Below are 142619 nucleotides of genomic sequence, written 5' to 3' on the forward strand. Positions count from 1 at the left end.
ATCCTTTAGAGAATGACTGTATATGTGGGTAGCCATTTTTCTGGAAGAAGAATTAGACAGACAAAAAAAAAAAAATCCATGAATTTATCAATGATCACTGTTACAGTTTCCTCCTCCATGACCTTCCACCATGATGTTCTGCCTCACCCTGAGCCCAGAGCAATGGGTTTCTATGGACTGAAACCTCTAAAACTATGAGCATCAAATAAACTTTTCTTCCTTTATGTTGTTCTTGACAGGTTTTTGGTTATAACAATGAAAAAGCTGACTAAAACAATCATGAATGGTTTAAGCTTATTGTAAAGGAGATTTAAAATAAGAGCAGGATTTGAGGATCAATGACAAGGAAGTCTGGTGAAAAATTTTATGGACTGAAGCTCTTTGGATGGATCTAGAACATGACACACTTATCTTCCTTGTGAACCCTCACTGCCAAAGAGCTCTTAATAATCAGGTAAAATGTTAATTTACTGGACAACATTCATATAGCTCTTATATGGTATGGTTTGTATATGAGGTGTCCTCTCAAAGCTCTGTGAGAAAATTTGGGAATGTTCAGAGGTCAAATGCTTAGATTGTGAGAGCTGTAATATAACCACTGATTAATTCACTCGATAGCTTAATAATTTGAAAAGATTATGTACTGAGTGGCAACTCTAGGCAAGTGGAGCACTGCTGGAAGAGGTGGGTCACTAGGGGCATGGTTTGGGAATTATATATTTTTTATTGCTCCTTGCACTATCTTTTTGCTTTCTGTCTATCTTAAGGTGAGCAGTTTTCCTCCACCATGCCCTGCTGCCATGATGCTCCACCTCACCTCAGACCCAGAGCAATGGAGTCAGTGAACCAAGGCCTGAATCTCCGAAGCTCTGAGCTCTCAATAAACTTCTCCTTCTCTCAGTTGTTCTGATCAGGTGTTTTGGTCAGAGTGATGGAAAGCTGACTAACACATTATATAAGGGAAATGGAAATCCGACTTGGAAAGTTTGGCTCCAGAGTCAACATTAGGCATTGCTAGTGCCCAAGCACCCTTATAACTTACCTGTAAGAAATTTAGTAGAGAAATCTCTTATTTACAACTGTATATTCCTTAGCAAAGGGCATGGTAGAGAAGAGTTGCCTCAAAAAAAAAAAAGAAAAGAAAAGGAAAAAGGAAAAAAAAAAGAGCAGGAAACATACCCTATAGCTTTGTATGAGTTGAAGACTTGGGAGTAGGAAATAAAATGTAATTAAAAGAGTGTGATTTGGTATATGAACTGGATAACATTTGGCCAAACTACAATATGCATGCTTCTGCACCAAATACAGACATTGGACTCAAGATAATGTAATACATCTGAGTCAGAAATGAGGGTCTACCTGGGAAAGTGGAACTCATATCTGTAGATGTTAGAGCGGGGCAGAAAGGAACTTGAGTTCAGGGTTAGCTTCCTGTACCACTCCTAGTGCTGGATTCAACTATTTTGTGCCTGATGTTTGGTGAATAATTTGTTGCTTTTTTAACATTTGAGAGAATCCACCTCTAGCATAGATTAAGGATTTATATATAAAACATGACACATCCACCACTCACAGACCCAGAGGAATATATCAGAAAATATTTAATGAATCTCAAAATTGACAAGGAATTTAATAATTTAATTTAATTTAATAAACACAAGAAGTAATAAGACATATTTGACTTCATATGTATTTTATATTTCTGAACATAAAATCAAATTCCAAAAGAAAATAAAAAATTTGATAAAGTATTAATCACAAACATGACAGGCAAAATTATGTTAAGTGTAATAATCTCATGTAATCAATAAGAAGAACCATGATTTTTCATAGGTGGGATGTGCTAAGCCAACAATTAAATGCTTTACTATAGAAGATACTTTCATGACCAAGAGATATATAAAATAATTTCATTCATAAGAATTATTATGACATTGAGAATATATTAATCAAAGATATCTCAATTCTGGCTAGGTTATGGTAAAACAGGCATACTTATTTGTGGTTGTCAGAAATATAAATTGATTCAATGGAGTCAGTGAACCAAGAACTGAATCTCCAAATTTATTTCATTTCTAGGACTCTTTCTGTGTTCTCCAGAGAGACAAAATTGATAGGATAAATAAAGACAGATATGAGAAGAGATTTATTAGAGAAACTGGCTCTATAACTTACTCAGTTATAGAGGCTGGAAAGTTCCACAGTTGGCCATCTGAAATCTGGAGACCAGAGAAGTCAGTAGGGTAGCTCTGTCCATCTCCCAGGATTTCAGAACCAGGAAAGCAAATGGTGCAACTCTCAGAGGCAGAAGACTTTAGAACGTGGTGACCACAGGTGCAAATTTCAGAATCCAAAACTCAGAGAATGCAGAGTCCTGGTGTCCAAAGCCTGGAGAAGAATACAGAGGAAGAATTCTTATTCCCTCTGCTTTTTTGTTCCTTCTGGGCTTCCAGATGATTGCATGGTACTCATTTACATTGAGGGCAGATCATCCCGCTGAATGTCCTCCAGAAACACCCTCACAGACACACCCGGGACAAGCCCAACTATTCTAACCAAATGAAAACCACCCGAGTTTCCCTTTCAGTAGAAGAGGGGTGAATACCTAGGTATCCCTTAATTCAACCAAGTTGACCCTCAAAATCAACCATCATATTATTCCAGGAAAGTAATGATAAATATGGACAAATATTTTTGTACAATGTGGTATATTGAAGATTTTTTACTGAAAAAGGTATAAGCAAATAATAAACCATAGAATAATTGTTAAATAAATTATGATCTGGCCAAGTAATAAAAAATATGAAAGAATATTTTTATTTAGCATTAGTTAAAAGATACACAGTGGGGTTCTATCCTAAAATAATTTAAGGCAGCTTACAAAGTAGGATATCTGCATTACGTTATATAAAGTAAATGGGAAATGAAGGGAAACAGAAAAATGAAGAAGTAAATAAGTTTTTGATAGGGATTGCCATAATTTATGTTTGAACATTATATTTGATTCACATGTGTATGTCTAATACAAAAGAAAAACACTGAAAGTGTCATAGGTCTATAGAGTACTTGGAGAAGGGGCTACGAGTAGGTGGAACTCATCTTCTTAAAGGTGATCATAATTAACACACACCTCCCAGATACTCTCTTGTAATGTCTTCCTTCTAGAAATGGGTTTTAAGACTCTCTATAGGTCTTTCTGCATGTCCTCCAACCAAAGATGATGATTATCTTTATCTGTACAAAATTGTGTGCAAAGCAAACAGCCTATGAAGACAGAGTGTCTTCTTCTGCAGCAGAGGGTAGGTTTGCCTTCTATCTAGTATGCTAAAAATAATTTCTCTCCCTGAAGCCAAGGCCATACAGATTTGCTTACTGCTTGCTATAAAAGATCAGGTTTTTCAAACTTGTAGTCATTCAGTTTTGACTCAAATTCATTGAATGCACAGCATCTGTGTGAGTGTATGTCACTTCTATATAACTTGAGAAGCAAGAAGAACCAAAGCTAATATCATGCTCCTGCTGCTTGCTGTGTCATGAGCAACAAAGTACTTGAAAACCAACCATGCCTTCTGCTTACATCATGAAACCATGTCTGGCTAACTTATTAGCTTGAAAATGGGATGACATTACAGATTTTATATACTTTTTGACAATGGTTTGGAAAGAAGGCTTTCCTTGAAGCCCCAAGACTGTTTGGGAAAAGCTGTACCTTTGAATGAAGATATCAACAGACTGAAGTTAAAATAAGAGAAAGAAGAAAATCATTGCTAGCTACTGATAACCAAAAATGCATATATTTGAAGGAAACTATTTATAGTACATAGTATATGAATTTATCAAACAGATTAGCAAAACAGGTAATAATAAACCCCAGCATTCCAAAGAGAATTTACTCGTTAGATTTTTGTTAATTGCTGATGCAGTAGCTCAAAAATATGATTATTTTAAAATACCTTCTTATTCATGCTGAAGAAATCAGGCTAAAAAGATGTCTTCTTTTTGTATAACATTTGTACATAATGGCATCAATGCAATGCATGCTTAAATCTTCACACTTCAAAGAAATGACCTTTAAGCCACACTTAGGGAAAGTAAGCTAAAATCTGTGGGGCATTCCAGTTGCCAAGGACACTTGTAATCATTTCCTTAATTGTCCTTGACAATTTTATCATTAAAGGTGTGGAACATTAATTAATGATGGAACATCTATTCCTGGAAAAATAGGCCTTGCAGGCACAATAGACAGCTTATTCTTTGTACATTCTTTGTGAACACTGTTTTGACAGTGTGGGTCATCCATGTTGCAAGCGTTGCCTGGATGGCAGGTAAACATTTGGAGCACTCGATTGTATGAGAATTGGATTGAATAAACTCAATGCTGATAATGCTGAAAATATGTTCAAAACCAATGTTTCCCAAAGAAGCTTTTATTCCTAGATTAGTATCAGTGTTTAATTGACAGCCTCTTCACTTGGTTAATTACTTGGTCTATTGTGGCAGGGAGAGGGGGGAAAGGACAAAAGCATTTGTGTTATGAATAGTTGCCAATAAGGGAATCAAATAAGAGAAAGCTGAACACCCTGCTACAGAATACCACCTTACATAAAGTCTGCCTTGCATACCGTATGATTTTGTTTTGAATGACTGTCCTTAGAAAACAAATGGAAATTGTTGAAATAGAGCCTGTCTTTCAAAACATAAGTTAGAACCATTGTATTTTATTGTCACCTTTTAGAACAAACTTTGAGGTAAACTCTTTGCCTCCATGTAGCTTTTTCTGTAAATAAAAAGGCACAGAAAATAAAGCATAAAATTTTTTAAAAACACATTTGAAGAATTCATTCTTTGTATGTTTAACTTCAGTATAAATTAAATCTTTTTCACAAACGTGAGTAAATTGAGATACTGTGAAAACACATGTACATATTTGTTCTTTATGCTTCGAATTTATAACACTGAAATTTATAACAGCTCTTCCTTTAGTAGGTTTTTTTCCTCAAAAAAAAAAAAAAAGAAAGAAAGAAAGAAAGAGAAAAAGAATTGCTAGTGCTAGAAGATATTGAACATATACATGGATTCAGAACAGAAGCCAGTCTTAATTTCCTTTTGTGGCAGCTCCTCATCAGCCTGACTTCTTAATGGTCTTGTTCCTAACTTCAGTCCAAGGCTCAGTCCTTGATCCTCTGCCTTTTTCTTTCTGCATATATTTCTTTGGTGAGTTCATTTGGCCTTATGGTTGTAAATATTACCTGTAACATGACTCTCATGTTCGTATTTCCAACATGAACCTGTTTCATGAATTCCACTCAGAATTCTATCCATCTGGTTGGCATCTTAAACTTGTTCAAAGCTAAAGCCATCTTGGTTGCCTTAAGCTCTGCTTCTTCCACAGCCCTTCCTCATTTTCCCCCTTTGGGGTTTCACTTCTTTTTCTAAACAGATCCCAGAAACTGTGTGTGTGTTTAAGCTGTCACCACTGCTATTGTTACACGTGCATCATTTCTTACCTCCATATCATGGAGATCTCCTAACTGGGTCCGTCTCCCATTCTCTTCTCTTTCATACTATTTCCAGTTGCCTTTGTTTAAACATGAACATTTCACAGAGGCTACCTCATTTTAATCCCCATTAAAAATGTTCTGGCATGGATATGATCTTATGCATTTCATACATGAAGAACCTGAGGATCAGACAGGTTGAAGCATTAGTAAGGAGCAGAATCAAAGATTAGGCCTAGGCTTTCTGATTCCTAAGCCTATATATATATTTTTTCAATTAAACCAAAATATATTATATTCAGAATATTGACCACCTGTTAATTAAATTAACTGATTAAATATTAGTCTGACCAGTTGTTCTCTGTCCCCCAAGAGAATGATGGATTGAATGCCTCATTTCCAACACTGATTTTGTTATAGACAAAACCTGAATTCACACTTTTAGTTACAGACAAACCTTAATCCAGACTCTTGATCCATGTGGGTTGGAAGCCAAACAAGTTGCTGTCCTTTGAGGGAAAAGCAGCAAGAACATTGTAGAGCAAGCCAAGGAAAAGCAGAAAAGAGAGTGCATGACTCGGCTCTATCAGTCAAAACTCAGTCTGTTTCTCTTTCTGAGAAAAAACTTTTTAGTTTAAGTAAGTCCCATTTGTTGATTCTTGTTATTAACTCTTGTGCTATGGGTGTCCTATTAAGGAATTTGGAGCCCGACCCCACAATATGTAGATCGGAGCCAACTTTTTCTTCTATCAGACGCAGGGTCTCTGATTTGATATCAAGCTCCTTGATCCATTTTGAGTTAACTTTTGTGCATGGCGAGAGGAGGGGATTCAGTTTCATTTTGTTGCATATGGATTTCCAGTTTTCCCAACACCATTTGTGAAGATGCTATCCTTCCTCCATTGCATGCTTTTAGCCCCTTTATCAAATATAAGATAGTTGTAACTTTGTGGATTAGTCTCTGTGTCCTCTATTCTGTACCATTGGTCCACCCGCCTGTTTTGGTCTTCTTTGATATAATGAGAGCAACTAAGAACAGAGCAGGGAGGAAGAGCAGGAGGAAAAGATTAACATTAAACAGAGACATGAGGTGGGAGGGAAAGGAAGAGAAAAGGGAAATTGCATGGAAATGGAAGGAGACCCTCATTGCTACACAAAATTACATATAAGAGGTTGTGAGAGGAATGGGAAAAAAAACAAGGAGAGAAATGAATTACAGTAGATGGGGTAGAGAGAGAAGATGGGAGGGGAGGGGAGGGGGGATAGTAGAGGATAGGAAAGGTAGCAGAATACAACAGTTACTAATATGGCATTATGTAAAAATGTGGATGTGTAACCGATGTGATTCTGCAATCTGTATTTGGGGTAAAAATGGGAGTTCATAACCCACTTGAATCTAATGTATGAAATATGATATGTCAAGAGCTTTGTAATGTTTTGAACAACCAATAAAAAATAAAATAAAAATAAATTTTAAAAGAAAAAAAAACTCAGTCTGTGCCGCAGATAGTCATTCCAATGAATTTATCAGTTAGCTTTTTTAGTTTTAGTTTTTGTTTTTTGTTTTTTTTTAATTTTTTATTGTTGGCTGTTCAAAACATTACATAGTTCTTGATATATCATATTTCACAATTTGATTCAAGTGGGTTATGAGCTCCCATTTTTACCCCATATACAGATTGCAGAATCACATCAGTTACACATCCATTGATTTACATATTGCCATACTAGTGTCTGTTGTATTCTGCTGCCTTTCCTATCCTCTACTATCCCCCCTCCCCTCCCCTCCCCTCCCCTCCCCTCCCCTCCCCTCTTCTCTCTCTGCCCCCTCTACTGACATTCGTTTGTCCCCCTTGTATTATTTTTCCCCTTCCCCTCACTTCCTCTTGTATGTACTTTTGTATAACTCTGAGGGTCTCCTTCCATTTCCATGCATTTTCCCTTCTCTCTCCCTTTCCCTCCCACCTCTCATCCCTGTTTAATGTTAATCTTCTTCTCATGCTCTTCGACCCTACTCTGTTCTTAGTTACTCTCCTTATATCAAAGAAGACATTTGGCATTTGTTTTTTAGGGATTGGCTAGCTTCACTTAGCATAATCTGCTCTAATGCCATCCATTTCCCTGTAAATTCTATGATTTTGTCATTTTTTAATGCAGAGTAATACTCCATTGTGTATAAATGCCACATTTTTTTTATCCATTCATCCATTGAAGGGCATCTAGGTTGGTTCCACAGTCTTGCTATTGTGAATTGTGCTGCTATGAACATCGATGTAGCAGTGTCCCTGTAGCATGCTCTTTTTAGGTCTTTAGGGAATAGACCGAGAAGGGGAATAGCTGGGTCAAATGGTGGCTCCATTCCCAGCTTTCCAAGAAATCTCCAAACTGCTTTCCAAATTGGCTGCACCAATTTGCAGTCCCACCAGCAATGTACAAGTGTACCCTTTTCCCCACATCCTCGCCAGCACTTGTTGTTGTTTGACTTCATAATGGCTGCCAATCTAACTGGAGTGAGATGGTATCTTAGGGTGGTTTTGATTTTCATTTCTCTGACTGCTAGAGATGGTGAGCATTTTTTCATGTACTTGTTGATTGATTGTATGTCCTCCTCTGAGAAGTGTCTGTTCAGGTCCTTGGCCCATTTGTTGATTGGGTTGTTTGTTCTCTTATTGTCTAATTTTTTGAGTTCTTTGTATACTCTGGATATTAGGGCTCTATCTGAAGTGTGAGGAGTAAAGATTTGTTCCCAGGATGTAGGCTAGTTTTTGTTTTTTTTAAGATCACTATTAGTGCCAAAAATCAAAGCCAAGGAATCATGCTATTTTGACTGGTGTGAGGTATACTTGAGAGCTAAAGTGGTCAGGCAAGTCCTTCAGTATCATCCCAACTCATATCACACTTGTGTTTTTATTATTTATTTGGATGAAACAGATTTTTTAAATTTTATTTGAGAAGAGGAACATTTTTTATTTCAATTGGGGAGAGGACTAACTCACAAATCATCTAATTTTTCTCTTTAACACAAGCCTAAATTGGTGTATGTCTGAATGAACTATTTTATTCTACAGGCTTAAAGATCTCTAGGCCTCCCACTTCCCCATTATCATATTCCACCAGAGTGGTGGGGATCATCACATTGATCACATGTTGGCTTTTGTACGTGAATAAGATGCTATGGCCCACTAATGTTGAAATTACAAAACATTTACTGAGTTTTTACATGCCCAATTAGAATTATTGTTTGCAGATGAGAAAACTGAGACTAACTGGATTAAATAACTAGCAAAAGTCATGGCCTACTTAGTTGCAAACATTGTCTCTGGGTTCTTTATCTGCATCTACTGTTTTTTTTCCCTCTGTAATTATTAAAATTTGTTAAACATCATAACCAAAACTTACTAAAACAAAAAGCCAACATCTTAAGTTCTGATCGTAGTATTGAATTTTATAGAATTGTAATAATTCTTACCTTTTGTGAACATAAAAATTAACACACAGTTGATATCATATCAAAATGCTATCTCTGTGGAATTATGACTGGAACTTAATTCATAAAGAAAATATTTAGATTAAATAATAATCAAAGATAATATGCTTCATTAAATAAATGAAGGTTAATAAATCTTCTGCATATTCCTTCTGAGGGTGATGCCTGGGACCTCACTACCTTCCATTAGATCCCACCTCTTAAAAGTTCCACCACCACAAGCAAGCATCCAGCAAATGACTTCCAGTGGACAAACCTTATCAAAACCATAGAAACCCCTTGTCAAATATATGACTCATGAGTATTTTTGACCATTCTGTGAGTTGGCTTTTTACTCTGTTATTTGTTCCCTTTGATAAATGGGCATTTAAATATTTTTGTAAAAACTTTTTATGTGGTACTTAGGATTGAAATCACTGCCTCCATGTGCTAGGCAGGCACTCTAAACTAAGCCACAGCCCCAACCCCTTCAATTTTTTATGTAGGCTAGTTTATCTAGATTTTGTTTTTCTTGTCTGATTTAGTGTAAGTCTCATTCATTTTAAGGAAAGGTATCAAATTAATTATTTTCCTGTGGATATCCAACTGTCCCAGATTTGTTTATTGAAAAGACTATTATTTCCCCCATTAAATTGTCTTGGCAGTATTTTTTTTCTATCTTTAAAAATTTGTTCTAATTAGTTACACATGACAGTAGAATGCATTTTGACACATCATACATAAATGAAGTGTACCTTATCATTCTTCTGCTTGTATATAATGTAAAGTTACACCAGTCATATAATGCACATAGGGTAATAATGTCCAATACATCTAATGTCATTCCTATAACCCCCATAACCCGGATCCCCTCCCTTGATTCCCCTTTGTTTAATCCAAAGTACCTTTATTCTTTCCTAGTGCTTCCCCCCGCTTTATTGTGAATTAGCATCCACATCAGAGAAAACATTTGGCTTTGGTTCTTTGAGGTTGGCTTATTTCACTTAGCATCATATTGTCCAGTTCCATCCATTTAGCAGCAAATGCCATAATTTCATTCTTCTTTAAGGCTGAGTAACATTCCATTGCATATATATACTACTATTTCTTTATCCATTCATCTGTTGAAGGGCGCCTAGATTGGTTCCATAGTTTAGCTATTGTGAATTGAGCTGCTAGAAACATTGATGTGTCACTGGATTATGCTGATTTTAAGTCCTTTGGGTATAAATCAAGAGGTAGAATAACTGAGTCAAGTGGTGTTTCCATTCCAAGTTTTCTGAGGAATCTCCATAATGCTTTCCAGAGTGGTTGCACCAATTTGCAGTCCCACCAGCAATGAATAATGTACCTTTTTCCCCACATCCTCGGTCTTGGCAGAATGATAAAACATAAATTGGCTTGGGCTAGGGATGAAGCCCCTTGGTAGGGCTCATACTTAGCATGCACAAAACCTTGGTTTGATCTCTAGCACCACAGTAAATATCAATTGACCATAAATACAAAGATTTTTTTTCTGGATTCTCATATTATTCCAGGATTTACAAAGCTTATCCTGATGACTAACTGTACCACACTGTCTTGATTACTAAAACTTTGTAATAAGTTTTGAATTTGGAAAGTCCAAGTTCTTCAACTTTATTTTTCTTCAATATTATTTTGATCATTTCAAATTTTTTGCATTTCCATATGAATTTTCAGAAAATCATGTCAATCTCTGCAAAAAAAAAGGCAACTGATATTTTGAGAAGAATTACATTGAAATTGTACATCAATACAAGGAGTATTGCCATCTAAATAATTTTAATTCTTCTAAGATATGAGCATGGTATGTTTCCATTTATTTGGGTCTACTTTAATTCCTTTCAATTATGTTTTGTCATTTTTAATGAACCAGTTTTCAATTCTTTGTTAAATTTATTCTTAAGGATTTTATTTTTATGCCACCGTCAACAAAACATTTTCTTAATTTCAAGTTTTCTCATTGATGCTGTGGAGAAATACAAATAATTTTTATATCAAACTTGTGTCTTGAAATTTGATGAACAGTTTGATTATCACTTCTAAAAAATGTGTATCTTAATATTTTCTGTATATAAGATTATGTCATTTGCAAATAGAGATAATAGTACTTATTTCTTTTTAATCTGGATTACTTCTATCTACTTTAAATGTGTGAGTAAAAATAAGTGTGTGAATAAAAACCCTTGTTTTTTTCCTGATATTATGGGAAAGCATCTAGTCATTCACCATTAAACAAGATATTAATTTTGAAGTTTTCTTAGACAGACTTTGTCAAGCTAAGTTTCATTCTATTCCTAGCTCACCGGGTGATCTAATTATAAAAGGATGCTGTATTCTATCATATGCTTTTTCTGTACTTACTTAAATAATTATGTGGTTATGGTCCTATATTCTATTTAAATTGTGAGTTACAGTGAATATTTTAGTATATTAGCCAACAGTTGTGGTTTAGATATGAGGTGTCCCCAAAAAACTCTTACGTAAAACAATGCAAGAAAGTTTAGAGAGGAAATGATTGGGTTATAAAAGATTGACTTAATCAGTTCATTAATCCCCTGATACGAGTAACTGGGTTTACTAGGTGGTAACTATAGGCAGGTAGGGTGGAGCTGCAGGAGGTGGGGCAATGGAGGTATGCCCTTGGGGTATTTATTTTGTCCACAGTATGTGTGGGGGGGTGCTCCCACCTCTTTCCAAGAACCATGTCCCCAGCTGCTTTTCTCCATCATGCCCTTCTGCCTCACCCCTGAGCCTTGAGTAATAAAGTTAGCCACCTATGAACTGAAACCTCTGAAACCATGAGCCCCAAATAAACTTTGGTCCTTAAAATTGTTCTTTTCAGGTCTTTTGGTCACAGCAATGAAAAAGCTGACGGAAACACCAACCTTAGATTCCTACAATCAAACCACTTGGTCATGATGTATATCATTTAATCTGTTTCTGTATTTGGCTTGCTTGAATTTTGTTGAGGTTTTTTTTTCTTCTACATAATACAACCATTTTCATTAGAAAATACTGGTCTTTCTTTTCTTATGATGTCTTCGGCTTGGGTATCGGTATAATAGTGACCTCAAAAAATGAATTTGTAAGTTTTCCCTCCTCTTCTTTATTTCAAAAGAAGTTTGTGAAGAATTAGTATTAATTCTTCTTTGAATGTGTGATAGAACCTACTGGTGAAACCATCTGATCCTACACTTTATTTTATGGGGAGTTTTTCAGATTAACAACCATCTCTTTATTTGTTATAGCTCTATTCAGATTTTCTATGTTTTTTTTTTCTTTAGCCAATCAGTTGCTTATATCTTTTAAGGATTTGTCCATTTTATCTAAGTTACATAATTTTTGACATGAAAATGTTAAAAGAATTACCTTATAATAAGTTTTATTTCTGTAAGATCAGTTGTAGGGTCTTCGGTTTCATTTTTGATTTTAGAAACTTGAGAATCAATTTTTCCCTCTTTCATCAAGTCTACTTAACATTTAGCCAACTTTATTAATCTTCAAAGGACCAACTTTTGGTTTCATTGATTTTCTCTATTGTTATTCTATAATATGCTTTATTTATTTACATTCCAGTTCTTGTTATTTCTTTTTTCCTGCTTGATTTGGGTTTGTTTTGTTTTTCTAGTTCTTCTGATGGAAAGTTATTGATTTGAGATTTTTCTTCTTTTTAAATATAAACATTTATAGATACACATTTCCCTCTACATACTGCTTTAGCTGCATTTCATAAATTTGGTATGCTATGCTGTCATTTCATTTATCTAAAAGTGTTTCCTAAGCTAGCCAATCCCTAAAAAACAAATGCCAAATGTCTTCTTTGATATAAGGAGAGTAACTAAGAACAGAGTAGGGTCGAAGAGCATGAGAAGAAGATTAACATTAAACAGGGATGAGAGGTGGGAGGGAAAGGGAGAGAGAAGGGAAATTGCATGGAAATGGAAGGAGACCCTCAGAGTTATACAAAAGTACATACAAGAGGAAGTGAGGGGAAAGGGAAAAATAATACAAGGGGGACAAATGAATGTCAGTAGAGGGGGCAGAGAAAGAAGAGGGGAGGGGAGGGGAGGGGAGGGGGGATAGTAGAGGATAGGAAAGGCAGCAGAACACAACAGACACTAGTATGGCAATATGTAAATCAATGGATGTGTAACTGATGTGATTCTGCAATCTGTGTATGGGGTAAAAATGGGAGCTCATAACCCACTTGAATCAAAGTGTGAAATATGATATATCAAGAACTATGTAATATTTTGAACAACCAACAATAAAAAATAAAAAATAAATAAAATAAAAAGAATTAAAAAAAAATAAAAAAAATAAAAGTGTTTCCTAGAGTGATGAGAATGTAGCTCAGAATCACTACAGCTCTCTTTGTTGACTCTTTTTACACCATACATTCATTCCCCTATCCTTTTATTTTCAACCTATTTGTGTGAATTGAAACTGTCTTTTATAGAAATATGTAGTTGTTTCATGTGCTTTACCTTTCATTTACTACATTTGGTTTTCTAGAATTTTGATTGGAGTATTTCATCCACATATATTATTGTATATCCTTACTTATGATGTAGGATTTTGCCACTGGTGTCCTATGTATTACGTCTTTTTTTTTGTTCATTAATTCCTCCATTACTAACTTCATTTGAATTAAATAGATACTTGGTAACATACCCTTTATTCATTTTCTGTTTATTTTACTACACATGTATTTAAGATATTTTCTTCATGTTTTCCCTGGTTATTATACTTAACATTATAAATTAAAACAATCTAGTTCTGATTAATACTGCTTGATTTTCAACATTTTTTTAAAACCTTTGCTCCTATATAGGAAATTCCCTTCCCTTACTTTGGGCCATTATTTTTGTATGAATTACATCTTTACATAGGTTATATGACTATCAATATATATACCTGTAATTTCTCCATGTACTTATGTTTTAAATCAGAAGAAAGAAGAAAGGAATCAGAAAAGAAACATACATGTATCTTGTCTTTTATATTTCCATATGTATTCACCTTTACTGGTGCTTGTTAGTTTATTCTCTGATATGAATTACTATTTATTGTTCTTTTATTTCAGTCTGAAAACTTCCTTTAGTACTTCTTATTAGGCAGGTCTGTTAGCAATGAATTCCAGTTTTGTTTATTTGGAAATGTTTTAATTTCTTTCTCATATTTAAAGGACAGTTTTCCAGGAGACAAAATTATTGACTGTCAGTCTTTCCTGTCAGCACTTTGAATATCCCATTCTATGGCTTTCTGGTTTCCAATAAGAATTTACTATTAATCTTATTGATCACCTCTTGTAGAGCATAAGTCATCTTTCTTGCTACGTTCAAGATTCTTTGTCATTGGCTATCAAAAAATTTTTAAAATGTACTTAGATGTGGATCTATTTGGCTTTATCTTATTTGCATATCTTTTATCTTCCAAGATATTAATATTTTTCATCAAATTTGGGAAATTTTCAATTACTATTTCTTCAAGTACTTTTTTTCTACCTTCTTTTCTCTTTTCTCTCATTCTGGGACTCCCATAATGCATATATTGTACACTTGATGGAGACTTACAGATCTATGAGGCTGTACTCTTTTTCTTCTTTCTAAGTCTTTGCTCCTCAGACTATGTTATTTCAATTAATTATTCTCAGATTTACTGATTCTTTCTTCTACCTGTCGAATTCATTGAGTGGCACTAGTAAATTTTTATTTCAATTATTTTTCAACTCTAAAATTTCTACTTGGTTCTTTCTTTTTAAATACTTAATTTCTACATCCTTACTTACATTATCCATTTGGTGAGATAGCATTCTCATACTTTCCTAAAGTTCTATAGACATAATCTCCTTCACCTTTGAACATATTTTAAATTCCTTATTTAAAAACTTTTCTACTAAGTTCAACATATAAGTTTCCTTAGAGAAAGTTTCATTAATGGCTTTTTTTTCCTATGAGGGTGTTAGCCACATTTTTGGTTTATTTACATGTTTCATAATTTTATTAAAAATCGGATATTTCAAATAATATACTGTGGCATATTTGGAGAAATTATTCTATCCTCCTTCTACAGGATTTGTTGTTAGAATTTGTTGTTGCTGTTAGTTTAGTGAAATTTGTGAGCTAATTGTATAAACTTTTGCTCCTTGTAATGTGTAATTCATGAAGTCTCTGCCAAATTATTGATCCACTAATGATTGGACAAAGATTTCTTTAAATTTCTAGATTCAATAAATCTTTCATCTTTTCTTCTTCTTCTTCTTCTTCTTCTTTTTTTTTTTTTTTTTTGGTCTTTTTTGGGATTGGGAATCGAACCTAAGGCTTCAATAATGTGAGGTAAGCACATTTGCCACTGAGCTACATCCCAGCCTAAGTCTTTTATCCTTTTTAAGCAAGTTCTGAGTGTTTGTTGGAGCATTCCATCAATGCTTAGACAAGCAGTTTACTCCTCTACTTAGCTGACACTTCTTCTTTGCACAGTGAAAGATGACAGTGTAGGCCCCTTTCATTTCTTTCTTGGGCTTGTATAAATTCCTTAGCATACACACAGCCCTATGTATTTACATGGTCTTGTATATTTCCAACAATATAGTGGAACTTTTAAAAGCTTCCAATTTTTCCAAGACTTTTTATTTGCTTATTTTTAACAACAATTGTCACCATCTCAAGTGCAGTATTAAACAATTGCAAGCTAGCTGTTTTAGATAAATAATGAAGTTTCAATGTTTTCACACTGAGATATTTCAGACTTGTGTAAAATAGTCATGCTCTGTGGGAGAGAGTATGCAAGGAACTCCTAGATAGGTAAGATAGTGACTATTCTCTGGTGTTAAGGAAGCATTTAGGAGCTACAAACTCATTATGTCTACTCTAGTGGCTTCTAAGTTATTAGATTTCATGGTTGTCATAATCATAGAGATGTTGATTTTTAAGCCTTCCACAGGGATGATTAGAGAATAAGGATGTAACATATTACACTTTCATGAATTTCACTGTGTTCATATAAATTTAATCTTTTTAATTGAATTCATGTTCCTTGGAGTAAGGCAAGTCTTTGGGAGCAAACAGTGTTACCAAAAATAAAGGAAATTATTTCATAAAGATACATTGAGAACACAGCAGCTCTGAATACTTATGCACCTACTAGAAGAGTTTCAAAACATGTGAAACAAATACTGACATCACTGCAAGGAGAAATAGATAAGCCCTCAATTATAGTTGGAGATTTCACAATCCTCTTTTAATAATTGATATCTCTATAAAAGATATAAAACTGGATCCAAACTTTCAATCCATTTGACTAATAGACATTTATGGAATAATGCACACAAAGAGAGCAAATTGCATTTTTAAAAAATAAAACTTACCAAGACAGGTCATATTCTGTTCCACAAAACCAGTCTCAGTAAGTTTAAAATAATTCAAATCACAGAAAGTATATTTTGTCATCACAATGAAAATAAATTTAAAATCAATAATGGAATGATATCTGGAAAATCCCCAAATAAAAACTATTTCAGTAGGCAATTTAAAGCTATGTACAAAAGGATCAATATGGAGACTATTTCAGATGAACTAAAGACTGGAAATAAGATCTAAAAGAAACTATTCCAAGTAAGACACCAAAAATTGGTAACATTAGCTGGTTTTCTAGTTCTTAATATATTACTGATTGTCTTGGAATTTTCTTATACTACAAATATTGTGATATGAAAAACTGAGGTGAATAAAAACTGAAAATTACCTCTCTGCAGACTCCGTTAACTGTTTTAGAATATAGAAAAAATGCATGGTGGGAAGCTTTTGAAAGTTGTCTTGAGTTTGAGGTTTTCTATGGCCTTGCATAGTTTGTATATCAGGTTTTGCCCTTGATATAATTAAGACATTGTCCAGGAGTAGAAAGAATCAGTAAATTAAATCTAGGTTTTGTGAAATTTCCTTGAACTTTATCATATGTCACTAAGCAGTATCTTATTAATGGAAATAAACCCTTGTTCTTTCAAATAGCTAACACCATTAAATCAACCCTTTTATTAACCTTTCACTCCTTCTAATCTCTTAAAACTTCTCTCAAGGATAAACATCTTCATAGAGTGATAAAATATTAAATACAAGTTCAAATATTTACTTTGCATGGTGATTTATGACCAATGAGATTGTAAATGTCCATTAAGTCTGCTCTATCAGGGAGCTGTTTTCTTTCTGTCTTGCAGACTTCAGCTGATTTCATTTTTACTTACTCTACTAATATATTATATGATCCAAATATATAATATTTGTACTTGATCTATGCCAGACACCATGCTGAACACTTTGAAGGCATCTTAATCTTCATAAAAATCTTCCAAAAAGATACTATTGTTACTATTATTATACTACAGAGATTGTCAATACTAATTGTTAGTTGATAATTTTGTTAGAGCTTGTATGAACTGTGAGAGATCCATCTTATATAATTGTCAATTATCCTCACAGTATTCAAACCTAAGCAAATAGATAGCACTTTCACATTCACATTTTTTGAAAATTTGCTCACATACCTACTTCACAAATTGGTTTCAAGAATTTAATGAGGCATTTTACCATTCGTAGGCACCAAGCTAAGTGCTTTTCACATATAAGAAAGAATTAAAATGCTTATTAGCAAAATATCTGCCAAATAAGTGTTTGGTAAAGGTTACCTGATATTTATTTTTTAGTTTATCCCTCATCATTTCCATAAACAAATGTTAAAGTAAAAAACTGCTTTCACTTTCAGTTTTTTTATTGGTAGATAATATATATCACACTCTTTTTTTTATAATTTATATAGCTTTTTTATAATAATTATAATCTATACAGCTTTTCATTGTAAATTGTTTTTGATTCGAATTTCCAGGAATTTACTTTTAACTTCTATTTTGATTATCTCACCTTTAGCATTATATTCTCCTACTGTCTACTGAAAATAGAAATCTTTCAGGTGCAGACCTATTATTATTCATTTTTTACTAATATCTTTGTACTTAAAAGAGAATTTACTTTTTAAAACGTCTCAATGTCATAGTTTCCCTGTGTGCAAAGGAGAGAAAATTTCCATATCTACTCCCAAATATGCTCATCAAGTATCTTGAACTTTTTCTTATTGTTCAGAAACATTTTATGTTTCCAACATACTTTATCAGATTTACCACCTATTTTAATCGGATTTGTGGTTTCTGACATTTATATAATTTGGGAAGGAGGGATTCTTAAGAGAGAGAATATAAAATGAGACAAATATTCAGAATAAGGAAAGCAATCTCAACAAAGTATAAATTCTAAAGGATTCCTGCCTCCTCCTTTTGGGTTCCAGTGCCACTCACCTTGAACTGCAGCTATCTACTTGTTGTTCTGGTTCTTCTTTGTGAAGGAGGAGAAGATGTGAACCCTTCGTGCCTGTGAATGGCCTTCTTTCCATCAATCAAATTCTAAATTCTAAAAACTGACAAACATTAAACAAACTATCAAAATCAAGAAAAACAATGCATCTTTTGTCACTTGCCCAATGTACCTGTAAAACACTTTATCCTACTTTTTTTTATGTTTACTTTCTAATTGCCTAAGTATATTACAGTAATTTATTCTCTCTTCAAATATGAATAATAAAAGCTTGTTTTTCATTATCAGTAGGTGGAATGCATAAAATATGTAATTTGACCCATAGACATACTCACTTTTTGTAGTTTGACAAAAATTTATGCCCTGCTAATAATTCTGATAAATAGTAGTTCATGAGATTCTTGTCAAAAAGAAAAAAAATATGCAGTGAATATGTAGTAAATATACAATGCTCTGTACTGCATCATTGAGCACATTCTCTGAGGAATTATTTCTGTTTTAGTTAGGTGTTAATAAAACTTGAAAGTTTGACTTATAATTCTACATATGAAATAAGAAAGTTTTCATAGACTAGCTTCTAGTTCTGAATAGCTCAAACCTTGTTTCATCTCTGTCACACACACACACTTTGGATACAGTTCTGTAGGACACACACAATTTTCCCGAGCAGCAGGTGGATTTGTTTGAGATTTCCTCTGTTCTTACCTTTGTGACTTTGCCATAGCATGCAGAAGGAGACTCCCTAATAGGAACTCAGCTGCACCAAAAAATTGACTGCAAACCACATACATCTTACTAAACCTCAACTAAAGATCTCCTCAATTTAACTGCCTTTTAGTCAGATTCCTAAAAAAGGCTCAACTACTCTGATACAAGAGGCAAGTGTGACCAAAAGCATACTAGAAAGAGACAGTAGTCTCATCCATTATTGTTAAAATATTTTTTCATTTGCTGATTACACAGATGACACATGTATGTAGTACACAGTCACTCTCAGGATCCAGAAGCCTATGCCAGGGAGGGGCCTTAAATGTAAGCTTATATATCTTGTGGTAAATCCAACTGGTCTTAACCCAAGCAGCTTTAGAATAATATCTGACATTTGTGCACAAATGCCATTCCATGGCCAAATCTCAGTGTTCTTTTCTTTAAACCATCACACAAAATTCTTTTCTCTTATTTCCTCATTTGTTAACAATATTTATTAAGCACTTACTGTATACTAGTTTTCATGTTCAGCACTGGAAATGCAAGGATGCATAAAACACACATGGTACTTCCCCTCATAGAGCCTCGTTAAAGGCGATACCTCCCACTCTGTAAGCCAGATGTTCTTAGGTCTGTAGTCAGCTGTCAGCCTTCCTAGGCCCTGCCTGACTGTGGTTAATTCTTGAGGAAGCTTCCAGTCTAAGACTTGGCCTGTGTCTTAATCTGTTCAGGCTGCAATAAGGAAGTACCACAAATAGGTGGCTTTTAAATGACAAAAATTTATTCCTCACAGTTCTGGAAGTTGAGAAGTCCAAGATCAAGGGAAGAGAAGATTCCATGTTAGGTAAGGACCTACTTTCTGTCTCAGAGATGGCCATCTTTTCACTGTAGTTTCACATGGCAGAAGGCACATGGGACTGCTCCGGGGTCTCTTATAAGATATCTTATCCATGACGGATCTACACATGTGATCTAATCATCTTCTAATGGCCCCAAGTTCTAATAATATTATATGGGAGAGTAAGTTTCAACCAGGGAATTTTGGAGTATGCAAACCTTTAAGTCAAAGTAGCCTGAACTGCCACACACTGCCAACAAGTCACAGAACCAGCTGTGGCTTCCCATGGCACTGGCACTAAGGTCAGATTTCTTATTCTCACAGAGAGCGCCCATATTATATTCTCCTGGTCTATTTAGTGAGCTCGTTTCCCAGCTCCCTATCCTATGAATCCAGTTCACTTCATGATAATATTCCTCTGATGCTGGTCCTCTCTCCCCAATTATCCCCCTTCTAGATCTTCACAGCCTCACACTCAATCCATCTGCAATGTAACTGCTTCAAGCAAAACCCTTAAATTAAGTGAGAGACCTTATCCTCATTCTTTACCACATCCCTTTGGGAAAATTATTAATTATATTTTCTATACAAATCAAATTACTAATATTAATTTAAACCTTTAACATAAGCATGACACTATAAGTTTGCTAGTTCTTTTTTAAAAATACATGACCTGAGGTAATTCTTTAATTGCTATTCTCAGTGAGAGAGCAGTACTTTTTTAACTGGAATTTTGGAGGAAAGAGACTTAGGAATGAAATCTGGTGGTATTCGTTCCCACAATCACTATTTATCATATGATTCAGCCCCGGAGCTCATTCAGGTGGTATCTGGCTTGCTTTGTTAGGCTTGCGTCCCAAATTAACTTAACTTTCTGATCCAGATGCAAAAATGTGAAATGGTCATTAGCCAAGTACACAAAGATACATGAGCTGGCTGTAAAACACGAAGACCCATCCAGTGGAAAGACGAAACCTGACAGAGACCTGGAAACAAGCTCAAATTCCACCCTGGAATGCTTACAGATCTGGGAAGAAGCACATTTAAATCTTGAAGAAGGAAATGGAAAACTTGAAAGGGGAAAATGCCTCAGCCAACCTTCTTAGAAAAGACATCTCAGTCTTTGAGAATTTCATAGAGCAAATCTATGGTCACATATAACCTCAGTACTACTACAGCCTTGCTCACATGGGCTGAGCCATAATCAATTATACGCAAATCAAATATTCCAAGTGTATAAACAGTCTCTGTGAATTGATGAGACATGTGTGGCCCTGAGGATAAGAGGATAACAGGTGTGTAGTCCCTGTTTTCTCAGAGCTAGTCACATGAAAGGAGAAAGAAGTGATGCATGCAGCTGTATTTATATCCTGCATTCAATCATGGAAAAAACAGCATTTGATATCATTGTCTGCTGCATTGAAAGGCAATCTGGAATCATTCTTTTGTGAATCTCACAGGTTATCTATCTGATCACAGAATACAGACCCCTTTTTGTTCACCTCTGCAAAGAAATAAATGCATATATGGAGTAGGAAGGATATAGGGAGTCTTCAACCCTTTCTCTCCATTTTATTGTGAATCTGAAACTGCTCTAATGAGTCTTCAATGATAATTTTTTTAAACTGATGAAAATAATGTATTTTTTAAAAATTCAATTCTAGCCAGTAAATGTGATTTGGAATGGGTGAAGTTCAGAAAGTTAAGACACATACATTTTGTGAGCGTCCCTTAGAAATAGTGGCACCATCTCATCGGGGCAGGCACAGTGCCTCTGTTAACAGATGGCTGGGAGAGAAGGCAGCCAAAAGACCATGTATGAACAACAAATGTGCCTGCCGAGAGCAGGAGTCCAAGTGGCGAATGTTGAAATTGTTTTCCATCCTGCATTTGCTGGCCTGTGGCAGAGGCACTGGGGAGTCAGTTGATTTGTGCAGTAAAGCAAAATGGCCAAGCAGCTCCCATGACTATAGGAAAGGAGACTGGGCAACAGAGTGTTCCTAGCATGGCATTAGGAATGCTCATTGCTCTTGTACCCTTATGTGGAAATTCCTTCTGCTATTTAACTGCTATTTTATCTTGTTTTCATTAATACAAGCTGAAGCATGAGAGTCAATTGTACACAGATATTTTGGCATCCTTGGAGAAAGGATATATTTTCAATAGAGGGGTCAAGTACTAAGTTATTTTGCTCAAGAGACTATTTTTAAGAGACGAGTTGTGTTTTAAAATTTTTTTATTTGTCCTTTTTAGTTATACATGATAGTAGAGTATATTTTGATATATCATTACATACGTGGAGTGTAACTTTCCATTTTTGTGGTTGTACATGACGTGGAGTTACCCTGGTTTTGTATTCATAGATGAACACAGCAAAGTTATGTCCTATTAATTCTACTATTTTTCCTAATCCCATCCTCCCTCCCTTCCCTTTGTTTAATCCAGTGAACTTCTATTCTTCCCTTTCCCCTGCTCATTGTGAGTTAACATCTGAATATCAGAGAGAACATTTGCCCTTTGGTTTTTTGGTATTGGCTTATTTCACTTGGCATGATAGTCGAGGAATTGTCTTTTATCTTTGCTACCTGTATTACTATGCTTGAAACAACTTTTGGCTAATATATATGGGCATAACCAGTTAATATTTTTCTGTCTATTTCAAGGTCTGTAGTGATATGGTGAAATATCTTAAGTCTTCCTTGTGTATATCATAACCTCTGGAGGAAAACACTCCAATGTAGGCAAATTTTGAGACAATATTATTGAGTGGTAATTTTGACATTAATGAGAATTTTCAGTGTAGTGTGTTGATGAAACTGAAAATTTAATAGACCTAAGGGTGTAGCACAGTGGTAGAGCACTTGCCTAACATTCATGAAACCCTGGGTTTGATTTCCAGCACACACACACACACACACACACTGAAATTTTAATAGAAATATCATTGCATCAAAGTCCAATGTCAATAGGTAAACAGTGTATAGGTATGTATATTAGGATGGTTTCTATATGCAAATGACTATATATATATAAGAAAGTATCCATTTTGCTGGAGTTAGCCACATTAATTCTTCAGACAACGAGATTACTCAGTACTCAGAGCAAAGTGACAGATAATAGGTTTCATTGACTTTTAGTCTTCTGTTTTGGGAATTTTCCGTTCTTGGAAGCAGTCCTACTTTTTAAATTATTATATATTCCCAGAAAATGAAGGTAAGAGGCAAGAAAGAAGCATTTGGTGACATAAAATCCAAATAAGCCTAATACTATTTCTCAAACAGTATTCCACCAAACCAACACCCAAATTCTCTCCTCCCTGGAAAGATTCACTTTCAATCTAATTTTTATCACATCAACTATTCTCTCTACCATATTATTTGATAATTCAACTCATATTAAAGTAGGGTAAAGGTGGACATTAAGCTTTTTAAAAAATATGAATTTTCCATATGCTTTAAATAAATGAGAAGCTTTGTATAAAATCAGACTGAATTATTTGACTCAAGACTTATTCCATCTGCTGCATCTTATAATAAAGTAATCTTTTATTGATAATTTACAGATATAAATGCAGGATTATAGAATACATTCCTAGCAATTCTTTCTCCATCTTTCTGCTTAATTTTGTGCTTTGAGGCACTAGAATTAGAAATCAATCATGCCCACAACTCAAGTTATTTAGGAAATTTTTAAAAGGTATAACTTGCCAAATCTGGAAGTATTTCTTCCAACTTTCATAAAAATATAAATTTTATTTATTATGATAACATTTGAGTTGTTCATCTGTAGTTTCACATAATGTTGCTTTAAAATAATATAGTTTGAAATGAACTTTTGGTACCCAAATTGCTAAATTATAACCAGAAGCCATATAAAAATTCATATTTCTAATTAATATAAAATATAGTTAAAATGTATATAACTCTGGAATCAGCACCATGGTTTTATAAAAGTAGATATTTAATTCAAAATGTAGAAAAAATTATTAGGCTAATGCAACACTGAGTAGTTTGAATTTTTGGAGCAGTGCTGCCCTCTAATGATAGCATTGGGGAACTTACTTTATTTGATCATTTTCATTGCTTATTACAAAGACTGTTTAATTTAGCTCATGATCACAATTCTAGTTGCACATTAGAATCACTTGGGAAGCTTCTAAAACAATCTCCTTTCTCAAAACCCAGAGATCCTGGTAATTTTTATAAACTCCCCTGGAGATTCAAATATGCATCACATTAAAAAATGTTAGTTTATCCATTCATTTATTGAAGGGCATCTAGGTTGGTTCCATAGTTTAACTATTGTGAATTGTGCTGCTATAAACATTGATGTGGCTGTGTCCCTGTAGTATGCTGTTTTTAAGTTCTTTGAGAATAGATCGAGGAGAGGGGTAGCTGGGTCAAATGGTGGTTCCATTCCCAGTTTTCCAAGAAATCTCTATACTGCTTTCCAGATTGGCTGCACCAATTTGCAGCCCCACCAGCAACTATATGAGTATACCTTTTCCCCCACATCCTCGCCAACACTTCTTGTTGTTTGTATTCTTAATAGCTGCCATTCTTACTGGAGTGAGATGAAATCTTAGAGTAGTTTTGATTTGTATTTCTCTAATTGCTAGCGATGATGAACATATTGGCATTTACATACAATATAGAATATAACTCAGGAATAACAGAGAATAAGATCATGGCATTTGCAGGTAAATGGATAGAGTTAGAGAAGATAATGCTAAGTGAAGTTAGCCAATCCCCAAAAACCAAATGCCGAATGTTTTGTCTGATATAAGGAGGTTGATTCATAGTGGGGTAGGAAGGGGGAGCATGGGGGGAATAGGAGAATTCTAGATAGGGCAGAGGGGTGGGAGGGGAATGGAGAGGGTATGAGGTTAAAAATGATGGTGGATATGATGGACATTATTATCCAAAGTACATGTATGAACACACGAATTGGTGTGGATATACTTTGTATACAACCAGAGGTATGAAAAATTGTGCTCTATTTGTATAAGAATTGTAAATGCATTCTGTTGTCATACATAAATAAAAAATAACAAAAAATAAATGCTAGTGTAGACAGAGAAATAAAGTATTAATGTTGTTTAATGGATGGACAAATAAAGGAATATTATGAATGAATGAATGGCTTCATGTTTGAGACTGGGTGAGACGGAGTCCAATATAAGTAAATATTCAAAGTTGTGCATGAAAGAACAGGTAACCCTATGTGTGACGAAAGACAAGAATTATCCAAATGAAGGTTGAAATTGTGTATTGCTGTAAAAAATTGAGAATGGTGAAAAAACAAATTCATAATTAATTTGTAGAAACCTGATAACTGTTTTCAAAATCCAATCTTTATAAGACTGACTTAAGGTTATTTAAAACATATGACTAGAAATAAGACTAATAGGTCATCCTTGGAAGATTCTGGGGATATCAATATAGTGTTTTAATAAGCAGTAAATAAAGGGCAAGAATTAATCATTTAGCTTACATTTCCTGTGCAAAAGACATCATTGGATAAACAGTGAAAGAAGTATTACATCTAATAAATGAATAAATTGTAGTATTAGATTTTCATTACTTTCCAACCTTCAATCAATTAATTGTTCAGGCATTGCATAGCAACAGTTTCTAACAGGAGAAAGGGGTGATAATTAGACATTTGGTGGATGTTCAAACGACCACCTATGATATGCACTTGCTGTAATAATAATAATAATAATAATGGAACTAAATCTGTCAAGTCTCAAGGCCCAAATGCTAACATTTACTATTAATTTACAAATACTAATGTACAAAAGACTCAAACCACAACCTTATTAAAATATATCACAGAGATGCAATCAGCAAAATCCAGAATGAAGGAAATCCCACAGGACAGCCAACCTGGTTTTATAAAAAATAATTTGCAAGAAAAAGGACAGTTGGAGGAGCAATCTGTAAATCAAACTGTCTTATTCATAATAAAAATTTCAAAAATCATCATAATAAAATTATTCATAAGACAGAAAGGAGAAACTGGGGAGGATGTTTATCACAAATTGTTTTAGAAATAGAGGACAAAGAAAAGGGAAATGTGTTTAATAGATCCTACTGGTCCATGGTGAGGCGCTCATTCTTACACCCTCTCCCCTCTCTTCGCTCCCCTCTGCCTAATCCTACTCTCCCACATTGTGAATTAGCATCCACATATCAGAAAACATTCGGCTTTTGGTTTTTTGAGATTGGCTTATTAATATTATCCTAATATTATTAGAATATTACTTAGCATCATATTCTCCAGTTCCATCTATTTACCTGCAAAGGCCATAATTTCATTCTTCTTTAAGGCTGAGTAATATATTCCATTATGTATATATGCCACATTTTCTTTATCCATTCATCTGTTGAAGGGCACCTAGGTTGGGTCCATAGTTTAGCTATTGTGAGTTGAGCTTCTAGAAACATTGATGTGGCTGTGTCCCTGTAGTATGCTGATTTTAATTCCTTTGGGCATAAATGGAGGACTGGGGTAGCTGGTCAAATGATAGTTCATTCCATGTTTTTCTCAGAAAGGCAGTGTTTGCTGTAGAAACCAGCACATCAAGAGCATTGCCTCTTTGCCATGAGGAAGGAGACATTTTCATCCTTGATGTGGATATGTAAGAAGAAAAGGTGAGGAGACTGCGCACGTGTCACCACTCTGGCACATGAAGACTGCTTCCCTGTTATTTCTGGAAGTATTTTATATCAGTGCTATTTAGAAAATGTCTCCACTGGGGGCCTTGTGCTTTTTTTTTTTTTCTTTCCTAGGGAAAATAAGGGCTTCTGGTTCTTTATTTTGTCATCAAATAATAGAAACTGTCAGAAATGGGTGAGTTGACTTTGTTCTTCCCTTCCCATCAAAATGACATTTTGTTCCTCAGAACACAAAACAAGCTGCATTCATACAGAATAAATAAATGACTGATCTGGAGTTTACTGGGATCTACTCCTGCTGATCCAGCAGAGGGAGCACAAAGCACAGAATTGCCTACCCCCAAGAGGAAGAGGCTACTTCAATCAGCTAGTCTATAGACCCTGTTTCTTCACCTCTGTTTTTTAAACTTTGCCACTTCTGATTGGTGAGTATCCATAACTGCTTATCCTATCTCATTCTCCAAAGTAATAGGAAGATTCTTGAGGGGACTCAGGGGACAAGAATCCAAGATTCTCTTTTCATGATTTTATTTCATAATTTTAATTCCTCTTCAGATTCAGAAACTTCCTTTTGAATTTTTCCCTTTTAATTTTTGCATACCCATTTCTTGTTCTCTATTCCCACTTTCTCAAAGCCTGGCCAACACTGAAGTAAGAACCATTCTACATTTTGCCTCTGCCATTTCTAACTCCGGTGTCCATTCACCTGTCCCCATTACAAAGAGGGGCATGATGGTGGTTATAAACCTTTCCTAGAGAGGCCCAGGGCAGGGGGTCCATTTGCTCCTTCAAGTACATTTAGGCTGCAAAGAATAAGCAAGATTCTTTTTTTTTTTTTTTTTTAGATCTGAAGAGCAGTTAGCAGGGTGGACAGACTAAGGCACTGGCAGCCCTTTCTACTTGCTGTCTTTGCAAATCAACCAACCCACAAAAACAAAGGCTTAAAGAACCTCAGTAACAGCTGATCCACTTTGGCCTAGTTGGTAACACTCTAAGAACACACCAGCCCAGCTGTATCAAATGTTCATTCTATAAAAAGCAAGGAGACGGACATCAGCTTAGCTCCCTCAGTGACCAACCCCCGTGGGCATCAACTTCTACCTCCACTTCTTCCTACAGAGCACAGGGAGAAGACAACCTGAGACAACAATGGCCCTTTAAAATCACTTTGTTGTCATCATTTAGAGAAATATAAATTCATCTTCACAGTCTCCCTTGTAGAAAAAAATTCTCCCTCTGGAATCAGAAAATCTGTATTCTAAACTAGTGCTTCTCACACTTTAGTATGCATAGGAAACACTCATAGATCTTGTTGAACTGTAATTGTGGAGGAGGTCTAGAAACTGTAAAATCATCCAACCTAGTTTCTCAACATCAGTGATAACATTGTTAAAAATGCAAAAGGAAGTATAGCTCCAATTTTTGCCTCTATATGTCCAAAGATCTCTGATGCTGGGATAACAATGATGATAATAATAATATTTTAAAAATACTATTCATTGAGGGCATATTCCATTCCAACAACTATATACATATTAATTCTAATGAAAATATAATTTCCCTCATTTTATACATAAAAAACCCCAAAGCTCAAGAGGATGAATAATTTGTGCAAGATCACACAGCTTGGAAGTGTCTCATCCTTATCATTCCAATAGCAAAACCTGGACCTTCTTTGGTACTCCATGCTACATTAACAGATCCTTCACCCTATCTCTAATTTCGTCTGCCCCCTGACGCAATATTCCCTGACTGCTTCTCCAGGCTCACTCATTGCTTGATCTTCCCACTGAACGTTTTTTCCACTACATTTCTTCTTCTGCAGCATCTGTGCATGATCCTGTATAGCACAACTGGTTAAGAGTGGTCATTCACTTTCAGGGACGTTTCTCTATACTTGGTTCAGTTGAGAGAGATCATTGTGTTCTTTCGAGTTTACCAGATTTGTCTGATTTTTATGTTAGAGGAAACAAATTTCTTTCTCTCGTGTTTTACTAAAGCATTTAGTAATTTAGAAAATTTCATTTTCTTCATACTACATTTCTCTTTATCTGTGTTCTCCTTCATAAATGGGAATTCTCTTCTTGCAGTACCTAATTGAGGACAGTTTTCCTAGAATCCATTTATTGAGGATAGCTTTGATTTTCTTGTAAAAAGAAACAAATGAATTGACATGTTAAAGACTTACAGATTCTTATGGGTTGGCTCTAACCTTTTCCCTTAGCCTTCCCCAAAATGCCTCTATATTTATCCAATAAGTATGTTTTGAGCACATGTTATGTACCAGATATTATGCTAGCTTGAAAATACAGTTTTGGTAAAGTAATCATGGTCCTACCTCCATGGAGATTTCTTCAATAATGACATTATGGTCAACTGGTTTCTAGTCCTGAAGGCCTTTTGATATGATAGCAGAATTATAATCTCAAGTGTAAAGCCTGAAAAATACAGTAGATGTAAGGTTTTGCATGGAGCATGGTCTAGTAAAAACAGTAGATTGGGGATTTGGAAAGCTGATCCATCTCTCTCTCTCTTTTTTCTCCCTTCCTTTCCTCTCTTTGACTTCTCCCTCCTCACTTCCTTCCTTCTATTCACTTCATTTCTCTGTTCTTCCCTGCCCCACTTTCTTTCTAATTAGGTAGGAGCTTAATATTGGGCTGTAACAGAAATTTTGCATAGGAAGTCCCCTCTTCATAGAGCTCCAAGTCCAGTGGGGAAGACAGACATTGGTCATCCCAGTTGCTCTGATTGACATGAGAGAGAAGCGTTAGGTGCTGTAAGCACAGGTTATAAAAAGGTCTCACTTAAAAATGATAGGTCCTGATTAAGTCATCCAGTTTCTCCAGGGCTTAGGGTATTTTTTTGTTGCTGTTTAGTCTATAAAAATAAATGTGTGCATGTATATGTATTTATATATATTTGACATATATATATATATAAATACATATACATGCACACGTATATGTGACAGAGTTGGATTTACCGGTCATTTTTAAGTTTTAAAGCTCTAATATTCTACGTAAGAACTTCAGCACAAAAATAAAGATAGGATACATATTATGAATAAAAGTTATTATGTTTTAACTTATATATTAAAATGTGGCATATAGCAGAGAAATATACTATATATTAATACATCATTAATTATAATATTATTATTTAATTAACAATTATTAATATTAATCAATATATTATTATATATAAACTCATATATATATATATATATATATATGTATATACTTGAAGTATAGAATTCTTCAGAATAGAGGAGCCCCTATGAAATTATATAATCTCTTTCCTTTGAATTCAGAAGTGTATGCTACTATGGTTCTCTAAATAATCCAATTTCCCCCCTATTTACATCACTGTAATATAATTATCTGTGCTGTGAAGGGTAGCAATGAAATAATTAAAACAATAGAGTTGCATTTCTAAAACTTGAATTAGAAAAGAAAAAAATCCCTCAAAGACCCCATCCCTAATGTTAACCTGAATTGATTTTATAATAATGTTACTTATGTGTAGAGCCACAGAATTAGATACAAAACTTAATAAGCAAAATGAAGTTTCATATTATATATGAACAAGCTACAAAACCAACACCTTTCATATTAACATTTAATTTAATGTGACAGTTTTGTTTTGCTAAAACCACATGCCTATTTAAATATGAAGCATAGGTGTGGGTTCTTGAGGGGTGTGTTCCCAGGCTCAGTGCAATCTGATGACTCAGTTTCCCATCACTTTTTGGATTTTTATCTACTCTGATATCATCATTCAAATAGCATGCATGGCATCATTTGATGTCCAGTTAATGAGTGAATCATTTAGGTATGCTTTTGGATTTGTTCTCATTAAGACATAAACCACAGAATTATAGATATAAACTCAGCTGTAGGTACCAATATCCAATGGCAATTGGATTAGACAATCTTGATTAGAAACTGAGCATACAGGTGATTACAGCAACTTTCCATTATATTTTAAATGTTTTATGGATATTTGTAAAAATTAAACAAGATAATTATATATGTGTATATGTATATATACATATACTATATATCTCTGTGTGTGTGTTTGTGTGTGTGTATGTATATATCTTTTGATAAAAAGCAGAAATAGAAAGCTCTGGAAGAAGTTAGAGATTTCAAAAAATTAAGATTGACACTGGTGAAGTTTTACTTGTCTTTGAAGAGAGTAGAAAAATGGGGAATGTGAAGATATATTTCAGTTGAACTGACTGGCTATTCTTTCTTGGCAGGGAAGATCTTTATTTTGGAATTATTTGCCCCAACCTTTTTGTTTTTTTTTAATGGCACGCTCTTTTCAGTTGTAAAATATGAGTGTGGTGTAATTATTTTAAAGAAGTGTTTTCATGGCTTTAGAAGTTTTAAGATCACTCTTAATTTTTACAGATCATCATTACAACGTGATCTTAGCTTGTTGAGGTCAGGAAACCTGGAAAACACATAGGATTTGGTGCCAGATCTTATTTTGAATCTGGCACTGCCACTGCCCAGACTAAATTATTCTCCCTCCCTGGGTCTCAGTTTCCTTACCTGTAAAGTGGAGGCATTATGTCCTACATTATCAGATTGCTGTAGGATTCCAAGATAACACATATTAGCACAGACTTTATCCACCCAAACAGTGTGGAGAGCCCTCTCTACCATTGGTCAGCTGAAGGAGAAATGTCACTGAGATAAGTTTCAATCCAGAATTCTTCTGCTCCAAACTTGACAAGGTCAACCAGTGGAACCAGCATAAAGGCAAGGGTATTTTGGCTTTATCTCAGTTTCCCTATAGAATCTCCAAAGTATTTACAGTCTCTTTTCTCAAGATGGGAAAGGTTTCATAAGAATACAGTTAATATAATTGTTCTAGAATTGACGGTGCAGTGAGAAAACAATGTGAGTACAGATGTTTCTAGCCCTCATCCAAAAACATTACCCAGGTGGAGAAATATTATGATCAGGATTTCCATTATACCTCATCTCTGGTCTTGGATTTAGTGAATAAGAAGACAGCAGTAATAACATGAACTCCATCATTTTGAGGTGAATGTGGACAACCCTGCTCTGGCATCTCACCAATATTTTGATACCTTGAGTCCCTATTCCTAATTGGGCTGAGTTTGTGGCTTCCAGTTAAGTACTCTGGCTGGGACCAGGTATTCTAAGACATTATAGGTTACAGGTCAGCTTTCCACTGCTGTGGCAAAATGTCTGAGCAAAACAACTTAAAGGAAGAAAGATTTATTTGGGTTTGTGTTTGCAGACGTTTCAGATAATGGTTGCTTGGCTTCATTGGTTCTGGGCCTGTAGGGAGGCAGAACATTACGGTGAGAAAGAGTGTGGTGAAGAAAAGCTGCTCACCTCATGGAAGCAGAGGGAGAGATAAACCCTTCAAGGACATGCCCCCAGTGTCCTACTTCCTCCAACTAGGCCCCATCTCCTAAAGTTTCCACCACCTTCTCAAAGTGCCACCAACTGGTGACCAAGCCTTCAATACATAATGAGCCTTTAGGGGATATTTCAAATTGAAACTATCGAACCAGAAGATAGAGAAATTATCCTGGATTATCTAGGTAAACCTAATCACATGTATTCTTGAAAGCAGAGAACTTCCTCTGACTACAGGCAGAAGAGGGATTCAACAGAAGGAGAAGTTTCAGAGACTAGAAGCATCACAGACTTGACTCACCATTGCTGGAAGGTGTCTACCTAGAAAGACTGAGAAGAAATCTGAGTAGTCTGTAGGAACCAAGACAAGCCCTTGGCTAAGAGCAGCAAGGAATGGGAACCTCAGTCCTACAAGTGCAAGAAACTGAATTCAGCCAGCAATCTGAATGAGCTTAAAAGTGATTCATCCCAGAGCCTCCAGAAAGGAACACTGTCCGACTGACATCTCAATTTTGACCTGGGAGACTCTAAGCTGAGCTCAAAGGGACTTCGAACCTACAGCCCTGTGACATTGTAAATGGGTGTCCACACAAAAAATTTGTGTTGAATGGAAAGCTGGTGCTTTTGATATGATTACAACTGGTAAGCCTATTAATTACATCAAACATAGGCCCATGATGTGTCTTTGTCATAATATTGAGCAAATGTCCAAATACAAAGTTCTACAGTATCAAGTGGATAATACAGAGGACTTACATAAGAAATAAACAGATCAGTGAGATTTCTTTTTTCAATTTCTAGGAATGCTATAGATCTATAGTGTGTGGAACTAGAGAAACAGATGCAAAGAACAATTCAGCATGGATGAGGATAACTCACAATGGTCTCTTTTTTAAATATTTTTTTTAGTTGTAGATGGACACAATATCTTTATTTTTATTTGTTTATTTTTATGTAGTGGGGGGTACTGAACCCAGGGCCTTAAGCATGTGAGGCAAGCGCCGTACCACTGAGCTACAACCCCAGCCCAGACAAAGGTCCCTTTTAACACAATTTCATCATTCATTCCATAAACATTAACAGACTGAAGTCTCAGATCTCAAGTGACCAACCTGGAAACAGGAACACTGCATAGGGTTACTAAAAAATCAAATTCTGATTCTGTAGGTCTTTTGGAGCACCTCTACAAATATGGTGACTCTCTTTAGTAGAGTTCCTCTGTACAGGAAGAAAATAGTAATGGAGGAGCCCGGAAGACAGCAGACAAGGAAGCCTGATTTTTGTCCTGGAGGCAGGAACAATGCTTCTGTCACATGTGGACCATGTTTTACCAAAGACGAGGGATGAATAGGCCATAAATCAAATAGTTAATTGTTCTTTCAGAAGAGAACATTGTATGGCTTTCTTTGGACTCTGTAAATCTGATGAGACTTTCACATAAGCCCTTGTTCACATGCCTTTTCCAAAAAAGAAGCATAAGTTGGGGTTAAAAATTTAATGAACATCAGACTTCTTTTCCTTCATGAGTGTATTTTATTTAGCTCTCTGTCCATGATCAATCTAATGTTGTACTTGAAAATAACCTATAGAAGTGATTGAGGAAGGAGCTGAAATTCTTTCACCTGAATAACATGATTTTACAAACTCTAGAGGCCTTCACCTCCATTTGCTATTAAAGAACTTCCTCTCACATAGACAGCAACACAGCCCGCTGGAGAGGCTAAGTGCTGTTTAACCCTTGCCATTTCTTACTGGCATTTGATTTTCGCCACAAGCAGTCCTTTCTTTTTTGTCTCAGTGAGAATTGATTGGTACTTATGCTACACTTAATGCAGTAGTAAAAGATTTCAAAGAAGTGGAACGTGATTGCTACAGTATATTTTCAGGTACTAAAGTTAGAGCAAGATGGAATAAAGGCCAGGTGGTAGTATCTACAAACTGTGCTAATGGCTCCATCAACAGATGTTTAATGTACTTAGAGTTATTCTCCACATCCTACTGTTGCTAATACATTTCCTCCCATACCTCCTCTCAACACAAAAATTTTGAGAGGAAAGGAAACATTAATAACCCCAAAGTGTTTAATTTTAAAGGATATTTAAATCTTAATACTGGTCATAGGTGACCTATTTGACCACTGGATAGCTTATTGCAGGCTTCAATAATTTTGTTGCCATAATTAGTAAAAGTGGTTAGCCAAGAGAAGGCTTAAAAATGTGTGGGTGTTCTCCTATATTTACCCTTGGAATTGTATTCTTGCTTTAAAAATATTTTTTTCAATGGATCAAAAATATGGGGATGCTATGCAGTGATATTTTAGCCTTGGTTACAAGCAAGGCCAGTTGCCTGCCTGTGTGTGGAAAAAGGTGCCAGTCTGCCAGTAAGAAGCCTTGCTTTCTGTCTAGGTTTCTGATTCTACAGTCCCTCCAAGTCAGACAACCAAGGCAGATGAGAACACCTTGTAAACATGAGGTCACCAGTGAACACTGGGACATGTTTTTTACTACAGAGAAGAAAAAAAAAAGATAAATAATTGACTCCCACTAAGAGCAGCACCTTCTCCAATGAACATGTCAGGAGACTTATTTGTATGATGATTCCCTCCAGGTTGCTTGATAACAGAGCATAGGGGCCTGAGGAGGCAAGTTGCAGAACAGAAAAACTTCCATGAAAGAGAAAGGTGAGCAGGCAGGATACTCTTGGAGTATGGTGGCTGTGGCCTTCTTCGGGATCCCCAAAGCAATTCCAAGGGGATGTGGTAGACCATGAAAGGAACCTCCTACCTAGCTAGCTACCCAGGCAGACTATTTTGTGATGTCCCCACAGCATCTTTCCCAATTTCATTTCTTTATATCTTTTCCCCATCCTGTTTGGATTTTAAAACTTTTCAAACTTTCGGTTGTTTTCAGTGAAGGAAGGGACCCCAAAAGAGAAAGTGCCCAAACACACAAAAGTCACGATGTAGCCCTCCTTATGCGTTCCCATTTGACAAATTCTAATCTGTTCTGCAATTTAAAGTATTCTCATTGTGGATTATGTGTGATAATGCAGTTAGTTGAGAAATAAATGCAAGAAGAGGAAAGGAATCTTAATAACAAATTACAGGAAATGGCTGGGTGCTGTGGCTTATGCCTATAATCCCAGTGACTCAGGAGGATGAGGTGGGAGAATGGCAAGTTTGAGGCCAGCCTTAGCAACTTTACAAGACCCTAAGCAACTTAATGAGACCCTCTCTCAAACAAACAAACAAACAACAACAGCAAATTTTAAAATTTGGGGATGTGGATCAGTGGTAAAGTCAAAATATTTTTCCTGGAGAGGTTTTATTCAGTTGTGAAGAGTTGGAAAAATTACTTATGTGTTCATACTTGAAATTGGATGATTTCTGCTCTACTTTCTAAGTTGTAGGGGAAAACTCTTCAGTTCTAAAGACTTGGGTTTAGTTTCTGCTTGAGAAAATGTCTACTCTTATTTCCGTTTGTAACCAAAGAAAGAGGACAGATTAAAGAAGAAGAAAAATTAAATAACAAGAATCCTTGCTCAACAAGGATTAAAATCATAGAAGAGCTCAGTCTTATGTAAAATCTTATTTCTATTTATTAATAACAATTACAATTTAAAACATACTTAATGTGGGTTAAATATAATACTTCGTTTAATTCAAGAAATGAACTTGAGAAGAGGAAAGGTATTTTGACACTAAATTACCGGATGGTGGGTTTTCCAGTGACACTCAACAATATGCAAAACATCAGCTGTCACTTTTGAGAGGACAGAGTGGCTCCTTTGAAGAGAGATGTGCTGACTTCTAGTACTTCTAGTACTCCTAGTACTAGTATTAGACCTCTCTAATGGAGAACAGAGCAAATTAGAAGATGAAAACTAAATTGAGACAAAAGATAAAGACATAAAAAAAAAAAAACCAGGTATACATACTTCAATTTTTAAAGCATAAAAAAAAAAAAAAAAAGACATAAAATAAGGTATTTGAGGAGATGAAAATAATGACTTAGCACAAGGTGTAAATAAAGATTATGAAAATAATGATGTGAAATATAATGGGAAAACAAATGAACCAGGTATTAAAAAGTTAAAATGCTTTATAGCATGTATGAATTCCCAGAAATACATTGTTCTGTTCTGTACTAGATGACTAATTTTATTTAAATTAATTTTTTCCTGGTTATAATATCATTGGAAAATACAGAAGAAATATAAAGAAGAATGCACCATAAATCCTAAACTTGAGTAAACACTGAATATATCTAATATACTTCCTTTCAGAGATGTAATTTAAAAATAAAACTTGGATGTTACTCTGTAAATGTTTTTATATCCTTTTCCAATAAATCTATTTTCACAAAATATTTTTCTCATGGGATCAAATGGTCTCTAGAACTTTGGTTTTAAATCAGCCTATAAAAATTCCTCATTCATGAAATCATTCCTCTATTAAAACTATTATTTCATGAATGTCACTATGTATCATATGGTGATGTTCAGTCAGTGGTAACAGACTTTCTGTTCACATAGCATCCTATGCAGATCTTAAATGTATAACCATAAGAGGGAAAAGGTAGAAAACAGAATGAGATGTATGACATAAAACCACTAATATGAACAAAATTTGTTGACTACAAAACCAAAGTCCACATTGTACAAGAAAATAGAAGCCAAGGGCTTGGCACACTCATTCACCTGGTGATACAGCCTTAGCCGTATCTACTAAGGGTGAATATGTTGTATATGTTACAACTTAACTGTTCCATTCCTAGGCATCTGCCTGACAGAAATAGAGACATATTCACAAAAGATGAAACAGAAGATTCTTGGCAGTCCTATTAGTAAGGACAAAACTGAGACCTACTCAAATCCTCCTATCAGTAAAATGGAAAGAAATAGTGGTATGTGCACAAAATGAGACAGATAGCAAGGGGAATAAATAATCTTTAACTGAACACAAAGCATAGATGTATCTCAAAAACACAATCTTGAGCTAAAGAAGCAAGGCACATAATACTGAAAAGGATATGGATCTACTTGTATAATGTACAAAATAAACAAATTTAATTTTTCTGCTAAATGTCAGTGGATTTTCTGAACTGATAGTGACTAGAAGAGGGTAAAAAAACAATTAGAGGGATACTGGCATTGTCTACTCTTGATCTTGGGGCTAGTTGCACAGGTGCGTTTAATTTGTAAACATTCACCAAGCTTTATGCTTAGGGTAAGTGGAATTGCCTATATCGCTGGTATATTTCAGTGCAAAGCTTTTTTAAAAAGTTGTAATACATTACTAGAATGATGCCCTATTGGGGCGGGAGGGCACAGAGTGAGAAATGAAGAAAGTGAATGAATAAATTTCCAAGGAATGATTGGAATTTATCACTGAGGAAAGCAAAACATTTTCCTAATTATATTTGAGTTTGGGAAAATCAGATAGATGATTTCCTCTTTGTTTTAGGACTATTTTAGAAACTTGTAGCAAAAAGAAGAAGAAAAAAAAAAGAACATGAAATTAGATAAATAATTACATGAAATTCTTGTCACTAAGAACAAGGACAGTTAAATTTTAATACTCTCCAAAAGTAGTATTGATGTGTGGTGATTATGATTCAAAATTTTACTTACTTTACCTTAATGTTTTTTAAATAAATTACACCTTTTAAGCCATTTTTACTTTTTGAATATAGTATATATTTCTCTTTACTTTTCTCCACTTTTTAACCTCAACACCCAATTGTCCGAATTTTGTTGAACATAATTCCAGACACTTCCTGTTGAATGAGGCATTTTCCTTCCAGAGCAACTAAACAAATTAGAAATTGCAAAATGCTCCTGATTTTAATTCCCTGCAGAGAGTTGGTGGAAGAGTTGTTTTTGGTTATCCTGGTGACATTTATTAAGATCAGAAAGCCCAGAGATAAGACCATCAGAGATGTTTGTTTTACTTAACTATTTAGAGCCACCCACACCTGCTTGGCCCAGTGACCCTACCAATCTCTTAATTGCCTGTATTAAATGTTCAGTGGATAGGAGGCAAGAATATTCCACCTTAAGGAAAATGCATGTAATTTTCTTTTATATCAGTTTTCATAGGTGGTTATCTTCTATTGAATGGATAAAATGAAAACAATTTCATTACCCAAGTCATTTGATGTCTGAGTATATTGTTAAGCATGCAGGAACATTTTCACCAGACACTCTGATTTTATTTTTTAATATCGTACATTTAACTAGAATTAGGGTTTAATCAATGAATAATGTTTTATATTTGCTGACTCTGTTTTGGGAAAAGATCATAATAATAAAGAAAGCAAATTTAGACTTTTGCCCTCTTGTGTGGTTTTTAAAAAGGGGGGAAAAATAAACTTCACAAACACCCAGCAATTAATCATTTCCTATTATGTTAATCATACATTGGTTTTTAAGTAAGACTTGACAATTTAATTTTTAGAAACAAAGATTTATGAATGTGTAATTGCAGAATGATGTTCTTTTTAAATGAGCCATTGATTCATTCATGTGACAAACTCCATTTTTATGTGTGCCTTTTGCTCTTTTTTTTTTTTTTTTTGCTGAAATTAAACCTGTCTCATACTATTGGGTTCTATTAGGCCTCATTAGATTTGTTTTGCATATGTGCATATATTGCAGACTGAAATATATATCCACAGATATAATATGAAATGTATATCCACAGATATAATGACCTGTCTGAGGTCATTCAACAAATAGGAACCAGAATCATGTGCCCTGTAGTTTACTAAAGCCCCATGGAAAACCCTACTGCAGTAGCTATGCAAAGTTCTGGTTAAACATTGTCCTAGCGTTTGCCCTGCTCCGTCTGTTGTTTTTACGCTAAAGACTCAGCCTTGGTTGGAGGCGGTATTGACTTTGTAATTAAACCATTTTACCTTCAGAATTTTGTAATCACTGCATTTCAAACCATCTGTTGTGGTGAAAATGTAAACTCTTTCCCCCATCAAAGTACAGTGGCCTTTTTGAAAACTTCAGAGTCCTGATTTAGTGCCTTTATTTTGCTAAAAAAGAAATTTTTTTTAAAGAGAAATTTTCTCTAAGAGATGGAAAAGAAAAGCTATCACAGAATTTTTAAAAATGTAGCTGAAAGTACCTAACCTTCTTTACTGTAAATTTACTTTGTTTCCTCTTGCGTGTATAGAATTATTATAAATTTATTAGAGAAGGAATGTGGTGATGCTAAAGATAGATTTCTGTGTTCTGGAGTATTGGCAGCTTTTCTTGCTAACTAGCTGTGGGCTCATCAGGAATCTAACAGTACACATTAGCCACAGGCACTGTGTTGCTTATGATAGTGAGGAGCACAAGCAGAGTGTTTAGGAAAGGGGAAAATATTTCAAAATTAGTGGCTTCTGAATGTATTGGAATAGCTTTGATGAAGAATGGCCACACTTGCCCCTCAGCCTTGAATAGAGCATAGAATCAACCCACTAATGATGTGAGAATATCTGAAGTACTCTAACTAATTGCAACTTTGGGGAGATGTAGCAATGAGAGTTTGAAAATGTGAACTTTGGAGTCCGACCAAGGCTCAACTCATGAAGCTGCCACTTTCAGTTCGTGGACTTGGGCAAGTCACTTAACCTGCCAAAGCTGAGGCTCTTTCATCTATAAAAGAGTGAAAATAAAAGTACTTCCATCATAGGGTTGTTGTGGAGTCTTTGTGAGATAATAGATTAAAACACCTGCTACAGTTATAAAGCATAAATAACAACCTGAAAACAGACACTTAAGGCATCTCAACTTTAAGTGTCAATGTGCTTCATCAATAAAAAGTAACTAGGTGTGTACTTTAACAGTGGATTTTGTAGTTCCCGTGTATTATATACATTTTCTCTTTCTCTTTCAACAAATAATTTGAAGACTTTAAGCAAAAGGTCAAATTCAGAGATTCCTCCTAAGAAGTCATAACAAGCCAAAAAATAGCCTATTATATAGCATGGGACACAAACTCATTGTAGGTAGAACTGTCATAACTCAGAATCCAAGCTTTAATCTCAAGGTGCAGAGTTTTAATTACTAGTTGTTGCTGCTGCTGCTTACTAGATATGGAACTCTAGAGAACCCACCAGCTTTAGCACAGAGTTTCCTCTTCTGTAAAATGGAGGTAACAATATAGTACACTCAGCACAGCATCTGGCCCATAGTAGGTACTCTATAGACTTATTATTTTTTACAAGAACTCCATAATTTACATAAGATGACTGCTTATTGGACTTAAACAGTTGCCACTGATGTCATGAAGATTTGGAAATAGTTAAGTGCATCCAGTTTCTCTTACAAGTTTATTTACCCTCTGCCAAACTTTAGTGCTATTTATCTTTGATTTATGGAGTTATTGTTTCCAGATTAATAGGAGTTATTATTAAAACAATGTTATGTTAGAAAACCAATAGGCAAACAATTCTATTTATAGTATAATGGAAAATGAAGAGTAAATTACCTTTGACAGCACACTGTGCTGGACACATAAAAATTACTTAAGGAGTGGGCATTCAGTGAAGTTCTATCAATGCTATTTATTACCTTGAAACCTCAATGTGAAAAAATGTTTATACAGTGGTTCTGATTAAAAATGATATAAAAATACTTGACATACATGATTTGAAAATTGAATTTAAAAACCAATGTTATTGGGCTGGGGATGTGGCTCAAGTGGTATCAAGCTTGCCTGGCATGCATGCGGCCCGGGTTTGATCCTCAGCACCACATACAAACAAAGATGTTGTGTCCGCCGAAAACTAAAAAAATAAAATATTAAAATTCCCTCAAAAAAAATGATATAAAAATACAAGCAAAAACTTCATAAAATTTTCTTTTATTAATATATAGGAAAACAAAATATATATACTTTTAACTTTGAAATATAAATTCATAATTATTCATGATATCAGTTGCAGCATTTTTCTATGAAATGTATTATATAAACTCAGAATCCAGAGACACATTAAATTATGCAACTGTTCTAACTTGGAGGACAGTTATGGAGAACTTATGAAAAATGTAAAATGTGGGAATGGAAAAGAAACTGAAGTTAAGGAGTTAAAGAATTTCAAAGAAATGGAAATTCTCTTGGCATCACAGGGATTCTAATTCACTGCTTACACATTCTACAGAATTAAAAAAAAATTCTTTGTCACATTTCATAGTCTGCTCAGAAAACAATACTTGCCAGAACTCTGAGCATCATAGGGAAGATTTTTATATTCCTTAAAAACGTCATCTGGTTTACAATCCTCATGGGGTAACAACTTTCTTTGGGTGGATAAACACGTACTTTTATGAACCAGCCTCTAGCCTCCTACTACAGCTTTGTTCCACAGTCACAGATCCCTGGTGCATCCTTAAATATGGACAAACTCCTCTTCATGTGTGGGAGGTGGGAGAAGTAGACTAGAAAACCTGTGGGGAGAAAACCTGTGTGACCCACATAATTCACAGCTTAAAGAACGACCTGACGCTGCTTAGAGATTTCTAATTATTGCTTTAGATTTTATGTGAAAAATATTAATAATATCCTATCATCGGTCTTTGTCCAGTTCAGACACTTTTCTCATTCTTATCAGCATAGATAAAATGAGGGAGATCAGATGTGAGAGAAAGCACGGGAACCCATCAGCTGTGCATCAGCCGCCCAGTTGTTCCCCTCGGGCAGAGTTCATCTTGCCAGTCAACCAGCTCACAAAGACTTCAGCTTTCATCTAATCCGACTCTGTTTGACAAAGCCAGTTGCAGATGCTCATCATGGAGACAGCAGATTACAGATAATCCATGCTAAAGAAATGCTATCTTCCTGTCATATATACACTGAAAGCTATCTATTCCTGGATATGCTTGTTCAAGGAGCCCTAGAAATTAGGTAACTGTGGAATGGAAGGCATTTGAGTTATATCACCCTAAGAAAGACCAAATTTAGCAGCAAGAAATAAGTAATAATTGTATATGATATAAAATCATGCAGAGCCATTTCCAAGGAGTAGCCAGAGAGACTATGGATGCACTTAGGCAGGTAAATATATTTCACCTCTGGCCAGACACTTTCAGCTGTTGAAAAGTGAACAATAAATTATCACAAGTTTGAGAGTAAACTTGCAGGTATATGATACAAATCCTGAGAACTCACTGTGACCTTTGCTAGTTCTCTGACTGAAGAGGGAGATTCTGATTTCACTTTGGCCAACACTTACAGCAGCAAGAATGCCATTTCCACAATTTAGCTTGAAGTAATCTTTTATAGATGTATGTGGTTTCAAGTTGACACAAAATGCAAAGTTTCTTTGAAATTTGAAATCTTACTTTAAGAATTGAGCAAATGACTTTGTTGATGTAAGAAAAATAGACTGAGTTTGATCCTTATGTTTAGGTTGGTGGATTAGATTGTAGTTAAGTCCCTCTCTACGAGCCTTAGAAATATCAAATAAAATGCCACTGATTTACAATCACATATTTTTCCTTCTAAGACTTGAAAGTCTTAGTTCTTTAGTCATTTGAAGTTAATGAATGAAACTGAAGGTCTTACTTAACATCACTTTCTTTTAAAAATTGAAAGAAGATTTACTTATCTTTAAAGCTTGAGCAATCTTGTGCTCAGAGTGACGTCACCCTAGGGCTGCCCATGCCCTCTTATGGTTCCAGACACTCCTCTTGTCATTTAGACGTGAGAGCTTACCTCATTCTAAGTTTATTCATTTACTCCCACTAAACATATCCCTCCAAAACTTTTTCTTGTCCAAATTAAACTGATACTGTTTAAATTCTAGTGTGGGAAATAACAAGTGATCTATTATATTTTGATACACATCTTACCTTGGGAAACTGCAACAATATCTCTAAAATTTACTGTATCCATATCTTCTTTCAGCAACTGATAGACATTGCCTATCATTTTCCCTTGATTTGGAACCAATAAAATTGGATAATACCAAGAGGTTCTTTAAAAACAAGCCAACTATTTATTCAGGGGTAAAGTGCTCCACAAATCTGACTCATCAGATTCAGATAAGACCTGCTCAGTGTCAGAATTATCAAGAAAACATGGATTAGGCTCTGATCTCCAGCAAAATAGTCAACACTGTTTGGGACATGCACATAAAACCATATTTTATCAATTTATAACATAATTTACAGCAGAAGATGTCTTTGATTTTTTTTTTCTAATTGTAATAGTAGTCAATCTAATTGAGTGGTTACAGGAGATTATTAAACAGAAAGTCCCCTATCATTTCCTGGAATATTACTACCAACAATTTGAGGCCTCTATCTCACAAAGACTCCACAACAACCCTATGATGGAAGTACATTTTTTTAAACTTTATTCATTTTTTATCACTCCTCCTCTTTGTTATTTTAAGGGTGCCTAACATTTCAAAATAACTGAATTGTTATTTTACCATATTTTTATTGGCACATTATAATTATACATAATGGTAGGGTTCATTGTTACATAGTCATACATGCTCATGATATAACAATATAATTTGTCCAAAATCAAGTCCCAGTATTTCCCCTTTACTCCACTCTACTGATCTCACTTAGATTTTCATGAAATTTCCACCCTTCCCGCTTTTCTTTTCCCATTTCCTCTCTAGCTTTCATATAAGAGAAAATATACAATTCTTGACTTTGTGAATTTGGTTTATTTTGCTTAACATAATATTCTCAAATTCTATCCATTCCCTGGCAAATAATGTAATTTCATTCTTTCTTTATGGCTTATAAAACTCCATTGTGTGTGTGTGTGTGTGTGTGTGTGTGTGTGTGTGTGTATATATATATATATATATATATATATATATATATATATATATATATATCACATTTTCTTTATCCAGTTATACATTGACAGATAACTAAGCTGGTTCCACAGTTTGGATATTGTGAATTTTGCTGCTATAAATATAGATATGTATGCATTGCTATAATATGAAGACATTAATTCTTTAGGATAGATACCAAGGAGTGGTATACCTGGGTCATATAGTGGTTCCATTCCTACTCTTTTGAGGAATTTCCATACGTATTTCCATAGTGGCTGTACTAATTTACAATCCCACCAGCCATATAATGTTTCTTTTTCTCCATATCCTCTCCAGCATTTATTATTGTTTGTATCTTGATGGTCAGCATTCTAACTAGAGTGAATGAAATCTCAGAGTAGTTTTGATTTGTATTTCCCTGATAACTAAAGAGGTTGAAAATTTTTTCATGTATTTGTTGGCCATTTGAATTCCTTCTTTTGAGAAGTGTCTATTTAGTTCATTTGTCCATTTATTAAGTGGGTTGTTTGTTTATTTGTTTTGTTTTGTTTTGTTGGTGTTCAGCTTTTAATTTCTCTATATATTCTGGAAATCATCTGTCAGAAGAGAAGTGAGCAAAAATTTTCTCCAGTTCTATAGGTTCTATCTTCACATTTTAAATCGTTTCCTTTGCTGTGCAGAAGCTTTTTAATTTGATGCTTTCCCATTTATTAACTCTTGGCATTATTTCCTGACCATAGGGGTTCTATTGAGAAAGTCATTGTCTATGCCTATATGCTGAAGTGTTGACACCATGTTTTATTCTAGGTGTTGCATAGTTTCTGGTCTAATTCCTAGGTCTTTGATCCATTTTGAGTTGATTTGTGCCAGGTGTAAGAGAAGGATTTTTTTTTATATACTTACCAAAAAGTTTACATATTTTTAAGAAAAACATGATATCCATGCATATTAATTTGTAAACTGTTTTCCCGTACTTCACCACATTTAGATATCTTTTAATGTGGCTCAGAAGACACCAAGTTTTAATACTTATTTTAGGAAAACAAACCAAAATATCAACTCATTTTGTAAAGTATTGGCTTGCAGAAATAACTAAAGTAAATCCAAATATCTACCAAATGTGATAAGCTGAATCAGAAAACAAAAAGATATTGTTCAGTCACTGTCTAATCCTTGTTAAGTGATTGCATTTCCAAAGGCTCAAAGAACACAGAAAAAAGCCAACAATTCCTTCATCATTACTATAACTGGGTAGTCTACAGAGACAGTTGTATGGATTTCTGCAAATCTGTGTCCGACAAAAATTCAGTATAAAGTCATGAGGAGTAATTGCTCACTGGCTTTTTCCATATTTCTTCTTTTCTGCCCTCACCTTTTTCTGCCTCATGCCTTATGAAGATCTTTGTCTATGTACACATTACATAATATTTCTAATTTTAAATACTTAAATTTATTTTGAGATAATCATTTCTACTATAGAAAGAGTAATGACTTATTTTGAGTCATTTTCATCATCCCATTTAAATGTTCTTTTTCTTAATGAAGAACTTGGAAACATGAAAATTGCTTGAATTCAAGATGCTATGCAAATTTATGTAATATCTATTTTGTCTTAAGATTTCTCTCTCTCTCTCTCTCTCTCTCTCTCTCTCTCTCTCTCCTCCTACCCACTGCAGTAACCAGGGCATAAGGGCAGCTGGAACATGTGGGCTTTTGTTTGATCAAAGGTAATGATCAACTAAGCCCAGAGGAAGATAGGTCAGCTTTCCTAGTTCACCTGCTTAATAGAATCTTTTTACGTTCTCCCCAATTGTGAGTCCATCTGTGCCACTATCAGGAAAGAAAAAAAATACAGAAATACAGTGTCTTGCCATCAGGAACTGAACATTTAAAGTTGCTTTTCATGTGCTTATGTAGGAATTGCTATTCTGTGAAGAGACATGTGTCCTATGCTTACTTCTGTAAACCTAAAGAATCATAGATTGGCTTCTTTTGTTATTTGTTAGCTTATTTTGCCTTTTATTTTCTTCTCCTGCATCATTATTTGTCTGTATGTTTCTCTTTTATCTTTTTAAATTTTAAACAGGAGGCACAATTCTCGGGTTTGTGGCAAGAAACACCAAAAATCTGTCCATGTCTCCTACAATATTAGCAGCAATGATATTTTAATCAATATTCCCAGAACATATGTTTCTTACCTGTGAAGAAGACTGACAAAAAGTGGAAATTCACTCCAGGGCTCAGTGGGTATTTGCTACTAGCATTTAAGGAAAATTTGTATAGTATCTTGGAAATCCTATAAATCTGGCTTTTTTTTTTTTTCAGAGTCAAGTCATTCAGATGATGGTAATATTTCAGATCTCTCAAGCATTAATGTACAAAACTATTAAGTGCCTCTGAGCTTTTAGGCTATTCTGATGCTACAAATACCTTTCTTGCCTCTGTCTGATTGTCTGTACTGTTTCTGGGGCTCAGGGCTGAAATTTTAATTATTTATATTTCTCTCTGAATAACAAGTACCAAGGGAAAAAATGAGACATAGCTGCCAATGGCTGTTGGTGCTAGAAACCCAATATTTCCATTCCCTTTATAGTAGTTCCTGGTGCTTAACCATAGTTGTTGGTTGATATATTGACTAGTCAATCTGGAAAAAGCTTCTAGAACTGATAATCAGAAGATAGAGACAGTTTGCAATGCAGTGGGGACAGTAGATAAAGAATTGTTATATCAGTTATAAACTTCAAAGGGGAAAAATGAAAATGAAAAAAATTAAATAAACAGGAGATGGTCCTTGACAAAGGTGTGATTATTTGAGGAATAAGGAGAAGCTAGAACACAGGAATATGAGGAAATCATATATTTCTCTGATGAGGATGTTTTGATATTGATGTGTTCACATTGTGACCATTTTACATAGACATGAAGCCAAAAAGACAAAGCATTAGGCTTTCAGTTCACAAAGCAGACCACCTCTACGTATTGCTAAGCCTCACTCTGTCAATTCAGGCAGGTCACACATGCTGGGGGTGGAACTCGGCAATGGAGCACCTTGTTTACTGTGCATTTTACTAGGTGATGAAAGGCTGAAAGTTTAATGCCTGCCTTTTGATTAGCTTAAATGTGTCTGTGGCTTGTTATATCCAAACTTCCTGTTCCTTCAGGAAAATGACATATCTTTATAGGGTTTATATGTGTGTGTATGGTACAGTAGTTTAAAACCTACTCTAATTCAATTCAGGCAAATTGAATTGAATTCAGTCAGTGAATATCATGAGTTATGCCCATCAACTTATATTTTGTAGAAAACTCCACCTTATTGTGAAGACATTGTGGGTGTGTTGGCTTTATAATGGAGCTTTTCTTTTGCATGAGGAATACCGAATCATGAGTGTGGGATACACAACCTGATTGGGTTTTTTACTCCTGATGTAGCAATTTAGAAAAATATACTCACAGCCAAAAAAAAAATATGGAAATATATCTGGAGTGAATTCTGCTTTTTCCCACTAATCACCAGGATTTGAAGAAGAGCTTGAAAGAACAAGATTCATCAACCGACAAGTCATGCTGTAGATCCCACCGCAGTATGTGAACAGATGATGGTCAAGAACATATGAATAGAGAGTGTCATGGGAGGGGTGTCTCCTGGTGATCTTCTTGTGACTCACTGTTCTGCTCAATGTATGTACTCTCCTTGGGCAATACTTTTTTTTCTTTTATGATTTAGTAACAACTTATCTTCATGACTATCAACTACACATTTCTAGATATTATGGTTCCCCTGAATTTCAAACAAGAAACAAACAAGTCCAGGTATGGCCCAAAGGCACCTCAAAATTAATTTTCTTAAAGTAATTTTGTCTCAGAATATCCCCCTACCCCAGAGAAGAACTCAACTTTTATCGTCCTTATTCAGTCGCTAGCATCGCCAAATACCCAGGCTCCTAGATCAAGTTGTTTTTCCCACCTCTCTTATGACCACCACTTAATCAAGTTTTCTCTTTTATAACCTTTTAAATACATCACAAGACTCAAGGCCTCAACCGTCTTCATTTGCAATATTGCAGCATATTTGTCACTGGTTATAAAAGCTGTAGTAACCCAAGGAATTCTAAGCACTAAAAACAGCTTTTAAACCACACATTTATTTGTACAGCAACAGAAACGTGAATACATAGACCTGACTCAGAGAAAAGTCCAGGCAAAAGTTGATCTCCTTAAAATAATTTAGAAAAAAAGTCTGTGATCATTAGACTTTGTTTGCACTGACCTTTGATGGAAATTTGGATTTGATTCCTTGGGAAGGGACATGTGGACGATGTGTCTGAATCATTCCTTTTATCTGAGGGAATGTGTGATGCATCTAGCCTTTTAAGCAGAGGCAGATGAGTTGCTAGGCTATTGAGAGGTGTGTTTGCATGGAGAAATAATTTCAAGGGAGGAAACCATGTGTTTATAACCTCATCAATATTAACTGAACTTGAAAGAATGAATTGACATTACCATTGATAGTGGATCAAATGATGCTCTCCATAGAGTCTGAATTTCACTAAGCATGGTTATGTAATGGCATTTGCATTTCCCTTACACTTTACTCACTCACATTCTCTACTGTGTATTGTGTTCACCGTATTCCACCTTGAGTATTGCTGTATCCTCAGAGACCTCCTTTTATCCAAAGGTAATGCCCATAGTTATTTTGAATGCAAATGGATTTTCATGTTTCAAAGGTCTTTTTTTCATTAAGGTCAACAAAATTATTTTGCAACAGTCTATCGTAAAGATATCATAAAGCAGTTTTTTTCTAACATTTAGCAGGAATATAAATGTGGTATGTCACATAGAGTTGCTATGAGGATTATAAAATATGTCCATTAATCATATTATTAATATTTTAGAAAGAACTCCCATTTGAGAATATTTAAACAATTTTATTTTAAACATGTTTAGTGTCATGTCCCTTTCCACAACTTCCAAAAGAGGCAGGTTAAAAATCATCATGCAACATAGGTGCACCTTAGGGATGCCACGCCCCCAGAGATGCTAATAGCTGGCCAGGATATTACAATGGTTCTATTTTCTGGGCATCATACATGCTGAAAATAATTGGGAAATTTATTCCATCATCTGGACAATTCCTCATGTTAAAGAAATTAACTGTGTGTTTATGTTAAATTTCTATGAAAACTGCAGGGATTGAAGGGTATGTTGGACCATATCATTTCCAATAAACCAGGAAATCATTACCTTTCTTTTTAAAGTCTGTAAATCACTTAAAAATGCAGTAGTTTGGAATTGGTTAAGTTTTAACTTAACCGTATGAAGAAACTCTGCGTGACTGTTAACAATATTCTGTCAAAGGGAACTAAATAACACACACCAAAAAAGTGTTCACATTTATAATAAGATTACAATGATTGTTATCCAGCCCGAGTTCTAGCCTCAGGATGTTATTTGGTGCACAGCATCTTGAGCAATGGACTCATAGATGATTATGCATTCTGAGTTAAAAGGTGTTCCTTACATGTAATTTTAACTAAGCATGGATTTATTGTGGGACTACATCAATAAACCTGACAATTGCCTCGGCCATCCCAGAGAATATAATTTATTTAAGGATACAGGAAAAACATAAGTGTCATGTTGGGGAAATATAGGGCCTAAAAGGACCACATGGGAGGTATGCCAATCTGGACTTTGAAATTTAAAGGGACTTCTTAGTGAATCTGACATATGTACTAGAAGGTTGTGTATGTATCAGTCATGCACAAGGAATAAAGAAGGAAGACGAGGAGACTTCATCAAGTTCCTAAGTTTTAACTATCTCATCTCAGCCATAGCTTTGGTTAGGCCTTTGTGTGCCTACACGACTTAGAATTCTATCCAGGCCTTTCCTAAGGCTTTCAATATCACTTTGTCACACATTAAAAAGACTGAAAATTGAGCCAAAAATTTCCATTAAATAGGGTTTCTTCAATGTTGTTTGTGTCAAATGCTAATGTCCTGAAATATTTTAGAACCATTAAAACTATTGATTTTTATTAGCATTTTCATCTCTGTTGACCATTTATCATTCATTTTACCATACTTTCTACTCTGACCATTACATTTAAAGAAAATCCCAGTACCTACTGAGTGATTACTTTCACCATCTAAAAATTCTATAAACCTTGCAGTTGCAGACAAAGTCCCAAAGGGCTCATATATTATATTTAATTAATACTAGCCCCAGGCAGGAAAAGTGAGGAGAAAGCCTTAGCCCCACACAGACAAGTGTGGGCCTTGTTCTGAGGTCAAGGAGGAGCTGGGAAAGGATCTTGAGAACTATAGTTTTGTGTTTAAGAAAGATCCCTCCAGACGTGATGGAGGAGCTAATGGAGTTGTGGCTAATACCATAACCCTGGCAAAAGATAAGAATTTTCACTGGGTTATACATGAGGATAAAGAGGGTAAGACTGTTCAAAAGGATCATTAGGAGCAATAGGGTGATCAGAAGAGGAGACTGTGAGGGAGAGTTCAGGATGATTCCCAGGTTTCTGGCTTCCTTTGCACCATAGGATGAGAGGAATGCAAGCCGCGGATGTCATTTGAGAACGAAGCAAACTATTCCAGGCTGTACATACTTGAGCCTTAGGTTCCTGCAGAGCATTGACAGGGAGATTTACAATAACTGACTGTTGATGTTCTGCTTAGTAGCTTGGGAGAGCACTCTTGGTTAGAGCAAAGATTTTTCTTGTATTAGCAATAAAGAGAACAGAAGTACCTTGTCTGAAACCTTGTAGTTATGATGCATCAGAAATGTTTAACACGTTAATAATTTCTATTTATCAATTCTATTTTTTAAAATACAGGTTTAATTGGCTTTTATGGAGGAAGAAAATTAATCAAAAATACTTTCTTTTTAATGGAAAATTTCACAGAAAATCTTATATTTTTATGACTTTATTATAGATCTGTGAAAATAGAGGCAATCAGACTAAAATTAACATTGGCAATTCCCCTCTCAGAATTTCTGATTAATAGAGGAAGAATTTGTATCATTCTATGCAACTGATAAAATGTGTATAAATGCAAATTATTCTTAAATGCAGTCTCTTTTTCATATCTAACAATCACATCATACTGTATCCTTTGAGTGTTGCCTCTATGAAATCATTTTTGATTAATAATTTTTTAAATTTTTCTTTTATTTCTTTACTTTTACATGATAAGTCCTTACATAATTCGCCCAGGCCTAGGTTATTTTACTAGGAAACTTTAGCATTAGAGCAGTCTATATTACAGATAAAAACACAAAAGAATGCATTACTTTAAACAATGCTACTGATTCCATGGGACTAATAATAACAAATAGTAAGTTACTACTTATCAAGTCTGTACATACCAGGAACCTCTAAGCTAATAGGTCAAGTAAGATCACAATCACTGTCTGTGGAAAATACTACTAATAAGCTCATTTTTTCAGATGAGAAGGATGAACCTCTGAGAAATAACCTAACTTGTCACAAAATTAATGTCATCCCAAACACAGATCTAACTCTGTGGTGCTTTCAGTTGTTTTATATTTTGTGTTTACTTTGAAACCATATTCTGTGTTAATTCTGGCTTTACATCTTCATAGAAACTATAGTAGCCACTTCAGTGTGGTTATATAGAGACGAGTCTGGGATCCTTGGGCGATGCCTTTCTTAGAAGATCTGGAGACTTGCTCACAATGTACAGATGCATCTTGCTCCCTGCTGCACCCTTCCTGACTCTGAAGTGCAGGAAGCCCAGGAAAAGCCATACAGGAGTTTCATTAGGTCAAGCCACTAAAGTGTGTGCCAAAAACTAGTGCACTCTCTCAAGTGTGTGCTCTCCCTACCGCCCCACCTCTGGTTTCAAGGATTCACCAGTCAGTTCTTGGCTTATGCTCCTGAGTAGCATCTGCCTGTGAAAGAATCACTAATATGTCAATAAGTTGTCCTTCATCCAAGGTTCAATGTGCCCTCAGAGGGCTTTCTCTGCTGGCTTTGGTATTCAAGTATCTAATTCCCCAGACAAATGAACATTCAGCTTCTTGTGAAAAAACACCAGATACCACTTTTAAGCACATTTTCTGGGAGAAGTTTTTTCCTTTGAGAAGCAGAGTCAGAATGATGTCATAACTCATGCAGGAGTCCAGGCAATCAATGAATAATAAATAAATGAAAAACTGTGTATGGGGGGGTGGTAAGAGCAGTGGCAAATAGCACAAATATATTATCCTCAAAATCCAAAGGCAAGAAATCTTGCCCCTTTGTAATATAAAATGGGGACAGTTTTATTCTTTATGGAGGTCATGTGTAAAGCATTAATAAGCTAAAGTACACAAAGCCAAATGACAAATCTTGATTAACAAACTGCCCGTGAAGCTCATATTTGCCCCGGTGTGTTTAAAGATGCTTGAAGGCTGTAAACCTCTGACCCTCATTCTGACTATTGATTGGTAAGAATACCGCCCTCATTTTAACTAATAAAAACAATGGTTTCTCTTTGCTTTAGAGCAGGTATCATATTAGGTAGTTAATTTTTCACTTTTGTAAATGTGCTTCTCACCAGATTCTTAGTTGGAGGCTCTATTTCAAGGAAAGAAGTAAAGTCACACATCACACTGAGAAATCCTTTTTGACCTCCTGACCTTCTGTCCCCTTTAACTTTAGGATTAAGATCAGTTACAACAACAATACAAGAAATGTCATTTAACAGCATTGCTGTATTTTCCCTTTTCCTGTTTTCCAATTGCATTTTTGAGAAAGGAAATCTGAGATTAAACTTGTGGGGGAAAAAATAGAGAATTCTACTATGACTTGTTCATATTGGCTGAAATCATCAACCCCCTACAAGAGATTTGAATAAAAACCTTTATAAAGAATCCCATGAAATTAATTTCCCTGATTATGAGCTGCCAAAGGAGATATGAAAGGGGCTTAAAGGTTATTAAACAAGTTTTGACTGTGGAAGCTAGGCATGCAAAGCTATTGTCCTCATGAAAATGGTTCAGCATTTTCAGAGTTCATAAAAATCTTGGTTTGACATTGTAATTCTTTAGATATCTTCACAGTTCTATGGGTCTCTTATGCTGTCAACAGATGGCTCAAATGATCACTAAAGTTCAAAAGCTTCAGTAGTCTGCATACCCCTTTAGCTGTTCTTCCAGACTCTCATGTTCTACCATATCTTCCCACCTTTTTCAATCAGTTGTGGGTTTCTCATGTGCAGGATTCCTGTCCTGAAACCTGTTCTGCTGCTCACCACTGCCATTCATTCCCCACCCTAATCCTTCCCTATCATCATCTACTTCCTTGAGGTCTCAGCCAGTACATCACTTGTCCCAGGCAGCTGCCCTGCCTAGCTCTCTCTACAACCCACTTCCCTGCATAGACCTCCATGAGCTTAACCCTATGTCATAGCTTTCTGAGCAGGCTTCACTTTTCTCACTTGAAATCATTTCTTACTGTTACCAAAAATGTGAATATTTAGCCTTTTAAGATCTTCTCTCCCTTAATTAGTTTAATGTTTGCTCTCCTTCATACATTAAACTCTATGAGAGAAGGTACCTTGTCTGGTTTTGTTATCACCACCAGTGTGAGCATAAGATGTGGTGAGATTTGTTAAGATGTGGCATAAAAGAAAATATCTCTTGGAAACTTTAGCACATTAACTCTATGACAAAACCCAACCACACTTAAGAACACTATCAAGATATGTCATTAAGAGTATTCAAGAAATACACTGGGTATGGTGGTACACACCTGTAATTCCAGCAACTCAGGAGCCTGAGGGAGGAAGATCACAAGTTGGAAGCCAACCTCAACAATTTGGTGAGGCCCTAAGCAATTTAGTGAGACTCTTTCTCAAAATGAAAAATAAAAAGGGTTGAGGATGTAGCTTAGTGGTAAAATACTCCTGGGTTAAGTCCCAATACCAAAAAAAAAAAAAAAAAAAAAAAAGTCAAGAAATAAGAAAAAATTAATTCTTGAGAATAAATGAAGTATTTGTAAACAATGAGACTAAGTTTTTAAAATGAAAAGGAATCTAGCGGTATTCTACATTTTTATGTCAAAGCTTCGCATGCCATTCAATGAACAGAAAGGTTTCCACTAGAACCATGTGAAATGTAAAAGGGATAAAATCATGAAGGGTAAATTTTATCCTTACAATTTTTACATAAATATGATGGAAAATCTAAATATTTAAATATAATGTTTGCAAAAAAAAAAGTAGAGACCTCTCCAATCAAACTATACAAAAAAAAAACCTAAATAAAATTTAATTTTCTCATTCTGGAAAATACGTAGTTTTTATAACAGGAAGCATTTTTATCACAGTATAATGTAGCCACAATCAGCAAAAATTAAGCACTGTTCGCAAGAATTTTATATTAGAAAACTACTTGAAAATCTTTTATCAATTATAACAGAGGTAAGACTTTATTTTATAAGCAAATATCTCAAAATTGGTAACTAAATCATTTACCAAAGTCCACTTACAACAACCAGTCTTTTCCAGCTATTGCTAATGCCTGTAATCAAGGAGTAACTGAAATTTATTTTCTTTTCATTTAATCAGTGTGCTTTGGGAACAGATAGGTTGTGTTTTCTGCCATTTACAAACTCAAGGATTTAATTTAGAATTCAATAATTGAATGAGATGGTACAATAACCTTTCATATAAATTCATCGTTTCTTATCTTTCCCAAAGAACAAAATGTTCTCTGTGCCATAATGACTATTGTTGACTTTTCTGGAAGGTTTTTGTTTAAATTTCTATAACTCACCCTGGATTGTAAATCTGCCCTCAAAATACTGGGTGAACAGTTTACTAGTCCAGGCCTTTTCAGAACTGTAGCTGCTATTGTGATATCTGTATGGAAATTCATTTCACTCCCTATTATAAAGAAACCTGATGGGTAGCCCTTTCCAGGGGATTCAAGCATATCAATCTCATTTACCTCCTGCTTTTTTGAAAAGTTGGAACTTTGGTTTGGGTTTCAGAATTCATTTATCCCAAATATTTTTCCTTTCTCCTTCATCTCTCTCTCTTACTCTCCTCCCTCCCTTCCTTTTTTCCCCTACTCTCTTTCACTTTCCTTTCTTTTTCTTTTAATTTTTTGGGGAACTGCAGAAGGAAAGTATACTACCTAAGCTGACTTTCAAGAACTGTATATTTTAAAAGCAAGGAGAAAAGAGTTTTCACCATAAATAAATAAATGATAAACATTCAAGAAGATACATGTGTTTAGACTGATTTAGATATTACATAACATAGGCGTGTATGGAAATATCACATGGAACTCAATAAATAGGTCCAACTTTTGTTTTTATATTATCAGTTAAAATAAATTTAAACTTAAAGAGAATGATAATATTTTTTGTCCTTTTATAGGGACTGCATTTGTATAAGAATAGATTGATTCCTTCAAAAATAAAATCAATGTGCCTCTAACTTATTGTTTAATCAAGGTTATCTGCAGAAGTAGAACCATACCATAGGGGACCTAGAAGTGTGGGTTAAAGCAGCTGTACCTTGAATGGCTAAATGGAGACCGCATCTATCAAAGGCTCCAAGGGCTAATTTGAGTGGACAGAAGAGAACTAGGCAGTGCTTCTCACTGGTCAGAACAGCATAGCTGCTGCTCTGGTGCTCTGTGGCTGGTCTGAGAACCTGTCATACCATCGTTCCACTGGAGGAACACATTCATTGCTGCCCACTGAGACTCCTCTCTCAATTCAGTCCCTCTCTGCCTCTGCTTCTCTCTCTCTCATTCTAGCCCAACTCCTGTGCCTGTTTATTTTTTTCAGCTGTGTGTGTAAGGTTTGCAGTCATGATTCCTGACATAATGATTTAGTTGGTTGGACACTGTTGAATGCATAACAGCACTACTGGGGAAAGTTGGGACAATAACCTCACTGCCTGCTGGTCTATCTTCATGCCTCCATGACAGTAACTGCTGCCTTTTGAAGTCGGACGGTACTTTAATGTGTGAGACCTTGAGGGTCTCATGGATTCTACTTTCTTGTAGCAGGAACAAAGAAAAATTTTAATATCACAACTATAATTAGAATTTAGTTTAAATTAAAAAAAAAAGCCTTTCTATCCTGAAAATATACATGGGAATCTATAGTTAAGGAGAACCCTAATTTTTTCTTAGTAAAACCTACCTGGAGAGAGAAAGTAAATCAGGACCCTTTTTTTTCCTGTGTTTCTATGATAATGACAGAGTTGGGTTTTAAGTTGTCACAAAACATATTCTTTAAATTCTATCAAGAATTCACTGACCTAATTGGAGTATTTATTTGTCATTATGTCTTTAATCTATATAATTTTTTATTTTACATAAGCATTACCTTGATCAGGTCATTTCTTTTCAATTACTACTACAACTTCAAAAACTACTTGAGAGTGCGGTGCCTCTCGGGTAGTGATGGCACCTTCTGTAGCCAGCACAGGTGGGCCATGTGAGTGGCTGCAGGAGTGATTGTGCTGGACTCCAGGGCGAGAGGCTGTAGGGTAGTTTGTGCCAAAGAGTTCTTACTGGACAGAAGCTAGAAGGAAACTGATCCAAATCAGGAATAAACCTGTCTGAGAAAGGAGGTGGAGTCTTTTACCTAATTCCTGCATCTAAAGCACCCTGAGAGAACATAGCAAAGGTGAATTTCATGAAATCAATGCATTTGTGAGACCCATTGGAAAAGTTTTTCACTGAAAAGAGAATGTATAGTTTTCTGTCATTGCCAATTCACATTGTAAGTGTGATTGCATTGGTAATTATATGAGAAATAGTGTATATACAGAGGAAACCCTCTTCATTGTTGTTAATGAAGTAGAATTACTTTCTACTCATAACATTTTGCTTTAGGGATCATACTAATTGCTACTTATTGAAATATATGTAGTTCACTGTTTCTCCATGTTTCTGTGGTGAAGAACAATTTTTAAACAATTCCAAACTGTTGTAGAACAACACTCAGATGAAATACAGTGAAAATGCATATGTAGAAAAATGAGATGAAAACAGCCTACATGTGAAGAAACATCCCTCTAGAATGTGGGGATCCTCCCTCAGGGTGGTAGGCCATGCCTTAGCAGTGCAGTTGCCCCTCTCAAGGGGCCTGCCTGAGAGCTAATTGATGGTAGATTAATAGCCCTTCTCTGACAGTGAAAATCCCAAAGAGCTTTTATTTATGTTTAGGTTATCTACCAATATTTGCCCTGTTGGGAGTTAAAACTGAGAATCTAAAAAACACTACATTCACTTAAAATATTGTAAACATATTACATGTTAACACACATAGTATTACTAGTAAAATATATTTTGATCACCAAACAAACAAAAAAAAATCAACAGAAAGAGTGCCATTTTGTAAAGTTTTGCAAATCTTGCTGTTTGGCTAATTAGAATATAGCCAGAATCCCCTCTTTTTACATTTTATGTTCAACTTGTGTCATGTAATCTGTGGAAAAATCAATGCTATACTCTTGAGAGAATTAGAATTAAAAAGGCAAATAGCATTTTTCTATTACAATAAAATAACTTTGAACGTGTGGTCCCCTAGAAGCAACTCTGTTGTCCCAGGACCTGCCTTGACATTGCCACTATAGATCATTGCTTTTTACCATGTGTTAGTGCTCACAGTGGCTTGTTTGTATATAAATATCTTTTATTTAGAAATATTTGTTTTGTTCTTGTGATTACCTTCCTACTCAAGCCTTTAGTTCCTTGGTCCCTTGTTTTATTTAAACTTATACTACATGACGTGGCTGGGTTTTTTCCTTATACTTTGTTGAGGTACAATTGATTTATAATAAATTGCACAGGTTTAGGTTGTGCCCTGAAGAACCTTCAGCACATCCATCATAGTAAATGTATCAATTCTGCCCAGAATTTTTCTGCTCCCCCTTTATTACTCTCTTGTTTGCCAGAAACTACTTTAATTTTTTAAAAAAATATTTTTGTGGTCAATGGGCCTTTATTTTATTATTAATTTACTTATATGCAGAGCTGAGACGGGAACCCAGTGCCTCACTCATGCTAGACAAGCACTCTACCAATGAGCTGTGACCCTAGCGCTCTCACTATAAATTTTTAATGTTATATAATCATACGTTCCATGTATTTTTGTCCATCTTCTAGCATATTTTTGAGTTTCACATATTGTGTGTATCCATGCCTTCCATTTTAGCACTAATTTTTGAGTGAGTGTATGTTAAAATTTGTTTATCCATTCAAAAAAAAAAAAAGAAAGAAAAGAAAAATTACTTGATCCAGGCTCAATGGCACATGCCTGTAATCCCAGAAGCTCAGGAGGCTGAGGCAGGAGGATTGCGAGTTCAAAGCCAGCCTCAGCAACAGCAAGGTGCTAAGCAACTCAGTGAGACCCTGTCTCTAAATAAAATAAAAAAAATAGGGCTAGGAATGTGGCTCAGTAGTCGAGTGCTGAGTTCAATCCCTGGGACCCCCCGCCCCAAATTAAAACTAAAAATTACTCGAAGAGAGTTTACTTTTGAAAACTGAAACACCATAAAGTGAGACAAAGTTCTTTAACTATATTTAAATTATCAAAAAGAGTATCAGAAAATACCTTGAGCATCTGGGCTTTAGATCAATTAAGGAACAATTCTTACATAAGCATAACTGAAGGGCAGAGAGGTAATATGTCATCACATGCTCCTTCTAAGTAATTTTTTGTTTGTTTGCTTGTTTGCAGTACTAGGGATTAGTACTAGTATTAATGCCAGTAGACAGGACTAGCACTGATTGTCTAGTGACATTTAAAAATATGTGAGGTGTTTTTGATTGTCATAAGTGATGAGGAGAGGGCTTCTTTCAGCATTTAGTGTTTGAGGGCCTGTGATACTGAATCTTGTGCAATATGCAGAATAGTCTTACAAAACAAAGAACTGTTCTGCATGAAAGCCAGTTGTGTTTTCCCTGAGAAACATACAATTATACATCTAACAGATGCAAACTCAAGTTCCTTTGCTTAGCAAGTTGGTGGTTTGTCTCTTCTAAAGTCAGTGCCAAACACTTTGCTGTTATGAAACCCAGAGACACAGCTCACCTGTCTTCTAAGTTTCTCCCCATCCCAGGGTCAACTATTTCCACTGTAGTACTTTCAAATAGGGTGGGGAAAATCTTTGCAAATAAGGTTAGGAAAAATTCTTTAATATATTCTTTGAAATGATGCTAATGTTTCTTCAAAATGATTCTCATGCTTCTTCCTCTCTCCCACATCTCCTACCTTCTGCTCCTAAATGCTTATCAGCTACACATCTAGATGAGACACTTACCTCCCACATGGCCCTTCTCTGGCTAATTCCTCCACTATTCAATCTACTTCCTCCCTCCAATTGTTGCTAAATGTTACCTAAACATCACTTCCCCACATTGCTTTTCTACTCAAAAATCTTCAGTGAGCTCTATTTCCTATCACATTATACCCTTGTAATTACATCAAAACATTTTAAAGGTATAACAGTGATTTTTTTTCATCTTTGCATTTTCCGTGTTGTCTAGTAATGTCTGACACATATTAGATGCTAAATATATATTGAATCATTATACATTTAATTTTGGTTCCTTACTCAAAACTTGTAGCCAAAATTCTTAAAGCTGTTTTGTTCACTATTTCATTCCAAGATTTTAATTTTTCCTTCCTTTGTACTCTCACAATATTACTAGTGCAAGAAAGAGAATATTTAGTTTTCTATTTCTCATAATTTGTTACCTTTCCAATCTTTTTCTGCTTAAATAACTATATATTACTGAGCATGCTACTAAGCAAACAGCAGCAACAATTTGACAAGTCCTCAGGTATTTATTGCTTGCTGAAAACAATTCCACAGTTTGTTTTACCAAATTACATCATGACATATAATGGATATTTAGAGCTTACTGATCATTTTATGATGTACCTGAGGCCAACAGTATAACCCAATACTTAATACAAGTAAATGAGGCCTATCATAAGATTATAGAAGTCTTGTCAAGTTCATAGAAGTATCCTATTATAGGCTATAAATCTTACAACAGATCTTTCAGCCAAGGCATATGGAAAAGAAAAAAAAGTCAGGCAGAGGGTCATATCAAATTGTATTAATTTATATATAATGAATCCTTCACTTGTGAATTAGCCTTTGCATCCAGATGATCCCTGAATACTCATTCACTCTTAATTTGTAATCAAGTAATTAAAGTACTTGATAAAAGACTACTTCCACATCTGAGGAATTTTAGTCTACAGGTCACAATTTCTTTACTGTTATGCACTTTAATTTGATATGCAAATATTCTTGAATTATAGCGTCTCAATCAACCAACTTCACTCTTTCATTTGATATCCAAAGCAGCTCTTCCTGCAAATCTCCAGCATCCTTCAAAAATGGCACCAGTCCTGACAGCAATCAAGCCTTTAAAAATGTTTCCATCCATTATTTCTTTTATTTCTTGTCTTTTTGAAAAGAAGAGTAAGCATTTATCATCTCTATTCAGTTACATATAATTGGAATACTGCTATGTAACAGAAATCATCACTAATGCAGAGGAATTAAAGGTCAAGCGACTTTGGTCTAGGCTGAATTGAATTAAGTCTTGATGTCGTAAACATTTCCATAGGAGGTAGAACATATATATTTGACTGTTTGTCAAATAAGGGAATAGTAAACAATGATTCTGAGATCCTAATAAATTAAAGGTATTGTAAAGGCATTAAATATACTTTTCTCTTTTTTAGAAACCAAAAATGTAGGAGCATAAAGATTCTCAATAAATTAGAAAGTGAAATATTAAATCTTCATAGTTGAAATGTTTGCATGTTCAATTCTCCACTGGTTTCATTTAATAATGTTGTAAACTATGATTAATAATGAGATCACATTTAAAACTATTTGTGTGCAAGGCAAACTATGCAAGAATGTCCAATCACTTTGGAGTTATCCAAATACCAGTGACTTGAAAAACAGTGTCCAGTCACTGCCTGCTCCATTTTGTTTATTCTTATTGTAGACTGAGTGAATAATGATATCTGCACAGTAGAGATTTTTAGTTTCAACCCCACCCAACATTATCAATTTAAGTGCCTCCAGCTGCTGTTCCCATAAACACAGTGTTGATGGGTGGCAAAGATGACACCATTTCTCTACTGCTTGCTCCATGGGAGTCCAAGGTTTCTTGTGCTGGATACTGATTGGAAGTTCCATACATACACTGGGATGAAGAAGAAGGAATTGGGGTTTGCAAGTTGGAAGCTGTAAAGGAGGAAAATATAATCACCAATTGAAAACCAATTGACATTTTCTTTTCTCTGCCAGTGACACTCTCTTTAAGCTGAGCCTCTGTATTTATTTTTGCATTTAGTGTACACCTACCTGTTCAAAATTTGAATGTATATAATTTGCCAGGGCAATCATCTTTTATTCTACCTTTTTTTTTCAATTGGCTACTTTCCCAGAAATTGTTGTTTTTTTGTAAATATTTCACAAAGGAAACTCAATATCATCTTAAGTCCTACCACAAAATATATCCCCTACTCTAGTTCCTGGATTATTAGAAAAGTACACTGAGTGAGGAGAGATGGAATTTATCTCATTTTCCCTTATCCCCTACTCTAGTTCCTCAGTTGTAGTTCAAACCACTACCTTCTCTTCCCTGGACTGATACAGTTTGCCTCCTAACTGTTCTCATGACTTTTGCCTTTGCCTCATTCGCTCATTCTCCAGAGAACAACTGCAACGATCTTGCCAAAATGTAAAGCAAAACCATACTCTTTCTTTTCAAATGGTATAATGGTTGCTCATACTCTTGGAAGAAAATCCCAGCTGTTGTCCCTGGTTCATAAAACTCTTCATAGGCAAATCCTTGCTTTTTGATTTGTTTTGTTCCTTTTTCCCTTCTTTACTACGCTCAAGCCACACAGGCTTTCTCTCTGCCCATTGAAATTGTCAGTTGTGCTCCAATTTCAGAGGCCCTGCAATTGCTGTTCCTCCTTCCTCAAACTCAACCATCAGATCTTCATGTCTTGCTTCCTTATCACTCTTCTTTCAACTTAAATGTTTCTGCCTCAGGATTCCTATCCCAACCATCCTACCAGAGCAGCTCCTCTGTTACCACCTGCCATGTTGCCCTATTTAATGGAACTCAGAGAACCTGAAATTATCATTTTAAGGCCTGTGTCCACATATCCATTGCCTTACTTTCCCCTTCCTAGAATGTTTTAAACTTCCTCGAGACAGGAACTATAGCCTAATCACCCCCATATCCTCAAGCCTAGAATGGACTCTGACAAATGGACCATTCTAAAAACAGCTCACTAACTTCCTCTCCAGCTCGGCATTTCCCTCAGGTGTGGCCGCTGCCTTCTCACTGTGAGATGACACATTCATGACAACTAAGAACCAAGCTATACAATTAAGGAAGCCTATTGTGGGTCCGGATTACCCCTGTAGCATTTACTTACTTACACTGCTCCCTCTTTTCAAACCCACTTTGCAATCTACTCGAAAGCCGGCTCTGACAACTTCAGCTTGGAATCTACCCTGCTCCCAACCTGTGTTCCATCAAAGTGCCCATTATCTCTACAGGTAAACACAACTAATAGTAGCAATGGCAACGTGGCACGTTTCAGTCTCATGGTGAGGAAACTTCCTGAAGTGGAATTTTCTGCTTCATTAGAGTAACCTAGAAGCAATGACTATTTACAGATAGCAGGAGATGAGTTCTCAGACTCTGCTCAGGGAGCATTTGTGACAGTCACAGGAAGGGAAGAAGTGCTTCCTACTGAATTATTAGAAAAGTACACTGAGTGAGGAGAGATGGAATTTATCTCATTTTCCCTTTTGCTCTGCTTGGGTGCCAATGCCCTTTACTTATGCTAGTCTAAAATCAATTCCACCGGATGATTTCAACCATCTGATATAAATATTAACACTCTGATTGATACTTGCTGAATATATACTTACCCTGTGATACCTCATTAGTAATTTCAGAAACTAATTTATATATTTAGTTTCAAAATCTATGTTTTCAGTGATAACATGCTAATTAATTAGACAAAATATATGTATAAATTTCAATTTTTATTTTATGTTTGCTTTTGGGGTTAAGGATTGAACCCAGGGCCTTGCACATGCAAACATGTGCTATTGAGCTACACCTCTAGTCCCTAGATTTAGTTTTTCCTCCTTTTTCATTCACTGATTTATTGAATTCCTACTATGTGGCAGAGAGTTTAAGAAGTGCTGGTGATACATCTAGTACAAGCTGATGAATTTCTTCATAAGTGGGGCTCAGGAATAGCAAACTGGTTGGAAGAAGCAGCTAGGGTTCTACAAGGCAAGTCCATTAATTTCCACATTTTTATTTAAATAGTAAATTAAATTAAATAGAAACATTTTTATAGAGATGTTTAATTTCATTTGATACAAAATTGAGAAAATTCTAGTAATTCCTTAATAGGACACCATTTTTAAAATTTGGGGGTGGGGCTGGGGTTGTAACTCAGTGGTAGAGCACTTGCCTAGAATGTGTGAGGCACTGGGTTTGATCCTCAGCAACACATAATAAATAAATAAAGATATTATGACCCTCTACAACTTAAAAAAAAGGTTTCAGAGTGGTTTCAGGTAGTGATGGCTATTATGGGACCTAAAAGAGAAAAGAGTCCAACAGTAATCAAGAGACAATGAGAAAAAAAGACATCATCAGAGTCCTCCTAAATTTTACTGTCTTTTAAACTGCACTTGACAGGTTATATTAATTTTTTGCATTCATAAAAGATGCCAACTATTCTTTTTGGAAAGAAAAATAGACCCAGCAGTAGATCTCACAGCAGTGATATGTGAAATGAGACCTAGAAAATTGTTACTAACAGTATATTCAGATACAAAGATGCAACTTCAGATCCAAAATAACAAACTGGCAGCGAAAGGTACATGCCCAGTTCACCTCAACAGTTTCTACTAAGTGATGCTGCATATTTGAGGTAAGCCCCATTTAAAAGCCACTTTTTAAAAAACATTTTCAAGAACTACTAAAGTAACTTACCTACTACTGGAGTCCGACAGGCAGCTGGAGATGATGCATCTGCATAGAACGAACTGGTCTGCTTTCTACTGCTGTCATCTAAAATGTTAAGTGGGTCATGGATGTCACTGTATGGAGGGAGTGAGCGGATGCTGCTGATGACAGAAACGTGTTGATTCACCATTGACCCAAGCCTATGAGACTCTGGGTAGTTTATATTGCTTCCGTAGTAGCCTAGAAGAGAAAGTGTTGAGAATGTGCCATTAGCTTATTACAAAGAACAGTCCAGGAAGGAAAAAGCCACAAGGCAATTGGGCAGAACCTTAAAGATATCAAACTATAAATATTACATCTGTTTACTATAAACTTGGATTTGTGCTTATATGGATATGGTTTACTATGCTAGGTTTGTGCTTTTTTTCAAAGAGGAATTGTCACATTATAACTTTGAGACATAGACTGCACCTTTGTTATAATTTACTTATCCAAATTAATAAGGTCTGACTACACAAAGCCAATTTTGGTGGCTGAAGGCATCCACAGGTCTTTATAGCGCCCTTCAAGATTTTATCGGCCTAACAATGGACACAGTTTTGGTCTCAGTCTTAAATCTGCTTTTAGTTCTTTTGAAGAACATTCTCCATTAAAAATACATTCAAAGGAAAGAATATTCTTTTCCCTTCCTGTTAAGGCTGGTTTCATGTATGTAGTTTGACATAAGGTCTTTTTTCATAATGTGTGGCATTTTTAAATAATGTGTACAACTTCAATAAAGCCACAAAAAATAGGGAATAATCTTCTTTGTGAACATATCAGCCCTAGATGTCTAAGACTCCATGGTCTTTAGAAGTCTTACATGAGATGACATACTACTCAGCAGAAACCCAATGGCTGATGTTGACTTACTGTCTACTCAAAAGCCAGGAAAATTCTTTAAAAAATTCATACCATTAGGTGAATTAGAAGGCAATGTTGCTCCTTGGCAGCTGGCAGCCCCTGTGTTGTTCAGGAAATTGAAGCTTCCTGTATTAAAAAACTGCATACTATGTGAATCTTGGGCATGTGAGGATGGTCCATAGCTGGAAGGTGGCCGAGAATTATATGGAGACCCAGCACAGCTGCCACTGAAAAAGTCTCTAGAAAGCTGCTGTTCAGTCCAGGCCATGCATCGACCATGCTCAGCACGATGAGGATAGAGTCCTGGTGTGGGGTGGGGCTGTGCCCTAAACACAGTCTGATAGTTAGAGTTGGCCCCATAAAAGTCATGGTTGTTTTGAGAGAGAGTAGGATAAATGGTCTCTGGGTATGTTGAGCAATGTGATGCAACTGAGAGTACCGGGCCCACACTTGGGGGTCTCCCTGCCATTGGCCCTTGGTTAATGACACTTCCTCGACTGGCCATGGCTGGAGAAATAGGTGGTGTCATCAAATGTCCAGTACCCTGTGAAAGCTCCATTTGACCTGGAAAGGAATTAGCAGAGCATTCATTTAGTGGCATATTAAAGTATATGGGCTTGGATCTCTAAGAAATATTTGTAAATGTACTAGTATGCCTTTTTCCCCCAACTTGGTTTATTCCTACTCCCCAAAATTAACTAGAATGGAGAGCATGAAAATGCAAATTAAAAATATACGCACATCTTCACAATGCAGATATACGTTACAGCCAGAGTGAGTCTCCCAGAGAGAGTCTGGGATAGCTTTGTACTCCTATAGATATGAAGATATTTAGTACTCACACTTGCAAAGGGCAAGGGAGTCAGATGCTCAAATCTCTCCATAATTAAAAGCAAGCTGAATGTGAAATGGTTTGATCTTTGGGGTGAAAGAAAAATGCACTAATGTCAAAATGGCATGGCTTCAAAGCCATCAATTCAAAACATCTTGTGAATACAACTGATGAGCAATGTGTTTTATGAATGGCAACAACTCCCTGTGTCTTTGATTTTCCATGGGCAGGAATTAGACCACTGAAGGATAAGGCCCTTCCAGGTTCAAAATTCTGTATATCTAATGAATTAATGTATATAAAAGGGTTTCAAAAAAGACACAAGGCAATAAACAAATTTAAAATATTCCAAGTAGTTAGTTCAAGCCATTGAACATTCTTTGACACAAAGTGGACCCTAGACCAAAGGACAAAATTATTGTAGTAATTATCCTAGAATGACCAAATCTACTTCTTAATGAAAGAGAAATCTCATCAAAACCCCCAAACAAATAAGTGTTCCCTTTTTGATCTTTAAAGCATCTTAAGGATTTTATGGTTACCTAATCTAGTTTTTCCTCCCACTAAATGAAGAGGACTATTCATATTTCTAATATAACTTACCAACCACCCAAATATGATACTCATGTTAATAATAGCATTAGTTAAAATGTGAATGGTAATTGCTTTAAATACAAAAACACTAAAAAATTACACAAAATTTTAACTAAAATATTTTAAATCCTATAAAATATTGCAAACCAATTAAGGAAACCCTTTTTATTCTTGGAATCCCTAGAGGTTAGGCGTTTTAAGGAAAGTAAAGGAATAAGCTCCTCTGAGACGTGTGGAAGTCTAGGTGATTCTCGTTGTTGTTCCACAGGTACCTGTGAGTGGCATATTATCTGTGTTTCCAGCAGGGAAGGGGTGAAGAGCAGGGGGTAGGGCTCCAGGGTGACTGGATGGCAGAGGAAGGCAGGCTGTGTCCACATGGCTTTCATTCTTCACAGTGTCACTGGAAACAGAGCTTCCTTTATTCCGATTGGCCAGAAAGCATGAGCTTGGCGAGGCAGTGAAGGCAGCTTTACTTGCATCTGGAAAGAGTTTTTTAAAGTGAGGAAGCTTCATTCATTCCCATATTCCTAGTTGACAAGCCAGCAAATAAAAGACACTGAGAATGTTTCATAGGTAAAGTAATTAATCTGGAAATTCATAAGCCAAGTTTTCTGTGGGAAATAAGTGGGGTAGACCTTTGTTCTTGGCAGTGTGGTGCTGGGTTTTATTAGCTGGTTATTTGTGGGTGTACATGTGTTCTGAGAGACACCAAACAGTCCACTCCGAAGTCTTCAAAATGAAAGTTTTCACATCTCAAATAGATGTGTTTCCTTCTTTCTCTAAGTTCCTGAAGAGCTTACTTATATGTGAAATATACCACATGGGTTATTCTGAAATATAATAGTTTTTTTTAACTACAGTCACTTCTCCAGCTTCATTTAATTTTTCAGACGTTAAGAATGTCAATTTTGTTAACTTCAAAGTTTCCAATGAAAAAACTTTGACTAATCTATGTATAAATGGAAGAGAAACAGCATTCTGTTCATGTTAGTATCTGATGTTAGTAGTGGCATGTTTGGAAAAAAACTCTGAGACTATTATGAACCCACTTAACTTGTACACATGCGAATTTTTCAACTTAAGTTTAAACAGAGAAACATAAAAATCATACTACTTATTTATAGTACCTGAATTCTTCATATACTTGTCCAATAAATTCTGTAACTCCTGCTCTTTGTCATTATTAAACTGGGTCTCCATGGCCAGGAGAATGTATTCATCGAGAAGCATTCGGATCAAATGGAATGAACCTTGTTTATGAATGGGAAGAGGGGAGAGCACATGGTGAGGTGGAAAGAAGAAAGAGGGACCGAGGAGAGAGAGGGAAAGAGAAAGAAAAGTGAAGTTATCTTTGTGACCATCTCACCACACTTTAAAAGGAGCAACTGAAATAAACAAATACTTGTTGGACTTTAAATGACCTGCAAAGACCAACATGCTTAACTTGGGTCTCTAATCTTTCTGTGTACCGCCTGCCTAGCTCACTGTGTATACTGTCCTGCCAGCTCTTTGGCCACTAATTACATCAAAGGAAAATACGGATGAAAGTGAGACATGCTTTATGCTTTAAGAGGGCACACACTGGAGTGTGATAAGGTTTAACCTGAGGAGAATGAGCTCTACTCTGCTCTATTTCTGTTTACTTTGTACTGAATAATCAGACAATGGCCAGAATGGTCTGAGAAAAGTATCAAGAAAAGATGTCTTTCTAGCTTGAAACAAATATTATTTGGTTTGAAAAAAAAGTAATTTTCACATGAAAGATGTACTGGAAAATTTTAAATGTCTTTTTAGCTATTCGACGGATTTCCCAACAAGTCTTTTTATCATAATAAGATCAGGTTTCAATCTTATATATTTTAAGAAATCTAAAATATAAGCAAGTTTATTTTAAATAATAGACACAGTGTATTTTGTTCATCCTTCAGCACAAGTTTGCTGGTTTTATTTAATTTCATTGGACGTTAAATTTTAAAACTTAGTTAATTGCAATCTATTTGATAATGTGAAGATTTCTTGAAATCGGCAACTACTAAACACAGAGTTACTGTCCATAACTTTAGCATTGTAACTATACAATGGGAATCTCAGAAGTTTTAGAAAAAAGAGAGTAGCCAATTTTTGAAAAAGCTAATTTGATCTGATTTATAAGTCATAGAGATCAGGAAAGGGAGTTCATAAATTTAATAGAGTGTTGCTCTTCCACTCCTGGAATACAACTACACAGATACCAGGAAAACAGATGTAAAAAAAAAAAAAATGGCCATATTAAAATGAGCACTATCTTGAAAATAATGTTAGTTATTGTTTGTTGGTTTAACAAAGACAATTTATCCAAGTACCAGTGTGATTTAATGATAATGGCTGCTGTTCATTAAGTATCTACTGAGTTTAGCAACTTGTTTTTGTATACATCATTTTACTAAAGCATCTACATAGTTCTTAGGAAACGAGTATTCTGCATCTTCTTCAGTGAGCAGCCTGGCTTAGGTAAAGCCACAGCTGGAGAGAAAGTGTAGGATTTAACCCAACATGAAGTCTGACTCTACAACCAAGCTCATAACTACCATTTTATTTTTTTTATAATAGTTAATAAACTTTCTTTTATTTAATAAAATTTCCAAGTGTTATTAATATTAATGCATTTGCATTACTAGTTTTCCATTTACAGTTTTATTTTAGTGACATTTAAATTTTTCAAACAATAGATTTTATTAGCTTTATATCATTTTAAGTTCAAAAGAGATATATTGTTATAAATACTATTTTTTACTAGCTGATATTCAGACACTCTTTGAGAAGTGATATGGTAATAGACTTAAAAATAGACACCAGATGTGACTGGGAATGAATGGTATAACTCATGTAAGGCTTTTATAAGGCACATAGGATACCAAAACTGGACGCATTGTTCAAGGTGAGGTTATGCATGACTCGAGCACCAAGAAAGCTCCACTTCAGCAAAAAGTCCTGGGCCCTCTTCTTTAATGATCTTCCATTTTGTTTGCTGGTCTAAAAGAAAAGAAACAAAATGAAACTACAAAATCTGTCATTTAATCATTCCATGTATCCTATGTTAGATCAAGGTAGATACACTGTCTAAATGGACAGATGGCACGACATGTTCTTTGTTTCATCAAATAACATGACCTGTCCAGGGATTTTAATTTTGGCCTGTCTTTGCTTCCATTTTAAGGGTTAAAAAGTATACTCTAAATAACATTGTTTCTCAATAGAATTAGACAACAAAATGAGATACTTTACAAAATGTTTTTATCTTTTAATTTTCTGATAGAGGGTTTAAAAGAACATAATATAAAGTGTGAAAGGGGGTTATATATTTCCGTGAATGATTAACAGACTTCTCAGGTCTTGAATGAAAATCTGTTTTCCTTCCAGAATGAAAAAACGTCCCCAGACTATAACTGGTTTTCTTGATATGAATAGCTCACCCCAACTAGTGAAGGATATATTTGTTCTTATTGCCTTGCTTCATGATGGATGGCTTGAAGGTTAACAGAAAAAAAAAATGAAGAAGACAAATAGAAAACAAAAAATACTGAGCTTTTAAAATTTAGTATTACAAAAAGGTAATATTGAAAAGAATATTTTCTTTCAGCATTTATGAAAACTTGCTTTTTAAAAAAAAGGACTATATCTTTCCAGTTTCTGAGTTTATCTTTCACTAATGAAGTTACTCAGGTGTAACTTTCTTGACTGACAGGGAAGGAATATTGATCTTGGTTGAGAAAGGAGAAACAGTATTAAACCCAGGCCCAGGGCTTTCAAATCTGGCATCTTCCTAATTTAGATATTTGGGCTGCCTTATTTGTAGAGCTTCAGAATTTCCCTCAAAACATTTTTTATACAGTCTTCCACCTTTAAAAAAAAGTCAGGAGATTATATCCAATTTAGCATTTATTCTTAACAAAAAAAATTATTTTCTCAAATCTGTTATTAAAAGGTATCTTAACAGTGCTGAAGTTGTAGCTCAGTGGTAGAGCACTTGCCTAGCATGTGTAAAATAAATAAAATAAAGGGACAGAGACAACTAAAAAATTTTTTTTAAAAAAATAAAGTACCTTAATAACTCTCTGTTCTACTACTGTATCCAACCATTCAATAAAAGCCTCCACAGTGGCATTCTTCTTAAGGAGATCCTTCAGTTCTTGGAACACAATGACAGAGTCTTCTGCCATGTCAAAAAAGAAAAGAGAAGAAAGAAGAACATTGCATCTACTTTGAACCCAAGAGAAAACCTAGAATTTATAAATCATTAATAATTTTATGCCACAAAAAGGAAAGACAGATTAAGTGAAATGCATGAAGAGAACTTATTCAATAGCCTAAGAACAGTAACAAAAAATGCCTACACTTTAATTTTAATAAGTATGTCTACCTTAATATCATTCAAATATAGGTTTATGTGTTATATATGTATATATGTATAGATATATTCAGATACTAGAGAATAAGAAAATTAATATCGTTAAATATTCATTTTTAACTTGGTGTTTTTATTATATGGAACAGATTAGTTGAAAGCTAGTGAAATAACCAAGTCAATATAATTAATTTCCTTCTTTCTGAAGATCCTTGATTCTTTAGAAGTTAAAAACTTGTCTATAAAGAGAGCTTCTCAGATTTCACTTTGGAGCCAAGAGCCATTTGGCAAATATGATGTTTTTGGTTGTCATAACTAGGGGATGCTGCCACTGGTGTCTAGTGGAGAGAGGCCAGGAATGCTCCTAAAACATCCTACAATGTACAACACATTTCTCAACAATGCCAATAGGGCCAAAGTTCAGAAACCTTGTTCTTTATAAAGAAAATGGACTTACGTTCACTATAGATATCAGATTCAGTGTCTGCGCTACCAGAAATGGTAAGAAGGGCCTGAGATCCAATACTATTCAAGTCAACCTTTTCAATATCAGATATCATAGAATTCACAACATGCTGGTCAAAGAGAGCTGGTCTTGCAATCTGCACAGAAAAAGTAAAAAGATACTACACTATATCATTTATCATCTATCTAAAGTTTTATCTTCAACAAAAATAATTCCTTGAGGGAAAAGAATCATGCATAAATTATTTTTTCATCTTAAAATTCAAAGCAATAGCTGTGACTTATGATCATCTCTGTTAAAGATTTGAAAATTTATTTTTAAATTTAAAATTTATTTATTTATTTATTTAATTTGCCCATTTGTCACACACTAAGGATATTAAAATGTTACATTTCTTTTCTGAAACTATCTCCAGCTAGTCTTTTAAAATTTAGGGGACTAAAAACCTTTAGAAAGTAAGTAATCATTTGGGGCAGTAAAACTTATTTAATAATACATGGTATTCCTAATTTAAGAATTATGTCTGTTCTTCTCTTATCTAAAAGAACCATAATTAGTAGCAGTTTAAAGTGTGTTGCGTGTGTGAGTTTCACAATATCAGATTTCTCATTCCTTACAACCTTAACTTGTATCCATTGGATTCACACGATAAGTATTTCATGTTTTGTTTGCATGTGTTTTTTTTTTTTAACTTTTGATTTTAAAATAATTTTAAGTCACAGAAAAGTTGCAAAGATAGTGCAGACTTTTCACATACCCTCCATTCAGCTTTTTTCTGTGGCATAAGCATGGTACATTACCAATATCAATATTTCATTGGCACAATAGTGTTAACTCAACTATGGCAGGAATTCAAATTTCAACATTTTCCCATTAACATCCTTTTTAGCTCTGATATTGACTCTAGAATTACATACTGCATTTTGCATGCTATCTGTTTAGTTTCCTTTAGTCTATGAAAGTTCCTCTATCTTCTCTGATCAAAAGATTCATTTTTTATTTGGTTACTCAACACTAAACTTACCCACCTACCTGAGCAAGATGTAAAAAAGATGTTTGTCGCTTCAGAGAAGATACAAATCTTCGCACAATGGGTATTTTCTTGTCAGTTAGGGCTTCTGGCAAGTTTTCCAAGGATGAAACAACCCACTGTTCCCAATTTTTAGCAAAATTTCTTATATCTGCTAGTAAGCTAAAAAGAAAACTATGTGTTAAAGCTACATTGTTTTTAAAAAAAGAAAAAAAGCATTAAGGGTGTTTTATATTAGTTTTATATAAAAGCATGAATTTGAAGTGAGACAGCCTCAGCCTGGGTTTGCCATTTATCATCTTGATCAAAATATTCAATTTTTTCAAGTTCCTCGTTTGTTAAATAGGAATAAGAACAGCATCTGGTCACAGGATTATTGTGAGGATTATATGAAATAATTCATGGAAAATGCCCAGGTTAAACTCTGGAATTCAGGGAATACCTAATAATTAATGCTTTTGGGGGGGATAAAGGGGGATACCAGGGATTGAACTTGGGGCACTTGACCACTGAGCCATACCCCCAGCTCTATTTTGCATTTTATTTAGAGTCAGGGTCTCACTGAGTTGCTTAGCATCTCACGATTGCTGAGACTGGCTTTGAACTCTCCATCCTCCTGCCTCAGCCTCCTCAGCTGCTGGGATTACAGGCGTGCGCCACCACACTCGGCTAATGCTTTACTATTAACATTAGCTCACAGTTTAATCATTTTCTATAAAATATATTCCTGGGAAAATGTAAGTATAAGCTTGATGTTTTATATATCTTAGCTTATTGAGAGACATCACATTAGGATCATAACAACATTTTGTGCATTTAATATTGATTTTAATATTTAATACACATTACTAAAATTAATAATTTTAGTAATAGCAGGATATCTGTTATTACTAAATATCTGTTATTACTAATATTAGTAACATACTTCTATAATCCAAATATAATTTTGATAATGAATTACCAAAAGCATACTAATTTTAGGCCCAATCTAGAAAACTATTAATATTGACTATAGAGATATTATAAGATATTAAAAATCAGTCTAAAAACTTCATATCTTATCTCAACAAATATAAATATATTTGGGATGGTACATGTTTTGAGGATCAGTTACATGATACAGAAAAAGAGTAGGTAGGGTTTGGAGTCAAAATCGAGGTTTTGCTTTTTACTCTGGGAAGATAAATTAACTTCTTTCTGCTCCCAGGTTCCTCATTTGAGAATTTTGGGAACATACAGTACTTCAGAGTCAGATGACACATTGTGTGTAAAGAAAAAACTCCAATTATTCAAAGATAATAAATTGGTTAAAGTACAGTGTTCTCTGATGGTGGAAATTTATGATACCACTCGAAAAGATAATGTTGATCTCCATCTATTGAAATGGAAATGTTGTTAAATTGTACCACTGTAGTATGAGTACTATGGTTCTATTTGTAAAAAGGTGTATATTTCTAGATATACCTTGAAGAATGTCTGTGAGACAATAATCTCAGACATTAAGAATATGGTAAGTTTGAAGCTTTAATATGCATTTATGTATGTTTTTCTTCTCAACAATGAACAGCTCAGATTTGTTATAAGAATTAAATGATTTATGTAGTCTCAAAGCCTATGTTGTATTTACTACCAGTCAGCTATTATTACTATTTGAAACAGTCTTGTGATCAGATGCCTGCCACTAAGTTAGCACAGATATCCTGCTATGACCCAGAAATGCTAGATATATCTGACAGAGAGCACAGATTAGAGTTCAATCCACAATACCAACAAATAAATAAATACATACATAAAGCAGAGTACAGTTTAGATGTTTAAAGACTATAATAGATAATTAAATGACTAGGAACCAGATCAATATAATTTATTACATAAACAAATCAAACAATCCAGAGAAAAAGATAAATCAAAATTTGAAGGCCAGATATGTCCATCCCTAAATAAATTTGTCTTCTCCCAATATTAAAATAATTTTCCTTATTTCATTAGATTTGTTTTCAAGGGAAAAAAAGGCTGTTTTTTTTTTTTTCTAGTTCCTCTTGTTCACACATTGGAAAAGCTTTGTGAAAAATCTTCAGGTATCATTTCAATAAACTATTTGAGATCTTATTTCTTTGTTAAAAGAAGGTAATGATTTTATTATGTCGGCCTCCTGATTTTCACAATTAAGATCAAAGTTCATAATGAAAACAGAATAACTTTCCTTATAGTTTTTATTATTGTGGTTATTTTCCATCAATTATCTGCAATTATCTTCCTCCAGTTAATTTCCATTGAAGGACTTTCTCTGTACCTTGAAGGTCAGTCCCATTTAAGTACCACATTTTGGTGACTCTTAAAGAAATTTCAGGGATTCCACTCATTTTGTTCAATGAGGTTCAAACATAAGGATTGAGGTACATCTCCTCCAGCCAATTCAAAAAAACAGAAGTAGAAAAACAGATTCTCCTTGATAAATAAATTAATTACTGCTTAATGTTTTCCTTTAATGTATAAAGTGAAATTATTATTTTTTATTTACTGAACGTACCTTTCAGGCATTTCTTGCATTGTTGCAGGAATGAGAACATCTGTAAGAACCTTAATAACAAGCAGAAATGAATTAGCATAAATCTTTCCTTAGTATTTCTATGGCTAAAGATACATTACTCGTTAATTGCTTTTCTTATTAGCTTCCTACATAGTAACACGGTTACTCCTTTCAATCCAATTTTATTTTGGTTATAAACAGAAATTTTATAACCAATTTTATTTTGGTTATAAACAGAAATTAATTTATCTCTAAAATGAATGTGTGAGTTATATGTGGATGCATATGTTAATTACCAATAGATTGGCCTTGGTAAGCACATACTGTTTATGGAATAGAAGCTGACCACTCTAGAAGTGGGATGAAGATCTGGCAGAAGCCCAGTTTGCACTGTTCTATTTACTGTGCTCACTGTGCATCCATGGGTCCAACATGCGGAGGAGAAACTAAGTTTATTTAATGATATTAAACTCAGGATTTTTGTGTAGGAATAAAAAAAACACAAATGAACATGGTATGTTTTAAAAGTATGTCTTAGTTAAAAGCTGAACTACAGTCCAAACAGTTTTGCTTTGATGGTGGCAAATGTGTGTGCATGTGCATGAGCCCAGGACTTTTTTGATACTCTTTCAGAGCTACTGCCTCTGTTTCACCTCTGATTGCCTGCTTTGAGTGTTAAGCATTAAAGATGATAAGTTGGTGCAAATTGAATCTTCTCTCTCTGAATAATGGTATTCTTATTCAATCCAGAAAAGCAGACACTCCTTGCTCACTTTTTCCCATCTTCAACTAACGGCAAAGAAAATCCTGCACTTATTTCTCCATTGTCTTCTCCTGTGATGAGTGATAACTAAAATGAAAATGAAAATATGAGCTCCCACATTCTGGCTTAGGCCAATCCACCTTTATTGGATCTGCAAATGTGTACCTGGACAGAGTCTGCCTAGCTTCTGCTTTAATTTCTGTAAAGCTGAGAACCTGGAAATGGCAACTAGCTTGCTAATAAGCTTGCTTTTTCATGCTAACTCAGATCTGGGGACTCTTATTTGGGTTAAGAACAGAATAGGACATAAATGCATTAAAGTTAGAATTTTTCAGAATAGTTATTAGTTATTAGTCCTAAAATTCTGCTTTTCCTGAAAACACTATTGTGAAATAGTCACTATATTATTTTAATCTGAAAATACATTAGAGAGTTAATAAAAATTAACTAAGTTTTCATATTTTGGCAAATATGTCACATTTAGAATCATTCTTGGTTATAAACAGAAATTAAATTTGTTTTGCTTGATATAAATTTCTATTAAAATACATAAACCATTAAACATGCATGATTAAATTGCTTATAGATATTGTATGCATTACAAGAATTTATATTAAAATGTTATTTTAAAGAAATAAATGGTTCACATTAAAAACACTCTAAAGAGTTTACCTTATAAAGAATTGAGTCACAAACACAGAATATGTCAATGATAACAGGATTTTCAAGCAGGGGAAGAAGGTGATCAGGCATTCCTTGCCAAAAGTGTAATAAGAAGTGCTGGATCTAGTTGTAGAGCAAAATGCATATGTTAAAATTTTCCTTTCGTATGACCTCATTAAGAACAGGGCCTGAAAACATGTTTAATATAGTCAAGAAAGCATTCGTTTGTCATCCTTACCTCCTCAAAGTTTCCATTAATTGCATTGTCCAGGATACACTGGCAGTGAGTTTTGTACATCATTATGAGAGTATCAACCTATTTCAAGAAAGAAAAAAACTTAACAAAAGCTTCTGTAATAAATAGTGCCTTTATTTGTTCATTTATTCTAGACACATTTTATAAGCTTGGCTTTATGTTGTGCACTTGGCTTTATGTTCAATGCTGAGGATCAAAAATGAAGGCAAAAATCTTTATTTCAAGGGACTCTCTGCCTTGTGAGGGGAGAAAGGCAAGAAAATTAGTGACTATAGTACCAGATAAGAACAATGGGGAAAAAAGTAGTTATCCAGGAAACTGTGGTCCAAATCAACATCCTAATATTCTGCCTAATAAGAAAATGACTTTTTATTAGGAAAATAAACATTAAATAGTAAAATACATGAGCTGGGTGCTGTGGTACATGCTTGTAATCCCAGTGGCTTGGGAGGCTGAGGCAGGAGGATCTCGTGTTCAAAGCCAGCCTCAGCAACAGCAAAGTGCTATGCAACCAGTGAGACCCTGTTTCTAAATAAAATTAAAAAATAGGGCTGGGAAGTGACTCAGTGGTCAAGTGCCCCTGAATTCAATCCCTGGTAACACCCCCAAAAAGTAAAATACATGAACTCTTCACACAGTTTTATTGAATGGATGCTTGAAGCAGTGTGGCACAGTGGTTTCAAGTTTTGATTCTGGAGACAGCTCAACTTGAGTGCCAAGCTCCCCTATATGACTGACCTGATGTGATTACACAATTTGCTCTATTTCTTTTTTTTTTTTTAAGTTGTTGATAGACCTTTATTTTATTTATGTATTTATATGTGGTGCTGAGAATTCTAACCCAGTGCCTCACACATGCTAGGCAAGTGTGCTACTGCTGAGTCCCAGCCCCAGCCCCAATTTGCTCTATTTATGAGCCCCAAGCTTTTTATCTTTAAGTAGTAACACTATATTACTCATATGGTGTTAAGAAAGCCAAATAAAGTATGAGGAGCAATACAGAGAACTGTGCCTGGCAAATAATGAGAGCTTACTAAATATTATCTAGAATTAGCAATAACATTAAATGATGCATTTACCAGAAAAAAAAAGATGCTTCAGATATTGAGTGTCTATTATGAACAGTCTCTATTTCCAAATTACCATGGATATTTGGACTGCATAGTTTAAACAATTCTGAACAGTTTGGCTGGGGATGTAGCACAGTGTCACAGCAGCATTTGCCAGGCAAATGTGAGGCCCTAGGTTCACCCCCAGCATGGCCAAAAATAAAAAACTAGTAATAAATATAAAAATCTTTAAACATATTATAAAACTTATAGTGGATTAGAACAAGATAAATTCAAAAATGTTAAAAATGAGAGCTTTATTTCTCCATTACCTGAATTTGAATCCTAGCTCTAAACTGCTCCTTCCTATGTAATATTAGACAAGCTACTTAACATTTATGTGCTTTCATTTCCTCTTTTGTGAAGCTGATGTGACATATTGGTAAAAATATAATAGAGTTGTTATGAGGTATAAATGAATTAGCACATATAGTGTGGTCAGAGTGATCTGCAGTACATGTCAAAAAATTAATGGATCACAATAGTACCGAGGGTAGTGGTGTGTGATGGGGCTGTCCATCTCAACACTTTGCATTCTTTTCTCTATTCCTGCTACCAAGTGAGAGCACACATCTGTGTGGTCTAGTTCACAATGGTGTAGGTGGTGATGATGAGAGTAGTTAACTACAGGAAACCATTAGCAGGATATTTTATGATCAATGCACATGACACTTGCTATTTGGTAGGCAATGCTATTTTATTTTTATATGTAACACCAAGACACACTTTTTAAATAAGAAGACAAAATGAAATATGGAAGGGAAGTTATAACCACCATTAAAAATTTATCCTTTGAGCACTAAAACCTACTAACTAAAAATAAGCTCTTATCTTCATGAGAATTTCTAATTATTTGTGTCAAAATGAATAGCTTTGTACACAAGTCATCAAAAATTTTTAGTCTTACAACTAGTACTTCATCTCCCTGGGGTCAGCTTCTCACTGAGCAGTTTCCATTCATCTGCCTTAATGAAACAGGTATTTCAAGTGTTTAGCTTCAGCCACACAAGTTACCTGGGCAATTTGACTTCTGGCTAGAAGGTGAAAGGGCTCAGCTGTCCTCAAGGGACAAGAGGAATGTCAGTCCCTAGTGCTCATGACAGAGTCTACTAGGGAAGAACTTAAAAACCAGAAGTCATAAAGCACTTGGTACCTGAGTGGCAAGTGTTTTACCAGTCTTTCAAAGTAAGAAGTAAGGAATTCTTTGGAGGGTAGCAGAGAAAATAAAATCAATTATTGGAGTAAGTTCTTTGCTTCTCTATTTTTCTTTGTTACTTGCCCTCCCTCTTCCTCTTTCTCTCACCAAACAAACATGTTCACAGCAAACATGTACACAGCAAACATGTTCATGATATGTTTGCATGTAAGCAATACTTTCCACAAAAAAAAAAAAAAACAACTAACAATACTCCCTCAAAGAACTGAGGTTCCACAAGTTCCATGGTTTTCTCCACAAACTGCCACACATTAGTATTTGTTGTCCATTTCTGAACTATGAAGTCATAATATCACATACTGTGTGTGTATGTTTAAAAATGGTGATGACTTTGAGAATGTGACAGGAATAGAGAAGGAAGTGGACATACTTTAGGAAATTCACATGAATTTAGCATCTCAGAATCATCTTCAATACTTTGCCTACTCTCAACTGGCAGAGTATGTGTATCATCACTACTAACTCTACCAGGTACTCTGCATATCTACTTATTTATCGATAGCTTTGTTTTTTCTTTTAAATCTACATGATGTTTTTATTTACTGTTTCTACAAAAATCCCACTGTTAATGTGTTTGGACATTATTCATATCCCTCTATATTTATACCCCCCAAATATAAATTGACTAAATAAACTATGAAAGACATTTTCCTTAAAAGTTAATAAAAAGAATGATCTTTAAGGTTGGGGTTGTGGCTCAGCAGTAGAGCACTTGCCTAGCACGTGTGAGACCCTGGGTTCGATCCTCAGCACCACATAAAAATAAATAAATAAAATAAAGATATTGTGTCCAACTATAACTAAAAAAATAAATATTAAAAAAACTTTTAAAAAAAGAATGATCTTTAGCTGAAAGAAACATGTAGAAATTATGACACTCTGATTTAACAATGGTTCTAGCTCTTAAACAGCCAATAGGCCCTCAATAATTAATTCTAGAAGTACAGAAATAGAAAGGGATTTGTCTTAGACTTTACTGTACAAGCATTGAAAAGCCATATTGAGGAATAGTTATAAACTGAATCCAATGAAGATGTGTTTTCTTTAACTTTTAAAAGAATTACAAATGTAAGGGAACATAATATTTTAGAATTTAAAGAAGTCTTGGTATCATCTTGTACAGTCCTTGCATTTTCTAACTATCTCCCACTCAGTGCTAGGAGCAGATTCTGCCCTGCAGAAATGCATAATGATTATTGAAATAAAATGATGTTAATTGAAAATATAAATAATGAAAAAAATTGCATGTGATTGACATGATCTAGTATTTCTTCTTCAATATAGGGTTTTAAATAAAAAATTATCTTCAGCCTTTTAAGGTTTATTTTACCACTTCTGATTATCTACTATCATAGAAATGGTAAATAATTAATTGGAAAGTGTTTAATCAATGCTAGTAAACATTTGTCTCTCCTATAAATCAATCAATTCTGTTTGTTATGCAGATTTCTAACTGCTTCCTGCAAGTGTCATAAGATTCCTAGCAAATTTAGATGTGGAACCAACATATCAGAAAATCAATGCAGAAGTATTTTCAATTGATACCTTGTCCTTCGAAATGCATCCTTGGTACACAAGGTGTTGAGCGCTGGGGAATTCTGGAAGAAGTGTTCCTGTTTTTGAACTAAGTGAATATTTACGGGTGAAACCACCCTATAATTTAGAAAAAATAAAAAGAAAGAAATCACTATTAATTGTATGGATCCAAAATACAACTCTAATAAAACTAGAAGCACATAGATTTTATTCTTCATTACCCTGAAAACCATCATAAATGAGGAAATTTGGGTAAATAGTTTAGACTTTGCAACTGAATAAATTAAACACATCAGCCAACTTCTAAATCTTAACTTCATAGAATATTTTTCTTACTATTTTGAACTTTAGTTTTAAAAATTTGTTAATTTTCACAACTTTTAAGTTCACATTTGTTATTTGTATGTTTCAGAAGATTTGCCTTTGATATTAATGGAGCTACTAAAATTATTTTAACTACAAAAGGATCAGGAATGTCCAAATCCAACTTTTTCATTTACAGAGTAAGTAAATGGGATGATTAGAAGTAAATAAACTCAGTTTCAGAGGTAATTAAGTAATTACAGGTGAAATTTTGACTGGTACTTAAGTATTCCAATTTCTAAACTAGGAACCTAGACTTCCCCACATGAACATTTCCCCACCCTAAGTGCAGATTTTTGCTGTTCTTTCACATATTTTAGGGAACATGGACCTCTACCAGTTTTTAGAAATTCAGAAAAAAATACAAATAAATAATATAAAATGCTGCAGTGCTGATGTATCTAAAGAAACCTACATAAAATATTAATTCATATTCATGACAGAGCTGGAGCCTCATCATGGTGCTCAGGACATTCACTGATTGTTTCAGCTCCACAAACAAAACTTAAGCAAACTGTATCATAATCAAAAGTATGAGCAAAGAATAAAGTTGTGAATATTGTAAATGAAGTAAAGTATTCCTGAAAAGGATAAATTTTTGTACTTCCCAGTTTGTTCATTTTTATTTCTGGACATTTTATGTTCATCTCTTGTCATATTAAACATGTTTACTAGAGAAGGACTTATTACAGACATAGGATGGGTCCCCACCCTATCATATAATTCCCAGGCTTTGTAGGCTTTTGTAGACTTATCCTGGCCTACAGGATAGCAGAAAAAGTTGGGAGAAATTTTGAGTCCTTAAATACCAGATTTAGAAGCTCTGATTCCACATTGACTGATGTGATATAAGGTATTAAAGGAACCTTTTATTAAACATATAGTAGAAATCCATTTCTTTAAAATTAGGTTACAATTTTTAGGCTTAACTTCTATTATCAGGTAGAGTGAAGAGTTATTCTGATAAAATAACTTTTAATTAACAAAGAACTATGACATAAATAATAATTATAAACTGATATAATAATTTCAAGCAACTGTATTTAATCTGTCTTAATAATTAAAGATATTTTTCAAAGACTTTCCATGCTTTTGGTTTACCACATATAAGCACTATTTATCATTTCACTGTCAAAGAATGCATACTGTCATTCAATAGGAAAAAAAATAACAGAATGAAAGAAAATAAACAATCTAACTTTAAGAAAGGAAAAGTAGGACAAAATATAAATCTAACATTTAATTTATAAACATGACAAAAATGCACCTAAATTCTAATTTTATAAAAGTTTATACTTTTTCTTATACATTTTATCTTGGACAAAAAAAATCTTGTTTATTAATCCCAAGATGTAATTGTGATATAAGGGAAAAAAATGTAAACAAACTAAAAATCCAATAATATACAGTACTATGTTAATTTATTAGGAACAATAGTCTCATTTTTGCTAAAGAAATATATTTGCTAAAGAAAAATATAGTAATTAAAAATCTTTCCTTGAAAGAAAAAAGTAAGAATCCTGAAAGATTTAACAAGTTTTATCAAGAATTCAGCAAACAGGTAATATCAAACTTAAAATAAAATGGACAAATTCCAAAAGCTACCAAGACTGAATCATGAAGAAATGGAAATCTAAATACACCCATAATTAGTAAGGAGACTAATAGAAGGAAACCACCCAATATAACAAAATACGTGTATAAATAGCCCACTGTAAACATCACACTTAATGGTGAAAGACTGATAGCGTTTTCTTCTAAGATCAGGACAAGACAAGGATGTCTGTTACTCATAGTACATCATAATGGAAATACTAACCAGAGCAAGGAAAGAAAAGACATACAAATTGGAAAGGAAGAAATATAATTATCACTGTTCATAGATAATATGATCTTATATGTATACAATCCTCAAGATTTTACACACATGCACACACACACACACACACACATGCACACAAACTTGTTAGAACCAATAAAATTGGCAAAGTAGAAGGATTCAGAATTAGCATATGAAAATTAATTGCACTTATGTACAATAACAACAACTTGAAAAGAAAATCAAGGAAAGAATTACATTTACAATAGCATAAAAATAATAAAATACTTAGAAATTAACTAAGGGTAGAATTCTTGCACAATGAAAACTACAAAACAGTACTAGAAGAAATTAAAGAGTTAAATGGAAAGACATTCAATGTTCATAGATTGGAGAATTTAATATTGTTAAGATGTCAATATATCCAAAGTCATCTATAGGTTCAATGTAAAATCCCAGTGACATTTTTTCAGAAATCAATAAAACAAAAACAAAATCATCCTAAAATTCATATGGAATCTCAAGTGATTCCAAATCCTAAAGAACCAAATGGTCTTGAACAGGCAGAGGAAAGCCAGAGGATTCGCACTTCATGATTTCAAAGCTTACTACAATTTTTACTCCAAAAAGCTTGATTTAAAGTTAAAAATAAGATGGACCTTTCATATCTAAATCATCAGGAAAAAAAAAAAAAAAACTACAAAGCTACTATAATCAAAAAGTGTGGTACGGTCATAAAGATAGACCTTCAGAATAATGAAATAGAATAGATAGCCCCAAAACAAACTCCCACATATACTGTCAACTTATTTTCTATAAGGGTGCCATGGTCATTCCATGGGGAACTCTTTTCAATAAATTATCCCCCAAACTGGATATTTACATATAAAAAAGGAAGTGAGACTCTTATCTAACACTCTCTACAAAAATTAGCCCAAAAGGGATAAAAAATCTAAATGTAGGAGCTAAAACTATAAAACTCTTAGAAGGAAATATGATAAAACATTCATGACCTTGAATTTGAAAACAATTTCTAGGATATGCACAAAACACAGGCAATGAAAGAAAAAAATATACAAAACTGAACTTAATAAAAATGAAAAAATTTTGTTCATCAAAATACAACACAAACAGGGTGAGTATATAGTTCAGTTGTAGAGTGATTACCTAGCATGTTCAAGATGCTGGGTTCAATTCCCAAGACCACATAATAGATAGATAGATAGATAGATAAACAATACTATAAACAGAATGAAAAGGTGACCTCTGGAATGGGAGAACATCTGCAAATCGTGTGTGGATAAGAGGTTAATGTCCAGAATATAAAGACAACTCTTATAATTCAACAACAACAAAGCAAACCATTTCAATTCATAAATGGACAAAGAACTTGATGTGCATTCCTCCAAAGAAGATACATGAATGGCTAATAAACACATGAAGCTATGTTGTTGTTACTAATCATTAGGAAAATGCAAATCAAAGCCACAAGATACCACCTCACATTCATTATGACAGCTACCATAAACACATACACCCACACATACAGAAAACAAGGGTTGGCAAGAATGTGGAGAAATTGGAATCCTTGTGCACTGTTTGTGGGAATATAAAATGATACGGCTGCTGTGCAAACCAGTATAGAGGTTTCTCAAAAAATGGAAAATGGAATTGCTATGTTATCAAGTGGATAACATAAATGTGAGGTGGTATCTTGTGGCTTTGATTTGCATTTTCCTAATGATTAGTAACAATCAGTATAGTTTCATGGGTTTATTAGCCATTTACGTATCTTCTTTGGAGGAACGTACGTCAAGTTCTTTGTCCATTTACGAACTGAGATGTTTGTTTTGTTGTTGTTGAGCTGTAGCAGTTCTCTTTATATTCTGGACATTAACCTCTTATCCACACACGGTTTGCAGATGTTTTTTCCCATTCCAGAGTCACCTTTTCATTCTGTTTATACTATTGCTTATTTATTTATTATCTATGTATTTATTTAGGTGTGTACACAAAATAATTGAAAGCAGGGGCACAGAGAGATATTTGTACACACATGTTCATAGAGGCATTACTCAAAATAGTTCAAATATGGAAGGAATTCATGTTTTCATCAATAAAGAATAAATAAAATATGGCTTATACATAAGATGGGATATTAGCCTTAAAAGGGAAGGAAATTCTGATATATGTTATAATACGAAGAACACTATGTGAGATAAAATAAGCCAGTCAAAAAAAGATCAAAACAAATGTGTAATTCCTTTTGTATGAGGCACCTAAAATAGTAAAAATCAGGGATAGGAAGTGGAATGGTGGTTGTCAGGGACCAGGGAAAGGAGAGATGTATATAGCATTTCAGTTTAAAGAAAATCAATTATAGATGAAATTATTTAAACACTAAGAATGACTTTATACTTTCAGAAGAATTTATGAAAGAATTTATGATCTTGAAATATACCTAAATTTAAAAACTAGAAATAGCTCTATAAAATTAAAAAAAAAAAATCTTCATCAAAAGGCTATAAAGTGTTGCTATGTTGCCAATAGGGAAAGTTATTAATTACCCATAACCTATAGTGTATTAGTATCCAGATTATATGAAGAACTCCTAAGAATCAAACCATAAAAGAGAAAATTGTGATCTGAACAAGAGTTTTACACAATAACCAATAGAAATCCAAAAAGATTGTCAAACCCACTGGTCATTAGAAATAATTTTCAGATGAAAACCAGACATCCTTTAGCACCCATAGGATTGGTAAAACTTAAAAATGTCATTCAAGGGCTGGGGCTGTAGCTCAGTGGCAGAGCACTTGCCTTGCATACATGAGGTACTGGATTTGATCCTCAGCACCACATAAAAATAAATAAAATAAAGATATTGTTTCCATCTAGAAATAAAAAAAAATTTTTAAATGTCATTCAATACAATGTATAAAAATGAAGTGTGAAAAGAATGCTCACACACAGCTGGAGAGACAAATTAATACAACCACTTTGGAATACAACTGGACTTAACTAGCAAAGTTAAAAATGAGACTATAGTAGGATCTGGAATTTCACTCCTGACCATATGTACCTGGAAAATACTCCTATCAACACTGTTTTTTAAGTTAAAAAATCCCATCATACAGATATTCTTTTCCTAACTATTAAATAGTTCATTTTTAAAAAAAAAAATCCCATCAATAATGGAATGAACAATGCACTGTAATGTTTTTGTCATGGAATACTATACAGCAAAGCAAATAAAGGACTAGTACTTCATATATTTACATTGAAAAAATCACAAACCCTAATACTGAATGAGTAAAGAAAGATATAAAAAAGAATCTATTTTTATGTAGCTAAAACTGCTTTTTTATTGTTTAGGCATATATTCAAAAGTGATGAACTTTAGAGAAAACAAAGAAAAGAGCAATGCTAAATTCTGGACAGTCGTAACCTTTGTTAAGGAGGGAAGAGAAAATGATTGGGGGTAAGTGCACAGGATTTTCTTTTAAGCTGTAGGGCAGGTCTTGATTGTTCATCTTACAGTTTTTTTTTAAAACTCTTTGTACTTTGTGTGTGTGTGTGTGAGAGAAATGTGTGTGTGGGGGGGTGTTACAAATAATACATCCCCCTACAAAAATAAAATCATTATTACTCTAAGGAAACGTGTTGAGGAGCAAAATATGTGACATTTTAATATTTTAAAAATTCTCATGTTCATAATAATATTTTTGTGTAATCTAAGCTAGCAATCTGTGTGGAACATCAACAAAAGGCAAAAAAAAAAAAAAAAAAAAAAAAAAAAAGTCCAAGGAAAACCTTAAGAATTGAGTCTTGGGCTATGTTAACAATTGTGTACTAAGATGGTATGAGCCATATAAATCAAATAGTGATATACTGTACACAATGTGTAACACAAAAATAAAGGAAGGACCCGTCATCTGCAAAAAGTAAAATGTGCTCATTTTAATTTCACTAATATGTTTGCTATTATAATTATATTAAAAGAGGTGCTTCTAGGTTGCCACAGATGTTGGGGTTTGTTTTGGGTTTTTTCTTTCTCAACTGATGACTTTGGTACTCTTAAGTGAATTATTAAGAATCTCATTTCTAAGGGAAAACAAGAAGGGACCTATAGAAAAGAGACAAATATGATTAGAAGGTAAGAGGGTCTGATTTACGAGGAAAGATTAAAGGAGTCAAGCAGCTCAGCCTGGCTAAGTGATGACAAAGGAGAGCATGATAACAGTCTACAAATATTTGAGAAGCATATCCCAAGGAGAGAGGATCTGATATTGATCTTGGTACAAAGCTGTTCAACTGGCCAGGAATGGTTGATGTTAAGAAGGAAACTCAGGCTATCAGAGAAATTTCCTGTTGAAATGTCTGAAATCAAGGGGCTTATTCTCTAAGAAATAATGACAACTTCATAATCCTAACTGAGTAAAACAAAATATGGCCCATACCTGAAGAGTCTCAGAAAAAGCAAAAAGCTCTCTTTGATCAGGATGCAGTATTAGAATTAGGTTTGTTTTATGCCTAGGTATTAAAGGATTTGGAGACATTTTGCACAACATTTCTGAAACTTAAACCACTGCATTTAAAAACAAAAAATTTTAAGCCATCAAAATTCATACTGCCACAAAAATAACTACCCTTACCATCCTCTTCCGGTTTTAAAAAAAAATTTTGGTGGTGATTGTTTAGCTTATGTTATCATTTGGCTTTCATGTTAGGAACTATTTAAAACTTAATTTAAAAAAAAAATAGGTCTACAGAATATACTTATCATGTTGATTAAGACATGATATATTTCCAATTTTAATGAAGTCTTTTTATTTATTTATTTTCTGTAGTTATAAATGGACAGAATGCCTTTATTTGTTTATTTTTATGTGGTGCTGAGGATCGAACCCAGTGCCTCGCACATGCTAGGCAAGCACTCTGCCACTGAGCTACAGCCCCAACCCCTTTTTAGCCTTTCTTTTTTTCCTTTCCCTCCACCCAAGAAATACTTGATGTTCTGGATTTGGTTTCATTAATTCGTATTCAAACCTTTAAAATTTTTTTTTTTTTTTAATTTTTTATTGTTGGCTGTTCAAAACATTACATAGTTCTTGATATATCATATTTCACAATTTGATTCAAGTGGGTTATGAGCTCCCATTTTTACCCCATATACAGATTGCAGAACCACATCAGTTACACATCCATTGATTTACATATTGCCATACTAGTGTCTGTTGTGTTCTGCTGCCTTTCCTATCCTCTACTATCACCCCTCCCCTCCCCTCCCCTCCCCTCTTCTCTCTCTGCCCCCTCTACTGACATTCGTTTGTCCCCCTTGTATTATTTTTCCCCTTCCCCTCACTTCCTTTTGTATGAACTTTTGTATAACTCTGAGGGTCTCCTTCTGTTTCCATGCATTTTCCCTTCTCTCTCCCTTTCCCTCCCACCTCTCATCCCTGTTTAATGTTAATCTTCTTCTCATGCTCTTCGACCCTACTCTGTTCTTAGTTACTCTCCTTATATCAAAGAAGACATTTGGCATTTGTTTTTTAGGGATTGGCTAGCTTCACTTAGCATAATCTGCTCTAATGCCATCCATTTCCCTGTAAATTCTATGATTTTGTCATTTTTTAATGCAGAGTAATACTCCATTGTGTATAAATGCCACATTTTTTTTATCCATTCATCCATTGAAGGGCATCTAGGTTGGTTCCACAGTCTAGCTATTGTGAATTGTGCTGCTATGAACATCGATGTAGCAGTGTCCCTGTAGCATGCTCTTTTTAGGTCTTTAGGGAATAGACCGAGAAGGGGAATAGCTGGGTCAAATGGTGGCTCCATTCCCAGCTTTCCAAGAAATCTCCATACTGCTTTCCAAATTGGCTGCACCAATTTGCAGTCCCACCAGCAATGTACAAGTGTACCCTTTTCCCCACATCCTCGCCAGCACTTGTTGTTGTTTGACTTCATAATGGCTGCCAATCTAACTGGAGTGAGATGGTATCTTAGGGTGGTTTTGATTTGCATTTCTCTGACTGCTAGAGATGGTGAGCATTTTTTCATGTACTTGTTGATTGATTGTATGTCCTCCTCTGAGAAGTGTCTGTTCAGGTCCTTGGCCCATTTGTTGATTGGGTTGTTTGTTCTCTTATTGTCTAATTTTTTGAGTTCTTTGTATACTCTGGATATTAGGGCTCTATCTGAAGTGTGAGGAGTAAAGATTTGTTCCCAGGATGTAGGCTCTCTATTTACCTCTCTTATTGTATCTTTTGCTGAGAAAAAACTTTTTAGTTTGAGTAAGTCCCATTTGTTGATTCTAGTTATTAACTTTTGTGCTATGGGTGTCCTATTGAGGAATTTGGAGCCCGACCCCACCATATGTAGATCGTAGCCAACTTTTTCTTCTATCAGACGGCGTGTCTCTGATTTGATATCAAGCTCCTTGATCCATTTTGAATTAACTTTTGTGCATGGCGAGAGAAAGGGATTCAGTTTCATTTTGTTGCATATGGATTTCCAGTTTTCCCAGCACCATTTGTTGAAGATGCTATCCTTCCTCCATTGCATGCTTTTAGACCCTTTATCAAATATAAGATAGTTGTAGTTTTGTGGATTGGTTTCTGTGTCCTCTATTCTGTACCATTGGTCCACCCGCCTGTTTTGGTACCAGTACCATGCTGTTTTTGTTACTATTGCTTTGTAATATAGTTTGAAGTCTGGTATCGCTATACCGCCTGATTCACATTTCCTGCTTAGCATTGTTTTTGCTATTCTGGGTCTTTTATTTTTCCACATGAATTTCATGATTGCTTTCTCTATTTCTACAAGAAATGCCGTTGGGATTTTGATTGGCATTGCATTAAACCTATAGAGAACTTTTGGTAATATCGCCATTTTGATGATGTTAGTTCTGCCTATCCATGAACAGGGTATATTTTTCCATCTTCTAAGATCTTCTTCTATTCCTCTCTTTAGGGTTCTGTAGTTTTCATTGTATAAGTCTTTCACCTCTTTTGTTAGGTTGATTCCCAAGTATTTTATTTTTTTTGAAGATATTGTGAATGGAGTGGTTGTCCTCATTTCCATTTCAGAGGATTTGTCGCTGATATACAGGAATGCCTTTGATTTATGCGTGTTGATTTTATATCCTGCCACTTTGCTGAATTCATTTATTAGCTCTAATAGTTTCTTTGTAGACCCTTTTGGGTCTGCTAGGTATAGAATCATGTCATCTGCAAATAGTGATAATTTAAGTTCTTCTTTTCCTATTTTGATGCCTTTAATTTCTTTCGTCTGTCTAATTGCTCTGGCCAGTGTTTCGAGAACTATGTTGAACAGAAGTGGTGAGAGAGGGCATCCCTGTCTTGTTCCAGATTTTAGAGGGAATGCCTTCGATTTTTCTCCATTCAGAATGATGCTAGCCTGAGGCTTAGCATAGATTGCTTTTACAATATTGAGGTATGTTCCTGTTATCCCTAGTTTTTCTAGAGTTTTGAACATAAAGGGATGCTGTACTTTGTCGAATGCTTTTTCCGCATCTATCGAGATGATCATATGGTTCTTATTTTTAAGTCTATTGATGTGGTGAATAACATATATTGATTTCCGTATATTGAACCAGCCTTGCATCCCAGGGATGAATCCTACTTGATCATGGTGCACAATTTTCCACGATAAACAAAAGTTAAAAGAATTTGCAGCTAGAAAACCATCTCTTCAAAACATCCTTGGCAAAACATTACAGGAAGAGGAAATGGAAAATAACAATGAAAACCAACAGTGGGAGGTAGGACACTAAAGGGGGGAAAATAATCAAAGTGGAAAACAAACCATGTTTAGTAACATAAATAAACAAATATGGCTGGAAGAACAACCCATATCTCAATAATAACCCTAAATGTTAATGGCTTAAACTCACCAATCAAGAGACACAGGCTAGTAGAATGGATCACAAAACAAGACCCAACAATATGCTGCCTACAGGAGACGCATTTGATAGGAAAAGACATACATAGGCTGAAGGTGAAAGGTTGGGAAAAATCATATCACTCATATGGACTTCGGAAACAAGCAGGAGTATCCATACTCATATCAAATAAAATAGATTTTAAGCCAATGTTAATCAAAAGGGATAAAGAGGGACACTACATACTGCTCAAGGGAACCATACACCAACAAGACATAACAATCATAAATATATATGCCCCAAACAATGGTGCAGCTATGTTCATCAAACAAACTCTTCTCAAGTTCAAGAGTCTAATAGACCACCATACAATAATCATGGGAGACTTCAACACACCTCTATCACCACTGGACAGATCTTCCAAACAAAAGTTGAATAAGGAAACTATAGAACTCAATAACACAATTAATAACCTAGACTTAATTGACATATATAGAATATACCACCCAACATCAAGCAGTTACACGTTTTTCTCAGCAGCACATGGATCCTTCTCAAAAATAGATCATATATTATGTCACAGGGAAACTCTTAGACAATACAAAGGAGTTGAGATAATACCATGCATCCTATCTGATCATAATGGAATGGAACTGAAAATCAACGATAAAAGAAGGAAGGAAAAAGAATACATCACTTGGAGAATGAACAATAGGTTACTGAATGATCAATGGGTTATAGAAGACATCAAGGAGGAAATTAAAAAATTCTTAGAGATTAATGAAAACACAGACACAACATATCGGAATCTATGGGACACATTGAAAGCAGTTCTAAGAGGAAAATTCATTGCTTGGAGTTCATTCCTTAAAAAAAGAAAAAACCAACAAATAAATGATCTCATACTTCATCTCAAAATCCTAGAAAAAGAAGAGCAAAACAACAGCAAAAGAAGTAGAAGGCAAGAAATAATTAAAATCAGAGCTGAAATTAATGAAATCGAAACAAAAGAAACAATTGAAAAAATTGACAAAACTAAAAGTTGGTTCTTTGAAAAAATAAACAAAATCGACAGACCCTTAGCCATGCTAGCGAAGAGAAGAAGAGAGAGAACTCAAATCACTAACATACGGGATGAAAGAGGCAATATCACAACAGACACTTCAGAAATACAGAAGATAATCAAAAATTATTTTGAATCCTTATACTCCAATAAATTAGAAGATAGTGAAGGCATAGATAAATTTCTTAAGTCATATGATCTGCCCAGATTGAGTCAGGAGGATATAGACAACCTAAACAGACCAATATCAATTGAGGAAATAGAAGAAACCATCAAAAGACTACCAACTAAGAAAAGCCCAGGACCGGATGGGTATACAGCAGAGTTTTACAAAACCTTTAAAGAGGAACTAATACCAATACTTTTCAAGCTACTTCGGGAAATAGAAAAAGAGGGAGAACTTCCAAATTCATTCTACGAGGCCAACATCACCCTGATACCTAAACCAGACAAAGACACTTCAAAGAAAGAAAACTACAGACCAATATCTCTAATGAACCTAGATGCAAAAATCCTCAATAAAATTCTGGCCACTCGGATACAAAAACATATCAAACCTTTAAAAATTGACCTCACATGAAAACGTTCTTACTACACACTATCACTTTAAAACTGGAGCCATACAGTATGTATCCTATATTCAACATGCATTTTTTTATTCAACTTTAGGTCTCTGAGATGACCCTAAATTGATTCTTATAAATACAGTTCCCTCACTTCCCAAACAGTATTCCATTGTATATATAAACATTTATTTTATCATTATTTAAATTTTTTTCATCATTCTGCAGTCTGACAATGTTACAATGGACATCCCCACACACTCTAGTACTGGAAAGGTTTCTACGAGTTCGAGCATAAAGTGTATGCACCTTCAACCTCACTGCCCTTCTCCTGTTTATGAAGTTTCATTTGTTCCACATCCTTACCAACAATACATCTTAAGACTTTTTAATCGTTACTGATCCAATAACTGGAAGATCACTCACTATAGCTTTCATTTGCATTCCACTGGTTAATATTTATATTGATTACCTTTTATTTAGTTTTGGTATTCAAAATATTTACTGTCCATGTGTTATGGACACTAGCCAACCAGAATGGGTGCCATGGACACCAGCACAATTTATTAGTCATTTTTTTACTCTGTGAATTGTCTGGCTATATATTTTGCTTATTTCTAGTGGGTTGTATATTCATTATTTATTTGAATCCTTTACATATTTGAGAATAGTGATGTTCAATAGAACATTTAATAATAAAAATGTTCTATATATCTATACTGTACACTACAGTTGCCACTAGTCACATGTGACTTTTAAGCATTTAAAATATAGCTTGTGACTGAAATTTTAAATTTTATTTAATTAATATCACTAGTGACTACAATATTGTATATCATAGTTACGGATATTAATTCTCCCATTTATATGATTTATAAATATTCAGTTTCATTTTACATATTTGAGGTTATAGATTCTACATTTGCTTTTATGTCTTATCTTTTTCTTTCTTTTTTTTTTTTTGATGGGACCACCATGGCTTTTTTTAATATTTATTTTTAGTTGTACACAATACCTTTATTTTGTTTATTTATTTTTATGTGGCATTGAGGATCAAATCCAGGGCCTCACACATGCTAGGTGAGCGCTCTACCGCTGAGCCACAACCCCAGCCCTATGTCTTGTCTTTTTTATAATTAATGTTTCCCTACATCATTAAAAGAAGCTCATATAAATACTATCAACAATGTAATATTTTTTTATTATTAGTCCTTTGTTACATATACTTATTCACTGAAGTCACTAACAATTTTGTGCATGATACTTTGTGTGCATATTTTATTTTTATTTCTTTATATGAGATTCATTAAAAGTAGAAAGAGTAGGAAAAATGGCATCGTTTTTTTTAAAGACTCATAATACAGATATTCCAACTGTTTTCCAGAAAGTTCATTCTACTCTCACCAGCAATATATGAGTTTATCTCATCATTCATTAACCATAGTTTCACAATAATTTCTCAATATTTGATAACTTTATAAAGTAAAGCATAATTTTAATTATTATTTCTTTAACTCTTCAATTTTCATGCATTTATTAACTATGTGAATTGTCTATTTAATTCCTTTTACTATATTTAGTATGGTCTTTGTATTGTTCATATAAATTGTAAGATTTATTCATGTAGTAGAGATATTATCATATTTGTTGAAGGTACTTTCCCCAATTTTTCCTTTGACTTCAAATTTTGCATAGGATGCCTTAGATGTAAAGAATTTTCCAATTTTGGTGTTTTCTCTTTCCTTTGAAATTTCTTATACTGTTTTCATGCTTAAAAAGTGAGCTGCCCTCTTCTTAAATGAGATAGATACATATATTCTTTCTAAGTATTCATTTTATATTTAATAGTTTATATGAAATTCATATAATGTGTGAGGAATAATTTTTATAGTCATAACAGTATGACTATTTTCATAACAGTATGCCTTGAATGATTTTATTTATTTAGTATTCCACCTTCCTTCAGAAAGGACTTAAAACAACTCATTGAAAAATATTTCTTTCATTTTTTGGTTATAATTCCTCATAATCACGTACTAATCCATATGTATGTGTGTGTGTGTGTGTATATATATATATATATATATATATATATATATATATATATATATCTTTAATCTTTGCTGCAGATTTGTTGTATCTACAGTTGAGTCAATATCATAGTGTCATGTTTTGATATCTACTAAACAAATCCTCTTTTACTCTTCTTGTCTGCATTTCTTAACTATTACTTCCTCTTTATTCTTCTAGATCAGGATTATAATCATTTTAATCATTTTCCAAAATCAATCATCCAAATTTTTATTAGAATACTAAATGCATAAACTGAGGAACAAAGGGCATATTTATAATACCTACCATTTCTAGTCAGGCACATGGTATATATTTGCATTTAAATTTTTCTTTAATACCTGTATTTTTTTTCAAACAGGTAGTATGCTTCTCTTATTATGACTTCTAAATACTTTTACATTTCTGCTAGCTCCTTCCAGTTTAGTTTTACGATTCCATTCCCAACTCTCTTAAAAGAAAATCTATGAGATAATGAAGTCCTACTGAAAATGATTTGATGGTCCATTTTCTCAGTTCTCCAAGGATGAGTAGCTGCTACCATTACACATGTATTAGGGTTGGTTCCTTGTATATAATGGGTACCTTAGGGTATTACGGCTACGTTCTCTCTGAGAATTCTGCTTGAGAATAGCTGGGACTTTTCTATAAGATTCTTCAAAGTTCTATATTCTCTCCAAGATTTCACTGAGAGCAGATGATCTTACCTATTCCTTCTGAGAAGAATCCAAAACCACCCACAACAAATGCTACTTCAATTTCCTGACATAAAATCTGCAAATTCGTTTGCATTTGAATTCACCTTTCTCTTCTGGAGCTAATTCCTTCACCCTGCAGTTCTTTCCTACCACATCCTCCCTCCCAACTTTCCCCTCATTTACATCTTCAGTCTTCATTCTCTACTGGATCTCTTTAATTAATATTAGATCATTACTAGAATCATCCTTCCAAACTAAATTCTGACTGTTCTTCTAACTATCGCACTACACTTCACTGAATTTTTTACATTGAGTACCACTTCGCACTCATTTCACAATCCAATGAATCCCAGCTCCCCTTGAGGTCATTAATTATCTCCACTTAACTAAGTCCACAGGTCCTTTCCCAGTCCTTATCTCAATGACTTTTCGGCACCATTTAATAGTAGCAAGAATTCCCTCCTGTTGAATTTCTCTGGAATCTGTGACACTACCTCTGGTCCACTGCTTCTTGCCCCTCTGATTCTCCTTGGTCATCTTGCTGGCCCTCTAGCCCTTCCTCTTAATCACTTTCCATCACTCTCTTCCAGTAACCTCTTCTCATTAGTTTTCTCTTTCAGTCATTTTATCTATTACTATGGCTTTTAATCACCATGAACCTCTATTTGTAAATTCTATTTTCCAGATGTATATCCCCAATTACCCACTTCAAATTTACACTGGATGTTTTACAAGCTTATCAAATATGACAAGTCCCAAACTGAATCTTTTATTTTTCTAATTTTTTAACCCTTCTTTTTTCTATTTCCTAACTAAAATTAGTCATTTTTCTCCATCCTTAAGCTATTATTCTCATTCCAATTTTTTCTTACTCAGTGCATTCATATAGCCACTAATGGATCTACTGACTTTCTTTCATACTCTTCTAATTGATATGAACCAAGTCTGATGATGTCTTTCCCCTTCAGTTGCTTCCCATAACCTAATAAAACTGTTCATAATCCATCACCTGCCTAGTATACAGCTCTGTTCTCCATCCCCTCCTACATTACAGTCATCTGGAATTTCTTTTATTTATTTATTGATTGATTGATTATTTATTACAACATGATATTCCTCTTTCTTTATCTCACATATGCTAGTGGTTGACATTTGGCTATGTCAGAAACATTTTTAGTTGACACAGTGGAGGGAAGGAGCTACTACTAGAATCTAGTGTGTAGAGGCCAGACATGATATGATGCTACTAAACATTCTACAATGCACAGGACATTACCCACAAACAGAACTATCTGGACCAAAATATCCGTTTACTGAAACCAAGAAACACTTATGCACATTCCATCTGTCTGGACCTTTCCTCTTCGCTCTTTCCCCACTCTCCTCTTCTTCCAAACTTCCACTTGTTTTTAGTTCTTTCCTCAAACATTATTTCCTGTGAGAAATGTCCTTAACCCCCTTAACACCATCACTCCCATGATATCCTTTATAATGTCTAATAATCACTTATTCAAGGTATGTTTTTCTGCTACCCTATAAAGTTATGTGAGGGTGGGACCAAATCTATTCATTTACAACTTTGTGCCCTAGAACCTGTAATATCACACATCTGTTTTTTAAGATCTTGGCCACAATTTTTTTTTTAATAGAGTTTTACTTTGAATTTTTTAAAAAAGCAAATAAACCTCTCAGCCTCATTTTCCTTAGCGGTAAATTAACAGTGCTAGCACGTATTCTCCCTACCTCACAGTTATTAATGTTCAAATAACCTGAAGTAGATTCAGATTTGCCCTGAATTTTCCATGTACTAAACAAACAGGGAAGGTGACCAAATACAAAATACTTTTTAAAATTTTTATTCTATTATGCAAATATTTTATTGTCATTTTTAAAAAGCATTTATTTCTAAGCTTTGAGAAAGCCCTTTCTTAGTCACTTTTCATAAAAGTGCATTATTAATTCCTTCAGTTTCTCTTGTAAGTATATAGGCTTTACAGTCTACCTAAATTTTATCCTACCCTTCTTAACTTTATTTACAACAGAATTTGTAGTGTATTCTTCTCAGGAGGATAAAAGAGGCTTGAGAAACATTTTTCTCTTAGTATCTATGAATCCAAACATGCCACACTCATGTCACCTGATGGCTCACTCACAACCTCAGCCTCTCCAAACAGGGAGAAAGAACACCTGAGAGAAATTACTTACAATGCCTATTGAACTAATCCTTAGTGAATCAAAGTGTATTTCTAAATCAATATTTTTGCAGTTTCACAATTGTTTATATAATAAAAAGTTATTATTTCATTGATTTAAAAGAGCAATCTGGAGAAGTTTATTATATAATTAGCAATTAACTGCATTTAAACTACTGGAAAGAAATTGGTCATTTCAGAGGATCAGGGGCTTTTGTTATTTCTTAAGATAATATGCTCACATCATTTCATCAAACTAATGGAGTTACACTTTACCTTAGGTCTAGATTTACCCTGCAACACATTGTCATGTGCCCTTGGTTCTGTGGCACCTTGTTTTAATGATTAGTTAAGTTGAGGATAATGAAGGCCTTATCATCTGCCTAATTAGCCATGCAGTCCCTAATGGTAGTCTAACTCATTTAGATAAAGTCAGTTTGCTGATCTGTTCTTTAAGGAGGAGGTGGAGAGGAAACAGAGGGAGAAAGATTATATACAAGAGTAGTGTGTGTGTGTGTGTGTGTGTACACAAAGTAGTAAAAAAAATAGTATAGCATAGCATTTGATAACTATTAAAGTTTCCTTCTTGATAACTATTAAAGTTTCTAAATGGGCTCAGTCAAATACCCATTCTATTAATACCCTCAGCTTAGGCTTTTTGTTTATATTTAAGTGGAAACTTCTTGAATCATGAATTAAGGAGTGCTGAAAAATTATCCTTCCTAGGTTAACTGGGAATTGTCATTAGGTGCATGTAAAGATTCATCTATTGTCTTGAATCTGACTGAGCTGCACTGAAGTCCTCAGTTATTGAAGTGGCTCCTAATAAATAACATTTACTTCTATATTTGCCAACCAGGATGATTAATATGTATTACTGAATTTGTAACACACTATAGCAGATGTAAAATAGAGATGAAAATAATTCTTACCTCATTCTTCAGCTTGCTCCCAGAAAACCTTAAAAATCAGCATATTTTCCATTAGTTCAAAAAGAAATTAGAGTTATAACATTCAAGGAAATACAATGAAACTAAAGAAGTAGTAACTTCATAACATGACTAACAAAATAAACTGCAGAAATCTGTTTCTTTCTAAGGAACTCAAACATCTTTCTCAACTTTAACGATATGTCTTTTAGGGGAAAATAAAATGAAAGGTATTTAGGGAAATCAGGTAAGAGTTGGGGCAAGCAAAGAACACTACATATTAAAAAGTGTGTATGTTCCAGCCTGTATTTACATTTTATAGAGGGTAGAGGACAGTAAACTGCCACTATGTTCATTATAATATATGAATTTATATTTTATTATAGTATAGCTCAAATGATTAAAATTTCTTTTTCACAAGATAGTTTATTTTAAAAAAATAATTTCTTTCTTTCTTTTTTTTTTAGAGATAAGAGTAATTCTCAGTAAATCACACCATAAGCCACTCTCAGATGCTGTGTTAATTATTCAGTTTCAGTATTTTCAAAAAAAATAATTTAATATTATCATTATTTAATTGGTTGTCACCTCATTTATTAATAACCTCTTTCTGATAGTTAATATAAGTTAGAGCATTGGAATCTTTATAGTCATATGTTTTTACAGACACAGACCCAAACAGGCCAGCAGTTTCATCTTACTATTGTAAGGTTATGTTCAAAGTATATGTAATTATGATTATTATAATAAACTTCTCATATTGGTAAGATGTTAGTCAAGCATATAGATCTTTAAAACAAGCTGTCTCTGAGGGAAAAAAAACACATTTTTCTGCTTTTATTTTATTGAATTCAGCCTGAATATAGAGTAAGACTTATGAATAAATACTAATTGTAAAACAATTCAACTTCTTTGATTTCTCTTCTGCATCTCTCTGGTACACTTAGTTCACCCTTAATTTCTCATTAATTATTACAAATCACATACTTAGTATTCTAGATTACATAATTAAAAATGCCCAAAGTTGACAACAAGGTTTGATAATTAAAAGGAAATATTTGATAAGCAAAATTAGAAAGCCATTTATTTAATAGATATCATGCATGCTTGAAAAAAATGCAGAGAATTTATCTTGAATATGGTGCAACTCTACCTTGTCAGGCCCTTTCCAGAATAAACGGAGTGGTAATATGCACTGCTCTCTTTGATTCCAATTCCATAGTAATGATACCTAGGATGAGGACAGGAACCAGCTCTATGTTAATGAAGCAGCTTGTGAAGAAGAAAAAGAGACTGAGCTATAACTGAAGCAGCTACACTAAGAAGTGCCACCCCTCATGGCCTTCCCTGTGAAGCACCACTGCCCACTTATTTGCCTATTTTTTCAATTTACATTCATCCAAGAGAAGAAAGGAAATCGAAGGGAATGAGCAGATTTCCAGTGTACTCTAACCTAACTATGTCTTGAAATGTCATTTCTTGTCCTCACCATCTCAGTTTAAAGTGGACAAAACAATGAAGGATCTAAGTTTCAAGCCCTGTTTTCTGACCTTGAAAATAAAGAAAAAAACTTGGTAAGTAGTTCCACTTCTAAATATTTTCAGAGCCCAGGACATGAAAACAATTGGAAGCCCTCATACCATATATTTGAAAAATATAAATAAGCTAACAAATTGCTAAATAAGCTATTCCTGCTCCCCTCAATTGACAATTTACCTCCACAATGATCTTCTAGGCAAATCTGAATTTACAATTACTGGAGTTATGTTTGGGAACAACCCTAATGGTGGGGGGAACCCATCTTCACCCAACTTATTAGCCCCTTTTTTTTTTCTTTTTCACTGTGAGGGGACTGCATGCATAAGATCTAGTCACAGTATCCACAAACAGCTGCCCCTGGCCACTCTTCAGTCCAGGACTATGTACACTGGTGGCAGTGTGGTCTCCTAAGGACAGACTGGGGACAAGCCCTGCAGAGGTCGAGAACATATACCTGGGTGTTCGGATGGGGAATTGCAGGCTCTAGGTACCCCAGAAGGAGGGTGTGGTCATTCAGGCTGTGGACTCCTTTCCCCATAGAGAGACAACAGTGTGAGGACAGTCGGAACAAAACTCTCTGATGCATGAGGCCCAGAGATAGGTTCTCACTCCCTCCAAGGGCAGGACTGTGGCAGCAGAGATGCCTCTATTGTCTGGGGATTACTTGATTTAGAGATTTGCACACTTTAATATTACAAATATATATGTCTAATATATTTTCAAAAAGAGCTGTCATAGTTAAGAAACAGTAATGTGGAGTGATCTAGATAAATGAACATATATTATGATTGTGGCAAACTGGGAAGAAGTTTTCAAATCTTTGGTTTTGGTATAAAGATAATATTAATCTATTAACTTGAACAAAGGAGAATTATAACTGCTACATTTACAGAATAGGGAAAAAGATCCTATGATATATGAGAGAAAAGAACCTCTAAGTTATATTAGAAAAAAGAGTGCAATGCTGGAAATACAAAACTTATTAAAAACTCAAAATATTGAACTGATTTATGTCTCTAAATAGAAACTAAAAGAAGCTTATTCCATAGAAATCATACTAAAAAGAGTTATGTTAACAGAAATAGTAAGGAAAACTACAAGGAAATTAGCAGATTTCCTTGTAATTTAGATGATATTCTTCCACATATATTAGTAAAATTAGAATTAATGAACCTGGGCTGGGGTTGTGGCTCAGTGGTAGAATGCTTGCCTAGCACATGTGAGGCACTGGGTTCAAACCTCAGCACCACATAAAAATGATATAAAGATATTGTGTCCACCTACAATTAAAAAATAAATATTAAAAAAGAATTAATGAACCTGAGTGTATGTTATAAGTATTCTATACTTTATTAGATTTTAGAACTAAGATACCAAAGATATTTGAAAACAAAGGAATCTGTTACAATGGAACATTATAATTTCATGTTCTTTTACAAAGCTTGTTCTTTGTTCTATAGACTATAATTTAAATAACTATACATAACATAAGACATTTGCTAAAGCAATATATATTAAAGCATTGCTTTAAAAGTTGATAAGCTCCTATTATAATAACCTCAATTTTCTTGTTTCTTGTCTCTAATTTTTTTTCAACGTGCAAATAATATCCTACCATAGTAAAGCAGTTTGCTATGCAGGCTGAGAAGAAATTACATTGATTTCGTAAGTGGTTGACAAAAGTCATGATAAGTCATGAGAGGTGACCATAAGTTCAATAAACAGAGTACATGCTGTGTCTGACCCCTGTGCTAGCTGTCAGTACAGTCATGAACAAAATGTGGAAAATCTGGTCAGGAAAGTCATGCATTTGAATGTCACCCTGTCCATGGCCTCCTGAACCAGATGCTTGCACTGACCACACTAACTAGCACTGAGGCAAAGTTTACTTCTACTTTTTAAAACCACCTGATGGTCACATTTTTTCAAAAATGACAACATCCTTCAGGACCCAATAAATATACTATGGATTTGTCCTCTTTTTTCTTACTTTTGACTTTTAAGGAAAGAGTATTTTCATTTACACAATTTATTTTTTCCTTAGTTTTATAAAATGACTGCTGTTGTCCCCCTCATCTCACTCCCAAACATTAGAAAAGACTATTTTTACAAACAGAAATATTTAATGCCTCCACCTGCATTCAGAATCAATATTTTGTATCTAGTGAAAAAAAGTCTTTTTTCAGTAATATATTTTATTCATACATCAAATGAAAATGACACTATCAATCCAGACACAAAGGAAGTGACTTGGTTAACTACATTCAGCTCTACAGCAATGACTCATGATTTAAACATGTTGATGTAGCTGAACATGTTCTATCAATAAACTTTTATAAGTGTGCCAGGAGATAAGCAACCATTGAAAGAGTGTGCTTTCTTTTCTTCCACTGTGTTCATTGCTTATTGTGCAATGAATTAAAAAAGAGGTAGAGAATGCTCTCTGCCCTGAAGGAGTTGATAGTCTTCTATGGAAGAAAAGCACGCAAAAAAAAAAAAAAAAAAAGAATTGCAATACAATTGAAGTAGACTATGATAGATAATAAAAAGTTACCATTTATGGATCACCTATTACATGCAAAGAACTTAAGTGTATCTATGACCTCAATTTTCCATAGCTTGCAAGTAGAATATATTCCAGTTTCAAAACAGACATTCAAAAATTATGCACTTTATTTAAAAAGGTTATGTAAAAATTTATGGATTTGAAATAAGAATTCAAACCCACAGTTTCACAGAGCACAATTTCCATAATGCATGTGGCCTCCACACTCAAGATGGTGCAGAAGGAATATTTAATTTGTCTCTCAAGTTTGTTTACTATTGGAAATTCTAAAGTGAAACTGGGACACACATTTTTCTGGTTCCTTATGAGTTGTAGTAAACAGAGCTAAACATGAGTCATTAAGACCAATACCATTGATCTGGAGGCTTAATATTTGACATTCCAAATATAAACAAAGCCTCCTTCTAGAATGTAAGACTCCCATAATAAGTCAATAAACATCCATTGAATAACTGCATGAATAATATGAAGAAGTTAAAAATAATAATGTAAAGGAAACTACAAATTCTGTCAAAGATATGCATATTTTACCACCACAATTTGGAAATTTGGTTGAAAATCTCTTATTTAACATGATGTAAGGAAATGTACTAACTCGTTTAACCCTACTACAAACACTATAAAATCTTATAATTTACTCTTAGGGTTACTTGTACTCCATAAGTAGCTTATGCTTTACATGATGGTGCCTCTGTTTTGTTGAACTGTCCTTTGGGAATACCCTTGTACCTACATGTCCTCAATTCTTACCCATAACTTTAATGTATGAAGTTTGCCTGGTTTCTCAGGCAAAACCAATCTTTCTGTTCCCTGAACTCCTCTCTTGGTCTTATCCCATATAGTATTTTCCCTTGTGTCACTGGTATGTGTGTGCACGACTTTCACCTTCCCTGATAAACTCTAAGATGTGGAGGAAGAGAATTTTATCTTTCTTTAAGTTGTATCCCCCCATTAGAAATTACAGTAAAAAAAAAAAAACCTTCAAATATTTATTGAGTTAGTCAATGTGTTCTAGGAATTTGGAAATCAACAAAACTAAACTTTTTTAAAGCCAGTAGTTTTCAATTTACACCGTGCATTTCCATGGTAACAGTAAAATACTGGGGTTGACCAAAAGTTGTAGGAATAAATATTCTATACAAAGGCATAAAACCAGTATATTTGGGTGAAAAGACCATTGTTAGCAACACAATATTGTGCAATGTTTTGTCAATATTTTGCAATGATTGTAATACTCCGGCACATTTCATACCCAGGTTCTTCTTGAGCCAATAAAATAATCCCTCCCACTTAATCTTTCTTTTAGTCTAACTAGGTACATGTTGTCATCTCAGGGATGATTTAGTGTCTTTCAGAACAGAGAAGAGATAAGAAATAAGCTGCTCCTTCTTCCTAGCAGCTAAAGATAAACCTCATAAAACTGGGAAGAGTGAGTTCATGAGGAGTACACGTGGATTTTTCATTCCCCTTGCAAAATTTTATAGGACTATTCTGTTGTTAATAGATTTTCCTAAAACAAATCTTGCTAGGTAATGTTTTCCAGAAATATTCCAATATAACAAGAACATATACTGTGCCTGTTAAATAAAAAATGAGGTTTGCTTCACTGTGGGACAACTAGCTATTTTAATTTGTACACCTATCTGGGGCATGACTTATAGATTATTCTGAATAAGGTTTTCAAGCATTTCATAATTCTTTCTCCCTATATGATTATTATATATATTTTTAAAGATATATGATAAATTATTTATTAATCTTGAGTATGGTTGGCTAATTTCTCCAAGAAACTGTTTCCATCATCAAAGTGACCTTTCTAATTATCTAATAAATTTATGTTCATTCATAACCATCCATGTCCCTGGTCTTATACCTTACATCAAGAGGTTGATTTCGTTTATAATTTATGAATAAAGAAAAATAATTACTTAATGCTGTGTCCAGATTTTAAAGTAAACATGGTCTAAAACTTGAGATTTTTAATAAGACAAATTTAATTATTGTTATTCTTTTTTTAACGACTAAAATATTTACCTTGTGTCTAATACTCTTCATCTCCTGATCAATTTAAGTCTGTAACTATATTTCTTCTTTTCCATTTCAGCCCTTTCACAGAATTCCTGAAACATATGTTCCCACTGAGCTAGTAGCCCTGATGTTAGTTTACACTGCACAAATGATAACTGATAAGGAAATGATGGGATTAAGCTGTTCAGGGACTTGCAATAACTTGTTATGATAAGAGCAGCTGCCATATCAGTTTTATTAACCCACTAAATCACTACTAATAAATAAGATAATAGCTTCTGTCCATCATGTCTAAAAACCAAGATTTGGTTGAATAATGTCTATAATAAATTAAAATGTAACCTCAAATCAAACAGTCTACCATGTGCATGAAATCTATTTGTGGGCTCACTTATGTTCTCCCTTGCTTTGTTAATCTATTCTGTGTGGGGGAGTGGGAATACAGGCTCTTTTTTGCTCACCATTGTACCTATAGTGCCTAGATAGCATTCCTTCTCAGTTAATGCTTTTTAAATAATTAATATTAATAATGAGAATTCTTTGACAGCTGGTATCCTACCTTCCAATTCTTTGCATCCCAAAAACTCTGTAAAACTATGCTTTGTACATCAATAAAAATATGAATGGGCTAAATATTCAAGAATTGCTCTTAATTAATATTTTATTGTACCCATCAATTTTTTAAAATTATTATTTATTTAAAATCTAACTTTAAAAATATTACAGAGACTAAAATCAGGTGTATACTTTTGGCATTGGTGGAAATCAAAAGGAAGAAAAGAAAAAACAAGAAAGTGAAGTCAGTGTTGAATGTATAATCTGCCATTGGGTTGCTGGTTTTCTTGGCAGGGAAGGCACGCTATGAGTAAAAAAAATGGATGGAGAGTTGAGTGGTTAGTGCCACATATGAATTGACTGGTTTGTCCCAAAACCACACTTGTGTAGTGGTCTGGAGTGAGGCTTTCTGACACCATGTGTTAATCTTTATAGGTTTTTGTTTTGTTTTGTTTTTTAATATTTTTTTTAGTTGTAGATGGACACAATATTTTTATTTATTTATTTTTATGTGGTGCCGAGGATTGAACCCAGCACCTCACATGTGCAAGGCAAGCACTCTACCACTGAGTTACAACCCCAGAAGTGGTTTCGTATGTGGAACATCAGACTTACCAGTAGAAACAGAACTATTTCATTTTTATTTATGTATATTTTGATCATATATAATATTGGGGCCTATATAATGATTATGTCCATTGTTTTTTAATTTATTTTAATAGATCTACTTCTTTTAAATATTTTATTTTTTCCTTTCAATGAACAAAAGTTTGGCTCATATTATTTAGTTAAACTTTTTTCTCTTTTACTTTTTAATGAAGGGAAGAAATAGCAGAACCTGTGCCAAGGCGAGAGTTGGGAGAATGGGTCACTGTAAGAGCCAGTTATTTCAGAATTTAGAAAGACAGGACTACAAAGTAGACACAGAATGAACTCTACTAACCATCTCTTAGTCACATAAATCAGTGTTTTCCAAACTTTGGATTTCATTCTTGGACCAGAGCAGAGGAGAAATCTTGAGAGTGCCTTTGGTCCATGAACCCAAATATATCTAAGGTCTGATTCAAAAACTATGATGTTGCCTTGTGCCCACAATACAGAAAAGTCTTTTAAGTCAATCATAATCTAAGATAAATTTTGTCTGATAGTCCCAAATGAAATGATTGGACGTACTCAAGCTATTTTATGAAAATTTAGCAAAAATTAAAAACTTATTTTGTAAGTAATCTTTATCAGAAGTTATATAAATTAATATATTTTAATATTCAATCCAACAAAGTTGAGGTAAATAAATAATAAAGTAGGATATATCAATTTAAAAATGTTATATAATAATAATTGATAATTATAATAAAATAAATCATTATACATTTAATAACAGTATGTTTAGGGTACTATACTAAACACTACAATAAAAGCAAAATGTTTTATGAAATTTGGAGAAATTATGATTTCCTGATTCTCCAAGGTATATGTACTTCAATTATATTTCATTCAATTGTTCACAGTTCTATAGACATAAAAATGTTTTTCATAAATGTAAATTTATAAAATATTAAACAGTCTAGAAATGATGATACATGTGAAGATAACATACTAGAAGAAAAATATTTAGGACAAAAATTAAAAGGCACAGTGAAATTTCATAGGTGCTACAAATTTACTTTTATATAAAACATAAATACCTCCAAATAAAATTTATGATTGAGGTTTAATAAAGTGCTATTATCTTTTTGAGGAAGAATCCAATATATTAATAAATTTTAAGAACTGTTCATTTAAAAAAATAAAACATACTTCAAAAAAATCAAAATTTCAATTAATAATAATTGTTTTGTTGAAACAACTGATATGAAAAAAGGTAGGTTTTTTACTTTTAATAGTTGACAAAGCATAAAATTTAAAGTCAGAAAAACATTAGTATAAATGCCAACATTGTTATTGGGTAGTATCATTATGGCCTTGGGCAGGTCAATAATCTTTCCTCATTTGTAAAATAAACCAATTCCTATATTGTATCATTACTGGAAAGAGAAATGAGTACATGTGTATATTTGTGTATTATTCAATAAATAATAACTTTTAATTATACTGTCAATTTATGAATGCACTCAGTTACTAATGTCTATTTTTAAGGATACTGAAGTTAAAAGCATATTATTCCTCCATTTATTCCTATACTTTTCTCACTTATTCTCATAACAATTGTTTTGAGATATTCTATACTCACTTCATTAATCTGTTGTCACACAGCCACAGCTGGAAGTATAGGATTTACAGTTAGATTTGTCCAACTTCAAACCAGTGTTCCTAAGCACTAGTCTAATATATATTTTCCAAATGGGTTGGAACTAAATAGACCTTGAATGTCAAGCAAAGAAAAATTTGTCCTTAATAGAAATTAAGAAAGCAGAATATTCTGAGTATGGGAGATTATATATATATATATATATATATATATATATATATATATATATATATATATATATATATATATATATATATATATAGTTTTTACTTATAGTTGGACACAATGCCTTTATTTTATTTTTATATGTGCTGAGGATCAAACCCGGGGCCATGCACAGGCTAGGCAAGTGCTCTACTGCAGAGCCACAACCCCAGGCCCTATGCTACCTTTTGATGTACTGGGTTTCAAAATAAAAATCTAAGGACATTTCTTGAAATAAAAAAAGAAAAAGAGAAATTACGTGGTTAAGAATAATTACATCAAAACTTTTACCATTTTCAAGACACACAAGTTACATCTTGTTATTTCTTCCAATACACTTAGTTTATAAAAGAAAAATTTTCCTTTTCCTCATGATATTAAAAATACCAAAAAAAATGTAATAGTCATGCCATAAAAAGCAAATGGTATATCAGTAAGGCAGAAAAAAAATTCAAATTGTTAATGCTTTGCCCTTGGTCACATCTATGACTCTAAGATATCAAATAAATTGCCAGAAGTCACCAAATGTTGCTATATCAACCTAAGTACTAGAGCCTGACCATGTCACAATGGACAGGGTTAATGATTCATCCCTAATCTTAAAGGCTCCTTCCAGGATTAATTTACTTTCGGTGCAGCCAGCCTGCCCACCCCTTGCAGATCCTGTCCAGAGGATTTCTCTGCATTGCTTTGCCTCTTTTCACATATCTTTCTAGTTCAAACACTATCTGATCTCTACTCTACTTACACAATTTGGAAGGAATCAAATTCAGTAAAAATCAGGCTAAACGGAGTCAACTGTGAAATAACTCTGACTAGGTTAGAAGGAGAGGACCAATTTTATCTTTTTAATCTGTGATTTTATTTCTCCTGCCCAGGCCACAATGCTGTTAACATTAGTTGAAATAACTTAAATTAGCATTAATTGATAATCTATCATTATCAGGCGACAGAAAGAATATAAACCTGAATTAGACAGAGTCCCAGTCCTTGAAATACTTAATATCTGCTCAGAGGTTGAGATAAGTTAATGTCGCATTAAAATAGATACCAAAAACAAAAACAAAAGCAAAAAATCTGTAATGAGGATGCAAAGAGCCTACAATAAATCAATAGATTAAGAAAACATTTGAAAAAGAGAGTTCATGAGGCATTCATTTAAATGGGTAAGATTTCAACATACACATAGGAGAAAGGGCCTTCTGAGTGAGGGAACAGTTGGAGTGAAGCAAAGGGTAGTGGGGTGGGTGGGTAAGAATCAAGTGAGAACAGAGGCCACATGCTGAAAACTGAGAAGTAAACGATAAAACAGGAAAATGGGTTAGAACTAAATAGACCTTGAATGTCAAGCGAAGAAAAATTTGTCCCTAATAGAAATTAAGAAAGCAGAATATTCTGAGTATGGAAGATATAATTGAATCTGAACTTTAGAAATTCAGTTTGGAGAAATTCTACTGAATGAACTAGAAAGACAGAGTCATAGTCAGGTTATAAAAGTGGGACTGAGGAGAGACAAGTTCAAGAGAATTTGAAAAGTAGGACTTATTTCTTGGCAAATAATTAGAGCTAAGCTAGCCAGTCAGGCACCCACTAAACACTTGTGGTTACTGAGCTCTTGAAATGCAGCCAGGTTTGAACTGAGGTGTACTAGTAGTGTAAAATATATACCAGATTTCAAAAACTTAGCATGAAACAAATGTAAAATATCTCCTTAGTTATGATTACATGGTAAAATGAAAACATTGTGGATATGTGGGTTAAATAAAACTTCATTGAAATTAATTTCATCTGTTCTTTTTTACTTTTTTTAATGTGGCTACTAGCAACATTTCAATTAGATATATGAAGTCTCATTATACTTCTGTGGCTCAGCACCGGACTAGAATCACATAACTAGACGTTGTAACAGGAGACAGTGGACAAGCGAAAAGTGATAGAAGGGGAATTGGGTAGTGCCATGACAGAGAGGACAGAGGGAAAGTTTCTGTATTTACTTATTTTAAGAGGGCATTAGCAATATATGATTACACGACCTGTGTAAGCCTACATCATGTACAACCAGACAAATGAGAAGTTATACTGCATTTATATATGATGTGTCAAAATTTTTCTATTGTCATGTATAACTAATTAAAACAAATGAAAAAAAAGTCATGTAAATTTTTTTAAAAAAAGAAGGCATTAGCAACAAGGACAAAGACTAGGCAAGAGTCAAGGTTAAGATGAGTAGGAGTGAAAATGAGCCATTGGATTTTTGTTCTGGTAAAATGGACTAGGACAGAGGAATATGACCAGTAGTAAGACAAGTGAGGTGATACTCTTTCAAGAAATAATAAAGAAAAATAATAATAGAGAAATGGCAAAGGGTATAGAAGTTCTGAGATGATTTTTTTTCCAGTGTAAAAAGATCTCTACATGCTTACATTTACAAGAAAGGATAAAATGGAAAACACAGTGAACAGAGGGAATAACCAAAGAACAAGAACCTGCAACTAGGATTTTATAGCAAAAGCCATAAAAGAAATAAAAAGCTAAAGATACAAAGATGGAGAATAGGTGACACTTTATCTTTGTATTCACATTAAGAGATGACCCAAGAGGCCATTTGTGCATGTCATTTGTCTTGAAGTGGAAAGGATATATTAAGAAATTTTGGTCTGGAAAGAAAGCTAGAGGAAGAGCATCACCTACATTGAGGGATGTTCTTTCTACTGATAGTTTTTCACCCCCTGGTTTTGACCTTGTATCTTTGGGAGCCTGTGGATTCCATTTAGTCACTATATTGAGTCATACATAACTCTTTTGTGACACTGGTTCTTTCAGTAAAGGCATCAATATTATGAAAATGATTCATTTAACTTTTTTTAGAAGAATTAATAATATATTACGATTTTTATTATAATATTATTTCTAAATGTTATAAATCTACTTTTTTGTGTTAGAGTTTGTAAAAGTCTGCTTCATTAAAAAGTAAATACCTGGTTCTACCACTGGTAAAGACAATATTTATTTTACATCTTCATGTAAAAGGGAAGAATCTATAGTTCACCTATATCTTACTTTGAATGGCCTCTTGTTCCAAGCCGCCGTGTGGTTAGGAGGGGAAATTTCTGGCGAATTGTCTAAAAGGGTAGAAAAGTACTTTAGTTTTTAAAAAGTTTGGGGTTTCTAATGCAAGCCACTCATAACCAATTAATTCAAGGAAGTAAATGCTGAACCCCAAGGGAGCTACAAGTTAATATATACTCTGGAAAAAGTAATATACATATTAATATACATCAATACATCAGAACAGGAAGATATTTTTTTAATTAAAATATTCTATTGCCCTTGTGTCAATTGCAAACGCAGATCCTGCCAGTACCTAGTTTTGCTTGAACTTACTACCAAAGTAATTATTACTTTCTTTGTGCACAGAGCAGGATGGTTTGGGTTTCTTTATGATAATTCCATCATCTAGGGAATTACCCACAATTAAATATCCATTGCAACACTGAAGAGACACCTGGATCTTATGAGATCTGTCTATGAAGTTCAGAGGGCTCCATGCCAAACTTTGTTATGTGTTAATTTCTTTGTTATGTATTAATTATGTATTCAGTTTTTATCAGATTCTCAGGGTGTACCATGACCCTAGGTTAAGAATTATTGCTATAAGGCAGAATTACAAAATGGTAATGCTAACATGGATACTGTAAGTGGTCTTCCCAGTAACCTCCCCATTTTATAGGCTGAGTGAACTACATTTGCAAGATTAAGGGCTTTGCAGAAAGTTTCACAAGTTAGTCACCCTATTGGCCAGAACCTAGGCCACTGTATTACCATGTGCCATATCATACTTCTTCCATAAACAGATGGATTTAAAAAAAAATATATTTATTTTTTTTTAAACTGAGGAGCTAGACCAGAGCATTCATTACTTTCTGGACAATGAGTCCCTCTATAGGTTAGAATTTGGATTTCACTTTGTATTAGATATATAAGATCTGAAACCCAAAGCTCTTACAGTTTTTCTGTGATAGCTTAGTTCTCAGGAAACAGATCAAGATAAGGATCTCAAAGAACAAGTCTTTCCCAAAAGACTGTTTCCTGATTCTCAAAATGATATCAACACATGTAAGTATAGTAATGTCAGTTCCATAGGTTCCTATTGAAACCATACAGAGTAGGCAAAAAGGAATGCTTTTAAATTAGAGAAATTTAACCAATCCCATCATAAAATCTTCACGTACCGGGTATACACATACTTCAAGTGAAATCAAGAGTTAGAAAAACTATTTAGGTATTGGAATACAATTCTATTAAAAACTCATGCTTAAACAACCAAAATAATAAAGACAACTGCTAATTGCATCAACATTTCCATTTAATTTTGCTTCTCCACACTAGCCATACCACACTCTTTGATGCATACTTCTTTGAAGGAAAATGCTACTGTTAAATGGAGCTTACTTGAAGTTTACATTAGATCTTTTGACAGCCAGGGTTCTAATAACTCAAAATCAAGGTATTACTATATAGCAATTTCAAACACAGTCCTTAAGAGATTTCACTTATGGTTGTAAAATGAATGTCTTAACATTTTCTAAAGGAACTTCCTCAGATAAATTTGTTCCCATATTGTCTATCAAACACAAAGTTAGTTGTAAGGTAGTATAATCAACATATGCCATTTACCTTTCCAAAGGTGGCAGCGCAAGCTGGCTCTAGTTTCTCTTTCCTGCAGAAATCTAAATAGTGTGCATATAGGATGCACCGAGGTAAGCAAACTCCTTCACACACAATGTAATTCTCTTCAAGCCTAAGGAAAAAGTAAAAGAATTAGGTCTACCTTTCTTTCTTTCTTTTTTTCCTAGCTTTTCTTTATTACTCCTTTTCTTTTTCCTTTCTCAATGACTTAATGCTTATTTTGAAAACAGACTATACACATGAGTTAATGAGTAGATTTCCTTTATTTTGGATATTATTAAAAATCAGATCAGGGTGAATATAATTAACAATAATTCACTATCTATCTCAGAATAGTTGTAAGAGAGGAATTTGAATGTACTCATCAAAAAAATGATAAAATATTAAGGTGATGAATATGTTAATTATCCTTAGTTATCACTACCATATGTACACACAAATCAAATCATCACATTATACCTCATAAATATGTACAATTATTATGTATAAACAAAAATTTTAATAGAGATTACCCTGCATGAGCCTGACCAATATAGTAAGCTCTAAAAAGAAGGCCTAGAGGTCAGAGACAGAAGACATAAAAATTCCAAAGTAGTAGCAAACTCCTGAAGATCTTGAAGAAGCATATTGTTATATTTTGAAGAGGGCTACCTCTCAGAGAATGATAGTAGTTAAAGTGCTATTCCTTAAAAAAAAAACCTGAGTTACTGATATTTTTAGAATTTTCATTTAAAGTTATAAATTATCTTGGTAGTATTAGAACTGGAAATCAGTGAAAAACTTGACTAACTTCAATTTTCACTATTAATTAGATATTTGATTTTATGTGTGCAAATTAATTTGTTTTGAAACACTGCATCTTGGTTAATAACACTTTAAATAATAACTAACAATAATAGGAGCTGAGGACTTCAGTTCAATAGGAGCAAGGAATAAATGCTCTGAAAAAACAGTGAGATTTGAAGAAAACCCAGAGCCTCCAATGAGATTTCAGCAAGTGACTTCTTGATTTTAGCCTGGTGAGACAACAAACTGAGTAGCAAGATAACCCATCCTAGACTTCTAATCCACAGAAACTGTGAGATAATAAATTTGTGTGGCTTTAAGGCAAAAAAAAAACAACAACAACAATCAAATCACAAAGATTAATATTAGAAGAGCAAGAACCCCAGTGAACATCTGCTAGTGCAATTAAAATATCACGGCTAATGTATAATCACTCCTACCTAGTCCACATTGCAAATATTAGGTCTTACTTCTATACAAATCCCCTCTCTGTTCATCATGATTTACTCTTTGATATACAAATACCAGTGGCGAAATTGAAGATGACAGGTTTTTAAAAGAACATTCTCAACATGAAAGGGCTGCCAGACTTCAGGTTGGCAAATGCTTCTACTCCCTTACTTTCATTCACAAACTACTTCTGAATCCTGAACAGCCAGGGAAAGATTAGTGATGCAGTTGCTTGTGAAATTCATAAGGGTAAATTCAATTCCCTTAAGTCAGAAATAATACTGATCTATTCCATCCTTATACTTTTTAAATGTAACTAATACTATGATTATCTAAAACTCCAAGTGTTTTTGAAATATAACTCTCAGTGGATATCTCTAAACATAACATACAATACATAAAATCTTATTATAAATATACATAAATATATATATACATATATAGATAAAATTTACTTGTAATTCCCTTTGACTTGTAATTAACTGCATTTTAAAATAAATGCAATATGAATATATTGTGTTACGACTACCTGAACAGCAATCTAGAAATTAGAACTTCTAGATTCTATTCCAAGTTTTTCTAAAACTTCAATAGGTGATTTGGGGTTAAATTTACTAATGCCAAATTTATGTATAGCAAAATTACAATTATTTATAATACAATAACAATGAAATATTGAGTATGCATTGAGATTAATGTTGAGGATGAAATCCTTCAAGTTTTCTGATTTAACATATTTAAAATGTTTAAATAATTCTAATTTAAATATTTTAGAAAAAGTTCAAGGAGGTATTCCCTGAACAGATAAAGTATCAGAAACCAATTTTCCTATGAAGAATAAAAGAAGGAGAAGGAGGAGGAGGAGGAGGAGGAGGAGGAGGAGGAGGAGGAGGAGGAAGGAGGAGGAGGAGGAGGAGGATCAAAAACTCCAAAACTAAGATGCAGTGTTTCAAAACAAATTAATTTGCACACATAAAATCAAATATCTAATTATCATTGAAAATTAAAGTTAGTCAGATTTTTCACTGATTTTCAGTTCTAATACTACCAAGATAATCTATAACCTTAAATGAAAATCTAAAAATATCAGTAACTCAGGTTTTTTTAAAGAATAACACTTTTTAGAATAGTTGAAAATTCAAATAAAAGGACAGTGCTTTACAGTTTTAAAAATATGCATATTTTTATGAGAACTATGTAGCTACTTGAAATTATATCTAATAACATATATATTATGACCACTTTCCATCTATTTTGATATTGTTGTAAGCACTATTTTGTCTTCAAAATACAGAGTAATCCTAGACATTAGTACAATAGTAATTTGGGGTAAGTTTAAATATGTTTTTAGTCACTCAATATGAACTGAAAAAATGAGAGTAATCATCAAAACACCTCCATAATATATCTGAAATCAAAACACTTTTGCCCCAATCATCCCAAATAACTGAAATAACTGTGAAAATAACTGTGTCTTAAACATTCTAGATAATTAGCTCAATTGTTTGCAGCTCTAGTATTTTCTTAACTAGAAATCATGATATCAATTCCAGTAGTTAAAATATAACTTTAGAGGAATATATGGTCTATATTTCAAATGTTTAAAAGGGTACAAACAAATAATCACAGAAATTACAAATTGTAATTTAACATTTAAATAAATAAAAGTACAAATTGCTAGTATTTTTAAATTCTATTTTTTCTGTTGTGTTTTTCTAAGCCATATATATATATATATATATATATATATATATATATATACATACATACAGAGAGAGAGAGAGAGAGAGAGAGAGAGAGAGAAAGAGAGAGAGGTAGGTTACATAACTAATCAGTAAAAAAGTAATATTTATATGTTTTATTGCTTGGAATTTGGGAGATAATTTATACCTCTATTTTTTTATACTATGCAGATAAGTACAATATTTATTTTTACTTTAGAGCTCTTCTTTTTAGGAAAATGTTCTCTATATGTAGAAAGTCTACTGATAAACTCCTGATTTTAAGAGATTTTGAACAAAATCCAACTTGTGATTTTTCACTATAATAAATCACATATGACAGGTGCTATAAAAATAGTTGAACATTTGTTTAAGTTAATAGTAATATCTTACCTGATTTTTCAGTCTTCTACTTCAAACACATTTGTCTATCTTAGGGCCAATATTATGTATTTGGGCAACATTAAAATCCTTCTATGTTTTAAGCTGTTTTTTAAGGATCATGTTTTATAAATTAAAAAAGAAAAACTGCCAAATAACAAATATATGAGGACTGAATAGATTGCATTTAAGTACATAAGTCATAAAAACCTTCATTGTTGCTTACATTTGAAGAAATTATCATTTTAGTCCATAATGTGGAGCAGCTGATGTTTCATCTGTACTAGAATTTATCTCCATGTTAAATGGTCAGTGAAAAAAAAATCTGATAAATTCCTATTCCGTCTTTTAAATTTGCCTACTCAAAGTTTCAGAGAGAAACAAATTGTGAAAACAACTTCAACAGGTGCATAAGTATACTCCTGGGGCCAGTCTTACCACTGCAGCGTGAGCTGAGTCTGCTTCTTTTTATCCTTCATAACCTGCGTGATGGTTTTCTTCTGAGAGACGTGTTGATCGGTTGCTTTTGTTTTGCTGTCGTGGTTATCTGCATCCTCTTCTTCAGAAGAAAAGTTACCGTTGCTTAAATGCATTTCTGATCGCAAGTTTAAGGAATGATAAAGGAAAGGAAAGGGATATACAATCAATTAAATTGCCTCTCAACGTTTGCCTCGAATGGGGTGCCTATAGGAAGGACAGAGGAGTTATGCAAAAATCCCTTAGAATTAACAATCTCTAGTGGACATTTTCCCTGGGGAAATATGATTTGGACAGAACATTATATGTGTATGCATTTTGAGGCGTGTTTATGTTATTGGATGTCCTTAGAATGCATCCTCGTACCTATCTCAGTGCGGGAGAAGACCGAGCACTCACCTGATTTAATTCCCCCCAGCAGCTCCGGGTCTTCCCCTTTCTCCAGGCTGCCCAGCTCGCCCCGAGGCTGCGCTTCAGCCACCAGATAGGCTCTTTCCTCCGGGTAGACGAGCAAGTCCTTGTCCAGGAGCTGCACACAACACGCCTCCTGGATCTCGGGGGAGAGTTGGGGCGAAGGTTGAGCTTGCAGGAAGGCGTCCTCCAGCTCCCGGACCTTTGCCATGCTCCTGGCCGCGACACCTCGGCACCCTCAGCTCGGCCAGCTCCCCAGCTGAGCCCCAAGCCCGGGGCGGGGCGGGGCGGGGCGGGGCTGGAGACCCGGGCCACCCGGGCGCGGGAGGAGGCCTATAGCTCCCCAGTCCCTGCACGTCGGAGCGCGGACCCTGCGGTGCACTGGTACAGTTCAGACGGCCCCTGGGCGGAGGCGGGTCGAGGCGGGACTGGCTTCCTCCACCTGCCTCCTGTCCCGGCAGATGCTTCCCTAAGAACTCACTTCCTCACCTGAGCCCGTCACGCCCAGAACTAGGGAGTCCCATTCTCCGCCCTACTTCCCCCTTCTCCTTCCCTTTCCCTCATTTTATGCTGACGCTGGGACGTATTTCACAACCCAAACTTCCAGAAAGAGCCCAGAAAGTTTCACTCCTCTCAGTGGGAAGAGGAGCTTCAACAGTCCCCACTCTTACTTTCAGGAGACCTAAACCTGGCACCTTGCTTGGCACCCTGCCAAGCGGCCTTCACTGTGCAAGCCTAACGTTTGCATCTTTGCACAGCTTGGATCCAGTGTATTTGTTCCCGGAGTAATCTTAGGGGTCTGTGAGGACTTCAGTGATTTGCATCACAGCCCATCTGCCCGCGGATGCACAGGAGCTCCGACTTCTGGGCCTCATAGCCTTCTGAGGTGTGGCCCTGAGTTTAGAGGAAAAGGTACATCTGTTCCCACTTACAGTATTATGTAATTTAAACTCCCGTCCCTGACGATTTCTCATTCTCAGGCTTAACGGTAGTGCGACCGACATTTGTTTAAGTGAAAAATGAAATCGCAATAATTTTCTACTTCAAAGTGACAAGAATTAGGTGTGGCAGGTTAAAAACTTGTGTTCCATTTAAGCACAAGCACTCCACTGGGTGGAGCCTTGAGGTCCTGTTGCCAGATTACACCCCAATCTCCCCTTCCTTCCATCCTCTGTTCTTTTGACAAATACACCCTGTCCCTAGTGATCTCTAGGAAAAGCACGGATCCTGCTTTGAATCACATTGCCTCATCACCCCTAACCTGTTTTCCTCTTCTGGAATGTTAGAGAAATCACCATTGAACTTTAATATTAATTGATCATATTGAAATTGAGCATAGAAAAAAAATGAGACCCAAGGTGGTGAGTGATTGAAGGTACAATCATGGAGAGGAGTAATACAGTCTAAGAGCATTGCTTTAACAAAACAGTTAAAATTTATGGCTAAATTTGAACCTCCAATTTTAGCATCACTTGTTGGGAAAGGCATCAATACTCTTTCAGAGATTTTCTCCTTACCTGGTACCTTTGGCTGCTGGGTTTGGTAGGGGCTACCCACTCACCAACACACCAAAAGCTCTTAGGCTATTCCTTCCCTAGGACACCCTTGTATTACCAGTGTCCATTCCCTGAAAGGCCCAGAGCTTGCTCAGTGCTAAAATTTAGAATGTTCCCCCTTTACAAAGACTCCTTCAGACCCATTATGTAAAGGAAGTCCTGATGATTAATTTTGGGTACAGAAAAAAACTCTACCCACTTATATCACATAACCAGGAGAAAAATATTCAGGAAATGTATTGGAATTTCTTTTTTTAAAGTTTTTAAAAATATTGTGTGTGTATAAGTTACACAGACACTAGGTGAATATCTAGTAATTACCCAAATGAAGTGATTAATGAAAACACAAACCAAGATCATTTAAGACCCCAAGTAAACATTTGTGCCTTAATTTTAAGTGAACTATCTACCTAAAAAGTTACCATGAAACCTTTTTGTGCCTCTCTTCAAAACTAGGAAATCTGATTAGACATATAATAAGGGATTGAATCAGTAATCAATAAACTTCCAACATAAAAAGCCCAGGACAAGAAGCCTTCAATGGTGACTTACACTAAAATTTTAATGAATTAATGCTAACCTTCCCAAACTGATGGGATGCAGTGAAAGCAATGCTCAGGGGAGGGAAACAAAGTTGTCATCATCCAAGTTGCCATTTCTGTTATAGGGGTTGCCCCATTATCCACAGAAGATATCTTCTAAGACTCTCAGAAGATGCTTGAGACCATACTTAGTACCAAACCCTATATATGCTGTTTTTTCCTGCATGTCCTATGGCATTACCACATAACACCAGTTAATCTGTCTTCCTTTGTTTTATATCCTAGTGCCTCTTTTGCAGCATTACCCTTGAACTTTGGGGCCACAATTAAACAAAATAAGAGTTACTTGAACACAACACCACAGTACTGAAAGAGTGGAGCTAATAACTCACACAGCCATTAAGTGACTAAAAGGCAGGTAGCATATTTACTGCAAGTATGCTAGATAAAGGGTGATTCTAGTCCCAGACGAGATGCACAGGGTTTCATTGTGCTACTCAGAACAGTGTGCATCTTAAAATTATTTCTGGAATTTTTCATTCAATATTTTGGAATTGAGATTTGCCATGGGTAACTGAAACTGCAGAAAGTGAAACCTTAAATAAGCAAAGATTACTGTTTTAGAGAAGTAATAGTGATAAGCAAGTCATTAGGTCCTAGGCAGGAAAAGAGGTAAAAATGGGCAATGGTATTTGAAAATAGCAATTCTTAAGATTTTGGTTTTTCAAAAAACCCAATCAATAAATGGGCAAAGGAATGGAACAGATACGTTACAGAAGTACAGTTAACCAACAAAAATATATGAAAAAAATGTTCAACATCACTAGCAATTAGAGAAATGCAAATTAAGACTACACTGAGATTCTCACTCCCATCAGAAATGGCAATAATCAAGAATACAAGTAACAATAGATGTTGGCATGGATGTGGGGGGGAAAGTATATTGCTGGTGGGACAGCAAATTGGAGCAACTGCTGTGGAAAGCAATATGGAGATTCCTCAGAAAACTTGGAATGGAACCACCACTTGACCCAGTTATCCCACTCCTCAGCATACTACAGTGATGCAGCCACATCAATGTTTATAGCAGCTCATTTCACAATAGTTAAACTATGGAACCAACCTAGATGCCTTTCAACAGATGAATGGATAAAGAAAATGTGGTATATAAACACAACTGAATATTGCTCAGCCATAAAGAAGAATAAGCACTTGCTGGTAAATGGGTATGAACTAGAGACTACCATGCTAAATGAAATAAGCCAATTCCAAAAAACCAAAGGCCAAAAGTTCTCTCTGATATGCAGATGCTAACACATAATAAAGGGGGGAAAATAGAAATTCATTGGGTTAGACAAAGGGGAATAAAGAGAAGGGCAGGAGGATGGGAATAAGAAAGACAGTAGATGAATCAGATATAACTTTCCTATATTCATATATGAATACACTACCAGTGTAACTCCATATGATATACAACCACAGGAATGGGAAGTTATATATACGTATAATATGTATAATATATATAAGTATAATATGTCAAAATACATTCTGATGTCACGCATATCTAAAAAGAACAAATTAAAAAAGAATTTTTTATAGTCTCTTTAAAAATTTTATTTATGCCATTAACTTTATTCCCAGGGGGAAATGTGAATAAATATAGTCATGTTTTATGTTTATATAGTAAATATGTTTTATGTATACACAAATAAAATTCTGCACATAGTTTGACAGATCTACCAGAATACCTATAAAAGTTGATTCTGTTTTAAGAAAAACATGATAAAATAAATAAATAAATAGATAAATATTACCAAAATAAAGAAAAACATGATATCTAAAGAGATTTTAGGAAGTTCCCGAATGACAGTATCTTCATGCCTGGAGGCCTTCAGTTAAAGAAGAAAAGGAAAAGAATTTGGAATCAGATGCATTTGGACTCATTCTCCTAATGGGAACTTAACCTTTCTATAACTTAAATTGGAAGAAATAGCATCTATTTGTGTTTTTTATTTTTATTTTTTTATTTTTTAGATATACATGACAGTAGAGTGTATTTTGACATATTACGCTTACATAGAGTATGACTTCCCATTCTTTTGGTTGTAGATGATATGGAGTTACACCGGTTGTATATTCATATATGAACATAGGAGAGTTATGTCTGATTCATTCTACTGTCTTTCCTATTCCCATTCTCCCTTCCTTCATTCCCCTTTCTCTAATCCAATGAACTTCTATTCTTCCCTCCCCACCCCTTGTTGTGTGTTAGCATCTGCATATTAAAAAGAACTTTTGACTATGATTTTTTTGGGTTTGGCTTATTTCGCTTAGCATGATAGTCTCCAGATCTATGCATCATAATTTTATTCTTCTTTTTTTTTGAGAGAGAGAGAGAGACACACACACACACAGAGAGAGAGAGAGAGAGAGAGAGAGAGAGAATTTTTAATATTTATTTTTTAGTTTTCGGTGGACACAACATCTTTATATTATTTTTATGTGATGCTGAGGATCGAACCCAGCGCCCTGCGCATGCCAGGCGAGCGCACTACCGCTTGAGCCACATCCTCAGCCCCAATTTTATTCTTCTTTATGGCTGAGCAATATTCAATTGTGTATATATATCACATTTTCTTCATCCATTCATCTAGGTTGGTTCCATAGTTTAACTATTGTGAAGTGAGCTGCTATAAACATTGATGTGGCTGCATGGCTGTAGTATGCTGATCTTAAATCCTTTGGGTATAAACTGAGGAGTGGGATAACTGGGTCAAATGGTGGTTCCATTCCAAGATTTCTGAATAATCTCCATATTGCTTTCCACAGCAGTTGCTCTAATTTGCAGTCCCAACAGCAATGTATAAGTAAACCTTTCCCCCTCACATCCTTCCGAACATCTATTGTTACTTGTATTCTTGAAATTGCCATTCCAACTGGAATGAGATGGAATCTCAGGGTAGTCTTAATTTGCATTTTCTTAATTGCTGGAGATGTTAAGCTTTTTTTTCATATATTTGCTGACCATTTATTTTCTTCTTCTAGGAAGTACCTGCTCAGTTCCTTTGCCCATTTATTGATTTGTTATATTGGTGTTAATTTGGGTTCTTTGTATATCCTGGAGATTAATGCTTTATCTGAGATGCAGTGGCAAAGATTTTCTCCCATTCTGTAAGCTCCCTCTTCATGTTCTTGATTGTTTCCTTTGCTATGAAGAAGCTTTTTAGTATGATACCATTCCGTTTATTGATTCTTGATTTTACTTCTGTGCTTTAGGAGTCTTGTTGAGGAAGTCAACAAGTTCCTAAGCCAACATATGGAGTGTTGAGCCACCATTTTCTTCTAGTAGGCACAGGGTGTCTAGTCTAATATGTAGGTCCTTGATCCACTTTGAGTTTTGTGCAGGATGAGAGATAGAGGTTTAAATTTCATTCTGCTACAGATGGATTTCCAGTTTTCCCAGCATCATTTGTTGACAAACCTCATGAAACCTCTTCTGGAATCCCCTTGAATCCCTTTTACATTTTCTGGGCACCTCTTTCCCAGCTTCTGCCTCTTTTTGTTTCCAGTAACTAGAATCAAGATCACTAACCGAGAGCACCCCAGACTTATTCGAGGTACTACCCTTGGCTTCCAGACCATCATTCCTCTTAGGCAGAAAGAGCCTAGGCACCAGGATGGTTAAATATTCTCTGGGTACCCCTTATCCAATGGCTGATGATTAGGGAGACTGAAAGCCCAACCCCTGGACTTCATTGTTAATCTGGAGTGCAATTTACAGTCCATAACTGCTCTGTGAATCAAGCTGAGCCATCTCCACTAGATCATCCTCAAATCTCACCTGTGTTTGATTTCTCTCTTCTGCTGTCCTTACTCCTTTACCTTTTTCTCCCAGAAACGCTTCCTTAAAATCACCTTTGGTTCAGATTTCAAAGACCTGAAACAATATGTAAAAACTCAATGGAATCTTATAAAAAAGAACCTAGAATAGTGCCTGGAACAGAGTAATCCTTCCATGGAAGATAGCTAATCTTTTTATTCTAAAACTTTACATTGCCAGCCACCTTGGCACATGCCTGTCATCCCAGCAACGCAGGATGATTGCAAGTTTAAAGCCAGCCTCAGCAATTTAGTGAAAACCTAAACAATTTAGCAAGACCTTATCCAAAAACTAAAAATAAAATGGGCACTGGGAATGTGGCACAGTGGTTAAGCAGCCCAGATTCAATCCCTTGTATAAACAACAACAACAACAAAACTTTAGATTCATTTATTGTCATAAGCAAGGAAAGACATTTTTTTCTTTCATTACAAAAGGATTCTGAGAAACATCTTCCTCTTCACTTAGACTATTTCTTTCAACCTCTTCACTTAGACTATTTCTATCAACCTTCCTTCTGTGAAATTGTCATCCTTCCCATAATTTTCTTTCTGTTTTAGTGGTGCTGGGGATTGAACCCATGGCCTTTTGCATGTGAGGCAAGTACTCTATTAACTGAGCTATATTCCCCAGACCCCACCAAGATTACTTTTTAAGTACAGAAAGTAATTTATATTCTTCCTTCTGTTAACAAATTTATGTTTTTAAACAAAAGTAAGGTCAGTTTATGAACCTAACAAAAGAGCCCCAAAACATGTGCCATAAATAGTGATTTTGATGGTTAATCTTGGTTATAAACTTCACTAGATTGAGAGACATGTAGAAAATTGGCAAAGCACAATTCTGGATATATCTGTGAGGGTGTTTTCAGATACGGCTGGTGTGTACGTGTAAGCAAACTAAGTGGGGAAGACCAGCACCACCCAGTAGGCTGGATGCCCAGATGGAAAGCAAAGAGGACGAAGGTGGAAGCTCATGTGTGTACGCTCAGACTTACTTGATGAGCACATGCACTTTTTGCTGCTGCTGTTGCCCACAGACATCAGTCTCCAGATTCTCGTGACTTTGTATACAAATTTGCGCCAGTGACTCTCCAAGAGACTTCCTGACCTTCAACTTTGGTCTGGAGCTACATCATTGGTTATTCTTGCTCTGAGGCTTCCAGCTTCTTAGACTGAGCAGCAACTGCTTTGTCCAGCTCTCCAGCCTACAGATGGTCATTGTGGGACTATTTAGCCTCTGATCATGTAAATCCGTGTAAATTCACATATATATATATATATATATATATATATATATATATATATATATATATATGCATATGTATGTATATAGATTGAGAGACATGTATATATATCTCACACACATATATATATCTCATCCTGAACAAAACTCAACTCAAAATGGGTCAAGGACCTAGGCATTAGATGAGACACCCTGTGTCTACTAGAAGAAAATGGAGGCTCAATACTCCATATGTTGGCTAGGAACTAACTTCCTCATCAAGACTCCTAAAGCAAAAGAAGTAAAATCAAGAATCAATAAAAGGAATGGTATTATACTAAAAAGATTCTTCACAGCAAAGGAAACAATCAAGAGCATGAATATACATATATATACACATATATAAAATAATGTAAGTGTGTGTGTATATATATATATATGTATATATATATACATATATATATATATGTATATATATATATATATACACACATATACACACCTACATATATTATATATTGGCGTGTATATGTAAGCAAACTAGGTGGGGAATACACACACACACACACACACACACACACATATTCTCTTCACCTGAACAATTCAGTGATATTTGACAAATGTGTGAAGGCTATTAAATGAGAAAATAATAGCCTTTCACCAATGTTGCTAAAACAATCAGATATACACGTGGAAAAGAATAAATCTGAAATCCTACTTCACACAATATACAAAATTAAAATAGACCAAAGACTTAAATATAAGAGCTAAAACCATACAACGCTTAAGAATAAACATTCTTGGCTAGGCACAGTGGCACATGCCTATAATCCCAGTGGCTCGGGAGGCTAAGGCAGGAGGATCATGAGTTCAGGCCAGCCTCAGCAATAACGAGGTGCTAAGGAGCTCAGTGAGACCCTGTCTCTAAATAAAATACAAAATAGGGCTGGTGATGTGGCTCAGTGGTTAAGCACCCCTGGGTCCAGTCCCTGGTACCAAAAAAAAAAAGAATAAACACTCTTGTGTAGCTTTATAACCTTGGATTGAACATAGGTTTCTTAAATATAATACAAAAATGCAAACAACAAAAGAAAAGATATATAAATTGAACTCTATCAAAATGTGTGCATCCAAAGACTATCAATAAAGTGAAAAGATAATTCACAGAATGGTAAAATATTTTTAAATAATCAAATAATTATCTAGTGCCTATAATAATAAAGAACACAACTCAACAATCAAAAGACAATAACCCAATTAAGAATGAGAAAAGATAGATATTTTTCTAAATAAGTTACATAAATGGCTAATTTAAAGCATAAGAAGATGCTTAACATCATTTACATTATGGAAATGCAAATCAAAACCAACATTTGGGAACCACTTTACATCCAGTAGAATGGCTATAATTTAAAAAATAAACAAAATATAGAAAATAAGTGTTGATAAGTTTGTGGAATGACTGGACCTTCATACATTGAAGGCAGGGGAATAAAATGGGGTATTTGCTGTGGAAAACATCTGGCAATTTCTCAAAATATTAAATATATGACCCAGTATTTCCATTCCTGAGAATATGCCCAGTAGAATTGAGACACATGCTCATACAAACACTCAAGAAAACAGCATACAAGTGTTTGCTGCAGTATTACACATTACAACAAAATATTCAGTGCAATCCAAAGGCCTATCAGCTGTTGAACAGAGAAATACAATGTGATATTATACCATGTAAGTGCATATTATTTAGCCATCGAAAGAATAAAGTATGATACATGCTACAATGTGGATGAAACTTAAGAACGTTACACCGAATGAAGTAAGTCAGATATAGAAGGCCACATATTGTGTTATTTCATTTATAGGAAACATTCAAAGAAGCAAATCCATAGAAACAGAAAGTAAATTAATGGAGTTGCCAGGGCTTGAGATAGAAGAAAATGAAGAATGAATGATTCCTTAATGGGTATGAAGTTTCTTTTTTTGAATGATGAAAATGTTCTGGAATAAGATAGTGGCCAATGGTTTTATGCATTGTGCATATACTAAAGACCACTTAATTATATACTTCAAAATAGTTAAAATGATGAATTTTATCTCAATAAAGAAAATATTTTAAAAAGAAGGAAAGGTTATAATGCAACTTAAGAATCTGATACATACTTACCAGGTAAGAATTAGTGCGTCTAATAAATTGATGGAGAAGAAATTTGCAAAGCTGGAATAAACTTCACAGGCTTAAAAATGGTCTTAAAATACAGACTATCAGTTTTGCTGTTGTCCTATAAACATCAACTAATTCTGTCTCTATTTCTTCTTCAAGTCTAATTTCTTCCTCTTCCAAAATTTTGTTGTGCCATATGTTAACTTTTTTATCCTATTGCACACAGGATAAGAGAGAAATATTGGGAAATTGACACCAAAAAGCAAAGAGAGAGAGAAAAAAAGAAAGTATAAAGAAATGGCTGAGAAGATCGAGGGAATTAGCAAAATAGAAATAAAGAAAATATGTCCCTTTGGTTAGAATATAGAAGACCAAGTCTCCATGTGAACTAAACTGTTCTTTTTATAAAGTAATGTAAAAGATAAATAAATTTGGGGAAAATCCAGGAAAGGGGTTTTCTTGGAAGCTATTGACAGATTCCAGTGGAGTAGGGTTGGAAATGAGGCAGATACTAGTGTTATTTACCAGGCAGTTTCAGGAAGAATAACTACCTCTTTGACCAGCATCATTCTGAAGATAGACTTAAGCTCAGGATAGCTCAGCTTGAATTGAGCCTAGAGGTAATAACTCAGCACTCAGCCAGAAGGGTCTCCATAGAGTATACTGAGCCCCATCCCAGTGTCTAGATATTTTTGTTAGATTTTCCTAGGGGCTGTAATAAGATATTCTTCTTCCCATGTAATGCTTTATACTATAAACCAGAGTGAGTGAAGAGTTCTAATATGTACATTTTTTATTTGACAAATTATTTAGAAAATTTTAAATACCAGGGTTAGTATGTAAGTGCTTGCTACATTGCCCTTTTTATTTTTCTCTAGATTAAAATTATTTCAAAATACAAATTTAAAAGATGGCTGAGTTTTTTAAATCTTTAGTAAAAGTTGACCTATGGTTGTTTGTAAATAAAAGATATTTCCATAATTCTAGGGATGGATATTTATACATAAAATGTTTTTATTACAATGTTATAGTTAAAACTGGAAGTACATTTAAAATTTTTTAATATTCACTTCTTGAGTTACAGTTAAATCACTCTACTTTTTATTGAAAGTTATTTTGTTAAAACTTAGCATTCAGTGTCTCCAGTAAATATTGTCCTTCACATATAAACAACTACTTACTTTTCTTTCCATTTTCAATAAAAGAGAGTTTAATGATCATTTTTAGATTAATATAAAACTAATTGTATGTTTGCAATAGTGAAGAAAAATAGGTGAGTCAATGTGCAAAAGTAAATAATGTACTATTTTATGTGTATTAGAGAACTGTTCATTATGTAATATTGTAATAAGTATGTGTAATAAATGGGAAAAACATGAGTTGCAAATCAAATTAAATACTAAATGTATATGTGAGACAGCAGCTGGACTTAATACAAACTACTGAATATTTGTTATAGAAGCGAATGTGAAGTAGTAACAGTCCTCCATCCTCTCCTTCATTTAACCAGAAAAAAAGAAAGAAAGAAATTATCATCATCTGATAATTCAAAAATAAATAAGACATAATTTTTCTCCCTTTGATACTCTTGGTCTAGTGGCAAAAATAGATATATTAGAATATGACATTATAATATAGCACAGTGATATGTACAGAGTGCTCTAGAAACTCAAAATGAACAGCTCAGACAAGGGCAGCTTTGCTCCAGGGAAGTCAGACAAAAGGTTTCATAGAGAATGCAACATATAACTGGTCTTGAAATATTTGTATGCATTCACAAGTAGAACTACAGGAAAAATGAATTCCAGATAGAAGAAATAGAATGTGCACAGAGGCAAGAATGAGCATGGGAGGTTGGAAGAGTCAGTGCTGGGGACAATTGGAAAATAAGAGGGATGGAAATCCTGGAACATCATGAGTTGAGATCTGATCTTAAGGAGCCTTATTCAAGCTAAGAAATGTATACTTTATCATAACTGAATATAACATATCATTAAGGGGGTTTAAGAGAATAAAGATTGAGTCAATTGTGAAGGAGAAAATTTAAGAAAACCAAGTGATAAAACAAAGACTTAGACTAGACAATGGCAGTGAAAGCCACTACATATGATCTATTACAAATTTGTCCTTAATTTTTTAATATGTAGCTGGTTCTAATCCTGTTTTTCTTCTCAAAGTACTTCTCTATGTCATTGCTTAGTAATAAAATTCACTCTAAATAGTTCTTTTACTTAGAATCTTTATTCCACAAATATTTAAGGTTGTAAAACTTTTATTTTTTTTCTTGACTTTTCAGTTGCTTTTTTTTTATAAAATTTACAAACAAATATGCCAATTATCGTTTTTTGGTATGTCATAATTGTTAATCATTAATAATTTTTGACGAAACATATTCCTTTTTAACTATAATATTGAAGTCAATAACTCTTTTCAGAACTTATATAATTTCCTCCAGCTAAACAATATTAGTTTTGTTTAAATTTCTAGTTTTATACTGTGTCACAGAGTGGAATGGATAACTATGTCTACTAACTCCAGGCTGTGGTTCTAAGACTGTGTGTACAATGTATTTATTCACCATCTCTCATTCTACTTGAAAGCTTTTGAGGCCCAATACATAGTCTTTATTGAATAATTTATCAAATGGAAGAGTTGAGTGAATGTTACTCTTTGCATAACATATTGCTTTTAGGTGCCAGGAGAGGATAAATAACAATAGAATAATGTAATAAGTCAGTAAACATTGGGTCAAGGGAAGAGGCAGTTGGCTTTATCTAACCCAAGGATTAGAAGAACATTGTTTCTTGAAGCTGGACCATCTGCCTCAATCTTTCCTGAGGTCATTGTGAATATGTACCTTGTTTCCATAGAATGAGTAATCGATGCATGAAACAGATTTAATCAATATAGTATTATATTTCATAAGTTTCTGTAATCAGGACATGGAAAATTGGCTCTTGGTATGGGAGAGAAGAACATGTCTCCAGGCCTAAACCATAGTCTGGAAACTTAGAGATATAACAAGGATGCCTTCAATTACAATTTAGCATTGAGTTATTCAGAAGGGTAGGGTGGAGGAGAGAGTTGGGTGGTGGGGGCGTTGGTAATCACAGTCCCTGCTGTCTCTTCAGTGCTTTCCTGGTGTTTCATAAAATAGCATGTATAAAATAAAAATGTTATACCCATCATGCTAAAATAAGTGTCACAAATAGAGGTAAGCAGACCAGAGAGTCTGGACAGCCCCAAAGAGATTGAGGGGATTAATGCCATCTTCTTGGGAACACCTGCTGGAAAATCATTCCTTTCCACATCCCTCACTCTCCCTGGTAATGTGTTCATCACTCCATGTTGGTAACAATGCCTGGGCACTAACTTTGCCTTTTCTACTTTGTAGAACAGGGAGATTAATACCAGGAAGTAGTTGGGTCATTCTCCAGCCCCTTGTAAAGAAGGACTTGGGATTTTCGACAATGAATTAGTGAACATTATTAAATAGATATGTCATTACATGTGGAGTATTTTTCTTAGCTAGTTTAGTCACATTTGAGTAAAATGAATAATTTAATAATAATTATACATGTACACTATCCATATTCTCTTTCCAGTTTGTGATCTATACAAAGTGAAATATCAAGAGAATTTTGAATAACATATGAAATCATACATGATATAGTTGCAAACACATAGAAAAGTAATAGATGTAAAGCATTTTTATTTATCCTTAGATGATAATTATTTGATGATCATATTTTGATCTTAAAAATATCAAATAGACATGCCTTCCAATTTAAAAAAATAAGGTAGTGAGGAGAAGTCAGAAACAGAAATCAAATATAACTTTGATATTAGGTTTTATAAAATCAAAATAGCTACAAATTCTAGTGATTAATATTTCAAATAAAAAGTCTTATTGGTTTCTTTCATTAACTCCATAGTTTTAAAAATATGTATTTCCATAATTCAAACTGTTGAATTTTAACAATATATCTTTCAGCATTAATTGGATACATCAGAATAAATCAGAAAATATATAACTTCGAAAATCTATATCAACTTTTAAAAGAATTGACACCCTGAACTAAAAGCAAATTATATTAACATTTACACTAACATGGAAAGCAAATAACTACAAATGATTGCACATTTTAGATTATTCTATTTGTAATTTTTCTTTGCTCACATTTCCAGAAACTCAAGTCATTTACAAGTAGGATAACATGAAAACAGATATAAAACCAAATATGTATTAGTCTATTCATGAACTTGCAGTAACTGTGAACTAAGCTTCAGTTTTACTAAGTGAATAAATAACCCCTTCATCCTCAATGCTTAGCTATTATAACTACTAATTTATAATTTAAATCACATTAAAATGTGGTTGATTATCTGTTTTTAACTACAAGTTAATATTGAAGTGACACATAAAAGCCAGTAGATCTCTCTAGAGATCCTAGACAAATTATCAAAGTCATTATATGACTTATTTTGGTTGACTATATAAGAAAAATTAAACTAATGGAAAATTCTCCTTTGAAAAATTCCCATTAAATACTCTATGGATTGCCAGCTGCCTTCAGTGTTCACTTAGTGTTAGAAATTAGAAGACTGAGGAAGACCATTTAAAAAAAAAAAAAAGGAAATTGCAATAATTGAGACAGGAAGTGATTAAGGTAAAAATAAGACTTTTAATAGAGTCAGAGTAGTGGTAAGGATGATTTCTGTTCTGACCCTGTTCTGGCATATTGACAATTACAAGCCTATGGAGAGAAAAGGTAGTTCCATAGTGCCAACAATAGGCACATTTTAGAGTTCCAATGATTCATCATCCTCTTTGATGTGAATGAATCTAAGTGGTTTAAGTTACAACAATTGATAATCATGAAAACTTGCGGAAATATGAATCCATGACAGGTTAATGAAATTCTGACTTACAAAATGACTGTTTCAAAATCATGACCTTCCCTTATTTTATTAGGATCATTGCATCAGGGAATGGAAGAATATGATGTCTTCACTATTTCGTTCAGTGAGCAACAGGCATAAAATGGGTAGCATTGCAGAAATCCCAGTAAGAAGTAAAGCTCTGGGCTGGGCTGGGGCTCAGCAGTAATAGCACACTTGCCTGGCATGTGTGAGGCACAGGGTTCTATTGTAGCACTGCAAATAAATAAATAAATAAACAAATAAATAAATAAATAAATAAAGGTCTATCAACAACTAAAAATATTATTAGGTAATTAATTATATATTAAAAAGAAGAAGTAAAACTCCCTTCCTTTAGAGGTTCATTTTAATGCTTGCAATGAGAGGAATCATCCAGGCTGGCTGAGGAAGCAAGCTACCCAGTCTTACTCAATAGGACTCTCACCTTTGCACAGTGGTTCCTGACCTTCAATGGAATCTTAAAACCCTATTCACCTTGCAGATTCCTGAAGACCAGCATGGAAGCAAGAAACGCTGACAAGATTAAGGACAAAGAGAGAAAAGGAAGTGAAAAAAGTAAAAGCTACATGCCTAGTAGATTTAAATGCAAATTCAGGACTCAGGGGAAATAACCAAGACAAACTGAAAGGAGTAGAATCAGTATAATTGGAGAGAAAACATGGTAGAATAAGAGCACATTAAATTCTGTGACTGAGCTAGAATGCAGGTGTAAGTTTTATAGGAATAAAAGGATAAATGTAAACATTTATCAATATCTGTCTTTTTTTTTTTTTTTGGTACTGGGGATTGAACCCAGAGGTGCTTAACCACTGAGCAATATCCTCAGCCCTTTTTAATATTTTATTTAGAGACAGGGTCTCTCTGAGTTGCTTAGGGCCTCACTAAGTTGCTAAGGCTGGCTTTGAACTCAAGATCCTCCTGCCTTGCCTCCTGAGCCGCTGGGATTATAGGCATGTGCCACTGGACTCGACATCTATGCCATTAATAGTAAATAATACCTTATTACATTTACTGAATTCCTAAAAAGATCATTATGGATTATAACCATATCAAGATTTTTTTGTGTTTTTATGTAAAACAGCTATCATCTAAGGCTTAATACAATACACACACATTTTAACTACATGATAAACAAAAAACTATTTAAAAATCATGCAGAATTCATGTGCAAAACTATCTTTATAGAATATTAAGCATCCTGGTCATACCTGCTAAATACTGACAGTATTCTTCCCAATCAAATCAAACAACAAAAATTCCACTGAAAGTGGTACAGATTACTTTCAATGGAAACTGTCAATTTCAACCTTTAAACAAGATTCAGTAATATAAACAAAGACAATATATTGACTTTGCACTTGCATATAAAGTGCAGATGAAATTTAAACTTTTAAATTGGCTTTATGATATTGAGGTATGTTCCTGTTATCCCTAGTTTTTCTAGAGTTTTGAACATAAAGGGATGCTGTACTTTGTCGAATGCTTTTTCCGCATCTATCGAGATGATCATATGGTTCTTATTTTTAAGTCTATTGATGTGGTGAATAACATTTATTGCTTTCCGTATATTGAACCAGCCTTGCATCCCAGGGATGAATCCTACTTGATCATGGTGCACAATTTTTTTGATATGTTTTTGTATCCGATTCGTCAGAATTTTATTGAGGATTTTTGCATCTAGGTTCATTAGAGATATTGGTCTGTAGTTTTCTTTCTTTGAAGTGTCTGGAAAGCTGGGAATGGAGCCACCATTTGACCCAGCTATTCCCCTTCTTGGTCTATTCCCTAAAGACCTAAAAAGAGCATGCTACAGGGACACTGCTACATCGATGTTCATAGCAGCACAATTCACAATAGCAAGACTGTGGAACCAACCTAGATGCCCTTCAATAGACGAATGGATAAAAAAAGTGTGGCATTTATACACAATGGAGTATTACTCTGCATTAAAAAATGACAAAATCATAGAATTTGCAGGGAAATGGATGGCATTAGAGCAGATTATGCTAAGTGAAGCTAGCCAATCCCTAAAAAACAAATGCCAAATGTCTTCTTTGATATAAGGAGAGTAACTAAGATCAGAGTAGGGACGAAGAGCAGGAGAAGAAGATTAACATTTAACAGGGATGAGAGGTGGGAGGGAAAGGGAGAGAGAAGGGAAATTGCATGCAAATGGAAGGAGACCCTCAGGGTTATACAGTGGAGGGGGTAGAGAGAGAGGAGGGGAGGGGAGGGGGGAGGGTGGAGGATGGGAAAGGCAGCGGAGCACAACAGACACTAGTATGGCAATATGTAAATCAATGGATGTGTAACTGATGTGATTCTGCAATCTGTGTATGGGGGGAAGGTGGGAGTTCATAACCCACTTGAATCAAAGTGTGGAATATGATATGTCAAGAAATTTGTAATGTTTTGAACAACCAACAATAAAAAATTAAAAAAAAAATAAAAATAAAAAAAAATAAATTGGCTTTATGGCAATATCTGCAAATGGAGAATGTTTGGATGCAGATGAGACTTGCCAAGAGAGAAATACTCATATGAAAAATGTAAAAAACAAAAGGAAAGGGGGCATGTAAATAAGGTCTAAATCTTAACTAGACTCAGTCAAGGGAGACTAATAAGTGGGAGGAAAAGAGGAGCAGGGTATGCATCCTGGCATCGTCAGGAAGGGTGTGTGCCATTGTCTGCATTTCCTCCTAGGATCCAGCTCCTGCTGGACAGTCTTCCCTCTGTCGTCCCAGCCCACACTGATTAGCATGGCTTTAGGCTCCTCTCCAGTGGGTCCCCCACCATCGGGGACAAAGCAGCTTCCTAATACAGAAGTATTGCTAATCTCTAAACTGCTTCACTATGCTGGTTGGCTTTTTAACATTTCCAATACCTTTATAATTTGTTTTCTATATTAAATTTCCTCTTTCAACCACCTACCATGGCTTCTATATTTTGATGGGACACTGGATGATACACAAGTTCTTGGTTTTATGGTGGTGCTGGGGATTGAACCCAGGGCTTTGTGCATTCCAGGCAAGCACTCTACCAACTAAGCTCTATCCCCAGCCCCACAGGTTCTTAATAACAAGAAAAATTAATACAGGATCTTTTAAACTTAATAGAAACCTTGGAGGAAATGATAATACTCAGTAAAGCTATCAGTAAATAAATATTTATTTAGCAAGTAATATGTGCCTACTAAAATATATTTGCTCTTGTTACCAAAGAATTAATTTACTTAGCCCTTCTCAAATGAATTATATACTCTACTAACCCACACATTGAAGCATGAGGCTCTTGTTGTCAGATAAATCTGGATTATAATCCAGAATCTGCCATTAACTAGTGTTCCTATGTTTAGTCTCTTTAAACCTTACTTTTCTCTTCTGCAAAATGGAGATCATGATGATAATACCTGATTTGGAGAATAAATTATGTAAACATGTACAGCATCTAGCATAGTGCTTAGCTCCAGGATTCCATGGAGAAATTCAGTGAGGTAAGAAAATTTAACTTTAGAAAAGTAGACTTTTTTAAAAGGCAATACTGATTCCTTAATGAGAGAACACAGAAGTATCATCTTTCCAACAGTTACACATTTTACTTCTCTGAAAAGGGTAAAGGAATTAGACCTGCAGCATGTGAGGTGTTTAGGTTGAAATGCTGCCAGAAGAATAACCTATCAGCTACTTTAATTTTGCATATCATTATGGTTAAACAAGCAACAGCATTTATCATTTCAACCTAAGTATTTTCTTCATACTTTGATGAACAAATCAACTGTTCAACTTGCTTAGGATTGACAACTTTGTTGAGTCTGCACTGCCAATGAAGAAAGTGAATATAATAAAAATTTAAAAAATAACATCAAAAAACAACTATTATAAAATAATGTACACACTAAGAACCTGATGTGAGAAGGCAGTGTGTGTGAAGGATCCTTCAATTTTTCCTTGAAGTATCTAATTGTCTAACTATTCTCTTTATGGAAAGAAGTAGCATGGGCTAAAGGGAAAGAAAAAATACAGAATCGCACCAGAAACAAAAATACAAGTAAGAAGGACTTATTCTAGTGGTAATGAATTATGCAATTTAAATAAAACATCTCACTGAGAACATACAGAAAATCTAAAGATATAACTTTTAAAAATATCTTTTAAAGGACATTGAAGAGTCTACAATATAGACAAGATTATTTAAATGATATTCAAGAAAAGACATAGTGAGGCTCAAAGAGAAAAATGGTTACAGAAATAATGAATGAAAACAAGTTGAGACAATGTTTGGCTATTGTCTCATAAAAATAATTACATTGGTAAAGTTTACTCTTGCTTTTTATATGTTTGGAAACAGTCATAGAAATGATGATGATGATGATGATGATGATGATGATGATGACGACGTCGACGATGGGGACCATGACCATGATGGTGATTGTATTCTGTTTAGGGCTGTTTGTCTTAGGATTCAGTGTCTTGACTGGAGTGTTCTTGTCCAACTGAATATAGTAGAGAAATAACTTCACATTCAGAGAATTGAGGTAAGCTAAAGTTTAACATACTTTTCTCTCTAAAACTGAAGTAGACTTAGTTCTCAAGTCCCCATATATGCTTATTAGTAGATAATGTAAACTTATTAACTAATTCAAAGTAATCTCATTCCTCTAAGCAATCAACGAATATTTACTGAGCACTTAGCATATCCCAGTCACTTAAAACTCATCAGTGAACAAACAGAAAAAAATCTTGCCCTTGAGAAGCTTACATTCTAATGAAGAAGTTGGACAATTTAATAACATCAAGAATAAAGTATTATAGGTTAAGAGGGCATATGTATAAAAAAGAAAAAGTCAAAATTGTATGGGTTGAGTAGGATCAAAAGTTCTGGAGTGTGGAAGTTCCAGGGAGTGAGAATAAATGATAGCATTAAATTAGGTCATCAGGACAGGCATCACTGAGGGGGTGACATTTGAGCAAATATATAATGGAAGTAAAGAAATTAGCCAAGTGGTTATGTGGAAGATGGGTATTCTAGGCATAAGTTGCTAGAGCCTTAAGCAGCAGCATGTTGAGTTTTTTCTAGAAAAGCAGAAGGCCACTGTGGCAAGAGGTGAGTGAACAAACAGGACAAAAGCAGAGAATGAAGTTAGAGAGTAGTAGAGCCTGATCATGTAAGGCCTTAAAGGTCACTGTAAGAACTTCCTGTTTTACCCATTACAATGGATAAAAATGGTAAAAATAGGTTTGGGGCCGAGTAGGGAGAAGATCTGACTTGCATTTTAGTATTTATTTTGGCTGCTGCGTTGAGAACAGGCTGAGGGGAAAATGTTCTGATTATCCATTGCTGATCAGTTATTTACCCCCAAATGCAATGCTTTAAAACAACCATTTTATTAAGTCTCTTGATTTCATGAGTCAAAAGTTCAGGTAAGGCTCAGTGGACAATTCCTCTGTTTCACACAATATTAACAAAAGTCACTTAGTGATATTTTGCTGGTAGAAGGGCTGCTCTAGAAGAGTCCAAGATGCCTTCAATTAATATTTCTAGTGTTTTGGAAGGTTGGGCTGGGACATTGTCAATGGAGGCACCTAGACCTGGCCTCTCCACTGTGGCAATCTCTCAGCACTCAGATTCTTACCCAGAGCCTTGAGGATTTCAGAGAGAGCGTTCCAAGAATCAGAATGTAGAAGCTGTCTATTTCATAAGAATTGAGCCTGAAAATTGGCATAGTGTCACTTCTGTAATATTGTATGGGTCAAAGCAGTTACAGAGCCCACCAAAACCAAAGGATAGGGGCCACAAACCTTCATTCTCAATGAGATGAATGTCAATGAATTTATGGCAAGCCCTATGGTCCATCCTCTAGGCACAACTTACTTACATTCCTTCCACGTGTAAAATACTCCCACTCACTCCCCAGATCTCAGACATACCATCCCCTATGGCCCAAGCACAGGTCTCAGGCCAAGACATTCATTACCAGGGTCATTTCCTCTTCCAACCTCTAGACTGTGAGATCCATATTTATCACCTCTGAAATCATAAATCTTTTTCAGATCAACTTTAAAAGGCAAGTACTTCATGCTCTGTTGTCTTCTACATTTCACCTTTACTCCTTTTACTCTCACAAATCCACCTCCATCAATTGAAGGATTTGGTTTTTAAGACTATTGTTTCTGCTATGAATTTTTTAAAAAATCTTTGTTTAAAAAGTCTATTCAGATGCCGGGCACCTTGGTGCATGCCTGTAATCCCAGCGGAGGATTACAGGAGAGGATTGAAGGAGAGGATTATGAGTTCAGAGCCAGCCTCAGCAACAGCAAGGTGTTAGCAACTCAGTGAGACCCTGTCTCTAAATAAAATACAAAATGGGACTTGGGATGTGGCTAAGTGGTCAGAGTACCCCTGAGTTCTGTCCCCCCCCAAAAAAAGAGTCTATATTTTGGCTAGTGTGAATAATGTTGCAATAAATGTGGCAATGTAGATATTCCTTCTCATACTAATTTAATTTCCTTTGGACAAATACCTAGTAGTGGGATTGCTGGGTCATATGGTAGTTCTATTTTTCGTTTTTTAAGAAACTTCCAGATTGTTTTCCATAGTGGCTGCACTTATTTACATTCTCACCAATGGTAAGAATTCCCTTTTCTCTACGTTATCCCCAGAATATATTTTTTGTCTTTTTATTATAGAATTGCATTTCCCTGATGATAAGTGATGTTGAACAGTTTTCTGTATACTTCTTGGTCATTTATGTGTCTTCTTCTGAGAAATGTCTATTCATTATATTTTGCCATTTTATAATTGGATTATTTGTTTCTTTGGTATTTAGTGTTTATGTATTTTTGATATTAAAGCTTTGTCAGATGAATAGTTTGCAAATAGTTTCTCTCATTCTTCAAGATGTCTGTTCATTCTACTATTTGTTTCCTTTGCTGTGCAGAAACTTCTTAGTATGATATAATTACATAGTTAGGGGAATAAGTTCTAATGTTCTACATTGTGAGTATATATCATAACAATTTATTATATATTCTATAAATAAGTAGAACAGGGGAGTCTGAAGTTTTGAAACACAAAGGAATGATAAATTTTTAAGGAAGTAGAAATTCTATATATCAGGCTGGGGTTGTGGCTCAGTGGTGGAGCACATGCCTAGCATGCAGGAGGCACTGAGTTCGATAAAAAACTAAATAAGCAAAATAAAGGCATTGTGTCCATCCACAACTAAAAATATTTTTAAAAAAGAAATGCTATATATCCTGATTTAATTTTTACATGTTGTATACATATATAAAATTATCACATTGTATCCCATAAATATGTACAATTATTTTGTGTCAATTAAAACAATAAAATTTTAAAGTTTATTCAGGAACTTATTTTTTTGTTTATTTGTTTTCATCACCATGAGAAAATGAATGTTACAATGCAGAATGGACTGGCTTGTGGAAAAAGTGGAGACAGGCTGTTTAGGAGGCTGCTGCAATGCTCTAGACAAGATATTGAAGACTGAAAATCCTGCTTAGTATTGAGTGAATGATTTCTCCTTTTGCTCAATAATAATGATGAAAATTATTTCTTCCTTAGGTTACATTGACTCAACCCAAATCACAATCCTTGCTTTTCCATATCATAAATCTCTTGAAAAGATCCCAACCCATAGTAAATGCTCAATTCACATTTGTCATTACCAATATTGGTAGTGATTTATTGAGATGAAGTATTTAAATAGTAATATTATCAGATATTTTCAGTTCTTTCATAGCATAATATAGAGCAACCAGTAGGTGGGGATGTTGAATAATATTTTTGTAGTTTGTCAAGAGCCTCCTTCCTGACTTTCAAAGAACAGTAGGCCTGTTGGGGGGAAAAATTTTGCCCTATTGTATTACATAATCCCCCCCCCCTTTTTTTATAAAAGGAGACAGAGAGAGAGAGAGAGAGAGAGAGAGAGAGAGAGAGAGAGAGAGAGAGAATGAATGAATGAATCTTTTTTGTAGATGGACACAACACAATGCCTTTATGTATTTTTTTTTTTTTTATGTGGTGCTGAGAATTGAACCTGGGTCCTGCCCGTGCTAGGCGAGCGCTCTATGGCTGAGCCACAATCCCAGCCTAACATAATCCCTTTTAATGGAAATTTTTTTCAAAACTTATAAATAACTTTTTAAGTTTTAAAATAATCAAAAAAAAAAAATGGCTGAACTCAACCTAAAATGTGAACTCCAGACTTCTGAGAGAGGGGCTTTCTAACTATACAGGAGCAATGCTTCAGCTTTTTACCTCTGGGCTGCCTAGTGGCCTGCAAATCAATGTTTCCTCTAAACTTTGGACTCAGTGCTTCAAAAGTGGATTACAAATCATAAATGATCTGTAAAGGCCCATGTCTGAACCTTGTGCTGAAAATACAAGGGTGGAGCCTCAACCTAGCTATCCTCCTGCCACATACTAATAGCTATTGGGCAACGATGACTGGTTCCAGGGGCTATTAGGTGCTTCCCATACTCAGCTTTACTTAATCCTCCTAGCCATCCAGGAGATGGGGCAATTAGCCACATTTTACAGATCAAGGAACTTAGAAATTAAGCTGCTTGGCTTGGTGCATTCAAATAATAAATGATAGGGACAGATTTGAAATCATCCTTGCTTGATCTCACATTTTGTTTTTCGTCTACCTAATAAGATATCAAATTTTGTTTACTGAATTTTAAGAGAACTAACTGAAATGTACTTTTGCCCATATTTATTGCAGCACTATTCATAATAGCTAATATATGGAATCAACCTAGATACCCATCAACGAATGAATGGATAAATAAAACATGGTAGCTATACATGATACAAAATTATTGGGCCATAAAGAAAAATGAAAAAAATATATTTATAGCAAAATGGAGGATATGATGTTAATTGAAATAAGACAGACATGGAAAGACAAGTACTGAGTGTTCTCTCTCATATGTGAAAGCTAAGAAAACATTGACGTGAAGATACAATAGTGATTAGTAGAGATTGGAAAAGATGGGGAGGGAGGGATAGGGTTGATAGAGAGATTAGATTTGATCCGTGTTCAGTGTATGCCTGTGGTGAAATATCATGCTGAAAGCCCATCTTCAGTATACTTAGTACATGCTAATTTTAAAATGTGCATTACTAGTCATGCCTCAATTTGAAGTAACTGACGGTCAGTGTGTGTTTTGTTGTAGGACTCAATCTTGATTTAAAAGCCCAGTAATTGAGTGAAACTAGCAAATAATATCTTGCTCTATGCCAAAAGTACAGTATTTACTCACCCCTATTGAAACATAGCTTCAGTCTCATTGTGAGTTTTATTAGCATCTAGGGAAGCTGCCAGTTTAACAAAAAAAAAAAAAAAAAAAAAAAAAAAAGACGACTTTTTGACTTATCTATGAAGTTCTCTGTTTGGATAATCATTCTGACCTTAAAGGGGACTCATTTTCCCATAAAGCTTTAGGGCATAATAATGGAGAGGCAGACCTTAGAAAAGATACAGAGTTAAATACTAAATATTTAATGTTAAATAAGTTAAAGTTAAAATATTTATAATATATATGCTAACAAGACTCTTATATCTAAAATCTATTTTAAAATTCCTTTTATCACTAAGAAAGAAATTGGTTTTTTTAAAATAGGAAACAGAACAGATACTTCCTAAAACATATTTTCAAATAGCTAAAAAGCATTTAGAAAGTTCTCATGGTTTTGTTCACCAGAAAAATGTACATTAAAAAATTATGAGATGACACAAAATACCTACGAGAATGGCTAAAATGAAAAAAAATGATAATATTAAGCACTGAAAAGGAAAATAAACAATAGAAATTCTCATACATTGCTGGCAGGAGCACAAATTTATATAGCTACATTGAGAAACTATTTAACTCTTTCTGTTACAGCTAACAATATACACGTCCTTTGAACCATCAATTCAATTCTATCCCTAAGAATATATCCAAAATAATACATGCAAATATTTACTAAAAAACAGTGCAAGAATATTCATGAAAATATTATTTACTCTAGCCCAAATTAGAAAGCATGCAAATGTCAATCAATGATTGAATGAGTAAATTAATCGTGATATATTTTTATAAAAGAATTCCATACAGTACTGAAAAAATAATTATAGTATATACAGAACAATGGATTAATCCAAGTAATGCTTAGTAACAGGAACCAGATACTGCATGAATTTATTTTAAGAATAGACAAAACTCTGTGATAAAAGTCAGGATGGGGATGGGGCTGGGATTGTGACTCAGTGGTAGCGCACTTGTTTAGCATCTGTGAGGCACTGGGTTCAATTCTCGGCACCATATACAAATAAATAAAATAAAGGTCCATCAACAACTAAGAAATAAAAAAAAAAGGTCAGGAAACTGGGGTTGTGGCTCCGTGATAGAGCACTTGCCTAGCCTCTGTGAGGCTCTGGGTTCAATTTTCAGTACCACATATGAATAAATAAAATAGAAAGTCCATTGACAACTAAAAAGTGTTAAAATAAATAAATTAATTAATTATACTGAGTTCTGTAGAGTAACATATGGTTAAAAAAAAAAAGTCAGGAAACTAGTTGTCCTTGCCAGAAGGTAATGATTAGCAGCAGTGAGCATAGGGTCTATATTAGTTGCACATATGTTGAATTTGTAAAAAAATCAAGGTGTACACTTAAAATTTGTGTTCATACATGTACATGTATCATACTTCAATAAAAATAGTTAATAAATAAATCTCCAAATCAGTACAACATAATAAAAATGCTAAACAAGAAGAATGGAAAATATGAAGTGTAACCAGAAGGAGAAACACTGTTTAACTACAGAGGAACAGAAAAGACCACTGGTAAACTTTTCAACCAAGAAAGTCAAATGAAAAAGAAAAGTTTATCATTTTAACATAAAGAAGTAAAGGCAGGAGAAAAGAATAGCAAGCTGAATATGCAAAAGAAAAGACTGAAAAACTTTCAAATAAAAGTCAAATTGTATGTAAATTGATTAATTCATTTTTTAAGTCAGGGGACTTGAAAATCAGTTTAAATTAAAAAGCATTCAGCAATATACTGCTTACAAGAAGCAAACGTAAAACAAAATGCACATCTAGGTTAGAAATTATGAAAAATATATACAAAGTGTGTGCTCGCCAGAAGAAAACTGATGGTATAATTTTAGTATCACACAAAATAGGATTTAAGGGAAGACATATTAGTAGGGATAAAATGAAAAACACACAAAGATCTGACAATCATAAACATGTCTACGTGCACTTCGTTGTGTAGCTTCACGGATGTACAACAGAACCAACTCTTTCTGTCTTGGCTGAGTAAAGGCTCAGAAGTGAAGCCCTCAGGGGAAAAATAAATAATCTGACCAGAGTATTTAGTTCAACCCAACATTTCCTTTTTATTTATACACAGAAATCCTGTTATCAAAGAATAACTATGAACACCATCTTAAGAAACAGTTCAAGAAACACTAATGTCAAATTTTTAATTCTTTGTCCTTTTCTCCATTAGCTCCCATAAAATGCTCTATCAGATTTTCCTGGTACCCAAATAAGGAAGTCCTTAGAAGTCTCTTTTGCTATCATTCTTTCACCAAAGTTAGAATTCCCCAATGTTTTGTTTATCTTGTGTCTCCCGGAAGAGTTTTCTTTTTTAAAATGGAGTTAAGTTTTTTTTTAATTTACTTTATGATCAGAAAAAAATGCTTTCATCATCTCTCAGTTACTAAAGGGAATTAGTGTGTTTTAAACTAACCATGAAAGTGAGATGTAAAAATGCACTAAAAAAGAGACAGTGACAGGGTTCCAATGTTGGAAAAGTTACTTATTATTCTTTTCCTGTTTTCCTTTTACTGTCCTTGAAGACAAACAGAACCCTTTGATCTTCTGTGTTTTCCAAGATGTATATATTCTGTTGTTATTATTAGGTAAGCACAAATTTCAAATCAAATGCTTCAGCCACAACTCATTTAAAATAATATTTATGTACTTAGTAGGAGAAAAGACAGTTTGTTTTTTGACTTTTATCCCATTTTATCTGAATATCTTAGGATAAATATAATAACACTACACAAATATTGAGAACTAGTTAAGTATGTAGTTTTCTTAAATTTTTATCTACTTCAAATTATACTTCATACATCCAAATAATCTGACATCCTGAATCTACCCTGTAGATGGAAACCAAGAAAGGAACAAATATAAGTTTTTATAGCTGACAACTTTCCTAGTAATTTTGGCAGGATAGACACTTAACCTGAAATAAGGCAGAAGATTTTTTCCTCTTTTTTTTGTTATAAATTATGTTTATCCCATAGAAATATATTTCTTGGTAGAAAAGTTATTTATAAATTGAAAGTGCCCAGGTCTAGGGAATTATTAAATTGAAATTCTGTGGATAGAGCAAGTATTAAATGTTGCCTTAAGTATCAGAATTATTTCAAGATAAATTTGTTCTGCAGGTCTTTTTAGCATACCTACTATCTGCCAAACAGTGAGCTTGGCATTTGGGAGCTGTACTTTAATTAAAATCTCAAG

The 142619-nt window shown here is 34.4% G+C and overlaps 1 protein-coding gene across 1 annotated transcript; it reads right to left on the reverse strand.

The window, feature by feature from the left end:
• Positions 1-60868: 60868 nt before the first annotated feature.
• Rfx6 (regulatory factor X6) lies at positions 60869-115965 on the reverse strand. Its single transcript, XM_027953043.2, has 19 exons — positions 115743-115965; positions 115305-115461; positions 111517-111640; positions 109900-109961; positions 98853-98930; positions 97703-97730; positions 80103-80210; positions 76215-76292; positions 75986-76099; positions 74551-74600; positions 72023-72182; positions 70982-71126; positions 70223-70332; positions 69035-69152; positions 67268-67390; positions 66413-66619; positions 64766-65278; positions 63839-64051; positions 60869-61044 (listed from the first exon to the last, which is right to left on the reverse strand). Exons 1-19 carry the CDS (start codon positions 115963-115965, stop codon positions 60869-60871), a joined length of 2787 nt encoding a protein of 928 aa, XP_027808844.2.
• Positions 115966-142619: the final 26654 nt, after the last annotated feature.

Source organism: Marmota flaviventris, chromosome 6 (assembly GCF_047511675.1).
Source record: "Marmota flaviventris isolate mMarFla1 chromosome 6, mMarFla1.hap1, whole genome shotgun sequence".
In the NCBI taxonomy this organism is placed as follows: domain Eukaryota; kingdom Metazoa; phylum Chordata; class Mammalia; order Rodentia; family Sciuridae; genus Marmota; species Marmota flaviventris.

Bases quoted from the DNA above. Each gene is read 5' to 3' on its own strand.
- Rfx6 (XM_027953043.2), bottom strand. From the start codon at position 115,965: ATGGCAAAGGTCCGGGAGCTGGAGGACGCCTTCCTGCAAGCTCAACCT. The intron at 109,962-111,516 runs GTAAATGGCATA...CTACCCTTTTAG, and splicing joins GCGCTGCCACCTTTGGAAAG to ACAATTCGCCAGAAATTTCC. The intron at 71,127-72,022 runs GTAGGTGGGTAA...TTTTCTGTGCAG, and splicing joins CTTTTTTACATCTTGCTCAG to ATTGCAAGACCAGCTCTCTT.